General features: G+C 33.4%; 13 protein-coding genes and 1 long non-coding RNA gene across 18 annotated transcripts; 6 read left to right on the top strand and 8 right to left on the bottom strand.

The window, feature by feature from the left end:
• Positions 1-5,226: 5,226 nt before the first annotated feature.
• On the bottom strand, positions 5,227-31,153 carry LOC128183302 (nucleolar pre-ribosomal-associated protein 1-like). The gene is made up of 34 exons (XM_052852260.1): positions 30,995-31,153; positions 30,439-30,581; positions 29,937-30,224; positions 29,551-29,647; positions 29,350-29,432; positions 29,093-29,233; positions 28,601-28,728; positions 28,007-28,202; positions 27,763-27,900; positions 27,164-27,337; positions 26,790-26,922; positions 26,260-26,549; positions 25,955-26,053; positions 25,461-25,725; positions 25,241-25,316; positions 25,055-25,143; positions 24,722-24,873; positions 24,221-24,442; positions 23,141-24,095; positions 22,835-23,014; positions 22,346-22,587; positions 22,115-22,185; positions 21,380-21,567; positions 20,996-21,106; positions 20,833-20,896; positions 17,456-17,618; positions 16,072-16,168; positions 10,060-10,332; positions 9,288-9,394; positions 8,194-8,337; positions 7,754-7,863; positions 6,796-7,023; positions 5,717-6,552; positions 5,227-5,372 (listed from the first exon to the last, which is right to left on the bottom strand). Exons 1-34 carry the CDS (start codon positions 31,146-31,148, stop codon positions 5,308-5,310), a joined length of 6,702 nt encoding a protein of 2,233 aa, XP_052708220.1. The 5' UTR covers positions 31,149-31,153; the 3' UTR covers positions 5,227-5,307.
• Positions 17,705-19,122, bottom strand: LOC128183304 (uncharacterized). Its single transcript, XR_008243574.1, has 3 exons — positions 18,772-19,122; positions 18,470-18,595; positions 17,705-18,048 (listed from the first exon to the last, which is right to left on the bottom strand). It is a non-coding gene; the product is annotated as an uncharacterized LOC128183304 (long non-coding RNA).
• A 105-nt stretch (positions 31,154-31,258) lies between the features above and the next one.
• Positions 31,259-39,935, top strand: LOC128183303 (charged multivesicular body protein 1b-like). Its single transcript, XM_052852261.1, has 7 exons — positions 31,259-31,397; positions 33,500-33,597; positions 33,858-34,004; positions 37,466-37,534; positions 37,828-37,979; positions 38,393-38,468; positions 39,228-39,935. The coding sequence occupies exons 1-7, from the start codon at positions 31,385-31,387 to the stop codon at positions 39,267-39,269; spliced, it is 597 nt and encodes a 198-aa protein (XP_052708221.1). The 5' UTR covers positions 31,259-31,384; the 3' UTR covers positions 39,270-39,935.
• An 874-nt stretch (positions 39,936-40,809) lies between these two features.
• LOC128185069 (glutamine-dependent NAD(+) synthetase-like) lies at positions 40,810-54,099 on the bottom strand. The gene is made up of 19 exons (XM_052854740.1): positions 53,969-54,099; positions 51,585-51,645; positions 51,194-51,310; positions 50,502-50,555; positions 49,829-49,970; positions 49,424-49,512; positions 48,855-48,972; positions 48,317-48,448; positions 48,131-48,205; positions 47,879-48,000; positions 46,971-47,122; positions 46,601-46,769; positions 46,154-46,289; positions 45,459-45,565; positions 44,956-45,087; positions 44,564-44,633; positions 43,669-43,797; positions 43,259-43,435; positions 40,810-42,809 (listed from the first exon to the last, which is right to left on the bottom strand). The coding sequence occupies exons 1-19, from the start codon at positions 54,051-54,053 to the stop codon at positions 42,261-42,263; spliced, it is 2,616 nt and encodes an 871-aa protein (XP_052710700.1). The 5' UTR covers positions 54,054-54,099; the 3' UTR covers positions 40,810-42,260.
• Positions 54,100-54,336: 237 nt separating this feature from the next.
• LOC128184621 (ubiquitin carboxyl-terminal hydrolase 16-like) lies at positions 54,337-67,630 on the top strand. The gene is made up of 19 exons (XM_052854180.1): positions 54,337-54,449; positions 55,606-55,738; positions 57,156-57,241; positions 57,355-57,480; positions 57,680-57,783; positions 57,960-58,063; positions 58,192-58,295; positions 58,521-58,568; positions 58,668-58,814; positions 58,927-59,063; positions 59,316-59,403; positions 59,626-59,716; positions 60,044-60,132; positions 60,494-60,697; positions 62,958-63,114; positions 63,445-64,425; positions 64,687-64,781; positions 65,038-65,124; positions 66,273-67,630. The coding sequence occupies exons 2-19, from the start codon at positions 55,627-55,629 to the stop codon at positions 66,621-66,623; spliced, it is 3,111 nt and encodes a 1,036-aa protein (XP_052710140.1). The 5' UTR covers positions 54,337-54,449; positions 55,606-55,626; the 3' UTR covers positions 66,624-67,630.
• A 481-nt stretch (positions 67,631-68,111) lies between these two features.
• On the bottom strand, positions 68,112-70,376 carry LOC128183999 (smad nuclear interacting protein 1-like). The gene is made up of 2 exons (XM_052853265.1): positions 70,186-70,376; positions 68,112-69,694 (listed from the first exon to the last, which is right to left on the bottom strand). Exons 1-2 carry the CDS (start codon positions 70,276-70,278, stop codon positions 68,780-68,782), a joined length of 1,008 nt encoding a protein of 335 aa, XP_052709225.1. The 5' UTR covers positions 70,279-70,376; the 3' UTR covers positions 68,112-68,779.
• A 2,235-nt stretch (positions 70,377-72,611) lies between these two features.
• LOC128185720 (monocarboxylate transporter 12-like) lies at positions 72,612-83,800 on the bottom strand. Its single transcript, XM_052855356.1, has 5 exons — positions 82,702-83,800; positions 81,319-81,652; positions 76,883-77,153; positions 75,204-75,585; positions 72,612-74,224 (listed from the first exon to the last, which is right to left on the bottom strand). The coding sequence occupies exons 1-5, from the start codon at positions 83,090-83,092 to the stop codon at positions 73,533-73,535; spliced, it is 2,070 nt and encodes a 689-aa protein (XP_052711316.1). The 5' UTR covers positions 83,093-83,800; the 3' UTR covers positions 72,612-73,532.
• Positions 83,801-88,871: 5,071 nt separating this feature from the next.
• Positions 88,872-91,715, top strand: LOC128185890 (uncharacterized). Its single transcript, XM_052855593.1, has 5 exons — positions 88,872-88,935; positions 89,337-89,451; positions 89,610-89,719; positions 90,316-90,412; positions 91,524-91,715. Exons 1-5 carry the CDS (start codon positions 88,927-88,929, stop codon positions 91,679-91,681), a joined length of 489 nt encoding a protein of 162 aa, XP_052711553.1. The 5' UTR covers positions 88,872-88,926; the 3' UTR covers positions 91,682-91,715.
• A 6,320-nt stretch (positions 91,716-98,035) lies between these two features.
• LOC128185696 (tissue inhibitor of metalloproteinase-like) lies at positions 98,036-102,493 on the top strand. Of its 2 annotated transcripts, XM_052855324.1 has the most exons (5): positions 98,036-98,114; positions 98,514-98,628; positions 98,827-98,921; positions 99,184-99,286; positions 102,245-102,493. In XM_052855324.1, the coding sequence occupies exons 1-5, from the start codon at positions 98,109-98,111 to the stop codon at positions 102,364-102,366; spliced, it is 441 nt and encodes a 146-aa protein (XP_052711284.1). In that variant the 5' UTR covers positions 98,036-98,108; the 3' UTR covers positions 102,367-102,493. The 2 variants fall into 2 exon arrangements, with proteins under 2 accessions (XP_052711284.1, XP_052711283.1); XM_052855323.1 differs by lacking the exon at positions 102,245-102,493 and having other exon boundaries at positions 99,184-99,432.
• Positions 102,494-105,860: 3,367 nt separating this feature from the next.
• On the top strand, positions 105,861-107,435 carry LOC128185849 (putative nuclease HARBI1). The gene is made up of 2 exons (XM_052855517.1): positions 105,861-106,716; positions 106,833-107,435. Exons 1-2 carry the CDS (start codon positions 105,876-105,878, stop codon positions 107,222-107,224), a joined length of 1,233 nt encoding a protein of 410 aa, XP_052711477.1. The 5' UTR covers positions 105,861-105,875; the 3' UTR covers positions 107,225-107,435.
• Positions 107,436-107,625: 190 nt separating this feature from the next.
• On the bottom strand, positions 107,626-110,866 carry LOC128185850 (uncharacterized). Of its 3 annotated transcripts, XM_052855518.1 has the most exons (6): positions 110,708-110,866; positions 110,427-110,515; positions 110,007-110,066; positions 109,519-109,581; positions 109,263-109,316; positions 107,626-108,866 (listed from the first exon to the last, which is right to left on the bottom strand). In XM_052855518.1, exons 1-6 carry the CDS (start codon positions 110,734-110,736, stop codon positions 108,274-108,276), a joined length of 888 nt encoding a protein of 295 aa, XP_052711478.1. In that variant the 5' UTR covers positions 110,737-110,866; the 3' UTR covers positions 107,626-108,273. The 3 variants fall into 3 exon arrangements, with proteins under 3 accessions (XP_052711478.1, XP_052711479.1, XP_052711481.1); XM_052855519.1 differs by lacking the exon at positions 110,007-110,066 and having other exon boundaries at positions 110,430-110,515; XM_052855521.1 differs by lacking the exon at positions 110,427-110,515 and having other exon boundaries at positions 110,708-110,735.
• Positions 110,867-110,877: 11 nt separating this feature from the next.
• LOC128185851 (uncharacterized) lies at positions 110,878-115,935 on the bottom strand. Of its 2 annotated transcripts, none has more exons than XM_052855522.1 (2): positions 114,934-115,935; positions 110,878-112,668 (listed from the first exon to the last, which is right to left on the bottom strand). In XM_052855522.1, the coding sequence occupies exon 2, from the start codon at positions 112,653-112,655 to the stop codon at positions 111,768-111,770; it is 888 nt and encodes a 295-aa protein (XP_052711482.1). In that variant the 5' UTR covers positions 112,656-112,668; positions 114,934-115,935; the 3' UTR covers positions 110,878-111,767. The 2 variants fall into 2 exon arrangements, with proteins under 2 accessions (XP_052711482.1, XP_052711483.1); XM_052855523.1 differs by lacking the exon at positions 114,934-115,935 and adding an exon at positions 114,042-114,244.
• Positions 115,936-117,768: 1,833 nt separating this feature from the next.
• On the bottom strand, positions 117,769-118,320 carry LOC128185490 (putative nuclease HARBI1). Its single transcript, XM_052855072.1, has one exon. It carries the CDS (start codon positions 118,318-118,320, stop codon positions 117,769-117,771), a length of 552 nt encoding a protein of 183 aa, XP_052711032.1.
• A 3,909-nt stretch (positions 118,321-122,229) lies between these two features.
• On the top strand, positions 122,230-124,324 carry LOC128184272 (uncharacterized). The gene is made up of 3 exons (XM_052853700.1): positions 122,230-122,447; positions 123,122-123,496; positions 123,690-124,324. The coding sequence occupies exons 1-2, from the start codon at positions 122,369-122,371 to the stop codon at positions 123,466-123,468; spliced, it is 426 nt and encodes a 141-aa protein (XP_052709660.1). The 5' UTR covers positions 122,230-122,368; the 3' UTR covers positions 123,469-123,496; positions 123,690-124,324.
• The last annotated feature ends 19,855 nt before the right edge of the window (positions 124,325-144,179 follow it).

Below are 144,179 nucleotides of genomic sequence, written 5' to 3' on the forward strand. Positions count from 1 at the left end.
TCACAGTGGTAGTGAAATACCACTAGTAGATGCCCCTGAAAAATTCAGGTCCCAAATATGAATTCTAAATTTTGAATTGCGAATTGCTTTCTAGATAGAACGCAGTTCACTATTCAATTGCATATAAGCCCGATTCTTAAACATAGGTAATAACAGATTACAAAGCTCACCGAGACGAGGGATCACCTTTTTGAGGAATCACCTTTATGAGACCACCTTTATCATATTATTTGAAAATCATAGTTAATGATCTTGGATATACATGGATACTGTTTTCACAAAATATCGTATAACAATATCATATAATAAAAATTGTATAATAATCATATGTTCATTTCATAGGGTATTATATGATACAATGTTTATCAATACGATAATATAAAATACTATATTGCATCCTATGATACCAGTACAATATATATCATATATTACAATAAAATACTGTAATTAATAATGATGAAATATGATATTGTAACATATGATATGACATTGTATCTTGTTATACATTATTGTATTTGATCACATAATACAATATCATAATATATTATTATATTGATATGATATGATACACTATAATAATATATGATACAATATCATATCACATAATGCATCACAATATTATACTGTATAATATTATAGCATGATATTGCATTGTATGATATTGTATCATATTTGATACAATGTAGGATATTGTATCATATGATACAATAAAATTAGCTACAATATTGTATCATATCAATTGATACAATATCATGTGATATAGTACTATATTATATCATACAATATCATAGTATACTTTATTGTATTATATGATACAATATCACATTATACAATATCATATAATACATTTTCATATATTGATATAATAATATATTATATAAACCAATCTCATTTTATACAATATCGTATCATATGATATGATATATATTATACAATATCATATCATATGATACTATATTATGTTGCAATATCATATGAAATAGCATGTGATAAAATATAATATATGTGATATTATACAATATCATATTATACAATATTGTATCATAATAAACAATACTATACATAACAATATCACAATACAATATCATATCATAATGTAATAAAAAATTGATACAATATCATATCGTATCATATAACTTTTTACAATATTATATATGATATAATATTGTACCATATAAAACAATAGTGTATCATATCATACAATACTATATCATAGGAATCATATTATATCATTTAACAACGAACACATCTATCAAGCAGGTTTTAGATAGGATAATTTTTTTTTGCATCCTTGATAATGGAGATCTGCATCTGAAGCTACCTCTGCAGTTCATTAATATTATAGTTCAATCAACTATGCAAGCTATTATTTATAAAATATGTAACCTGTTCCAAAAAAACAAATCTCATCGAGCATCCGAGACATACGCCTCAGATTCAGCATCCAAGCCGGCCAGGTGCATCAGTATCATAAGACGTATCATCCATGCAAGTTTTATGAAGTTAGGACCAGTAGTAACTAAGATATAATCATCAGAGGGCACCTGCTCCAAAAACTTTAACAAACTCTTAAAACCTTTACCTCCTTCAGCATCCGAAACCTATGGCTCAGATTCAGCATTCATGCCTGTCAGGTGCATCAGTATTATAAGACGCACCATCCATATAAGTTTGGTGAAGTTAAGACCAGTGATAACTAAGTTATAATCATCAAAGGGCACCTGCTCCAAAAACTTTAACCAGCTCTAAAAACCTTAACCTCATCCAGCATCCGAAACATATGGCTCAGATTCGGCATTCCTTCCTGTCAGAGGCACCAGTATCATACGACACACCATCTATGCAAGTTTGGTGAAGTTAGGACCAGTAATAACTAAGATATAATCAACAAAGGGCACCTGCTCCAAAAACTTTAACCAGCTCTAAAAACCTTAACCTCATCCAGCATCTGAAACCTATGGCTCAGATTCAGCATTCAAGCCTGCCAGGTATACATGTATCAGTATCATAAGACGCACGATCTATGCAAATTTAGTGAAGTTAGGACCAGTAATAACTAAGATATAATCATCAAAGGGCACCTGCTCCAAAAACTTTAGCCAGCTCTAAAAACCTTAACCCCATCCAGCATCTGAAACCTAAAGCTCAGATTCAGCATTAAAGCATGTCTGATGCATCAGTATCATAAGATGCACCATCCATGCAAGTTTGGTAAAGTTAGGACCAGTAGTAACCTATAAATTGCTATCAAAGGGCACCTGCACCAAAAACTTTAACTTGCTCCAAAAACCTTAACCTCCTCCAGCATCTGAAACTCATGGCCCTGATTCAGCATTCAGGTCTTTCAAGTCCATGAGTAGGTCAAGATGCATCATCCATGCAAGTTTGGTGAAGATAGGACAAGTAATAACTTAGATACAGGACCTGCAACAAAAACTTTAACCAGGTTCGGACGCCGACGCCGAAGGTATAGCATAAGCTCCCCCCGACTTCGTTTCGGTGAGCTAAAAACTACCCAAATATGAATTCTAAATTTGAATTGCAAACTGCGTTCTAGATAGAACGCAGTTCACTATTCAATTGCATATAAGGCAATCGGGCCTCAAATATGAATTCTAAATTTTGAATTGCGAACTGAGTTCTAGATAGAACGCAGTTCACTAATCAACAATTTGAATTGCGAACTGCGTTCTAGATAGAACGCAGTTCACTATTCAATTGCATATAAGGCAAGCGGGCCTCAAATATGAATTCTAAATTTTGAATTGCGAACTGCGTTCTAGATAGAACGCAGTTCACTATTCAACAATTTGAATTGCGAACTGCACTTTTCAACAATTTGAATTGCGAACTGCGTTCTAGATAGAACGCAGTTCACTATTCAATTGCATATAAGGCAAGCGGGCCCCAAGTATGAATTCTAAATTTTGAATTGCGAACTGCGTTCTAGATAGAACGCAGTTCACTATTCAATTGCATATAAGGCAAGCGGGCCCCAAGTATGAATTCTAAATTTTGAATTAATATATTGCGAACTGCGTTCTAGATAGAACGCAGTTCACTATTCAATTGCATATAAGGCAAGCGGGCCCCAAATATGAATTCTAAATTTTGAATTGCGAACTGCGTTCTAGATAGAACGCAGTTCACTATTCAATCGCACTAATTTTTGAATTGCGAACTGCGTTCTATAGAACGCAGTTCACTATTCAATTGCATATAAGGCAAGCGGGCCCCAAATATGAATTCAAAATTTTGAATTGCGAACTGCGTTCTAAAAAAAATCAACAAGCAAAATTATTCCTGACAAAAAGGATTTGTTACGGAAGCTTATTGGGGCCAGTTCAGTAAATAAATTAATTTACATTGCGTTAAATCGCAATAGGTATTACGTTTAAATGCAATCTTTTGCGTTTATTCGCAATATAGTTTGCGTTTATTTGCAAAGTAGTTTGCGTTAAAACGCAAAAGATTGCGATAAAACGCAAAAAGTTATGCGATACAACGCAAAGTTATGCGTTTAAACGCGAAATATTGCGTTTAATCGCAAAATTGCGATATCACATATTTGAAAATGATACGTTCTTTGCGTTTAAACGCAATAGCTATTGCGTTAAAACGCAATCTTTTGCGTTTTTCCAAAGGGGGGGGGGGGGTCCAAAGAATCATTATGATTTCCCGGGGAGGGGTTGGGGTAATTTTACTACGTGGATGCCATATATAAGACAACACGGCATGAAACTGAGTTCCTATAAAATGAATGGCATTATTGTTAGAGTTAACTATTTCAATATATTGACAAGATATCTCATTTAATCAGAGCACGATGACCTTGATGAATGTCGAACCATATTGGCCAAGGACGAATTTACTGCTTTATTAACATAGTGCTTCTGCACAGTAAATTAGGTTCGTTAAAACTGCAAATATGTTACGTAACGCCATACAATAAAAGAAACGCACATAGAGAACGGTTGTTTAGGTCAATTTGATTTGAATAAGTTTTAACGAAAAGATATTTAAAATTGTCGGCCCGAGGTTTTGCTCTATATTCAGATCAAATATAAAAAATTTGTACTTTTGGCCATATTTCGTCCTTAGGATTTTTGAAGTTGTACCTAACTAGAGTTGTAACAAAACCAAAAACAATGGAATCTGTACTTTAATAATATAAACACTCGCCATTATATAGTAATAATTGTAATCACATTCGCTTTTAACCACAAATGACCAATGAATATATTGGAAAACCATGTTCCGGTAAAAATCGATTAAAATCGGAGTGAAAACTGTCCCTTTGACCCAGATTCTCGCCATTTGGGTTTCCAGCAATATGTCAAAGCATCCTTCATTTTCATTCCATTCACTCTTTCAAGTTCAAAGGTACTCCCTTGAGAAGCCCGAGGCACCCGAACGTGTAAACTATGTGTATAAACAGTGAACACAGAGGACTTCTGAATAACACACCATATGTGCAAAAAGCAAAAAAACTTTGGCTGACTTTTAGCGATCAGTTCAGTCTGACACCCACCTACTGTATTGGTGAATTTAGTTTGTGTCAAGCACAAAATGTCGGTATTCCTGAACTATGACCATAAAATGTCTTGTCATTATCGGTTTTAATTTTCATGGATTTTCTCCGCCACCATCATCAAGGTACTTTGCGTGGTATCTTTGCACCAGTGTCAAAGACAAGATCTGCACAGCTAATCAAATGTGCATTATTCCCTCGTCAATTTATTGATAAATTCTGCTGATGACATTCGGACGATGAGCGATTGATGTTAACAATTTGTCTCCCTAATACATGGAGAGAGACAGCAATCTGTTCTATTATTCATGCCGTGGATGTAGGTCTAAGGCCAATGGAACAATTACCAGTCTCCAATTTGTTTGTACATGGAGATTTCTTAAAATAACACCACGCATCAAATATAGAATGGAAATTTTTGTGTGTATAGCTAATTCTGTTAAGTTCATAGGCATTATTAATATTTATTTAAGTTCATCCTACTAACATGATTTTATATTGTAATTATTTGTATCAGCAAGAGGCCCATGGGCCACACTGCTCGCCTGGAAAAAAAAACCTGTCCGACTTGGAACAAAGAGGTTGACTAGTTTTTCGACAGTAAATATCAAAATTGGTTTATTCAATTATCAACTGAACTTTCAGCTTAGATGAGATAAAATGCATGACAAAGATAGCAAAATCTTGTAACCCAATCTGATTCCAAATTTTATATCCAAGAGCACATTCAACAATAACAAGATCTTTATTTGGCTGAGTACTTCTCCCAGAAGACACTATAAAGTTTCTGTGAGGTGTTCCAGCATATACTGCCTTAGGGCCACTGACTGATTCTCAGGATCTGAAAGAAATAAGTATAACTGTTTTAAAATCCTTGTTTAATTTTTTTCTTACTGATGTTATTATTGACTTTTTTCAGTACTAATTCTCAATAGCAGTGATTTTGTAATTAAAAAACAGAGATAGATCAAGTCAGTGATGATAAATATCTGATCTACTGTAATGTTTGCAATATAAAATGGAGGGGTCTTACTGATGTTATTATTGACTTTTTTCAGTACTAATTCTCAATAGCAGTGATTTTGTAATTAAAAAACAGAGATAGATCAAGTCAGTGATGATAAATATCTGATCTACTGTAATGTTTGCAATATAAAATGGAGGGGATAATCGGACACTACTGACCTGTTATTTTTTTATATCTGATTGAAAACTGTTTCCATTTCTGCTCTTCAGCATATATTTTCTGCTGACTCATGCAATAAACCACTTCATTCAGTTTCTTCACAACCCCGTTCCAACTGTCTGTTGTAAAAGAGCCCCTGTCAGCAAGAGTTATCTGTTCCTGGACAGCAGCAGTAGATTTATGTTCCTCCAGAATGCAGTTATTGAGATGAGAGTACAAGCCGATGAGCCCCTCTAACACAATCTGTGATTCCTTAGGACAATCTAATAACACTTTCATTAAAACATCTGATGACATCAGTGCTGAATGCAACCAATCAACAAAGATCTCCCAGAAGTGACGACTAATCACATTTCTGCTTTGTTTAAGAAACCATAAGCTCACTATTATTACTCCTGTGCTGAGGGGAGTAGTTGTTTCTGCTGATTGAGTGCTAAGTAAATAAGAAGGGTCCCAACGAATCAATAACTTCAATGTCTGTTCAATCACTTTTTTCATTTCCTCAGAATCCCATTGTGTACTTAGACTGTCTAATGTCTTGGACTTTTTGTTGAGCAATTTGCCAGAAGTTGATGACACAATGTTACTTTCCACAAGGGACATTGTATCTAACTTCAAAGCTTTTAAGACTGAAGTCACACATTGTAAATTCTCAGGGTCATCACCATAGACACTGATGTTGCCTAACAACAACATAGCATCCCTGATTGTCCATCTGTCCTTGGGAAACCTGTGACCTTCATCTTGACCTTTGACCCTGGAGAAGTCTGCATGTTCCAGCACTGAGTTGAAATTTTCCAATAACTGGCAGTAAGACTCCAACTTGATCTCCTTACTAGAAGAAGAAAGGATGAAATGAGATACACAGGTAATAAAATTGGGAAATAAATCACAGGCAATCATCATAAAATGCCTCTGAGTACAGAGCACAACACAGCTATCTATAACCAAGAAATGTTACATGTACTTTAAGAAATCATCATAACAGACAGTTTAAGAACAAGTCAAATGCAAAGAATCACAATTTATTGTTTCTGAGATGCCTGTCGTTTGAATACACCTGTAAAATTAAAATGACCTGATTTTGGCGAGAAGCTGCTTGATAAGTTGAACCATTTGGCAGGTGAAAATAACAGGTAGTGTTCGTCTTTCTGTGCTGTTTGTGCTCTCCATGTTATCTGTGCTTTTTGTGCTCTCTTTGCTTTTTGTGCCGTCTGTCCCAGGGTTCAGGTAATCTCCAAGCATGGTGCTCCAGATATTGTGGACTATTTCTAGAAGAAGCTCCATATGACTTATTGACAATGACCTAAAAATGAAACATTCAAATGATTTATCTGAAATTTACAGGAAAAGAAATCCAATATCTCACAAACAACAAAGAAAAATACAAGTACAATCTTCAAAGGTTAACCAAAATATAGAAACAATATCATTCATAATTAAGTCCACCAATACAACTCATAAATTCTAACAGGAGAAAGATCGACCATGATTTGCAAATGAAGTTAATTTTTAATCCAATCCTCTTTATGTAAAAAAAAAACCCACTCAACAATAAATCTAGTTTATTATGACTTCTTTTAATCAAAACTACCTTGATAAGATTGATGAATCCACTGAGCTTAGATTGTAATTTTGTATAAATGGTTTAATCAATATTATTTTAAGGTATTTTGAACAAACTTTTTCAGACTTAAAATTTTGCCCACACACAGTACTGGAATACAGATCAAACTTTTTAAATCTTAATCACAACAATTTTGTTACCAAATACCAATACACAGGGTTGTCGCTAAGACCTGTAATATTTATTACCAGGCTATTTTTGCATTTCAAACACATTCTAGCTATAAGCTAGACCCCAAGACCTCCTTCTACTTCTTAATTTCTTCCTTCTACCTCAATTTTTAGAGACAACCCTGAATACATGTAAATTATATTCTTTTCTTTTAACAATATGATAGGCTATCGAACTCGCAAAGCTCTGCACTTATTGTTTTCATACACAAACTATGCTACATTCACTGCTTGCTTACTTTGATTGCAGCATGACTGAGAACCAGGCAACAATCCCATGATTCCTCACTAGGTCAGAGGTCACCTTCCTCTCCTTACTAGCTGCTCTCAGAATATGCAGTACCTGTAACTAAGGAGACACAAAACAGACTGGATTTATTTGCTCGTAAATACTTTAACATGAACCTAGTATATACATGAACATTTTTCCAATATATTGGTCCTTGACACAGGTATGAACACAATTATGTATTTTCAACATATTTTTTTCCAAGCTCATCATTTGTCACTAAGGAAAGTATGCTACATTTTTTCCAACACCTGCATTTGCAAATATTGAATTTCTAAACATCTCGCACAACATTTTTACTCAAAATAAATCCTGTTTGTTCAACAGTAATACCTTCTTCCCTCTTGCTTTACTTCTAAATCCTGTCATATATTTAACTTTGTCTCCTACCTGTGTTGAATTATCACTGATGCTGGACTCATAAAATGACAGCAACATCTTCAGAACATGTCGCTTTTCAAAGACATGGAAATCTGCCGTTTCCCTTAACCCATCTGATAACAAACTCAGCATCCATGCTCTCTCTATCTTATACTGAAATACAAAGCATATACATTTAATAAATCAATTGATGCTCATTTTAAAGTGATTTTTGGGAGTTGATTTTAATCAACTCTCCTATGCAGTTACTCTGGCAAACCGAAAGTGAAACAGTGTTTGGACCAAAGCACAAATCACCACCGCTGACAAGACTTAGTTCTTGAAAATAATAGAAAAATTCGATGTAATGTATGCTAAAGCATTGTTTTTCAAGGAAACTTATCTATAAACACTTTGAAAATAGTCAGATTTTATATAATACGAACAAATTAGATATTTTTATAGTCTCATGTATTCCTACGCCAGTGTTTAATATAGGCTCGTTCAACAAAACGCTCGGCTGTCTCCGTAAATCTCCGACAAGTAGAGAGGCTCTCTTGCTTGTCGGAGATTAACAGAGTCAGCCGAACGTCTGGTTGAACAAGACTAGAGTTCGATATCAATAGTGCTTGGATCCATACAATTTTTAGAATTTTTTCGATTCCTAATACATAGTTTAAAATCCATCTTTAAATATTACACAACATGATTCATATGGGGTTTCTCGAAATTCTTGTCAGAAAAGTCTAAAAATCCATATTATAAAAAAGTGCGTAATTCAAATACAGACTAGAAACTAATTGCCATGCAAGATAATAAATGATAATTGCTAAAATCAACTCCCGTAAGTACTTCAGTACTTTGATTATCCTATTATCAGGACAGTGTTCATATATTGGTAATCTAAATATTTTATGGGCATATTCTATAAACAGATCATATCTATAAATTTTATATTTTTCATGAAATCATTTTTCCAATAAGAAGTTGATGAAATGTAAATAATTTAATACCAATTTATCAGGAAAGCAATAATTCATCAATCAATTTCCGACAATCAATAAAAATATTCACTGACATCTCTGTGATACGTAATTAATTTTTTTCAGAATGTTTAATTTGACCTCGACAGCTGAACTGTTGAAGAAGGTGTAGAATTCTGGGACATTTCCTGTATCCATGGCAGGCTTCAGCAGCATGAAGGCATTCAACATTCTGTACATGTGTTCCTCTGCAAACAAAATTTTAAGGGATATGAGATCCCAAAACTCATGTCAGTTGTCCCTTTCTGTACAATAAACAAGAATAGAATTCCAGGGTCCCCCGCCGGTCAAGCAGTATACTAGTATCGAGTCTATCGACCAAGGCTGATTCAGGAACTTGACCAAGGTATTAGTGGTATAAACATTTGGTATAAATTTAATGAAAATCCGTCAAAATTTGTAGGCATGAGAGCGCTTACAAGGTCAATTTTTGGATAAAACGGAGTCATTACTGCGGTGAAAGTCCCATAACTCCAACAAAAAGGATCGACCAATGCTGACTTTCGAACTTGACCAAGGTTATAGTGGTATAAACATTTGGTATAAATATAATGAAAATCCGTCAAAATTTGTAGGCATGAGAGCGCTTACAAAAAAGTGTGAAGGACGGACGCACGGACACACGGACCCACAGACACACGGACCCACGGACGGACGGACGCCCGGCATTTCTATGTCCCCGCTCCGCGTTGCGGCGGGGGACAATTATAAAAGATCTACCCTAATTTCAAGCTAATTTAGGGGTTAATGATCTGAACAAATTCCGTGGACCTGTAAATACCAGTGAATGCAAAACCTCTGTTAAAAGTTATCTTCACTTATATTTAGAAAAAAAAATTTATATGTGTTTTACCTGGTTTAAGGAGTTCTGTTGCTACTCTGGACAAGAACAGAGTGATGATGCAAGGAAGTTTGATGTTCGGCTTCTCTATACTGTTCCTCACAATCTCCACAAAATAAAGCACCTGTTTGACTTCTTGGAACCGAGCCCCATGGAGCTGGGACAGGAAGTTGGCCAGGACATGGTATGCAGCCCCCCGCATCACACCGTCATGGCAACTCAGACAAGCCAAGGTGAAGGACAAACACTGGTTCTCTACAAACTTACGACAATCCAACACAGAGTCTGAAATCCAACAAAGGATGGGAATTTAACATTTCATACTTCAATAAATAAAACAGAGTCTCAAATCCGACAAAAAAAAAGAAGAAGAGAATTTAACATTTCATATTCAGACAATTCAGTGTGAATTTTAAAGAATCTAACAATTTTTTACAATATACCAAGCAATTTATCATGCATCAAACCAATTAAATTTGACCCCAACTTTACCGAGATAAATGATAACATGTTTAATATTTTCCATTATAAATTTTTTCTTAGATTTTTTTTTTTCTCTTTTATTAAAACAAATATCATAATAAAGAAACATGTACATCATATATTCAATATATTCATTCACAAATAATTTCCTAAATTAGTAAACATATTATTATTAGATCTAAATTTCTTCGCATATTTCAAAATATCATTTTGTAAACAAAGATTATATTTTAGTTTTTGTATAAGGTTTCTTTCTGACATAATTTCATTATCAAATCTACATTTCATTTTATATTTGTAGATTGTAAAACATACGAAAGATATAAGATTGTTCAACATAACTGTATGAATATTATTATCTTTATAAAAGCCTAGGACTATAGTTTTCCATGTTATTGTGAGATGCAAAAAAGTCCCTACTCGTTTCCATATTTTGTTTACCATTTCGCAACTAAATAACAAATGTTGTGCATCTTCGACTAATTTACATGCATCACATAGTGGAGATACATTTTCATTCCACTTGCTTACTGCCAAATTATTGTTTACAATACAATGCAGTAACTTATAGTTAAATTCTGCAATATTATTTTCATACATTTGTTTAATTTTAGAAAAATAAATATTTTCCCAGTTGAAATCTGTTGTTTCAAGATCAAAAAGCTTTCCCCACATAGATTCATACAATGGGTACAGAAATTTTGAATTTACTAGTATAGAATAACAAAAACTGCTTTTTAAAGAATGAATTGACAATTGTACATTGTTTTTAAACAAAAAATAATAACTACAAGTATTTTTTACATGTTTTGCATTTGAAAAGTTAAATAGTTTTATACATTCCTTCATTGCTTGCTTAAGCATTACATATTCACAAAGAATGTTATTTCTCTTTCTCAATAAATTCATAACATAAGAAATATCATAGATCTCTCCATTCTCATCAAAAATGTCTTTAACATAAAGAATACCATTTTTTATCCAATTTACAAAACAAATAGTTTGTCCTTTATATTTGAACAATGAATTACACCATATAAATTCTGTCAGAATTTCATCTCTTTTTAAATTACAATATTTCTTCTCTTTTTTACATAAATAAAAAGTAGAGAAGACTTCACAATAAAAAATAGGCAAACGTAGTATTTTACAAATTTTGGTATCTGTCATTTTGATAATTTCAAATACGGATATATTCATTTCGTGTAACATGTCATTCAAGCTATCATATGTTATACTACATTTATTTGTTATTCTTTTAATCCATGACGCTTTAGCCGCTAAAAATTTACTTTCGATATCCACAATATTGATCCCTCCTTTTTCAATTTTCCCAATCAGTGTATTTCTTTTTATTCTATCTCTTTTTTTCCAAATAAAGTTAAATATCATCTTTGAAACATTTTTAAAATATTCTGGCTTTGGGTTTTGAAGAATAAATGCATTATATACCAATTTTGAAATTGCTAGTGTATTTATGATCGTACATTTTCCGAATATTGTTAAATTTCGTTTTTTCCACACACTTAAGATTCTAGATAATTTTTCTAGTTTACTCGTCCAGTTTTTGTTATAACATTCATCTTTATCATGACCAAGATAGATTCCAAGGGATTTAATACTATTACGATTTATTTTGAAGCCTTCAATAACAGTTTCGGTTTCATATGTTTTAATAAATTTGCCGGTTAATAAACACTCAGTTTTTTCAATATTTAAATTTGGACCAGCTACTTTACTGAATTGTTGTATAGTCTCTAGTGCATTTTTTAAAGAATTTGGTTCTTTTACCATATTTGTGCAATCATCCGCATGTTGTACTATTTTGTATTCCCTATCAATATGTTCATTGAATTTAAGTCCATGTATCTCATGATTTTTCCTTATTTGAATTGCTAGAATTTCCACTACGAAAATAAACAGTAAAGCAGACACAGGACAACCTTGTCTTATTCCTCTTTCCATTTCACAAGATTTTGAAATCCACCCATTATTTTTTATTTTAAAGATAGGTTTATTGTATATTAGTTTAATCATATCAATGAATTTATCACCAAATTTGAATTTTTCTAATGTTTTAAACATAAAATTATACTCCACAGAGTCAAACGCTTTCTCAAAATCAAGGAAGAGCAAAATGCCATCTAAATTGTTATCCATGTAATACTCAAATATGTCTAATATAAAGCGCGCATTTTCGCCAATATATCTTCCCTTTATATATGCACTTTGTTCACGGCCGATAACTCTGTTTGCAACTTTTTGTAAACGATTAGCCAGAACTTGTGTAAATATTTTGTAGTCAACATTTGTAAGACTTATAGGTCTATAATTTTTCAAACGATCTTTATCATCCTTTTTATGTATTAACGAGATAATAGCATTCCTCTGTGAAAATGGCAGTGTGCCTTTCTCAATACTTTTTATTAGAGAGGCAAAGTATGTATGTTTTATTTCTTCCCAAAAATATTTATAAAATTCTACTGGTAGACCATCTTGTCCAGGAGATTTATTTTCTTTCATATTATATAAAGCTCTTTGACATTCTTCTACAGACGGAGTTTTATCACAATTTTCCTGTTCTTCGATTGTTAACGTTTGACATTGAATATCGGACAGATAGGTATCAATATCATTATCAGGAATATGTTTACTAGCATACAACGAATTGTAAAAAGTATATAGGCATTTCATTATATTATCATTATCTGTATGAACTGTGTCATTCTCATCACGAATCTGATTAATATTATTATTGGACTGATGCTTCTTTTCTAGATTATAAAAGTACGATGTGCTTTTTTCGCCCTTTTCTATCCAAGTAGCCCTTGACCTAATATATGCCCCTTTGCATTTTTCTGTATAATACATATCAATTTCTCTCTCTAGAAGACGTTTATAATTCATATTTATTTCATTGGAAGGTTTTAATTCAATTAACTTAATCTGTGCTTCAATAAAATTTACACGTTTTTTTCTAAGCCTAGCAATCCTTTTCGAATAATTTAAAATGAAATCTTTTATCAACATTTTAAGATACTCCCACTTTGTAATTGGGTCATGCATATCATTCATATTTTGGAGTTCGTCTTTTATGTAAGACTTTAATAATGTGCAAAAATTATCATCGGTCAGTAAGGAAGTATTAAATTTCCAGTATCCACTTCCTCTAGTATTTTCAATTGTATTTAGTTCAAAGATAATTCCTAAATGATCACTAAAACGTGTATTGTCTAATTTGGGTGCTTGACGTAGATAGATACTATTTAACGGATAACATAGATTGGCTGCTGTAAAAACAAAGTCGATTCTAGTTTTTGGTATATTTTCTCTATTACACCAGGTTAGACCATCATTACTAGCTTTTCCATTTTTTAGCCATGCGTCATTCAACGCAAAATGTTTCAAGAGTTTTCTTAAAAAAGTAACACTCTTGTCACTACAATTTTCAACCTGACAGTTAAAGTCACCACATAATATTAATCCATCTGTATTCAAAGTATATTTGTCAATCCAGGCTTGTAAGCGTTTAAAAAACTCCGTTCTTTCTTTTTCAGAATTAGGTGCATACACATTTACAAGACTAAACACCTTTTCGTTAATTTTAACATTAATCAAAAGCTTTCTACCATTTACGGACTGATGATAGTTAATGATATCAACATTCAAATTTTTTCTAAATAAAATTGACACACCTCTACTGAAGACAGAGTCAGAGAGAGCGTGATATTTTTCACCGAACCACCGTGAGTTATAGATATGTTCATTTTCCTTGACAAAGTGAGTTTCTTGTAAAAATATAATGTCGAACTGTGCATCTTTTAACCAATCAAATAAAGTTATTCTTTTTTGATAAGTGTTCAAGCCTCTAGCATTTAAAGAAAATAAAGTTAAAGGTTTAGTGTTCATTAGCGTCTATAATGGTTGTTGTTGATTGGATCACTTACTAAGCTATGTTTTAGCGCCTTTCTTGCCTGCATCTTTCCTTGCTTCCCTGATAAACCTATCCAGGTTAGTTTGGTTGTCTTCGTTCGGGTTTCCTTTCCTTGGCACTGACACACTCCGAAGCCTTCTACCACACTTAGCAGCCGCCGCCTTTTTCACAATGAGTCCTAGCTTGTTATTCCCAGGCCACTTTGACGGGTTGGTGCCTTTAGTGCCAGTAACATCTAGCCCCGTTCCCCAAAAGGTGTCAAACGTTGCTTCCGCAAAAACAGACTTTGGATCGGCTATCTCCAACTTCGCGCGAAAATCTTTCACCTGGTCGGCTTTAAGCATAATAACCTCTTCCATGACAGTTTCCCTCTCCTCATTCCACCCCACTGGATCCTTCACTGTGTGACCAATCCGTTTGGCCTCTAGAGCTGTGGAGGACTCCCTGATCTTTTGCACAGCATCCATATCTCCCGATCTTATCGCTTTTGTAAACTGGTATGCGTGTTCAGCAGAATGGTGAACTTCGCCGAAGGCTTTGATTTCACAGGGGTAAAAGTTAGATAAAGGATTGTCTTTCCCCTGGAAAGCAACGACCGTTTCTGATGGCTGTACAAAATGCATGCAATCAGGTGACCCTGGTTCGTGGCCTTCTTTCTGACACACTCTACAGGCTTTCGCCTTTTTGCAGCTGGTTTTTCTATGACCAATTCCCCAGCAGTTAAAGCACTGGACTTGGGATGAAGTGGTTTCCTGTCCATGATGGTATAAGCGGCACTTAAGACCGGCGCAATATACAATTCTCGGAAGCGAGTATTTATTCGGAAGCGGTTGGACATATAAAAATCTGTTCCCGTTAAGGACACTTGTCATACGATGGGTGACGGGGTGCCTAATTTTCTCATATTTTATTTCACTTTTCAAAGAGACATTGAGTTTTTCCAAAGACTCAATGACTGCACTATCATCCACCGACAGGGGTAGACCACAGATGGTAATCTTTAAGACGTCGTCATTTGGATCTTTAGCACCGGTGGAATACGGGTTCGAATTGTACACCTGGACTGAAATGTTCCGTAATTCGAATCCGTGTAAGAGAAGCTCCGAACGGCTCTCCATACTTTTGAGGTATACCCTCCACAAATCTCTGTCTAATTGTATACATAAGATGTTATCCCCTATTTTCCCTTTGACAGCTTCATATAATTCAAAATCAGTAATCTTATTGTTAGAGTCGTTTTGCATTTCTCGGTTTTTAATATAAACCGGCTTATTCAGGGAGAATTCACCTTGGCCCTGCATTGTTTACATTCGAGTAGTACTCACGATTCAGGTGTATACAAAGGTAAATTCAATGGATAATCGTCGATAAATCCAACATATATACACAAAATTACATCCAAATATTCACACAGGCAATGTCTCGCCTTTTCACAATATATACACAGAAAAACTTCTCAATGAAAAACGATTAAATTCACCGTTTTAAAGTCAGATCGACGGAGCAGACAAAAAAGCGTCCATTTACCTGCCCGTCACGTGACAAACTTTCCATTTTTTCTTAGATTGATAACGGAGTTGTTTGACCTTGAGACTTTTTAAACTTACCGGATTTAACAAGGTCACTTAATACAGGAAGAAGGAAGCAGGGGTCATAAGCTTCAGGCACAGATTTGATGTTAGTCGCCACCTGTATCACTCCTGGCTAAAACACAAAGTAAAAATCCATGTAAAAGAGGTAAAAATGATTTTAAAAATAAGTAGATGGTACTTTAATATATATAAGATATGAGGGTTTATGATACCAAAGTTCAACTGTTATACTTCATTTAATCAAAGTACTGAAGAACTGACGGGAGTTGATTTTGTCGATGTTTATTTATTTCAAAATCAATGATATGTCATTTTGCATGACAAGTACATGTCGTTTCTAATTCATGAAGTTGAATTACGCACATTTTTATAATATGAATTTTTGGACTTTTTCGACAAAAATGTCGAGAAACCCCCATATGAATCATGTTAAATAATATTTAAAGATAAAATTTATTCAATCAAACTATGTATCAGTAATAGAAATATTTCTCGAAAATTGTATGGATCCAAGCATTAATATTGAACTCTAGTCTCGTTCAACCAAACGCTCGGCTGACACTGTAAATCTCCGACAAGGATTTACGGAGACAGCCGAGCGTCGAGTTGAACGAGACTATATTGAACTCTGGCCTAGGAATACATACGACTACAAAAAATATTTAAATTGTTCGTACCATTTAAAATCTGACTATTTTCAAGGTATTTATAAATAACTTTCCTTGAAAAACAATGCTTTAGCATACATTACATCGAATTTATCAATTATTTTCAAGAACTACGTCTTGTCAGCAGCAGTGATTTGTGCTGAGGTCCAAACACTGTTTTACTTACGGTTTGTCTGAGTAACTGCATAGGAGAGTTGATTAAAATCAACTCCCAAAAAACCTCTTAAAGTAGGATGATTAAATTAGATCCTTTGGTCCCCAACATTCATGCATGCACTTAGTTTGCTCAGTTTTTTAATTTGTAAAATGTTAATTTCAAATACATAATAAGATATATCATATTAAATGGATCGAGTTTAATTTCACACACTAAATTAATTAGAAAGTATCAATAAATATCAATAAAACATTTCAATATATGTTATTTGAGGAAACTTATTACTTATTGGTTACTTTGGATGAAGACCTTTTAATGTACACATAGAAATATTTTATTTCCAACAGAACCTGCAGCTATGGTTGAAAACCTTTTAATGCTCATACAAAATGAGATCTATTTCTAACATTACTGGTCCCTGCATCTATGGTTCACTATTTCTGTATCCAAATTTTATTATAACCATAAAATTTTACAAGAATTCGTTTAATAGAATTTTATCTGGGACTCCACTTCACCTGTTAGTAGTAAACAAGTTTTATTGTATACATAAAGATTTAATTTTCAGCATTACCTGCATCTGTCTCCTGAGGGGGAGCTTTAGAATGGAAGTCTCCATCGTCTTCTGATCCAGACACTCCATGACCTCCTCGGACGTTGTCTGCTTCGACAGGGTCGCCGCCAGAGATTTCTTCACTGAGTGGGTCTCCACAGCCTTCATTCCCCACAGCATGGGTCTGAAAATTAACAAGGCTTGGTGGTAAACAAATTAACCATCATATATACCTAAAATTATCAGTTTTAACATTTTTCAGTTATTAAGGTGGATCTCTACACCAAATAAGTGTAGGAGATTTTTGTTGCATGCATTTGTTACCAATACTAGGCACAGTATTCAACAATAATATACCTCAAAATACAATACACTATTTTCTAGATAATTTTTAAAATATCAGTCTGGTTCCAGATAACCCCTTATTTATCAAATTTTTAAACATTTCTGTTTTAAAATTCTTATGAAAGTGAAATGTTATTAAGTTTAGAAATGAAAAACAAAAAAATCATGAATGAAGTTTGTATGATTTTTATTGGAATCCACATAAATATGAAACTAAAATATGAAAAAATTCTGTTAAGGCAAACTGCTGAACAAAATCCCACAAAAACCTGAAAATATAAACAATATTCGTTGGTGAATGGGATAAAGAAAAGAAATTGAATGAAATTGAAAAATTAAAGGAAATACTTTATTATTGTAAAAATCTTGGTATGAAAGATCCTGTTTAAGAGTTGTCTTTCTTTATTTTACATGGTCTCAAATATCTTGGGATCAATTTTTTAATTAACAAAAATCACGAAGAAAAATTAAAAAAGGAACAAGTCTATGCTAAATATGTAGATATAAGATAAGTAGTGCTTATGATAATGTTTGAAGCTGAAAAATTATATTATTGATGAATGCATTATATATATTTAACTCTTCAGAACAAAATATTAGTAGTTAATTACAGTATATTATAAATTGCCTTTTACTTTTTTATATACAATAGCAATTATAAACAACAACCATACGCTTATTAATACATACATTAGATGTCCATAGTGATACACATGCATGTGTGGAAATGAAAAACATGCTCCTTTTCAGAATCCTGTCTTTCCCTCATTTTGCTTGCAAATCCGGGCTTCCACTGCTATTGCTACCTAGCTGTATCTATTTAAATCAAAATACATTAGTTTAATGTCAAAGTTTCAGTGAAGGTCTTTTACTGCAAATTTTTTTTTTTTAATTTGGGAAGTTAGGATCAATTCAAGAGATCGTACTACGGTACTTTCGTTTTATATTCATCATACATATATAGTTTAAATGAAAATTTGACATCTGCTTACCTATATCGATAATCCTCCACATATTTATGATCGTCTGTTGCAGATGACATGACAAAAATGTATTGCCAATAGCAGCAGAGCAGGGAAACGGTATATTATTTAGAGTCCACGTTTTCCGTACAAAACAGCTGATAATCAATGTTAGTTAAAAGCTTTAAACAGGAAGAAAATTGACATATTTTCTAAGCGTTTTGGTGATTTCAGTCCTATCTCGTCTCCTTAGTTAGAAGAGTTCAATTAAACGGTGTATAGCTATTTTGTACCACGGCATAATGTTATCAATCCGGAACACAATGGCGTTTCGAACGGAAGTCAGACATGTTTGTGACGATGTAGCCTTCCACCTTAATTATTTAAATAGTACAGAAAAATCCAAATATTTTAGCTTTTAAATTTGAACAATTATATTGTTTACTTTTGTACAGAACTCTTCTCAAAAAGATAAATATAGTCTACAATGGACATGACCATCCAGCCTCTTTACATTGGACAAAGTTTTATGATAGGCAAACAGCATGTAATAATTTTTTTTCACTGATCACTTATTAATAAAGTTTAAGGCAGGATTTTGAATGGGTATTTGAGAAATTCCATAATCTCCAACTGCTCTACAATAAGCACTATGGCCAAATTCTAAGATTTACTGAACTAAAACCATTGTGCCATCAATTATTTCAAGCAGTGACACTTATATGTAGAAAGATATGGATAAAGCAAATCTCCCTGTCTGAACGCAACATAAATCACACTGATTCACTTCACCATGATACTTTACTGTGTAAATAATAATAATGTACAGGCATTTGGAGCTCTGCAATTTATAATATGACTAGCTATTTAAGCCATTATTATAAAGAATACAAATTTTAAAGTTGCTACTGATGAAAAAATATATAGGATCTCGTGATTTGTAGTTGGATATGATTTTCATCCAACAATTAAAGTGTTTTTTTCTTGAGCCTTAGTGAGGGGATAAAACACACAAGTTGGATAAAAATCATATTATATTACAAATCATGAGATTCTATTTATCCCATATTTTATACACCGCAATCAATGTTTACACCGTTTATAAAACTCTACATTATTTTACTTCATTATGCCTAGGCAAATCCCATTGTAAAGTCACAACTGCGGGATATCAAAAAAATATCCAATAAGTCATATCCACGGGATAAAGGGGGTTAACATGGGATGAAATAAAATTTGTTAAAAAAACAAAGAATTGATACCAATGCAATGATACCTAGGCTTTGCCTCTATTCAATAAAATTATTATAAATCATTGTGTACGGTATTTTAACCAAAATAAAATATGAATATTATATTTTAAATCCATATTTCAAAAAATGTACACAATACTACACATCATTCAAAATTGACCTTAACTTCAAAACAAAGTTCATTTGCAGACACAGGCAGTGCAGTAATTAATCTCAATGTGACAGATAAAGATAAAGCTTAGGATTTTCTTCCTGTGGAAGGTTAATTAATCCCAAAGGAAAAATATTGCACAGCCTTCCATGTATACAATGGTAACATTCTCAGCAGTTATCTCTCTTTGCCCATTCATTCTCAGCAGTTATCTCTCTTAGCCCATTTTTCTTGTGCATAGTTAGGAATCTACCCCACTACCCCAGCTCCAAACCAGAAGACATAGAGAACCAAACTTAGCATCAAAATATGTATTTCTGCCTACTGAACTACCATACCAAATTTGAACTTGATTGGGCAACCATAAAAAAAGTTAATAGAAAAAAACAGGAAATTTGTGGACAGAAGAGTGACAGACGGACGGACGGACAGAAGGACGGACGGACAGAGTGATTACTATAGGGCACCCGCAAATTCTTGCGGGGCCCTAATAACATTCAAACAAAATTAGATGAATATTAAATTAATGCTGGCAAACCCTTCCACTCATTACTTAATCTAATTCATTAATCAGAATATTACTGAATAACTTAAATTTAGAATAAATTTCTGTAGATTTCTTCACCACAAAATGGTTAAGATATCACCAGCACAGCAATAAACAGCACATAGAAAAAGTTCACAAACCTGTAGGCTTTTAAGTCTGCTTTGTTATTTTCATATAAAAACAACAGTTTTAAAATCTTTTGGTCTGCAAGAGAAAAAAAACTTTAAAAACTAAAATGTCTGTATAATACTGAATTTCACTTCAAACCAAAGGATCTGTCCCATAGTGACTACCTGTACATACCTGTTGATGAGAGAGAGGCTGAGTAGGCCCCCAGGAGAACCCCTATGTGCTGGGTCTGGCAACAGTTGGGATCAGTCCCCACTAACACGGTCATGAAATCTACCAGAGCCTCTGAAAAAAGCCAAGCAATTGTTTCTTATAGCCATTTTAAAAAAGCATTACATATAGTTTCATCTGTGTTATTCTTGTTCAAAATTTCACACTCTTTGACAAACTCGTCTTTAATAAAATAAACTGTTTTTAAAACAAGTTTGTATTAGATTTATTTAAAATTCACCCAGTGACAACATTAAGGAACATGGGAAACATTTTCCTGTATGCAGTATACATTATCAAAATAAAAGTCTAGTGACAGCTAACATCATTGGCTATTTCTTATGTTACCTTTGACCTCAGGGTGACTCTCGTTGAACATGATTGGTAGATACTGAGAATGACTTATCAGCATTTCATGGAGCTGTTGAAGGGGAAGCTCTGATGATGATGAGGGGTCTGTCTCCATGTTAACATGATACACACAGTCGGCCATTGTTGCCAGAAGCTGCATGGTCAGCTTGTTGGTATACTTGTATCTGAAATCAATGGACCGTGAAATTATTCACTCTTATCCTGCATTAAATCATCATAAAACCTTTGTTTCTCCTTTCATTATGATGGAGGAGTGAAAAGTAATCAACTGCAACAGGTTTCACATGATGCTATATCTAACAATAGGTCATAATGTATTTTTAAATTTCTTCAATTCTACTTTAAATTTTTTTGATTTATTAGAGAACCGAGAACCATTTTAACAGGACCTTGGTCTTTCTGTAGGATGTAACTACCGGTATCTATTTCTTGCATCAAAACAAGTTAAAAACGATGTTACGTTGGTTTCGAATGAAAGATGCATAGATTACATAGCATTAACTCAAAAGCCAGACAAATTTTGTTGATTTCAAACAGCCATGGCTGAGTGGCCAGCAATAAAATAGACAGTCCTACATCACATTGCTGTTTGACACAACTACCCACAGTCTAATCTCTTTTTGGTTTTATATTAATATAAATAAAATTACTTGCATTACTCAGATAAATGTAAAAAGTTGTGAGAGATGATGCATTGAAACAGATACCCACCTGAGCATCATTTTGGCAAAATCTGGCCATTTCTTGATCATTTCAATGTCATATAATTCTTTCATTTCATCCTTCAAAAATATAAAATGTATCAAAATTAAAAGAAATATCAAGGTTGCTCTATACATGTACCATAATTACACACATACATGTACCGGTACATTTAAAACTATACTTGGGCAAGAGAAATACATGTTATTTCATATTAAGAATTCTCCCTTCTGTACTTGCCTTCTTGAAGGACACCATCACACCAATCACAGGATCCACCCATCCCGCCTCCCTCATCTGTTTGTTCTTCAGGGTGATCATGAGGCATGATTGACAGGTTTTTAGCAACAGACTCCGCCTCCCCGTATTCTCTGGATTTCCACAGAATCCAGCAATAACCTCAATATGTTGGTGGGACAGATTTGTTGGTTCAGCCATCAGTTTTGTTATGAGAGAAATAACCATGTCCTCTAGGTCTGCGTCTGAGATTTATTACAATTGATTATCAATAAAAGTGTTTTCAAAAATGAAAGAGTTTATACCACAATCCATGCTATATTACACTTTTATAAGGCTATGCAAAAAGAGTATGTGTGCTTTGCACAGTCTTGCATAATAAACCTGATTCTTAATATGTATCTAAAAAGTTTTAAAAGAAGAATTTGGATAAAACAATTTTAACATGCAGCTAAAACATTGTGTTTGTTTGTGATTATATGTGATAACTACCTAGAACTTTCATCTGGTGTAGACTCAAAGATAGGTTTATCATTGACTCAAATGGAGTAGTTGGCTTCCAAGTAGAAATTTCTGATCCTTCTTTTCCCTCTAGAGAGACTTCTTTCTCCTTTTCCAGGAGATTTAAGCAATGCTTGTATATCTTCAAAATTTTCAGAAGAACTTTCTTGCCTAATAAAAACAATATAAATTGATAAGGTAAAAAGGTATCACAGCTAGTAATTTCACTGTGATTATTGATAAACCATAATAAAGGCTTATAAAATAAGTAAAACAAATTTCGAAAGCTTCACTCACTTCCAGCTAATCTCTCAGGGCACCTGTCTATGTACTGAAGCACCAATTGTAAACCACAGGAATTGAAATCTGCCAATTTTTTCTCAACTATCCAGGATTCGAACCAGTCCCTGGCTTGAACATTCTGACATATCACAATGCTAAGAATCTCCATTCTTACTGCAGAGTCTGATTCAAGACATTGTATGAACACAGATTTAGGCATGGCTACGGTAGCCAATGGGTAGCAGGCCAACACCTGAAGACAGGCTTGCTCTATTGAGACAATATCCAGCAGTGCAAGCAGACTAAAGAGAATTTGGAATTTTTTTAGGTCAAGGGCAGGAACAACAGCATTTTCTCGATTGTTCACATTATTTAGTAGAACAAGAAGTATGTTGCCCTTTTTTTTCAGTGTTTTTGATTCAATGTTAATCAAATCTTTTATTGAAAGTGAAAGTAGGATCAGCAGCATTTTGTTGACATGTTCCTGTGTGATAAAAGTGTTCGTAGATTGCAAAAACTGATGGAGCAGTACTAAAGTGGCTCTCTTGCCATATGTCTTATCAGACAAAAGATTCACACACTTGTCAAAGTATCTATCCAAACTTCTAGATACTGATTCATCTGGCAAGGATTTTACTTCTACTAGAATGCTGCACAGTCCCTCTGTTAAACAAACACCCAAGTCCTCACAAAAACCAGATGGCTTGTTCAGAAATACATCCCTTGATGGGAACAGGAAATAGTCAAGCACTGCTGGGTGAGACAGGATGCTATGGAGGATTTCCCTCACACAGTCCTCTCTGGACCACTTGGGAGGCTCGATGAATTTAACATTGAGGTCTGATGTCGGCTGCTGGTCAGAGGTATCCATTGCATCTTGTCCACTTTCTGCTGAATCATCAGTCGCCATGGCTACAACGGTTTTTAAAATCTTCAAGTAGAACTCGAGCAGATCCAAGTCTTCTGCTCTCTGAAAATATAAGATAATGGTAAATCTACTGCATTAAGTTTTCAAAAAGTAACATTTTTCCAGTACACTGGTATTTGTTTCTGCTGTAAAACTGCCATAGTACAAACTGAAAGTGTAGTACTGACCTGGAATTTCAGAAGAACTCCACAATACAGAAGAATCTGGTCAACAAGTGAATTCAATTCATACAGATTGACAGAATTCAGTCCATTCCTGACTGAGTCCTCATTTTCTTGACTTGTGTCTTTATTTTGTAACACTGATATTAACTCCACAGAAACATGACTTGCTGTGAAATACAGCTTCTTGGTGTCAATCTTTGTCTTCAAAGTCTTCTTTTTCCCTTCCTTTAAATAAAAATATTTATATTGAATTTTTAATTAATGTAGTTTTAAAACTAGATTATTCCCTTTTTAATAAGGAAACTTTTAATCAATCATTTGGTTTTAAAAGAAATTTGAACCATAAGAATTTAATTTTTCTTTAACAATAAGTTGGCTGACCTTGATATCAACAATGTTGTTTTGTCAAGGTCATCACACATCTTTAAAGTTCAATGATAAGCAAAATTATCACGTTGTCCTATTTCTTGTGTTTTTAAATACATGTAACAAAGTTAGATTTACCTTTTGAGGTTGAAGCAAAGATTCCATGTATTGTAGAACATCTGTACTTATCATGTTGCCATGGAGATTTTTAACAAGTGTTGTTATGGTAACAGGCTCCACTTGGTGATGGAGAATGTCAATAAGGATACCAGACAGGTACTGACAGAACACTGAAAAGAAAATTACAGTAAGGTTATTACCAGTATTCATGTATTGAGCTTGTATGATATTTGCAAAAGTTAATTCTTTATCGAGTTTATAAAAATATTCAAGTCAATTTATGCTACATGTATATGTCATCTCTAACTTGAAATAGCAAACAACTGAAATATAATTTTGACATTCTTCTACCTGTTGATATTTCTTCACTGTTTTTATTTGCTTCTTTTATCTTATTGCTGGTCTCCATTGCTACAATCATTAGTGGTGTAAATGGAAGCCTAAAAAAAGAAAACAATTATTCATCAGAATAAAAACAATCATTTGCTACAGTCCAATATGATAGAAAAAGGCAGGCTACATAAACAAACACTGTACCTCAGACCAGTCTCAACCTCTGTCTCATTTTCATCTGAAATATCCTCAAAATCCTCCTCATCCATTTCTAGAATAGCTTAAAGCACAATACAAACTTTGTGAATAAAAGCATACCTAGCTATTCAAAAATGCATTGAAACAGGAAATTTATCAATACACCCTTTAGAATCTATCAATCCAAATTTTTCAGTTGATCAAAGAGATAAAAAAATAAACTTACCATTTATTGCACTGTCACCAGTATTTACACTCCCAGTTTCCATGGCAACATCATCCATGATAGTGTCATCTGTTTCTGCGGAAGCAACCTTTGACATGTGAATACAGAGTCGGTCTACATAAGACATGGAGTTGCTGATGTAAGTTGTGAATGTGTCAGACAGAGGCTTGATAAGGACCAGTTTATCTGAGGACTTAGTAAAGTGTGTCATCCAAAGCTCCACCTCCCTAACATGTCCTTCATATAACCCTGTGCTGTGCAGCAACTAAAACCAAAACACGCAATGTTAATCCTCTGTTATTTTTTAAAGTTCTGCATGCAACAATTATTGCTGAGCCTATTAATGATGTTTGCTCCTCACCAATGCTTGATAAATTTTCCATTGAAATCATATGTCTAAAGAAATGTAATAATGCAATAATTTTGTATAATTATGCCTGAGTGCTCTAGTGAAATATTTTTGTTACCAATTTCTATTATAAGGAGACCTTTACCTGAACTAGAAGATGTTTCAGACTCTTCAGCATGTCAGGGTCCGACATCTTGGACAGCATCTCCAACATCAAGTACATCAGTGAATGCCCATCTTGACTCTTTAAGCATAGATAGTGAAAGTCCAAACATTAAAAACTGACATACTGGTACATAAAATCTTCCATGCATTAAAATCTTACATACCTTTGTTTTGGATTGGGGGAAGGGGTATATGTTTATGATAAATGTAGTAAATTCTGAAATCTAATTCTTAAATATAATTTGCCAGGAAAAATTACCCCTTAATAAATGACAGAGAACTTACCTGTTGAGTCCATGGCAGCTTACGAGCATCTGTTTCAGACAAAAGCTTCAGCAAATACAGTTGAGGGAGCAGCTCCGTCTGTTTGTCATGCGATCCATCATCTGTCTCCATGGCTTCATTCTCATTCTCACCACTAGTTTTCTCCACCTCGGACATTTTCCTGACCCCCTCCAGAAGTAAATTTACATCTCCCGAGTTGTCCAAGAGAATGGAGGGAGATAACTCCTGCAGAAGACACAGGGCTTTCTCTATCTCCACCATGTGCTCTGTTACCAGTACTTCAGGTACATCTGTCCTCAAACAAAATATATATAGTAGCCATTGGACTTGCCTGATCAACTTAAATCCATCAATTTTAAGAAATAGTTTGAAGAAAAAATAATTTGCTGTGAATCTCTCTCTCTCTCGCTCTCTCTCTCTCTCTCTTTCTCTCTCTCTCTCTCTCTCAGGTACTCAAGTAAAATTTAGAAGACAAAGTACCGGTATTCAAGAAATGTTCATTACATAAAATCATTGTCTGGTTGGGTTACCTTCTTTGACAGTCTCCTCCGTGCCATCTGTTTCTGTCCCGCTTTTTACAGGACTTGTCTTTTGATTGGTTGTCTTTTTAGGGAACAAGAGTTCCCTCCAACAAGACATAATTAATTTGCAGTCTGGGAAAATCTATAAATTGAAGCATTTATTGAATATAATTTTAATCTTATGATTATGGATATATATACCCCCCCCCCCCCCCCAAAAAAAATAGACACATTCTAAGCTTAAAACCTTAATATCTTGTTGCATAATGGAAATTATGTTTTTCAAACCTAAAAATAGAATTGCAGATACACTTTATGTTATTTATTGCTTTTGCGAAGATAATTTCCCATCATTTAACTAGTAACTACCAGTAGTTTTGTACCTTTAGAACATTTTCTTTGAAGAGTTGAAGAATTTCCTCCATCTCTGCCTTGCTGTACACGGATGTGGATGGTTTCTCACACTCCTGACTCAGACAGTGCAGAAAGGTCACAGACTTCTGTAGCAAAACACCCAGGAACTTCATCCCCAAATATCGGACCGTATGGTGGGTGTGCTGAAAATGTCAACAAGAAAAATCAAACTTAAGTTTTAAATTTCCCAATAAGTTCCTCAATTCCTGTTTAAATGGATAACACAAAACATACATGTACGTACATGTACTGTACAAAGGGTTATTTTCGCCCCCTGTAATTTTCGTCCCTTTACTCTTGCTAACACTTTCGCCCTGCCTTGAATTTGCCCAGATACAGTTGTGTTTAAAGAAAGATAATTTGAGACTCACATTGGAATTCGCCCAGTCTTAGACTCACCTCCTTACAACAAAGGAGAAAGTTACAAAAATAAAATGGGGCGAATATTTCCCTGTATATAGTATTATTTCACCTTGATTTTATGAGTAAGTGTGGAATGTTTATCATCATATTTAGAACTTCCTTAAAATTTGCACAAATAACATTTTATTTAAGACTGTAAATGTACCTTCAAAGATTGCAAGACAGAACTCAGGATCTGGGGGATGGGTATCAAGTGAACCATGACCATATCCACAAACTTCACGGATGAGTGATGCTGAGTTGATTTGAGAACCATGGGTCTATCGGGTTGATGTTTGTAAATCTGCAACGTGTTACAGTTCAGTGATTGATAACATGTGAACAAAACCATAATTTGTAATTTAATATTTTCGTTACAGACCTTAATTTGTTATTCCTATGAAGCTCACCTCACAAAGAAAGTTCATAGTAGAGCACCATCTGGTGGTGGGTCTAGGAGCAATATTCTTGATTAAACAGGGGAGATAATGTCTGATCTGGTCGGGACAATTTCTGAGGATCTGACAAATCAGATTCTGTACTGCCTTCCCATCAACTGTCTTGGATACTGTGGTCAAGAAATTTGTCAGTAGCTGATTTTGGTTCCTAGGAAAATGAAGAATTTCTGTTTTTAACCATTTATCATTATATTTTTACAACATGCCTGTTAATCTTCAGTGCAAGAATTCTTACAAAATGTAAAATATAAACAAAAATTTGTACATTGTATTTAAAAACCAAATCATCCTCTAATGAATATTGTAAAACCATTTCCTTTTTATCTAAAAAAGATTAATATCCAGAGTTTCAAATAACAAATACTTATTTCTAATTTAATTCTGAATGCAACTCAGCATTGATAATTGTCAGAATAATATCAAACACATTTCTTGTGTTGTGTTTTTGTATTGGAGATGATACTGTAAAATTTTGCAAACAAAAAGTCCAATTATACAGTCATTAAATAAGTTACAGTTTTTTAAAGTAGCAAATACAGTGCATACTTTCCGCCCGTTCCTAGGGTCCTGTCGTAGAAGTTGACACCATGAGTGTGAGAACAACACACCTCCATCAGAAGCTTGTTGGCCAATTCTGCAATCTCGTCTTTGTCTTCCTTCAGTGGTGTATCATTCTGTAGATAAAACTAAATTAGTGACTAGAGGAACAGATGTAATGAAAGTTGTATCAATAAAAAATGTAGAAAAATGGATTTTTGTGTCAAAAAAAGAAAAATGTTCTTTATGAATATAATAACAAAAGTTCATTAATCCTTGGTTTGAATATAATAAAAAAAGTTAAAAAATCCTTAGCTTTTTAATTAAATTAACATAGTTTACTGTATCAATATACATGTACATGTAATTTCAAATGGTTTGAATACGTTCCGTCAACTTAGAAGGCTTGCATCATTTTTCTCTCATTGAAATAGTTATGGTAATTACAATTTTACAATGAAAACTTAATTCAAACATTTCACAGAATAAGTGATCGTTTACCTCCCCTTTTTCCTCCTCTGCATCATCTCCCCCTTCTTCGACCCGCCCTGTCCAGTTATACAGGCGGCTAATCTGGGCCAAGGAGTAGTCATTGAAGAGCCTTAGTCTCTGAGTTTTTGTAACAGTCTCATTTTCTACAACCTGTACATGTAAAGCATGATTAAGGATGTCTTAGCAATATAAAATCTTTATATTAGCTTGTTAATACATGAACCAGGTATAATCAGATCCCCCCATTTATATATTTTTTTAATTACCTTTTCCAACACTGTATTTAAGACCAGTTTAACATCTGCAGCTTTATCTTGAATCAATCCGTTAAACAAAGTGCTCAAAAACCCTGAAAGTATTCAAATTTTAGCATGAATCTTTGTACAGAGAGTTATGATATAAAGCCATCATTTTTTTCAAATTTCATTGACATTAATAATCTTGTTAACTGTAGTTGACCTACTGACCTTTGATGTTAATGAGCTGTTGTATCACAGAGTTACTCCCCACCATCAGGAAGGCCATCATAAACTGAACTAGACATGTTCTCACATCTTGGGAATCCTATGAAACAAATTTAAACTTTATACTGAATGCATCACATCTATTGCTATCTTTTTTCCTACAATTTTATGTCATCATGAACATAAACTTGGATAGATAAGATTATTCTTTAAATAGGACCACAAAGTAAACTACACTGGAGTCAGTTGTTCCCAATTGTGCTATCCTGTCTAAACATATAAATTTAAAGAGTTTATAAGTAAAGATGACAAATGTACAGTTTGATAAAATGATAGCAATAAAAGTACACTTTTTCAATTTCTATCACATATATTCATAAGCTTCAGACCTTTGGGTCCCGTCTGGTGAACAACAGTTGGACATGTTTGTGGGTGGTATCTAGCTGTGACAGTAGAGCCTTAGCCCCACTCTCCCCCAGAAGCACTAGAGCCCCTAGCAATCTCAGCGTTGTCTTAACGGCTGACGCCCTCACTCGAGGACCCAGCAGGTAATAGACGGAGGGCATTCCCACAGACAGGATCTTCTGGAGGATAACTTTACCCACAGGAGCATGTTTGGATAAATCATCTACAATCCGTAATAGAATCACCTCTAATGCGCCAAAGATCCTATGAATCTAAAATAGAAAAATAAGATTAAGCCGTATTAATCTCTTACTAAGACCTATTGATATACATCAATTTAAATAGGTTATATATGGAAGGTGTTCATTTTTTTTTTCTGAATGAAAATGGCATCAGTCAAAGTTGATGACATCTTATTAAAAAAATTCTGATCAATGAATAATCTTTCTATAAAATAATCCGGTTTGTATATATAAATGTTCATACTTCTGTTTCATTTCTCTTCCCACCGTCAAGAAGCTGGAGGATCTCGGAACACTCAGGGGATGATCTACAGTATCCTGCTACAATGTCGTATCCCTTGCTCTCTGGATTGCATTCCTTTGCTTGGTTGACAAATTTTTCCAAAGCTATAAATACAATGAAATAATTTCTATGACTTTTCCTGATGTCAGTAAGTACTACTGTTAACCAACTTTTATTCGTGTGGAAGAAATTTTCGCGAGGTTAGCGAGAGCCTAATTATGGTCGTAAATATTACTCACCGTGAACCAATCCTTAGTCTATAGTTTTTTATAACAAATCAGGTCTGGATAAGGCTTGGTCGCGAACCAGTTTATCAGCAGTTAATCGCCACGAATAAAAATTGGTTTACAGTATTTTAAAACACTGAATGGTTGGTTTTCATAAATCGATTGTTAACTATATTTAAAGAGGATCCAAATTACAAAGTTAAACAAGTTCATATTTCAACGGTTAAGATATGAACTTATTTACATTTTTCTTATATTTTATATTACACTCATTGAAAATTAGTACACACCTAAAAAAGTCAAGTTTGCATCTCTCAGCTCAAATTTAAATCTAATTTCTGTGTAATTGTCATCGTCTGTCTTTTTCTTCTTATTTGGAGAACTATTTCCTTGTTTGTTCAACTTCTTTTTTCTCTTTTTTCCCGGTAAAATTTTCTCTTGCATGGTTAAGACAACCACATGTGCACATGTGTTTACTACATTAACTCGGAACTCATCTAGTTTACTAATCACTTCCGGTTAAAAAATGTTCCGAAAGACACAACATCAAATGATGACGTAATACGCAAAGAAAGGATATACACAATCACAAGAGACGAAGTCATCGTCTATTTACATTTCACAATCGTTTATTTTTCATGTTTAGTTCCGTGTGAGAAAGAATATCGTAAAATACCAACATGTCTATGGATAGTATCCTTGATTAATTGTGTTTATAATGATCGGTGGTAAGTAATGTAATAATTAACATAGTTGGACATATGATCTCCTTCCTACTTGCATTGCATATGAGCAATTTTGACTCTTCTTTATAAGGTCAGTTGAGTATGTTATCAACATAGATAGCCATTCATTTAGAGACGCTCTTTGAAATACCAGAGACATAAAGTTATTCATGTCTCTGGAGACATAAAGTTATTTATGTCGATATACTTTTTAAAATCCATTGTATTATTTCTGTGCTCTAAACAATACTGAGATGTTGTTAAAATGAGTATAAAGTCTCCATTGGCCTAAGACCAATTTTTGCCAAATACCAGGGTTTCGATCAAAATCGTAGATTCTAGCAGCTTCTTAGCTCTAAGTAGCAGTTATGATCATTGTCAAGAATGATGTGCAATCTTAACAATGCATGGGGCTTGGGTAGCTGCTACAAATACAAACTTGAATGCAGTCCCTGGGCTTAGTTCTTACCAGTACACAGTGTTATGTCAATGCTTTAAAGTCTCTACAAGGTTTCCTTCTGTGAGTAGATTTATTTAAGTATTTATCCTTGATTTTCATGGATTCAAAACTATTTGAACTTAACATAATATATTTGCATATGTTTAATGTAGCACTTATTTGACTAATCTTAGTGAGATTCGTTGAGGCTGTAAAATTTTGACACAGGTCTCTTCCGTCATATTTTTCAGTCTCAAGGATTCTCACAGAGATAACTGGCTGACATGCAGTGTCATTCTTAAAAAGCTTAATTCAATATGCCTTTGACACCTGTTTGTTTTACATACCTGTATAAACTTGGTTTAATCCTTTTATGTGCCATAAGGCACATAAGGCCGGTGCTTATTCCCAGTTTCTGTGGTGCTTATGGGATGAGTCATTGACTCCCCCAGGATGGGACACCAGTTAACCCCCAAATTAATTCCCAGAAGAAACTGGTACCCAATTTCGGCTCCATGGACTGAGACACTGTAGATAAAGTGCCTTGTCTAAGTGCACAACAAACAACATCAAGTGACCACAGCAGGGTTTGAACCAGCGCCTTTTCTGTTACTGGTCTAACGCCCATGACCACTGAGCCATGTGCTCCTCTCACATGTATGTGCAGATCCAGTGCACACTGAATTGATAATTAGGAATTCTCTGCTAGTTTGGCTTATACCGGTACACCCACCAGTAATAGAGTATCGGTAGTTTAAGTGATTAGTCACTAAAGAAGTAAAAAATCAATTCACACATCAATCCTTAATTAATGTTGATGGATTTTTAATCTAGTATGAATGTTTTAATATGAAAACTTATCTATTGCCATCATACTTAACGAAAAGATATGGAATGATATAGAAAATACAAGAATATGGCCGTTTTGAGGATGAGATGTCTTCCAGCATGTTGATTAATGTCATAATTGAATACAGACTTCCATTTTTTCAGTTGTCAAGTAAAAATCAATGGACTAAATGTGCAACAAGCTTTTAAATATGATTATACACCCCAGACTATGCCCCTACAATTGGCTACTAAAAAGTAGGTGTTAATGTCGGAAAAGCTTGGGTCATTTTATTCCAAGGCAATAAAAAGAAATTCATTAACAATATAACAGTAACTGAAAGGTTGTTGCTTTCAAATAATTGGTTTTGTATTCTTGGACAAGGCACTTTATCTGCATTGCCTCAATCAACTTAAGCTAATAAATGGTAGGAGCTTGTGCTATGGACATTAATTTATATGACTTTTTATAAATTAAAAAACGTACAAATACTAATACATATAATGCGTTTTTTTTTGCACTGTTTGATCCACTTTTTATTAAGAAGTTGGTTAGAAATAAAAACCATAAATTTAAAGTGAATGACAAATCTTTTTTATAAAGAATCTTTATGAAAATGTTTTCTTCATAGTTGTCAGGAATTAAATTTTTATTAAAGAAGAAATTTCTGACAATTAAGAATAGCGGACACTGCTGGTAAGCATTTTGTTTATGCCATGTATTTTCATTCCTGGTGAAACAATGTTTTTTTTTTTTTAATTTTTTTGTATGAAAAAATGACACTTTCTTTAACTGTGACAAGAACATTTATTTAACCTGAAGTTTGCAGCCAAAGATCTAGAAAGAAATGCAAAAAAATGTGAAAAGTCGGAAAAAGAAGAGAAAACGAAATGTAAAAAGGTATGACAGGTCACAACATTTCTAAAATGTTTTTTGTTAAATCTAAGAAAGAAATTCATGTATATTAAAAGAACTAAGTTTCATATATAAAGAAGCGTTAATGCAGAATCTGTGTAATTGTATAAAAATGAAAATAATGGGGAAAACCCAAGTATTCTAGATTTGCAATATTTTATTATGTGTTTTACCATTGTCATGAATATATTACATAATGAAATGATAACAACGTACAGGTATTCTTTTTATGAATAATATTTTAGGCAATGCAAAAGAACAATGCAGAAGGAGCAAGGATTCATGCAGAAAATGCAATCAGACAGAAAAACCAGGCCTTAAATTATCGCAAAATGAGTGCCAGAATAGACGCAGTGGCTGCTAGAGTTCAGACTGCCGTCACAATGAAACAGGTAAGTCCCTCACACTGTTGGTAAATATCTTATACGACATCAAGGTGCATATGACATCGGGAGACACTGATATTATGACGTCATCATAGTATGACATCATGGTAACGTCAATAATATGTTCATGTTTGAAAGTCAGTCTAGATAAACCAGTCAAAGTGTACAGACTTGTTTTCATTTCTATCTGACTCAAAGAGTGTAACCACTATACAATCGCAACATTTTGGTGCTGTAACCTTGTTATAACTCTCCCTCAAAGACCTTGACATGAAATAAGTTCTGTATTGACCTTGTAAAAATTCTTCCTCTCGGACCTTGATAAGAGGCATGTTCAGCAGATTGGCACCCTCAAGAGCTCGCTAAAATTTAATATAAATGTTTGTGAGCCATTGTGAGTGCCCACTGTGCTGAACAGGCCTCTGGTAAAAATTCTTCACAGATCTTAACCAGGTAAAAATTCTCACCTTGTCCAGGTAAAAGGTTTTCAAGGACTTTGACCTGGTGATGAGTTTAATTAACCTTAACATTGGAGATATTCTTTTACCTTGCCAAGTTGAAAACCTTGGACACTTAACAAGGGAATAAAAGAATATTGAGAATGGATGCTATATTTAGTGATCAGCTAAGAACTGTCTGACCATTTTTTTGTTTTGAAGCCAAAAACTAGTAGATAATCTAGAGTTATTATTTCACATTCTCTTGAATTTTAAATGCAAAAGAGTTGAAAAAAATAGTGTTTATCATAGTTTTGATTTAAAACAATATTAGTTTGTAACCACATCATGAATTTTAAACTAGTCAAGTATCGTTGTATATAACATTAAGTGGGCCTGCTTAATTACAGTATTCCACTTAATTCATGCATTTTCTGTTGCAAAATAGTTTGTGAATAATATTGAGATAATATAATTGCAATGAAGATAAAACAAATAATTAACTGGACAAAATAAAACAAAAAGAAATAGAAATCAGTCTAATCTGCTAAGACAATGAAATACATTGAAAGATATTGTACAGTCTGCAAAGAACAATGTAAAGGTATTTAAAAATTGTAAGCCCAATAATGCCTTTTAAAAGTTTTGCATTTCCTTAAAAATCAAAGAGTTATGTATACAAATTGATGATTCATTGAATTTCCTTTGTTCTGCCGTATTGTTTTAATTCCTATCTAAACATCTATATCGTTTTCGTCTTCCTCTTCCTCTTCTTCTTTATTTTTAGCTTTCCAATAATTAATAACTTTAATCATTTCAAAGTCGATGCTGTTTTTGGCAACAGCATCTAGGCCATAGGAAATGTTCATATCCTTTGTCACATGATGTCGAACGACCTTGATCTTTCCATCACGACAGCCAATCCAAAGGCAGTTGTTAAATATGGCAAGACAGTAGGGTTTGAAGAGGCCATTTTGACTGGTCAACAGGTACCTGACAAACTGTCCATCTGCTGTAATGACATGCACACAATCATTGCTATAATCACTGACGAGAATATTGTAGCTGACATCACAGCATACCATCGAAGGGTCAAAGGTCTTGGAGGTGTCATTTCCTTCATAGCGGAATTTCAGAGCGCCCTCTTTTCTAAGAACCACAACTCTTCCAGTGTTAGAAGTCAGGATGTCCACCACGCATATATCAGAGTTCCCATTCTGGACAGCACGATACGGGCAAGCAAAAAGTTTGGTTGTCCCGTCCATATCGAACTCATACTCCTTCAGTACTCGTCCTGCTTGAGTCATGTGCCAGACCAAGCTCTTGCCTTTAATGGACGTCAGACTGAATTCTTCAGAGTCCAGAGTGACCAATAGACAGCCATCAAACATCTGGCTGATCCCAAGAGGTGTGAGGGGCTTAGCTTCTTTTACCAATGAAATCAGTCCAGAAGGAGATAGTCTTTTAATGCACTGAGCCATGTAGTCATTAAAGAACATATCTCCGTTTTCCATTAAGGTGCAGTTGCCAAATGATGCACAATGCTTTTGCTTCTTTTTTCTCTCCCCTTTGATGTTCACTAATGTATTGAAGTCCTCGGACACCCCATGAACCCAAGCAATGTCCTCCGATTCAGGGCATATGTCAGCTATCGTTTTTTCACCAACACTGAACTCGGAGATGGGCGTGGCATTCATGTCTGAAACATTTTGGGCCTTTCCAAGCATTTTCTCCATTTTATGAACCTCCACATTACCTTTTACAAACAGGGAAAGTTCTCCATAACGAGAGATCTTTTCGTGAGTCATTGCTTTCATTTCACTCATCATGGTCTTTAATTCATTGTGATCCTCCAGAAATTGGCTGTTGGTGTTTCGGTTTTTCTCAAATTGAGCGGTCTTCTGTCGAAGTGTCTCCACATGAGTCTGAAATCGAGTCTCTAATTTGGCGAGTTTTGAGTTATTCTTGACCAGTTCATCTTCTGCCTGCTGCACTTGATTTTCAATTAACTTGGCAATGACGTTCAGCATCTCGGTTTTCTGTTCGTCGATTCTCCGTATTTTTTCTGTGGTCTTTTGTACATTCTCCTCCTTCAGTTGCCGAATATATTTGATGTTTTCGTTAATCTGACACAGATGTCCATCCTGAATGCCTTTGTTAGTTTTGGTGATGTTCTTCCAGTTGACAGAAAATCGAGAGATTGATCCCCATTCATGGAAGGAATGGTTGTCTGAGCTGCAGACTTCACAGATAGCCTTATCACAGGTCCAGCAGTACAGGCTCAGAGCTTTTGATGGATGCTGTGAGCATTCTATTATGTTTCTATCTTTCCTGATGTAATCCATCTCAGCTCAATCATCCACTAACACTGTTATTGAAGACAACTGTTTGGAGATTGAATTTTGGAAAATCCGGTTAATAATAGGAAGTAAATTGAACTTACTTCCTTCTTTTACACAAATCTGTCAATCGCGCCATTGCCATAATACACCAATTGTTTTGAAAATGCAACACTTGAGACAATAAAGTTTTACTTGATTAGATTTATCAGGATTACTGTGGCTCACGCTCGATTGTTGAACTCTCAAATGCTAAATCCTGGATTTGCTGTTGTTTATGTCATATAAATAAAACTTCCATGAACATTTGAAACTTCTAATGAGAAATCATGAAACAGCTCTTGTTTACAGTATAAAAACAACAATACTATATGAAGCCTTATTTTCTCATTTCCGTGTTCATGCAAGTCAAGTACCCTAATCAATTTAATTGGTTTAATTTGTCATGTGGTCTCTGTATAAGTACAACAATACAGGAAAAGAGAATAATGAAATAAACTAAACATACCGATATCTACTTCAGCTATTTCAGTTGATAATATTTTCAACAAATAAAGATGAGTGCTGTCTTAAATTATTTTCAAATTCAATTTGAATATTGACCAAACATTGAAAAGATGATTGATATAAGAGTTTTGATTGCTCTTTATTGGAGGGCTATGCATTGACCATGTAATATCTGGTTTGACAGGTGACAGGTTCTATGGCTGGAGTGGTGAAGTCTATGGAGTCTGCCATGAGGTCTATGAATCTAGAAAAGGTGAGTCTTGTCTCTTCTCTAAAACTTAAGAATATTATTTACAACAAAGTAATTCTTAACCAATACATTTTGCCATTGAATAGGTCTGATTTGTTAATTACCAATAAGTATACTTTGATCATAGGGATGACAACTTAATTATTGACTAGAAATTAAAAGGATCTGGGTTTAAATGCCTTTCCTTAAAGTTAAACTACCAGTAGTTTTTCTCCTACCAAGTTGTTTTGATGCTGAATCATACAAACAGGTAGAGTTATGTTATTCTGAATGTGTGTATTGATGTTATCTGACAGGTGTCCCAGTTAATGGACAGGTTCGAGCAGCAGTTTGAGAACTTGGACGTTCAGACCCAGGTGATGGATGCCACCATGAGTAACGCCTCCACACTGAGCACCCCCCAGGGAGATGTAGACAACCTGATGCAACAAGTCGCAGATGAGGCGGGGTAAGTGGTCTTTATGCAGCGTTAGACATTTGTGGGGGGGGGGGGTTCATCCCATTGTAAACATTGTGTTAAACAATGGAATATTAGGAATGATGTTACGTGGATTTTGCAGAAACAAGTGCAAAATTACTGCACAGTTTAATTTCCCAATAGCTTAAAATTGGTACAAACTGGTTGAAATTAATTCAATACTGTATACAATTTATTATGCTATTGAATATATTGTTGTCATATACTGGGCAATTCGTACCTAATTGTCTCCAAGTGAACCCATTGTTGGATAATTTGATGAAGCTTCACAAGTCTGATTGTCAATACATTTCACTAAATTTATTTTTTATGATCTCCCAGAGTGGAAATATGTGGCTTGGTTGATTCGTTTATTTAACTTTATGAATTATTTTTCATAACAGATTAGAGCTGAATTTAGATCTGCCTTCAGCCCAGTCTACATCTTTATCGAGTACAGCACAGGCCTCCACAGAACAAGTAAGTGTCAGTGGCCCTGAGGCGTACTGTAAATTCCTAATTAAACGCGAGGAATTAATATCCGCGTAAAATCGCGAGAAGCCCGTCTCGCGAATTTTAAAATCTCGCTTTTAATTTTCAGACATATGTAAACTACATGAAACTGTGATAAAATTTCGGCATTCGCGATTTTATGTTCTCGCGATTTGATGGAAAACCGTTGAATCGCGGAATTAAGTACTCGCGTAAAATAAGGAATCTACAGTATACTGTATACAGGGTTATTTTTACCCCGTGTTTTTTTATTGCCCTTCTACACTTACAAACGGTTTCGCTTCTTCTTGAAATAGTTGTGTTAAAAGAAAGATAATTTGCGACATTTGACTTTGCCCAGTCTTGAATTTTCCTGCGAAAAAGAGGATGGAGGGGCGAAAATAAAATGAGGGCAAATATTTTCCTCCATACGGCACAGAAAAACTTGCCATTTACCTGCACAACTTACATGTATCTCACTGGCCATTTTTACTGCAATTTGAATTCCAAAATATACAACTTCATTGACTGACTTTGAGATAGAGCTAAACAGTAAATGTGGAAGTTTGTTTATACATGTACTACTGAATAAAATTGAGTTTTACAAACTATATTATTTTTAACAAAGAGTAACTAGAACTAACTTTTCCTGTTACCATTAAACTAGTACTTGTAAAATAAATTTATTTCTATGTACTTAAAAAGGATTGTGTGATATTTTAGTCTACATTTTTTCCTTGTTAACAGGATGAGCTCTCGCAACGGCTGGCCAAGTTGCGACAGATGTAGAACAAACTTGACAGCAGCAACAGAAGTGGACAATTACTGTGATCACAGGGACTCTCAAACACTGCAAGTCCAAAACAAAACAGACAAGGACATTTCAATCCATTTATATCCAATATTTTCAGTGTGAACAGAATTTGTTACTTGTATCAGTCAAAGCTGTGGGGTGAGGGGCTAGGGGGCAACTCTGGGTCTTGAAACTCTTTTTCCATTGTATGGAACTCTTGAGACATTTTTCTTCCGAGTATTAGTTAAACAGATTTTATTGTAGATTAAGCTAAATATATATTTCTGCTGTAACCCAAATACAGTTGCCCACTGGCCTTGAAAAATGTGCATGCACATTTATCAGTGCATTATGTAATAGTTTCCATGATATTTTTTAGTTTTGATTAGTTTCCATGATTCATTGCTGTGTCTATCATCAACCACAAGAAAGAATCTTCCTCCACCGACTCTGAAGATAAATTACTGTTTACACGTGGCTTGTTTTTATTTCACTAGAGGCAATTAATTGTTATTGTTTGACTGTAAGTTATATTTTATGTTTTGTGTAGTAGAACTTTTACAGTCTGTGAGAATATTGTGACATTTTTGTGTATTCACTCATTCATATTTGTACAGGTAAATGATTGATATCAATATTTGAATTAAACTTGATGAAATATTCTTATATGTTGATTCTTATTATTAATTGGCTGAATCTTCAGCAAGAGGCACATAAATGTATTCTTACATTTCTATGTGTTCCAGACCTGTTTTTTAATGATTTCACCACATATTGTGGTATATTATTTATGTTTAATGCATCTTACATTTTGGTTTTCCCAAACAATACCAGTACATTAACCCAATCTCTACACATCTTACCATCTCAATGTTTGATTATGCATGTATTTAATTACCTTAGACAAATAAAACTTTAAAAAGTTTAGTTTATAAATAAATATATTTTTTTATTGTTAATGCCAGGGCTTGAAATGAAAATGTTTCGGACAATTGATGACAAGTATTCTCGAGCTCAAATTGATATAAATACAGTCAAACTTCGTTATCTCGAACTGGATTGGACTATTTTAAAACTTCGAGATATCCAAATATTCGAGATATTGAGGGTAAAATACTATAAAAAATAAGTGGTTGGGACTTACAAATCACTTCGACATATACATTGTATTCAAGATATCAGTGTTCGAGATATTGAAGTTCAACTGTAATAAAGTAAATGAAAAGAGACAAGTCTGGTGAACATGCCTTCTTACTCCTGATACCATCCACTATAACTCTCTATTATGTACATGTACATTCCCATTGTATGTAATTTTTGTTAATAAATGTGCTTGCTTTCAAATTTCTCTAAAAACTTCCTCCTCCATCTGCCATGTCTTTGTTAAGTTTTAAATATAGTACATTTTTCCTGCAGGAAATCAATGAATCATTCAATTAATTAAGATTGGAACTGAAAATGAAAAAAAGAATTGCTGTAGTGGCTGGATATCGTGATAAATATTTCTTAGACTACATAGAATTACAACAGTACATGTAGTGTTGTTACATGTATTTATTTACTGACAAAGCCTGTTTAATCAAGTCTTATTCTAATCAACAAATCAACAAAAAACACAACTAAAGAAGGTTGTTCTTACACACTTTCCATTATTACTGCACACAAGGACATTACCTAATAGGGGTACTTTATATATGACATTCACAAAATGCTATTGTGTAAACTTTCACCCTTTGAACTGATTACAGGTATTGTACAACTTGTTTTTACAAAACATATTTATACATGGTAAATAATAATTATGTGTATTTATTTGTTTTTTAAGCAAGGATTCACATAATCTAAAACAAAAAATAAACATCCATGTTTTAAACAGCTATCCTTTGGGGAAAATATAATTTTCTAAATATCAAATATACATGAATATATTTGTAGCATTCCATTATTTGAAAATCAATTTAAATTAATTCAAGATATTTTTATGTAAACTTTGATTCTACATAAAAAGCACGTTTTATTACACCACATAGCACTATTCAAAATACTTTTATCGGGAACAAAAAAAAATGGTATGCTACAAGTTCAGACAAAAAACAAAATCATTCACTGTGACAAGCAATTCATAGACATGTGCAAAACACTAAAACATTCATCGTCGGAAACCCACGGCCAGTCTTGCACATGCTTGCTGATTGTCAGTGAGCGAATTCCAGACTGGCTGTTGGTTTCCAAGGATGTATAACATTGTGCATGAAGCTAAAATGTGTTAAAAAAATTATTTTCAGTCATAAAAATATACTTTATGCAATGAAACTTGAATAGAGAAACAAGTTGGATAGTAGTATGTCATAGGGAGAGACTAAAAGTTGATATTCAGAAATCTTTCAAAGGAGAAAAATGTGAGATCAAAAAAAATCAACAGAGATCTCAAAAAAAATTATCAAAATTACTTAATTGGAATGTTTACTAAATATTAAACTTCACTACATGTAATACTTCGTGAAAATTCTCACAACAATAGGATATGTTCAGTCTATATCTACACATCACAGATGCCTTCAGCAGTAGTAAGATAATTTATGATACTACATTCCTAAAAATCTTTATATTTGCATCAAGCCAATATCCAACAACCATATATTTGCATAAAGGCAATATCCAACAACAATATTCATAATTCATTCTTAATAAGGATTTCACTTAGAGATATGAGGTTACTAAGAGTAATAACATATACATAGCATGTAGATGTTCACATATACTGAGTATACAGCACGCACTTGAATAATTACCCACTGTGTATATGGACTAGATTTTCACCAATTACCTAATACTTGTTAATATAAAGCAATAAGGGATAAAAATATCTCAATAGTAATTTTTATAAAAAATATGTGATAGTACATGTACTACCAGTTAATCGTTCTTAAAAAATAACTTGTCATTTACCCATTATTTTTCACCAAAATTTCATAACTGAAGCTAGCTTAAACAGTGACTAAAATTCTAGATCTCTTGGATTGAAGTTCTCCCTCCATTGCATTGAGAAGATGACGTTTACAGGTTGAAGGAGGGTCTAAAATATTCCAGACATGCTCACACGTTTCAATGTTTTGAACCGGAGATAATCCAATCTGCTCAAACAAAGGGCTTGTCGAATCATTACTGACATATTGGAATGGATTTGACAAAGCTTTCAGATCCTCTGCTTTCAACTTTTCTTTTGATTCCTCGAAGTAATCCAATGCCTCCATTTCCGCGTCTTTGTTATAAGTCAAGTTTTGACCTTGACTTCCTGTAGTTGGCTGATGGTCATCAGACTCCAATTCTTCTGAAACTCCATTATTCTTATCCATGCTACAGATTTGATTGGACACCACAATGCCGTAATCTGGTGTGCCATGCTCTTCGTTGGGCGGCTCGAACAAGTTCCTGTCATGGTTGGACGAGTTTTGTCTGGAATTGTTTGGGGGGTGGTTCATGTTCATGTTCCGTGTTCTCCTTGTCTCCTCATACATAATCATCAGCTTCTCCGCCTGTTGATAAAAGTCATACAGGAATTCAATAACCAAAGTTTGTAATGGTAAGTTTCAAAAAATTACACTCAAAAATTGGCATCAAAGGTATACTAGTATAAACCAAATTTTGCAATAGAACACTAACAAGTAAGCTTTAAAAAAAATTACAAGACACTCCAAAATTGGCAGTAAAATGCACTTGTTACATTTGCTGATTTGAAATGATATATATTACATGTATGTTTCTCAAAATTACATGTACAGAACAAAATCCAGAAATTTATCAAGTGGCAGAAAATAGACACTTTTTTGATAATTATTTCTTAATTCTTTCTATTGAATTTTAAATCATATGATAGCAACTATTATACAGAATTACACTGTACTTAATATATATTCACCACGCAGTACACATGTAATCAGCATTGGAGGTTAATGTTTGCTAATGTTTCTTCCATTATAATTACCTGAGAATCAATGCACTCAAACTGCCATGGCCATTTAATGTTGTACAGGAACTGCCGGTGGTCGTAGCGATTGTCGTCGGGACTGTAGGTCTCTGCATGGTACGATGGGGTCAGCGTGGTCATTTTGTGGCGATTGATCGCATAGGAACGGAAAAAGTGCTTCACCTTCTCAGCCACCTGTGACAATTATTAGTAAAATACATGTACCTGTATTTAGTTATCGATGAACTCCGAGAGACACATCAGAAAAAATTGATAAGAAATATGCACCTTTGAACTTTAAACCTTCTTTTTTAAAAAAAAAAATTGGAAAATTTAATATTTTTATTCAAAACAGTTGTGAAATTGTCTTATCTTTAAATGGAGTTTATTTTATATAACAGCATATCCCTGACCCTTTCAATACTGACCTCTTCTGGTGAGAACTGGTCCTTCCACACATGAACCAGTTTACAGAACATGCTGTATGGCCCACAACAGTTTTGTTTCCTCAGTCGGCCATACAGAGAGAGCTCATCATATGTCATACCCATGTCCTCCTGCCAATGAATCGGAAAGTTTATTGATCAATCAGTTGTTATTTATTGATATTACATGTATATGTAATAGCTGGTAAAATCCTTTTATGCGATAAAGGACTATGTGCGGTATTATGCATTTATTGCCCCCAAAATTAAATTTTTATAAGGAGCTTTAAAAATAAGGTGGAAGATAGTTAAAATCATATTAAAAATAGGGGTGTAAAAGGTTTTCACCACAGTGACGTCATAATGTAGAAATGACGTCATGAAGATTGCCTTATTCTAATAAATTGATGTTTTGTAGCAATATATGGGTGTTTTCCGATGGTTATTTGACTGGAAAACATCGAGCGCAGTACCATTTTTTTAGTATAATGTGTATAATTACCTGAAGAAAAATTTACCCGCTATGTTAAAATCTTACTTGAGCAGACCTGTACTCTATATTTCCGAATGTAAAATATAGAGCAAAAATGTGAGTATTTTCATTTGTTTGCAAATTTGCGGGAATTAGGTCATTTGGGTGACGTCATAGATACACAGCGAATGAGCAATGATGACTAAAATCAAGATTAAAGTGATGGGCGTCCACTGTACGATGATTTTTGAAGATTTGATTTTTATACGATACCATTTAAAAATTAGTTAAAATTGGGGGCAAATATTTGACCATACCGCACATAGTCCTTTCAAGTTAATGACTATAAAAAAATTAAGCATTAAACAGTATACATGCATTACACACATATAACAACATTTGAATTCTAATCTTGAGAAAGTTTACCTCATCTGTCTGGGCAATTTGACCCTGATTCAGAGGTTCCAACTCCGCAGTGGGAGGGGCACGGTATATTCTATGCACAAAAAGAAGAGAACATCCTTAAGTAAAACTATAAGAACATGTAGTGTATACATGGTTATTCTCCCTGAATCAAAATTTTAAAGACTTCACCTTTTTTTTGGTTAAAGTTAACCCAATTTTAAATTAGCCAAGAAAACAGTAAGGACAAGGATACCTGTTTTTCACATGAGTAATATTTCACAGCTGTATTCTATAGATATTAATTTGCAAAGTGTATAATTACTTACTTCTTCCATTTGTGAATTGCTTAAAAACTGCAAAATGATTCTCAGTTTATCGTTTTCACATGTAAAATATACTTGCTGCATTCTTACTTTGTGAGAGCAGTATATCCGAAATGTTGAGAGCAGTATAGAATGAATCGCCGGAGATCCGTTTTACTGATTCCTCCAATCGGATTGATATCTGCACTGGAACAGTCGTACTTTGTCATGTATCCCCTCAGTCTAAAAATCAAGTGAAAACTTATCAACTCCTGTCCACAGTTTACCAAATGAATAAATCATGTGTACATGGAAGTTTTAATGAAGAACATGTAGATTGCACTAACAAAAAATAGTTTAAGAATTGAAAAAATTGTCTGAGATGTCACACGTACATGTATAAAGAGACATAAATTGACAATAACCTTTGGGTTTCTCAAACTTCCATTAAAATATACACTTGCCAGTAACAGTTCTATAACCCATTTATTGCACAAGAAATATGAACATACAGGTATAAGACATAATATTCTAGTCTACTTAAAGAGTGAATCAAAAGATGAAAAGAAAATGTTATCTTGATCAAGATGTGCTAAGACAATTGTCCCACCTACCCTTCATCCACATTAGCTGACCCTAAGACTAACAGTCCCCCAGATCTCCCTCGAGCCCACAGACACAGTTGGGCAAACAGGTATGCCAACACCATCCGGAGTCTGGCCTAAGAACAACAAATCTTTCATCATAAAGACTCTAGCACATGCAACACATCTGTGATATTTGATGTGTTAAACATAAATATAAGAGGTATACTGTACATACAGTGTCTGCAAGAACTTTCAATAAACATCTTTTAAATAGATGTCAGCATGCAGTGATGGTTCAATACTCAACAAAAAGAAGACTTTATAATATAAAAAGTGGCACTATTGACTTCTTGTATTGTACCATGCAAACAAATTAATAGTTTTCTGAACACAACAAAAGTTGTAATTGCACACTGGTAGTCATAGAAATAATAAAATTTAAAATGATTGCAAATGCATTAATTACAATGATAAAATAAGGTATCTAACAGTATTTTTAATATATATTTGCATTTCACTAGAAAAAACGACATTTACGCAAAATCTCCCCCTTAGCCAAGTTGGTAAGGGGGAGATTCTCCCACATAGCAGCTTTGAAAGGTTAACAGGTATGCTATTTGTCTTCAGTGGGATGTTCTAAGTGCTTTGCAAATTGTACAATAGGTGCAAATAAAATTTTTAATGATTTAATCAAAGAACTGCACAACTTCTAGTGTTGATACCTGGACATTTTGCAGGGCTAAATTCTCTCGAAGACTTCCTCCATTGGCTTTGAACTTTGGCAGCAATTTGAGCGCTGAGGTGAATACTCCAAGAACTGCTGCCACAGCAACATCAATACTGATAGACAGGTGGAAGCTGCAGCACAGATATTCCACATGTATTACACAGATATATATATACACTAAAAATAAACTTCATTCTTCTGGTAAACCATCCAAAAAATTTATAAATATTTTACTACAAATTCTTAGAACGTCAAAAATAGATATTGGGTTAACCTGTCTTTGTTTGCTTTTAATTTTGTCTCATTTTTAAATGCACTCTAAGTACATACGTAAATTTTTCATTTTCTAATGTGCTAGATTTACTTATCAAGGTGAATGGGATAACATAGTACAAGGAATTAACTGGGCCAAACACTACTCTGTAGATGTATACAATATTACCTCCCAATCTGCCCAGCCAGTTCTGCGGCCCTTGATCTGGTGTCTTCAGAACTATTTTCTGTGCCCATGTAGCAGGTTGTGAACAGTTTGCCAGCCAGTTCACTGGGGTCAGATGGAGTGTAGGCTCCATCCCCTACTATTCTTCTAACATCAGCCAGAACATTCTCATCTAAAATTCCACAAAATAAAATCTTTCAAATTAAGAAGCAAACGTTTCCAAATATGTATGATGAGGCCATTATCAAGTCTAATAAGCATTGTTTCAGATTGTGAAAATGCAAAAATTATTGCTTGGTATAAAGCTTAGAAAACTAAAAGCTAAATGTAACTGGTTGAGATATTCAAAATGTAACAAATGATGTAGAGTTACCTCCCCTCTGAACAGCATCAACCACCTGATGGCACATTGAAGCTACGATACAGGCAGTGCTAGAACTGTCAATGCCTCCACTCAGTGGGAGAAAGAATCCGCCCTGTCCACTTCTCCGCAAGTAGTCCCAAAGCCAGCAAGCTGGGCCCAAGCTACAACAGAGGGATTACTAGTTACATGGTTTGTAGTTGACCTAATTTGGTTTATACATGGTCAGTAAATTCCATATTGGGCGAGAGCGGATGTAATGATTATATCATACCAAATGCCTTTGTGATAATGATTAAAAGTTAATAAAACAGTGAAAATCAAGAGTTTTATAACAAAGTTACAAGTTTTAATTTGGCTTCTAAACTTGACATCAAAATACTCTACATCTTCGCTAGCCAAGGGTTTTCGTTCCACTTCACACTTCACATATCGGGAGCGAAGTAGACTAAAAACCCTTGGCTAGCAAAGATAAATACTCTAGGAATGACGCCATAGTGCTCAAAGGGAGGAATATTTTGCATTGACTGTGTATGATAAATACATGATTTCAGTGTGACTGCTGTTAACCTATGATTTCCTTACAAATTAGCAGGAAGTAGGAGATGGTTCTTGACTTTGTAAACTAAACTTTAACTAAAATTATAATTTGAGTGGAGAAAACATAAAATATGTACTCCTTGACTGCTTACATACACAAACACACAAATCACTTCCAAGAGAAACACATTGGTATCCTATAAATAGTATCTATATATAAACTTATTGTTTTCACTACAGCATCAAATACAATATGATTAAATGTCCACATTTACATAGGATAAAGTTTGAAAAAGAAATAATCTGAAAATCTGTACAATGTAAGTGCATGGTACCATATTTCTACATGCAGTAACATTCAGAAAAAAGTTCAGTATGACCTGATTTCTTCCTCGGGGGAATGGTATTTCCACTCTATTGGGTCAGTGGTTGGCTCAAAGAATTCCTGATGGGAGAGGGCAAAGTCACATTGAACCCTGGGGAAGGACTGCACGTTAGATGCCTACAACATCAGATTCACAGATTTAGAACAGATTATCTCTGTCATATTCAAATCAAGTAAAATTCATGAAATTTCCCATCATGAATTTCTATCATTTTCAAATGACATGAATCGGCGTTTGCATCCTTACCATTTCAGACCGACTTCGAATAGCATTTCTGTACATTCTCACATCCTCTAAATCCACTGTGGCTGTATTCACTACCTAATAATGCAAATCAAATAAACATAATGTTGTCTAACTTCAAAATGAAATAACATTCTAAGATCATCACATTTTGCACATTTTAATGGAGTCCCTCTTGGTGCTCCTTACCACTTCCTGGATACCAAACTGAGGCCCCTGAGAGACGATCCTCCCGTTGACTGCGATCATGGAGCAGCCATCGTAGTACGTCCTCTCACCGTCACATCCAAGCTGGTTTGCAAATACGTAAATCCCACCACACTATCAAGCAATCAATCAATCAATCAATCCATCAATCAAAAATAGGAGTTAAGAATTCTATTTATAGATTTAATTCCAAATACCAAACAACTAATCGATAGATACTTTTTGCATATTGATTACAAAATACGTTCATTCAATTTTGGTGATTTTATTTGTGCAATTATGTAATTGATGACCATAAAAATAATATTAAACACATTTTTAGGGATTAAATTTTTTGTGCTTGAGATGATACTGCAGCAAATATTGCACACTGAAGAAAAATTAGCCCAGTTATACTGTACATGAAAGCATGCCCTTTAAGTTCAAATTTCAAAGAATATCTGGTAAAACTTGATTTGCTGTCCACTTTTTAACAAGATGTTAGAATAATGATTTGTAATATTGACACCCAATAACAAACCTTCATAGTGGCCGACTTGATCAAGTCGACTCGAACATAACCTTTCCTGAGTTCATGATGGCTCCCACTCCCATTAGCAATTATTTCAACTCCATCCAAACTTAGGTCTATGTGGTGACTGTAATACATACACACAGGTGTTTAAATAAAAATTTGAAAATCTTAGGATCTGATACAGTTGCATTAACATGTACTTTGATTGTTATGACTGAAATTCATTATGTCTAAGAATTACTGTGGAATCATTAGATTTCATGGTGACTCAATTTTCATGGAATTCGTGGGTACCTCTCATCCGCAAATTAACATCCCCAACGGATAAATAAATAAGGGTTAAAAAGTCATATCTCCCTTTGTTGGTGTAATAGAATACACAAAATTACGTCCCCTTGAACCTGTAAAATTTAAGCAACCTTCGAAAATTGGCCCCCACAAATTTTAATGATTCCACAGTACATGATAAGATCATATTTAGTTTGATGATGAAAAATCTTACCCATCAAGAGACCAGAAAACTGACACATGTATTATTGTTACACTGATTATAGTATGATGATGGAAAATCTTACCCATCAGGAGACCAGAGCTCTTCACAAATCTCACTCCCGAGACACGTGTCTACTGTAGATATCACAGCGTCTCCTATAGGCACTGTCCTCTGTAACACACAAACCAACACAATAAATTATAATACATGTATTAGCTAAAATACCAAACACAGTATACATTTTTTGATACATCTCTTATACGTATGGTTCTCTAAAATGTAGCTGCAGAACTGTTTCTATAGTTGGAATTAATTAAGCTATCAAAACACAAAATTACTAGTAGTGCTGTATGTTGTACTAATAATTTAAGAACTATAACGCCATCAATGACTTTTTTCCCAGTAAAATTTTCCTCTTTTAAGAATTAAATTTGGTTAACAGTATGACTGATTAGACTGTTTCCAAGACTCTCAGTCTGAGTAGTACCTGACCGGTGATTTCCTGAATCATCCGTGGTAAGAAGTATTCCTCCGTACATTTGTGGCGTTTCCAGGAAGTGAACCACCTGGTTTCTCTGTAGTTGCCATCGTTACATAGTGTCATCTTAGGACGGATTAACAAAACTTTTCTGCAACACAATTACATGTATGCTATTTTTTAATCTTTTCACCCAAAACAAGACTTTGTTCAACAAAAAAGACATTAAAATTCAAATCTATTCGTATGAATCTTCAAAGTCTATTGTTTAATTTTTTTCAACTGAAAGCACTATGTTGGCAAATCTAAGCAAAAATATCAACTGAATTTTTAAATTTCTTTTCCCAAAAGCCATTTTTTGGCATAAATAACAATACATATATTTCACTGGCAATGACAAATGTAATGTCTTTCTGCATTAATAAACCATTAGGGGTTGAACTTTATCTGCAACCAGAAAGCTGCCATATTCCATATCATTTTATTTGTATTAGTAAGCAATAGTTATAAATTACATAATACAAAACAAATATTGCATGGATCATGTTTTTTATTTAATTATAACCGACCAAGTATTCAATTTCAATCAATTTCGTGTCCAAGCATCTTTTTCAAATGGCAGTTACATAATGTACATTACATAATTTATAATAATAGCAAGGATTCAGCTTAAATATCATACCTGTTTACAAAGATAACTCGACAGTTGTAGGCTACATTCTTATGCATCACAGGCCTGCAAATGAGAATATTCCAAAAGACATTCATAAAAATGACAGACTGGGTTTATAAATAAGCTAGAACATATGTATCGGATCCAATGACAATAATTAAAGAGGCAATTCTACAAAAATAATACACTGTTGTTCAATAACAAACAAAAAGCCTATAATACATTTATTCTTATACAGTGAGTTTCATCCCCTTTAGATTTAGAATGTGTTATAAACTCATTTGATTTCAAATATTACTGGTTCTTAAAACATAATGAACCAGGCACTTTGATTCCTTGTTTCCTAGTTTATTTTTTCTTTAAGCTAAATGGTTCATCAGGCACTTTGCTATAAGCTTGACTAAACTGGTTTATCATTTAACCAACTTTTATTTGCATCAACTTTAATTTTCAACTTTATTTTGAAATTTACAAGTTGTAAACTAGTAAGTGGTTTGCAGTAATCAATTTTTATGAGAGAGCCAATATGTATACACACGTACATTTAATCATTAAACAAGAGTAATGCAGCAAGAAATACTGGTATGCACAATGGCTAGGTTCATGCAAATAAACCTCCAAAGTTTTCTAGCATTGCTTTACAGTATTTCATCTTAATATCAGTATTTTTGAGCAACACAAAGAAGCCCTAAGTCACTCACATTCCAATATCACACATGATGTCCATGTTGTCTCGATTTGAAAGTAATTCAGCCAACACTTGCCACGAATGGAGAAACGTGTCACTCTCCAGAAAATGGTCCCCACATCCATAGCCCCTTCAATGACAACAAAATCCTTCTGATGAAAATATATCAGAGATTAAGGCAGAAAAACTGATTCATATTTGTGAATATTGACATCAATAATTACCTGACTTCTACGCTCAATTTTTCACAAAAAACATAGAATTTTTCAAGTGTTTTTGCATGAACAAACACAACATTTTCATTTTCCTCTCTTTCTGATATGATGTTTGCACATTACAATTCAATACTCTAATTTATATTTAAAACTTCTTTTTAAAAAAATTCTAATAAATAAAATATGTACGTGATTTCAAGTTCTGGACCAAGGCGGTAAGTAGCACCTTTTTCTTTGGCTATCCTGATACCTAAAACAAAGTGAATATCATATAAGTAAAACATCTGAATACATGTACCAGCACCCTTGAAAACTAAAAATGCTTTTAGTAAGGCCAATTTTAAAGTCCCAGGCAAGGTTTTAATGATTTAATGCAATGAGAACCTCTTTGGACCTGCAACTTTAAAACACCTATCACTTGCCATTTATTCAGTTATGGATAAAAAATTAGTTAAATTACCTATGTGATTATTACCTAAAATAATAGGCTTTTTATTCAGTCTATCATATTTCAGAATGCAAACTTATAAAAGTAACTTATTGGATTGTATTTAGATTTAAATATATTTTACTTTGCATAAAAGTAACCCCCCCCCCCCAAAAAAAACCCAAAGGATATTACATAACAAAAATGTTTTCCCAGGTAATATTAACTCTGACATTGACAATAATATGACAAAAAACTTTGACAATGTTTATTTTTATTCCTTTCCCTTAAAAAATGTATAACAGATGTTACTACTTGTGGACAAATGCCAATTGATTGTTCATGTATGTATCATGCATTAATAATGTATAGTAACACAGAATTTTAGAATACAGTCTTACTCCCAGGAAACCCCTGAGAACAAGCAGCCTCTTTAAGCCTACCATTAGGTTAGGTCCGACTAGTGGATGGTTTAGAGGACTATTATTGTACATAATCAGAAACCCAACTTTGAATATATGTACTTTATTCCATAGGTGCTTGTTTCAGTAATAAAAGTTCATCCTATAGTACGATAATACTATTATTATACCAAAGAGTGAACTGTCATTAAAAAAAAATGACTGCCTGTGGTTTAATTAGCTTCTCTTCATCATTTTAATAGAGAGAGGAAATGATTTTAATAAGATAATCATTATTAAGATAGAAATACATGTACAGGTCTACCATGTATATTATCTAAACAAAAAGAAGAATGAAATGGAATCATTGATGGCAAAGCAACTAAATTATAATTATATTTATGGAGAGGAACAACGTGTTTGTATGATGGGAAAAGGTATAAAGCTGAATTGATCATGATGAAGAGACAAACTGAGATGGAAAGAGGAATAAAACATAATCATGATAGATTTAAAGGGAGAATAACAACATATCATGTGTGCAAACTAAATGTTAACTCCCATTATACAGTCGTTTGACCAGTTCCGAATTTTGAGCAGTTCCGAATAGTTCAGAAGTTTATAGCAAAAAATTAATGAAATAAAAAATGGAGAAAAAAATCAATACAAAAAATCAATATAAACACGTGTTAATGCTTGTTTGAATTCTGCAGTTGTTTCATTTTTCGCGGTCATATATGTATTTGATATCGGTCTTAGATTAGTCGACCTACTTTCACTTTGTAATAAATCCAGGTCATTGCAACGCTAATATGTGCATAAAATCGTCACTTGTAACAAAATTTCTTGTATCAAACGTAGGTTTAATATGTATTCTAACATCCCCAAAAGCAAACAGGATAAAAAATAAAATACATATGCAAGTGGATGCAGAATTTTATCGAGTCGTCATTTTACGAGTTCCGAATACATAATTTGTTTCCCTCTGTTCTAGAATTGAATTGAATGAAGGGGTGGATTAAAACAAATACTTCTGGAATTCATTAAATGTCTTTCTCAGTCTTAAATCAATCATATTGTACCACAATAATGATAAGTGAAGGTGCTACGACTGTATTGCGACAAGATGTTAGAAACCAGGCTAAATTATTGTTACGGGAATTTTGTCTGTCATTTCAGTGCAAATCAAACTATATTGTTAAGAAAATACCAATAACTGAGATGTTTGCATTTAATTTGTTATTCAACTGGTTCAATAAATGGTTTTAGGGCCGAAACTTTTTTATCTACATTCCATATGTATAGAAACAGATATGCTATTCGGAACTCATCTGTCTTTTCGCAACTGGTAAAATGGCTTCCAGCGTAATTAATTACAATAAAATTTTATCTTAAAAAAATTAAATGCAGCAATATTGCATTATTATCAGCAGGGATATGGTGTATATAGGCCAATAAATCAGATCTGAAAATAACACCCAGGAAAATTTTTAACACCGCCAAATCTGTACCCTATTCGGAACTGGTCAAACGACTGTATAATATTATTGTTCTTGACATTATTTATTGTATTTCAATAGATTATGTACACACTGTTGTCCTGAAACTATAATTTTCCATTTGCTAATATTCATAGCTTTACAAAAAGCTAACCTAATACCTTGTGCCTATGAGTATGATTTTGCTATGGTTACTGCTTTTGGAATCGTGGTTATTATGAAAGAAAAGTATGCATTGAGTCTTACTTTCAGAAATGCGAGCTAAATTTCCTTTGAAATCCATTGCCCATTGATTCAAAGTGCATGTTGCCAATGTCGCCGTCCTCCCCATGGTTCAAGGCAGAGCAAAAGTTAGGGTGGTAGTCAGTGAAAATCCGAAAGTAGATTATTCGATACGTTAGTCGTAAAAATATCTTGCGTAATAAAAATATTGTATATCATTCAAATATTCAAAAAAATTAACATACTAGTTTTGGTATATATTTGAATGCATATGTCAACATATTTCTCTGTAGTAAACACAATTGCATTTTATTATTTTACGACAACCAATTTAGTTATGCCTTTATCGGAATATCTCGTGTTTCTTTTTAATTCCATACACAAAAGAAAGAGATATCCCGAATGCAATTCGCCATTTTCTTTTCCAAGAAGTGAAAAGGATGGAAATATTTTAGCATGATGAATATTGTGTTTTAAGATTCAGCTGAGAAAAATTTGAACCAAGGTAAGGTCCTATAGTTAGCTATAGAACAAATTATTCATATTTCATATTATATATGTGAAATAAGTACTCACAATGTTCATTAATTAGTAAGAGAAAGCATACTACCAGTTGTTTAAAGGTCTGGATGACTAACCAGCCTTATATATTGTGTATTTCTTAGTTTTGGACAAAATAGTTGTTATACTTAATTAGATTTAATTATTTTTACATAAGTACGATTCTTTTTTTGACCTAAAAGAATAGAAACATGAGCATGGCCACGTTTGGAATGTGGTCATAGTGTCGTGTTTAGTGCTTATAGTACAGTTTCGAATATTTAATCATGTTTAATTATAGTAACATTTTGATATATATCATATTGGCGATTCTGAGAATATATTCTGGTTTATAACGTCCAAGCTTTCCAAATATTCTATGGGTATGTAGTGCCTCCCTAAGAGTAAGCAAGGAGTACACACTATACATGCTATACTAGAAAGAATAATCTTATTGTCACCAGGCTGCGCTCAGGTCACAGTAAGAATTTGTCCCATATACTTGTAATGTAGCAGCCGCGAAGTGGATCTGCCTCGCGTCTATTTGAAGTCTGTTAAAACTGATCTGCCTGGGAAAAACACATTTTTATACATTACAAACCTTTTTGAACATGCATATTATGTAGTTAAGTCCACAAAATATCCATTTACTAGGTCGTACCAAGGCAATTTATTAATACACAGGTTTGAATTTTCCTGTCATTTTGTCGGAAATCGCACTCAGAATGTCTCAGATTTTAACGTTAACATGGCGGTTGGAAACAGTGAATTTTCAAACAACATGTTAAAAGTGGCAGTGATTTCGTTGAAAAAACAGTTAATGTGGTAAAATGGGATTATAAAAGAGCAACATTGTAGGTATTTGAGACCAATCATATGACAATTTAGGTGAGATACAGTGTGATATATTTATTTTATTTGCTACGAAGCGAGTATATGGGACGAATTCTATCGTTAAACAGGTTCCGTAGGACATCTGCCATTTTAACAAGAGAACATTCTATCTAATGCTATACAAGTCCATTTGTTAAGAAACAGGTTGCCCATGAAAAAGCAGGTATTTTTTTTATTTGCCAAGACAAGTTTTATCCTTATGTCTAATTCATTTATGTAAAATGTAGGATTTGACCAAACCTAGCTCAATGAGAGTTCTGGAGTCAGGGGCGACACCGTCGTACAACATGGGAAAGAACAAGAAGCACAAACTTCGTAAGACCAAAGACGTGTCTGACTCCTCAGATGATGCATTAGCAGGTCAGTTAATAGCGAGCGCAGCTCGCCGGCGCGCAGCGCCGGCTAGCGAAGCGAGCTCTAAGAACCAGTGTGCGCGGGAAGAAGAACGAGCTAAACCTACAGTTCATCAAACAAATTTTTTTGTCTACGTCCCATAATGCTCTCTAATGTTTACACCCGTGGTGCTATGCCAAAAATGGCCGACTTTTAACTCGTAATTTACGGTGACTTAAAGTTTGAAGACACGTTTTGAGTACCGCATATGCTTTGGCGAGACTCAAAAGATTTGTTACATGCTTCCATACCTTCGTATTGAGTCGAGAAAAGTAAACAAAGACGAACAAAGTCATGGATGACGTCACAGTGCACTCGCGCTATATTTCCCGCGCAAAATTAAGAGGTGGATCAAACATCTGTAAATGAGTGTACTGGCTATTTCAGTATAGTCTGCGATACCTGCCTCATTAACATATGATTTGTTTTTAATCTTTTTTTAATATAGAGATTTTATATATATAAACTAGCAAGGGCCATACTTTACTGTCATGTCGATCCATTTTTAAAGTAATTGTGCATGCATGTACCGTGCAGTAGGCAGGTAAGTATATGAGTAGGGAGGAAATAAACAATAGGACATTTTAAACTAAATAAAAAGGAATAAAATGAAAAAATAAACAGGTAATAAAATTATGTAGATATTGCATATAGTCATACCATTAAATAAAAGTGGGAAATTACACACCTACAAACAGGTACCGGGCTCTCTCTCTCTCTCTCTCTCTCTCTCTCTCTCTCTCTCTCTCTCTCTCTCTCTCTCTCTCTCTCTCTCTCTCTCTCTCTCTCTCTCTCTCTCTCTCTCTGGGTAGGGGGGTGCGCTGTATATATCATAACCATTAAAATTAGTACATTTGGCATACTTATTGTAGAGCAATACTCTCTCAAAAATTCTTTGACGTTCGTTGATACCTAAATAAAACTATAAGTTGACAATGATGCAAGGTACAGTATGTGTAATAAATTCTTGCTGCGCTCGCCAGAACGGTAGCACCGTAAAACATATTATTTTCATAAGTGACTGTTCTGTTTTACTTATGTAGGTTACGCTATGTTGTATATTATTCAAGATAATGCAAGATGTTTTCTTGTGCTGGTAAATATGTAGATAAATAAAGATTGAAGCTTAAAGATTAAAGCTGATAAAAAATTAAAGCTGATATGCAGCAGTTTTGGATAAGATTTAAAATGGCTTCTAATTATGAACCTAAAAAATTGTCAGAAAACACTTAGAATTTTAATTAGTTGTTTGTGAATAGTTACTAATTGCTGAATATTGTGAATGGAGTGCATTATGAAGAAATCAGAACAAATGGTCCACAAAACTTTTTGATTTGTATAAAATGAAACAGTACCTTTGTTATCTTTGAATTGTTTTTTTCAGTGCCTAGCTGTAACCACATTAATATGGCAGTAAATGTAGCAGCCATGAAGAAGGGGTTAGGGAAACAAGTGTATGGAGAGTGTGCTGTAAGTCTTCCTCTTGAGACATTTTCACCAGAATTTGATGTACTGTATAGTTTTAATGTGTATTACATGTAAAATCATTGTCATTATGTATCATTGTTGAGAAATTTTTTCAGTCTTGTACCAATGAAACTCCGCGCAAAACCGCCCCTGAGGGAGACTCGAGCCAGGGGGCAGAGGCTGCTCCTGCACTCCTTGACACAGAGCCAACACTCTGGGTGTGCTTACAGTGTGGAAATCAAGTGAGGAACTCTTTTATTAATTGTGTCATTGATACAAACCATTTCATATGTGTGGATTTTTTTAAACTGGTTGGAACAGAAATCTGTAGATTTCAGACAAATATGAATCAAATGCATATTCTCTGAAGAAATAGAGGAGAGAGTACTTTAGTTAGTGGATGTTGATATATACATGTAAAATGTTAAATGTATATTTCAGGGCTGTGACCGTAACTCTAGAGATAAGCATGCATTGAAGCATTACGAGACACCACGCTCCAGTTGTCACTGTTTGGTCATCAACACTACTTCTTGGACTGTATGGTAAGTACTATAGAACTTACAGTTCAGTTTTCTAAGTCAAAGACACAGGAATAAATAGTACAAAAACACTTTTCAAAACAGTGCATGTTGATATGCAGGTTTAGTTTGTTTATATAAAAGATGCATAGCTTTTACGTCCCTGTTGGAGGAGCTACATGTGCAGTGTTTATGTTTAGGTGTTACAAGTGTGATGATGAGGTCCAGTTAGAACAAAGTAAGAGGCTACAGGAGAGTGTGGACATCATTAGGAAACAGGCAGGGCTTCCCCAGGCAGAACCAGGTCAGTACATGTCCCTCAATGACATGGGGGGGGGGGAAGGGGTCAAGGTGGCTGGCAAATTTAATGTACTGATAAAAATTATTTTCATTCTGTAAATAATAAAATCACAGACATTCATTTATTTGTAGTCCGTAAGCAGAGTCAGTCAGTGAGCTCTACGTCCGTTGTGGAACAAGCCTTTAAACCATCCACCTCTACACCAAGGTCATCAGGAATGTGTTCCAAGGTCAAGGTCAGTAATAAGAATGGAAAAATTTCCTTTATTTGTGTACAGATTTTCTTTTACATATGATCTGCTCTGTTTTAACACAGGCTATGTTTTAATTTTTTTTAAGGTTTTAGTAATCTTGGAAACAAATGCTACACATTTCCTTTATTTGTAAACAGATTTTCATTTACAGATTACTGGTATCAGCTCTCTTCTTACAACAGTTTAATATATGTTTTAATTTTTCAGGGATTGAGTAATCTTGGAAACACATGCTTTTTTAATGCTGTTATGCAGGTAAGTTTTCCAGCTTAATTGATAATTTATTCATATAGTTTGATTTTACTGGGAAATGAGTATGAAAATAATTTGTGATAATGTGGAAATGTTTTACAGAATTTGACACAAACCCCATGTATAGAGTCTGTGGTAGTAGAGAGAAGTAAGAAGGGGCGGTTGAGTTCATTGTCCTGTAAGCGGGACAGTGACCTAGATTCTAGCTCAGGGTCAGAGGACAGTGATGATGAAGCTTCAATAGATCTAGTAAGTTGGAAATTGTAAATGTATATTATCTTTATTAGTAAATGATGTGTGTTTTTTCTGAGTTGATTTAGAAGTTTAGATGTACTACAATGTTTTGTCTTTGTCTCTAAAGTCTCCAATAGAGATCGTTCTACCAGAAGCTGGGCCTCTGACACAGACCATGATAGCATTTCTACAGGAGATGAACAACTCCACAGGACGCGCGAGTACTGTCAACCCATCACCATTGTTCACTCAGATCTGTAAAAAGTAAGAATTGCGAAATCTTTTTTCAGAACAGAAAATCTTCTGCTGAATTAAAGAACTTTTGGCATGTTTATACATGCATTTTTTGTGCATACAGCTTTTGGTAAAAAAAATATTTTATCATACGTAACACTATCTTCTATAAATGGTTATTATAGGAACGGAGATACATGTATTTCTTTTGATAGTGTTTATTTTAATCGAGAAACCTAGGTCTGCACTTGGTCTAAATCTTATTTATAAATTCTATTTTAGAGCCCAAAGATTTCGAGGCTTTCAGCAGCAGGACAGCCATGAACTTCTTCGCTACCTGCTGGACAACATGAGAACGGAGGAAATAAAGGCAAGTCTATGCTCATTTTGTTTGTACATGCATAAATATAGAATTGCAAGCATGAATTATAGCTGTGTGAACAAATTTTTGAAATGGAAAAGTAGACATGCAATTCATCATAAACTCAAGTAATGATATCTGGATTTTAGTATTACTCCCTGGATTATTTACATACATGTGCACTGTACACCCAACCTGATTTAATGAAGCATTAATTGTAATTTTCTGCAGAGAGGACAGGCTGGAATATTGAAGCATTTCAAGCTGCCAGAAAATGTGAATCCAAAGAAAGTGGATGATGACACTAAAATCAAGATCAAAGGTACAGTGAAACATTAATATTTGTTTAGTTAATGTGCACGTCAATATATGAAAAGGCAGATCAAATCTTTTGTAACTTACAAGTAAAAACAAAACTTATAAGAGATAAATTTTATAAACTTCTTTAAATGTGTCAATATTGCCAGATTATTTTATATTTGAATGTTAAGTAAACATTATAAATGTTTATTTACATTTCAACATTTAAATGCTCCCTGTATTTTCAATAATGAAAATTGTTTTATTTTTTTAAACATGTATGTCCATTAAACCAAAAGTGATAAGAATTTTTTTGGTCTTTGTTTTTACTGTGATGTTTTGCTTGCAGAATATGGTCGTCAAGTGAAGTACACCTTTGTGGATTCCTTGTTTGGGGGATACCTAATGAGCACTGTCACCTGTGAGGAGTGTAAAAATGTAAGATGGGGGAAATAACCTGAAACTTGAATTTCAAGAGACATGACATTGTATCTGTTTAATCTGAAAATAAAATACCGGTATGTTGACTAAAAGTAACACCTAAGCAGGTTGACTTGGATTTGGGAAGTGGGATTACATTGTTTTATGTCATTATGTGTAAGATTTTGGGGCGAAACCAGAAAAGATCCATAGATTTGATAATGATTTTTAACAAAGCAAGAGGGATATTTCATTGAATAATATCACTTCAAAAGTTGTTTATTACATCTGTGAGAGCATATTAAGTCATTTACATGCTTTTGTACTAGATTGAGTTTTGTATATTGAGTACACATCTCTCTTTATTTTTATGTTGTAGATATCACAGATATTTGAACCATTTTTGGATTTGTCACTCCCAGTCACAGAGGAAAAACCCCAGCGACCCAATCAGATGTCAGGGGGACGCAAGAAAGACAGCGTGAGCTCGGAACACCAAGAGGACACTGTTGTAGAACACATTGATAGACCAAGCAAACATCTAGATAAGAAGCTCAAGAAACAGGCAAAAAAGGAGGCCAAGGTTGGTGTATGCTATCATTTAGGTGGCTCACAACACCTTGAAATAGTTTCTCAAATCAGCAGAAAATTACTTGATTGTGATAGATATCATGTTAGACAAGAAGTAATAGGTAAAACTAGACTCTTGTTGCAAAAGCAACAAAAAGGTCTTCCGTTTTGATATACATGTATCAATTTAACTGTAAGACATTGCTTCTCTCACATCCACAAAAAAAAGTGAATATGATAATTATTGTGAATGATATATCAAGACGTTACTTACATGTAAAACAACAAGAATGAAAAAGAAATCAATTTTGAAGTACTTTCTGTGACGACCGGAAGTAACGCCGAACTAAACAAAAATGTTAACCATTTGTACAATCATATGTCAATCTTTCCTCAAAGTTTGGTTGTTCACGTCTCTGCCAAATCTAAGATCTTTTTGAAACAATATTTTTTGTCTCGGGACCGAAACGGACGAACGAAAGTGATTAATAAAAACAAAAGCTGGTATTCTCGTACATTTGCTTAATGTACATCACTGTTTTTCAGGCTAGATGAAATTCCAAGAAAGTCAGTTAAACTTGTTAAAAACAGAATTTGTTTAAACCCTTCCGGTACCGGAAGTGACAGTTGACAAAATTAAACCCGTTAAACACATCCCCAATCAAAATTCTATCAATCATGAAAGATTCGTGTCTCAATCACTTACAATGACGAAAATCTCGCGGACATCAAATTTGTAAAAAGGAAAGCTACATAGAGATATTTGAGATATCTCACCGGAAGTAAAATTTATTTGCCAATTTAACATTATATAGATGACATATGTAAGATTGTATACTGATATTTTCATTTTATGTAAAATGAATAAAACAATTTTTTTAAGTGCTTCCGGTGATGACCGGAGGTTACGCCAAACAATACAAAATAGTGTATACACATGTACATACATAGGTATATCATCCCACAAAGTTTGATCGTTCAAGTCGTTACCGTTTTTGAGATCTCCAGGAATCAAGGTTTTTTGTCTCGGGACAGGAAATGGACAAACGGAAGTGCTCAATGTAAAATGTAATTAATATTTTTTTTGTTCTTGCCCTTTCTACTTAATTTTTCATCGACTTCACTACAAATATAAAAGGAAAACAGTTTAACTGATAAATAGCTTTATTTGTTTGAACTCTTTCTGTATGGACCGGAAGTGACGGAAGACAAAACGAAACCGGTTAAACACATCTTCAATCAAATGTCCATCATCCATGAAAGTTTTGTGCTTTGATCACTTATAGTTTCTGAGATCTCGTTTGTACAAAATGTGTTTCAAAAGAGCTACCTGAGATATTTGAGATATCTCACCGGAAGTAGAATTTTTTTGTTGAGTAAACATCGCATAGATAACCTATGCATAGATTTATACTTATATATTTATTTTATGGAAAAGGAATTTTATGCAAAAAAGAAGTTATTTTTGAAGTGCTTCCGGTGACAACCGGAAGTTACGACGAACAAAACAAAATAGTTTAAACACAATTACAGCTATGGGTCTATCATTCCACAAAGTTTGGATGTTCAAATCTTAACCGTTTCTGAGATCTCGTTGATACAAGCTTTTTCAACGCGGGACAGGAAACGGACGACCGGAAATGATTTTTGACAAAATGAAAAAATCATCTCGAGATATTGTCATTCTATTTCATTTTAGAAAATTTCAGATAAATCTATTCAGTTATCTCTGAGAAATCTTCTGGACAAAAACTTGGAAAAAAATAATAATAATAATAAAAAACATTACAATCACTATAAGGTCTTCCGTTGGAAACGGAAGACCTTAATAAGCAAAAAAATTTGCATTTTGGATAAAAAAATTACATTTTCAATTTTAATTCAGTAAATGTGAACAAAACCCCCAGGCAGATACGGACTTGTGATCTGTGGTTCACAAGCCTGCTACTTGAACCACAGAGCTATGGGGATAGTCAACACAATTGATTAATAAAAACAACGAAAAAAAACCATTTATACTACCATCTTGTGACGTAGTGTCTTATAAAAGTATAAGTATTGGTGTAGTGAGGTACCTTAAGGTGTATTTTACTCCAACAAGCCTTATTAATGTTTATGTAACAATAAGAAATGAAATTGAATGCAAAATATGTGTATGCTTAGTAAACAGAAATGAATTAAATGCAGTAGTTGTTACAATGTTTTTGCTGTTGGTCAGTTCTTTGCCTGTTTGACAAGGATCAGAGTTTCAGTGTTGAATTTTCATTTCGTAGAGGAAAGCCAAGGTCTCTAAAAATCAGGTGTCTCCTTCGGATGATGCTGATACAGCAAAGTTGGAAGAGGAGGTTGACCACGATGGGGCAGAGAAGGAAGAGGATGGCGTCACGAAAGACCAGGAGGAGGAGTCAAGCAGTCGGGAGGACCCCTCAGGTAAACACCTATACCTACCTGTATGTTACGGAAAAGTAAATCTTGAGCATGCATGTGCATATGCCTTTGATATTGATTATCTTATTGATAAAACACATAGTATTACACCTTAAACCCAAAATTATCCTCAAATTGTTGCTTGATACATAGAGATTTCAAGCGATAAAATAATAAATCATACATGATGAAATGGGGCCAAAAGCATTGTTTTTGAACTACTGTAGATATAATTAAATCAGGAACAGACCAATATCATTTTTCTTTTGAATACCGAATTAGCATAACAGTTTTGTTATTTCACATTGTCATGTTATAAATTAACTGTTTCAGATGCTGATATTGAAGATAACCTAGAAAGTGATACCTCAAGATGTTTTAGTAAACTCAGTCTGGAGACTTCCATGACAGAACTCTCTCCATCTTCTCAGGAAAACATGGGTGTGGATCCGACAGGAAATCAGGGAGTGGATGGGAGTATGTCAAGCAGCAACACAGATACTCTAACCTCAGGAACCAGTGGAACTAGCACCTCAACAATCAAACAGGATGTCAATGGGGAGGTGCAGGAAACAAGAACCACTCAAAACCACAATGAACATGGGGACCTTCTCAACAATGGGGACCTCGAAAATAAAGGGGACCTTAACATGAAGAAGGCACCGGTGCTGAATGGTCATTGTGAAAATCCATTGTCTGAGACTGTGTGCTGTCTGACTAATGGTAGAGAAAATAGTGATATGGAGAATGGGGAATGTATTGATGATCGTAATTCAGTTGGTACAGAATGTAACATTGGAATTCCAAAAGTTAAGCATATATCAAATAATGATAGGGTGGGCTGTGATAGGACTTGTTGTGATAAAGATGACTCTCTGACTCAGAATGGAGGTCATCAAATCAAGAATGATATAAACAGTGAGTTAAAGAAATCCCATTCCAGAAATAGCAGTGCAAGTGAAATGACAGCAAAGCTAGGGAATATGATTTTAGAGGACACTACCCCAGTCAGTAATAGGGACGATTGCCATAAAGAGAACGGAGTCCACGATCCTGTGTGTGGTGGATCAAATTGTGAGAAAGGAAGCACCAACAATCCTCCCCAACACCATTCCAAACCTGAGAAAGAAATCAAGAAGGAGGCACTAGTCAGGTCAAAGGTCACGCTGGGGGTACGGTACCACCCGACTTCCAGGGAATGTACCGTCATGTCCTGCATACATCAGTTCACCTCTGCTGAACTCTTGACAGGCAACAACAAGTTTGGATGTGCCAAGTGCACGCAAATGAAATTCAAGCAAGGTCTCAGCAAAGGTAAATAATAACAGGCTGGATCTTTAAAAGCATGTACAATATACATGAATTGATTTCAAAAGCACTTTTTATTAAAAGCTTAATATTTTTGCAACTGCATTTGAGAGCGTACCCCCAAAATTTGCGAAAAGGAGACACCTGCAGAAGAAAATCAGTTTATATGCAGTTTTTTAATGGGAAAACATTCATCAGACCATCTTAGCTTTAGAAGTGCTTCATTTTACATTTAATAATTTATCCTTTTTTCATTCTTTAAAATAGATAAGAAGGAGAAAGTCTATTCCAATGCAGCAAAGCAGTATTTGATATATACTCCTCCAGCAGTGCTAACGTTACACCTTAAGCGATTTGAACAGGTGAGATGTTCATATTCATTTCAACAGAAAGTACATGTATACTGTATTTATGTTTATCTTGATGTATGGGGAAAAAAGTTAACATTAATTCATACAATTCTTTTAAAATACAGAATTTTTGCTCATAAGTGTATCCACAAAATGCACCCGTTTTATCATTGTCAACTTAATTTATTTAAAATTCATAATGCAGAGGGTACTGATCAATTTTTCTCTATACATAGTTGATAATAATAATACACGTTGTGTTTTGTAGGTTGGTTTCAGCTCCCGCAAGGTAAACAGACATGTGGACTTCCCCTTTGTCCTGGACTTGGCCCCCTTCTGTAGCTCATTATGCCAGGTAATACAAAGCTGAAAGTTATTACAATGATAAAACAGCGACGTGTAATCAAGGGGATGGGATTAGTTATTGTTAACCTGTAGCTTTTATTATTATTTTTTTGTTGCTAGCTTATAGCATCTTCGCTAGCCAAGGGTTTTCGGTCCACTTTGCTCCCCATAAACCCTTGGCGGATTTCATTACGAAAACTCGGTGACAAGCTCCGTTTTATGATTGGCTGCAGCTGTGAGTAGCTGGTCGAGTGCTTGTAAATATAAACTTTAAAAGAAAACACATGTGTGATCTTTGGTTAAACATTTGGTGCTTTTAACAAGTTGAAACACAAGTTCTCCGGTACAGTGCCTCCCCAACTATGGTTTAACCAGATCGCTTTAAAAACCTATATATTTTACTGGGATTTAACATAGTTCTACAAACTTGTCAAGGCTCGTGTGATAGCATGGGAAGTAAACATGGCGAATGTAGAAGTTGCCTATCCCGTTAGTATATACTTTCAACGAGCTCTGTTTTATTAATATCTTTGGTCTGCAATATTCATGATCGACAACGATACCTGGTTTTATGGCATGAGAATTTTCATATACTGTAAATCGGCAACTTTTTCACTCCCGGTACAGGTCCTTACAAAACACCTTGAATAAAACATTCTGTTCTTTCCCTAGGTTACAACTTAATTCATATTTAATAGTGCATTATTTATGTTCTGATATTCAGAAGACAACATGTTTTCAAGTTGTGTTAATTCTGTAGTGTGTATATTGCCTTTTGTTTACTTCGATTAAAAAGTAAATATGCAAGGGGCGCAACTCAAGTTGCTCGCTAGATAGCATCACCACATCACCGAGTTTTCGTAATGAAATCCGTCAAGGGTTTATGGGGAGCAAAGTGGACCGAAAACTCTTGGTTAGCGAAGATGGCTTATAGGGAAATAAAAGAGTACATGTACATATACATGTACTAGATAAGATACAATGTATTAAAAATATTTTTTCAAAACCATGTGTCTTATTTCGAGTTTCCTGTTTGAATATAATTCAAAATTTAAAAAAAAAAATTTCGATGTTAAAAGTGCAAATAATGTTTACGTGTATGTGATATTCCACTTTGTAACAAATGACCTTTGTAATGTTTTGTTTCTATGACTACAGGGGGTCAGACCAGGCCAGAAAAAAATTCTGTATGCTCTCTACGGAGTAGTGGAACATAGTGGCAGACTCAATGCCGGTCACTACACCGCGTACGTCAAAGTCCGACCAAACATTGGAATCATCACAGACTTCCTCAACGCTGGACCGCCCACATTGAAAGACTGCACCAAGCGCTACCTGGAGGTCCAGAACAGCACTGCCAGTCTGGAGGAACAGGAAGAGAGTATAGTGGAGCGACTGGTACCGCCTGGCAAGTGGTACCATATCAGCGATAGTCGAGTGAGTGAGACCACAGAATCTACGGTCCAACGAGCACAGGCCTATCTTCTCTTTTACGAAAGAATTTATTAACCATACTTCATTCATATCAGTAACAAATTTTATTTTAAAGATTTTTATATTTGAATTTGAAAGATGATTTATGAGAAAGATATCTTTGTTTCTGAGCACTTTTGAATTTGCTAATAACAGAGAACCATTTGGGGAAAAGGTTACTAAAAACAAGTTTATTACCATTAACTTTACTGGAAAGGGATTTTGATATTTTTTATGTGTATGTTTTGTTATGGGTGCTCCTGTGTACAGGAATGTATTGAGTGCAAGATGACTTGTATATGCTCATGGAAATCTGTGAAAAATGATTGTTGGTGCAAAAGATGAAAGAAATCTTCAAAGTTTCTTATGATATTCTGCTTTACTTAAAAAAAAAAACCCATACATTTTTATTAGCAAATTGCTTATGTCCCATGGCCTAGTTAATCTGCCTTTGTGTTTAATATTCAAATTTATAATTAGATTATTCACAGTAAATTCCTCATATGCTTAAGAGTATATGAATTCTGTGATGCATTGATTTTTATGTCCAACTGCATTTGAATTGCTTGATTAAATGTAAATCAATTCATTGACAATAAAGGCACAGTACTTTATGTAAAAGTATAGGGATAGTTATTGTTTAATACCTGCATTTAGCTATGCATCTCAATAATTTGATACAAATGCATTGCTTTATTTTACTTTTTACATTTTACCTAGGAGTAGGAAAATTTACATGAGAGTTAGACAAAGTGAACAGTCTTTGTGCTGTCAAAAATTCTTTATCTTGTATACCATTGTATACTCAGTCTCTGGATACCAGCATTTATTATATTTGTTCCGTTTTGGTTACTGGTAAACATTTTACTGGTGGGAATATTATCTTCTGTTCAAACAGTGGAAACTTTTTCTTTCTAAATGAGTTTCTAGCTATGCTAGAGATTATGTATTGGAGGATGAATTCATTCTACAAACATGTTGATTTTGTGTTGTTATTACTGATCTTGTTTGATACCTGAATAAACAGCAATCTGAAATCTTAACTTAGTTTTGTGTTATTATTTGAAATAACTTGCCTACTAACTTGATTGGATTGAAAACTGCTTGTTCACAATTCAGAACTGTTCATATAGGGTTGAGCTTGTTCTTATTCAAACCAGATTTTTTGAATTAATAATGCTCATTTTCCTTTTGTTCTAATTAACAGCATACTTTTGCTCACAATATCTGATCTAAAAAACATTTTAAACCTTCATACATTTTTCTAGTGTGTGCCATTTATTTACATGTAATACCATCTCATGTGGCAATACCACACTTAAAATGAGAAGAACAAGTTGGTAGAGACTTTGCAACTGATGAATTATACCTATACATATTACCACTTCAGTGACCAAGGAAAAGGAAATGAGTTTGGAGTGGTCTCTTGAAATTCTTCTAAATGATATTGCCATTATTACCCTCTTATAAATAAAAAAAATAAAATGTAAACCATCTTGCTTTTGAACATTAACAAAACAAGGATTTTGACGATCATTCTTTATTTCAATTTCACATGGAAATGATATTACAGGCTGAGAATGAAAACTTGTGTAATATGTACAAATGTCTTGAAGATGCATGATGACAAAAAACCACACTGCATGTGTCAATGAAAATAAAAGATAGCATTATATATTTGTACATGTAATTTCCATGATGTTTATAAAACAAACGTGTGAAATATATACAGTGTCCGAATGATTTTGTCACAGGGAAATTCTAACTAAAATGATGATTGTTTATACCCTCCATTTTCATCAATTGAGAGAAATTTGCATTTGACAGCATTTTTTTTCTTCACAGATTCTTGTCACAATACAAATGAAATATTCACAATGATTTGATATGCATTGTTTCTATATGATAGGAATAGCTTTTTGAACATTTGAACGGAACATTTTGCATAAATATTAGCTTTTTGTCATGTCCTGCCAATCTACACATACATATATCATATACAGTTTCCAAAATTGAATTATTTACCCTAGAAAGTTTATTAAAACCAAATTTCAGCTAAAATCTTAAAATGACCAGTCTCTTTCCCTTTTCCTCTCTCGCCAATGCAAGAAAGAAGAGACGAGGGGTTAAGGTTACCAATATCATGTTGCTTTTTTTTCAAAATTTCATACAAATTCACGATCTTTCACTGATCAATCAGAAATAACTCCCTGATCTTCTAACTCGGAAGTGTCTGACTTATCATGAAGAATCACGTACTCTCTTGAACTGAACCCAAACTTAATCATATCCTTCTCCAGGAGCTCTACATAGCGCTCAGGATCTATCTTTTTATTGTTCACAAAAGTGCCGTTAGATGACCCGAGATCAATGATATATGGTCGAACCCTTCTTCCTGTTGAGCCATCCTCCCTCTGAAATTCCACTAAACGGAACTGTAGCACTGCATGCTGTTTAGAACAGGAGGGGTGGTCAACAGGAATGTCCACAACGATACGGTCACGACCAATGAGATAGGCACTCTGTCTGTGAATATGTAAAACAGGTAAAGCTTCGTCACCTTTAAAGGGATAGAGCCGCCATTTCGTTTTTGGTTTCCTTGCTTCAGGAGGTTGATTATACTTTATCACCACACCTCTGTATATGTTTGTGTCCTCTGCCAACTTTCCTGATGTACCAAAGTTAGGTTTCTCTTTCTCCACTGGCTTGTCTTTGTTTTTGTCGTTTGAATCACTCGGCCTCCCAAACTCTAGACCGTCCTCCTCTGTTGTCCTGAAAGGGTTATTTCCCCTTTGTCTATGATTCTGCCGTCTGCGGTCGTCATTTTGTCTCCTTTCTCTTTGTTGGTCCTCCCTTTGTCTGTGTGATCTGTCATGTCGGTCTGGTCTTTCCTGCTTCACCCTGACACGCTCATTGTGTCTGTAATCCTTGTCTTCCTCTCGCTCCCGTTTCACATGACCTCTCTCCTCTCTCTCCACATGATCTCTGTCAGCCGACCTGTCTCTGCGTCTCTCTCTTTTGTCTCTAGGTGGCGTCCATGGAGGTTCTTGTTTTATTCTTGGTTGGGGACTTCTGGACCTCTTTCGAGCTGGAGCTCTCTCATGACTCTAAAATAGACAAATTATTCTAATTATTAAGGAATACATTCTGACATAAACTAATCATTTAATTTCCAAAAAATAAATCATCATTATTGTCAAACTGTTCTTGTCAAAACAAAACAATAGTCACTGAGTAACATTTTTATGTGTTTTTGAATTATTAAATATTGCTTATTTAAATAATTAAGTGTAATGATGTGTATTAAATATCAATTGACAATGGAAAGTCAATATTGTAAAAATTATGTCACGACGTAGTTCGTAGCATGATGAAAGCAAAGTCGTATAGCTATAGGCCTATATGCTAAATATATCTCTGATAAAAGTTACATAATATAAAATTTTTCGCCATATATACACATTCTGAGCAGCATTAAAAATAAAAAATACGATGATATCTACCATCAAATATACATCAAAAAAAGAAAGAAGTGAGAGGTTGAATGGCCGAAAAAAAAAATCAAACAATAAACAATGAATCAGAAAATAATTTTTACCAAACTGCGTGACTTGCGATGCCTTTTTACGGACTTTGTTTTCTTTTTCCTGTAAACTTCCTCCTCGCTTTCAGATGAATAATCATTTGCCATGTATATTCGACTAGAAAATAACCAAAGAAGTGCTAGAAAGTAAAAAGTATTTAGCTTTTCACAATTACGTCCGAATTTCGTTTTATCCGGAAGTGAACATGCGAATCAAGTTAAGTTGTACCTTAGATGTATGTCAACAAATCAGCCCATACATCAGGTAATTCGCACGACGGGTCAACATATGTATGATGATAATAAAGTTTGGAGGATTAACAATTTCTATTAGTAAAACATTGGTATAATTAAACCTATGGTTCTCAGCTCTAAAACTTATTTTACAGACCCTAACCCAACCCCAATACTAACCCTACATTGCATTATTGTTGATTTTTATTTTATATTTTTTTGATAATGAAAGATATAATGATAAATAAACTGTACAAATGTCAAATAAGCGAAAAATTTGCAGTTTGGGGATAAAAAAATAAATATCTAAAATAATTATTCCAGTAAGTAACAACAAAAGACCCTGTGAGATTCGAACTCGGGGTGTACGGATCACAAGTCCGACACTTTATCCACTCGGCTATGGAGTAAGTTTCATGTTTCAGTCCATAAAATCCTTTAAAAAAAACGAAATGTCGTTTCGATCAGCGGTCAGCCATTTTGTGATGATGTTATTCAATCTTAACTATTTAACTTCCATACACGTCCCGGTTTTTGAATCGTCGCCTTAATCGAAATAGGGAGCGGATGGAAATTCTTATTTTTATTTGTAAGATTTGTCAGTTTCACAATACCGTTGTGTGTTAGAGCAGCATCCCGAAACTCGGAAAGGCTTAAAAGAATTCAAAATCTAAAGAAAAAAAATCGTATGAATTAAAAAAAAAAGATTCCAAACATAAAAACAATACAAATCATTATTTTTTCTAAATCAAAATAATTATGCTATTGATATATCAACTTTTAAAATTTTTAATACGGATTTTAGAAAGTTAGATGGGGATATGCACTGGACTCACAAATTAAAATCATTTGTTTATACTTATGTTTGAGAAAGAGGCCAATTGCCAAAAAGTGTGGCATTTGTTCATGAAATTCGACAGTCTTATTTCAAAATTTATCGTAAAATGTAATGTCTTCCCAAAAAGAACCCGAGATGTTTCGCTCCAACCTCCCGTTCGTGCTGAGTAGATGTACCCCAATTACTTATCATTCATTCAATTTTTTGTTAATTCGGAAACTTTCAATAAAAATATATCTGATAAAAATAATTCAAACAGAGTAATAATATAATTTAACAATTGTCCAAAGAGAGTCACATTTACTTTAGAAGATGCGGTTTGTTTTTTGCTTTAGTTTTTGCAATTTCGACATTAAGGGATACCCCATACTTGTATGTCCACGAAGAGAACAAAACAGGTTAAAGTACCTAGTCAGGATCCATTGATTCTACTCTCCCCATCATCTACATTGGGAAATATGCAGGGGCTCCCTATTACCTGCCCTTACCTATTATTATACCTCAATATGATCATGTTATTCTATATAACGTGACATCTGATTGGTTCTTGACAATCAAGAGCCAGGGCAATAAAACTTCGTATTTTCCCTGTCATCGTCATATTTTTCATCAAATCCCCACCCCGCTCGAATTTTCATTCCATGCTTATGAAAATTCCGGACAATGAGCATACGATGTAATTAAATAATTAATTCTATTTAAAAAATCATTTAAAATCTTTTTTCATATCAGAAAACTGTCATAGAAAGAAACCGAGAAACATAAACTAAATTGCAATACTAGAATTGAAAAACGATTAGAAGCCGATGTATTCTAAATTATCACACGTCTTTAGGTAAAAAAAAAAAACCCACCCAATTTATTGCGTGAACGTTCGGGAAAAATGAAGATTTATTCTCCCAGAAAAATCATATTTCCCGAGGGTAACGCCCGAATGTTCATGCAATAAATGTATACTATGATATACTTACCACTTTTGCATAAAATATGATATTTTAAATTATCTGGCGATGTTTTCCTCAACTGTGTATGAATCCATGTATATAAAATTTGCGACCATGCAATGATGGCCTTGTTGTGATATCGTTATGTCTCCAAATTCAACTCAGAGGCCTACAGTAGTGACTAAACTAAAATATTCGGTTTTTATTTTCACTATTATGTTATTTCCACTTTACTGTTGTTTTTTTGTTTTTATTTTATTTTTTTTGGGGGGGGGGGGGGGGGCGGGGGGGGGGGGGGTTAAAACTTTTCCCTAAATTAATTTTGTGTATACATATAATTGGAAATAATAAAAATCGACCAAAAACAACTGAAAAATATATGATGAAAATGAATAACTGTATCATCTATCTGGGTGTACCAATACCTTGATCCTGTGCAATTGAACATTCCCTTGTTTCATTTCATATCATATTACATTCATAGAATCATATGTAATATATAGATCGATATTTTATTTATCAAGCATTACAAACAAAACATTTTTGTTCACATATTAAAAGTAATTTATACATACACGCACATGTATGGCACGAAGCGCAAGATATGTACAAAAGATTCTGACTTATTCTGGCGCAGAGAAAATATTCGCAGAAAAATTCACTAAAACTCCAGGAAATAAAAATTAAAATGTTTTTATACAGTGTTTATCTGCAAAGTTCGAGTAGAAATTTTTGCTAACAAATATCATAGTTTCTGAGATCGTTTGCTGTTAATTAAAAGTATTTATACACAATATGTTTGAGATATTAAATAAACAAGTTCGCTGTAAATATAGCGACGGTAACATATAATTAATTTACATTCAATAATTCGTAACACAAAAGACATGTACATCCAAAGCAACAACGTTTTGCGGAATGATTCATTAGATATAATAGTATTCATGTAGTTAGGTCATTATAAAAAAAATCCAACATTTAAGTAATTGGTCGATCTTCATGCATATGATGGTTCCATTTATGTACCACTTGTGTAATACGAAAAAAAATCCAACAAAAACACTTGTAAATTCCTTTCAGTTAGAGGCCACTGATGTATGGTATATACTAGTATACGGAATGATTTCTTCATTCGTTAGAAACCTCCACTATCACTTCACTGTCAATATTCTTATATCTTATCATCCATTCTTTCGATTCAAATCGTCTCTAAATATAGAATGTTTCCATAGAGACCACAGTCACGTTGTCCAATCAAGCTCATTCAGTATAATACAAATATATATTGAGGAAAATGTATATCGATAAACATACTCTTTCGTTATCAGAAAGGAAAAAAAAATCGTTTACACCTGGGCCTCGCACAGATTGATGTAGAGGTCACTGTCATACGAAACTGTGGCTGTTGATTCCTTTTCCTGACTAGGGGGGTCAAAAAGTTCAATTTTGACGTTATCAATGTTTTTCTTGAGTTTTCTGCCCTCAGACTTTGAATAACTGCTGTCCGAACTGGACTTCCCTGTGTGACTTGACTGTATGCTGTCGGAAGGGAAGTCAGCAATGTTAGTTTTTCGCGGGTCCGGATCCGTTTTCTCCGGTACGCTGTTTTCATTGTTTTTGGAGGAAACGGAACCATGAGACACTTCATTGAAATCCAATCGTAGACCTTCTTTCTCTTCTGTGATTTTTGACAAAACTATTTGTTTAGGCTTTTCCTTCTCTTTTTGGTGAATAAAACACTGCATTTGAAATTTCCCGCCCTCTTTATTGGTGTGTTTTAATCGAGAGGGCGACACAATAAACTGGACGTTGTTTAGCGGTTTGGTTACCATGGCATCAGTCAAGTCAAGATCCAAAAGAGCAGCAGCCTCGGTGCTGTTTTTGCTGCACGTGTTTTTAGCCATCTGTCTGACCAATGAATTCGATTTGTGTCTTTCAAATGCCGGCATCAAGAAAAACAAGAGGCCCGCTAGCACCATCGCCACACCGGCAAAAATAAAGCCAGCGTGTTCAGTCTGGTGAGTACTATTTAGGTACACTACAATGGAGAAAGAAACAAATTTTCAGCATAGTATGACTTTTGACCTGCACAATGCTTTAGATGGTTGGGGCTGACATTAACTTTTTACATTATGTAATTTGGTTTTAGACAGATACTAGTATGATAACGACATTATTTCCACAATAAAATGTACTCGGTTTGCTTTGAATCACTTGCTATATTTTATTTTCCAAAATAAACTGAAGTTCTTAATTTTGACTTAGAGATAAATTGCGTATTCAAACTTACAAGTATGACTGAAATGGTAAAGATTTATCAGTAGATTGTAATGATATTTGAACTCATACAAGTTGACTGTAGACTTGGAAAGGCTGTCTATGTGTAGGCTGAATTTAAGCTAACATGATGGCAATATGAACTTATACGACGAACAAGCCAATCGCATGGTAAAAGTTGATCATAGACCTATATGAGCTGACTGATGCATAACGTAAGTTGACTATATATATATATATATATATATATATATATATATATATATATATATATATATATATATATATATATATATATATATATATATATATATATATATATATATATATATATATACACACACACACACACACACACACACACATGTACATGTACATGACATGAGTATAGCTTTAAGTCGTGTAAATAAAACTATAGACTTACATAATGCAAGTTGACTATATGCTTACATAATGTAAGTTAACTATAGACTTATACTATGTAAGTTGACTATAGACTTACACTATGTAAGACTATAACTTAAATACAGTAAGTTGACTAGACATTCATGGTGTAAGTTGACTAGAAGTAATTTTCAAACTAGCTGATCAGCTTCATTATGTTGGTTGACGTTGACTTACATGGTGTAGGTTGCTATGAATGTTTATGATACGAGTTGATTTAAGATTTCCATGATGTGAGCTGAATACAATTAAGGCAATATATAGAGACTCAAAGGATCATTTACATGTTGACTTACATGATATGGGTGATCCAATAAGAATTGGTAAACATTGAGCAGCACAAACAAAACCCCAAGCCCTCTCCATGATTTTAAACTTCACAAGTTCATAAGTGTACATTTTCAGGGTGTAGTAATACCCTCCACAGAAAATCCCGAAGCCCCAAGCATACAGGGCCAAGGAGTCATAGTCTTTTTCCAGCAACAGAAGTAGGGTCAGTGCCCCACACGCCAGGCAGTTGGCTTGACACAGACATCGCCGACAGATGGAGCAGCTTTTGCTGTCTTTAATGATGATGTAACCTTGAGCAAGGACTCCGATGGTGAAACCGAGGCCGAGGTATACGACGAGAAGCAGGAGATCTTCTTCCGGTTGCTGACGGTCGTAACCGATTTTCACCTGAAATGGGATGAAATCTTATTTATTGCGTAAAAATATATTGAAAAAATAATGTTATTTAGATAAGCTCCGAGTTTTAGTTAGAACAACGTTTTGAATGTTTTGTCGTGATGGTTATTATTTTTCCAAATATACATTGAAGTGACAAGTGTGACAAGCGTCCTTGCGATGGGATTCTCCGTGTCCGATGCCCACACCCTCGTACAAACAGTCGGACACTTTGAAGGAACCAAGTCGCCGAAATTGTGTGCTATATTTTAGAGTTTCATAGTACTTTTCTTCCCCCAAACAACGGATAGTTTAAGGTATATTAAATGTAATGTTTTTAGCTTCACAGCAATTACTAATGCAAGAAAATATTAATAGAATAGTCTAAATTGTGTTCCGATTACATAAACCATAAATGACTTTCAAAACAGGTTCAGTGATTGAACAGAGAGTTTTGTGTGTTCGAATTTCAGGCGTTCACTGTTTCACGATTTCACAGAAATCACGATTTCAATCTACTTTTACAGTATGAAAAACAGACAGCAGACATTACGAATTAGAAGATAACCGTTTTATATTCAAGGTTGTAAAGATCGGACAACCGTATTAAATTTGATACTAGTCATCTAAAGATGCCTCTTGGATCAAATCATCATAGACTAATTGAAGTAGATAAAGTAAGTTTGAAGATGGTTGTATTGACCAATTTATTAAATAATGATGACCATTTTGCTTCCTTAAGGTTCGTAATAAAATGATCGATGCCATTTAAATAGGATAGTACGGGTTGGCAGTTACAAGCACTCCTATAGTATTTGAAACCTTCCTTACACATCATATCAGATGATGAAAGTCAAACTAGCTGTCGTTTCATTTTGATTGTGTTATTTGTATCGCCATTTTCCATTTCTGATTGATGTTCTGAAGAACCACATAAATCAAAATGAGATATTCAGTTTCGGTATATCAAAGTGCAAGAAGGGATGCTCTATAGTTCATAACTGGGTATGTCGATCTACTCTTGTGGTATTTTCTGCCGATATGACAGGATTTTTATCTGATTAGCTGATAAATTGATGACGTCAGTCTGGTGTGATATGAGGAACAAATAATCTATACACAACATTCCAATGCATGCAAAAGTCTCATATAATGATGTGCTGGTTCGTATTCGATACATCAAACCCACGACGTCAAACGATCAGGGATTGTTTTTTAAGACGTGAAAAAAGGGTGAAAACAGACATGTATAACAATAGTCTGTAAAATTGCATATTTTTACGAGCTTAAAACGCAAAATGGTTTTTACCAAAATTATAAATGGCACGAAAATTCCAAAGGCAGCTATACTGGAAATTATCATGAGAGCCTGTAAACCACGCATGCGCAGAGCACTAAAATCAAAATATGGCGGGTCCACTTCTTCCTGGTCTCTCCTGGTCTTTTTCTGGTTTTTGATGTGCATGATCATCTTCCGGCGAGGGTGATACATGGATGCCGGGCGATAGAATGCTCCGGCTACGATCGTGAGGACAAATATTCCGACCGCACACTGCATGGTCTTGGTCCACATCATTGACCTGTAACGATGACCAATCAAATGGGATAAAAATACAGGGGGAATATTTTACTGGTACGCCTGAGATTTTGGATTCAGAGCTTACATGTATATATTTATAAACATTTTGTAAGTCACTGAAAAAAATTGCTTAATTGATCCCAAAAGTTCCACACTCTTTATCAATATACATATATAGATGACATTAAAAGCTGTTCAAAACGTTCGTTAAGTATTATAATGTAATATACAAACGGACAAAGCAACTGTAAACCTTCCAAATACAGTAACTACCGGGTATGTTTACAATACAAAATAAGACGAACATAATATAATAAAGATATTAGTTGACAATCCAACTTTTCAAAACACATTAATTGTATGCTTTACATGAATATCCACCAACTAATGACACATGTAATAAGATTAACATCTCAGAATAAAAGATCAATCAGGAGACCCATTCACGTTTTCAGCATTACCATTATATTGGTATTATGTCGTGTAGAGTACCTAGCACATGAAGCTGCAAAAGTTCGATGTACAAGAAATATTATAGATTTTGCATACAGAATAAAAACGGTGTTTTGATTTAAATTAGGCGCAAAACCGGTATTTAGACTCAGAGAGTCAGAGAAGAATCGGTCATCAATAAATACAATTCAGATATCTACACATTACGACTGTAATATGAGCAACACGACTGACTATAAGATGATGGACCCCTTTCTATCCACATTTTCATAGAATCGATACACATGCTATACAACTGCCTTAAACAATGGCTGATTCAATTGATCAGACACTGCCTAAAACTGCAGCATGTGATGCTCAGACAGAAATAGCCACTCAAGGAGAGAATAGGAATTAATATCACAATAAGACGCGATCGCGACATAGAAAAATTAACGTTCTGGATATGTTTAGATATCGATTGGCGGCAATAAAACCATATCAATATGTCTGCTGAGTCTCGAAATAAAACTATGTCATCTGTGTTTTATCGGCATACTAGCTCTAGCAGGCGACGAAATGTGTGTGTGTGTGTGTGTGTGCGTGTGCGTGTGTATTATTCACTATTTAGTGTAATTGATTCGTTCTCAGTGTTGAATTTAGGTGGTTTTTTATATTGATTTTGCATCAGACTGGGAAAATCTGTGGCCTTGTCGAGAGCAATTACACTTTAACAGCTGATGTTTTCAGCAAACAACAAATGTTTCAATTTGGAAAAAAATTAGATCAGAATTGATTCTGTTACAAAATATGATATGTGTTAAAACAAATTTAAGCATCAAATAATTAGAATTGACGGTATGGACTGCATGGAATAGCGAGCTGCGACAGTTTGTGTTCTGACAGAGCAAATTCATTTCACAATGTCATGGTCACTTTCTCTGATGAAGAAACTTGTTGTTTACTACAGATTAAAAGTTTCATAACGGGAGCTGACCCTAAGGTCATAATACGTATATACGGCCCATCCTTGGTCTGTCTCACTTTTCTACAAAACATTCTTTTGATTAAAGTTAGCAACACCAACCGTGAGCCCGTTAAGTTTTTGGCCCCTGGGCCGGTTTTATTCAAATAGAAATCCGGAATACTGAATGCACCTTGTTGTGGTAAGGTTTTATTCAGACAGAACACGGTAAAAATGAGGTATATTCTAAATAATATTAATGTATCTATCAATAGAGTATGTTAAAACTAAATAATGTCACATAAATTATACCTGTTCTGAACGGTCTGATCACATCAGCCACACTCTTGCTGGAGTATGATTTGGTTTATGTGTAACAAATGTTGCTTCATTTTAATTTGGACCTTTAAATGTTCATACGAGAACGCAATATTATCACATTTTAACATAACCATGATTTCAATTGAATTTTAAGACAAAGTTAAAATTTAACACAATCGCATATTGATTCCTCACACATTAAATAAGATCCCTATTGAGTCTATGGTCTATGAGATCATACTCTAATATTCAAGACATAAATACAATCTCATAAAGGGACAAAGTCTTCTATATTCAAGACCTAACGAAACTAATTTCATCTGCTTAGTTATCATTGCGACCATTTGACGCAATCACATTTATATATTAGCTACCATAAGACAAAATTACTATACTTGTTTAACATTCAGCTACAGTCTGAATAAATAGTACATATACAGTTTGGGTAATTATGGCTACGGTGTGACGAAATCATGCATAACAACATATAAAGTATAATATGTCAGAGCCAGAATTTGATATCATTACGCTTCTGAATCGTGTATATTATGCTGACAAAATTACGACACAGTTTGAGTACACTATGATATCATATGGTTACAATTTGACATAACCATGACACCTGACTCCGGGATCATGAAACAGTCGTCGATCTTAAGTTTGACTTAAGTCTATAAATACTGCACTTAATTTTTACGATTAGTCTTAAAGTGGATCACAAAAAATGGCTTAATTAGAGGAAAAACTGGAATTTTGTCTTAACTTTTAACATTGCTATTAGGCAGACTGCGCTCAAAATGGCGGCACTTGTAGGGCTTTTCAGAAGAAATGATGGTCAAAGGAGGCGGCTCCCTCGTTCTCGGATTTCTCGTGACCGCCAAGACTGCGGATAGACGAAGAATTGTACAACAAATATCATTTTCGTCGAGCCACCATCATCTTCATCTACAAAATCATCGCCGACAGAGTAAGTCATATAACGTAGAGGTCCCTGGCCCGTCCAGCTTGCCGAACAACAACCGTTCCCGCATTGATACTTCCTCCACTAAAATCTCGCCATTTTTCGGGTCTCTCTAATCTTTATAGTATCGCTATCCATAGTGTTACAAAACAGACGGTAATAAGGATCTCCAAACGAAAAGAGGTAAACTGTCGGAATATCTCGTGCGTTATGACATTGTTTCGTGATCCACTTAAGTAAGCAATCTTATCTTAAAATCAAGTCAAGATACATTTTTAAATTAAAGACAAACTCATGATCCCGTGGCCTGGTGGGTCTGGTGTTTTATAATAGCTATATATAGTTTGATATACATAATCTACACATAAGCATGATGCCTATTTAGTTATACTAATCTTATTTGAGTTATTACTGTGTAAGTTAGGTATGTTATTTTAGTTACATTTAAACTTAGTCACAATACCAATTCTGTTAAGTTTTTTATTATAGCTACATCAAGACAGAACCACACTCCTTATTGAGTAAGGAATGTTATGATTGCTATATTAAGACATAGCCACAATGCTTTTTGAGTAGGGTGTTATGATTGCTACATTTAGACATAGCCACAATGCTTATTAAGTAAGGAATCTTATTATTGCTATATTTAGACATAGTCATGATGCTTATTGAGTAAGGTACGTTATGATTGCTCCAATTGGACATAGCCACAATGCTAATTGAGTAAGGTATGTTATGATTGCTATATTAAGACATAGCCACATTGCTTATTGAGTAAGGAATGTTATGATTGCTTCATTTAGACATAGCCACAATGCTTATTGAGTAAGGTATGTTATGATTGCTACATTTAGACATAGCCACAATGCTTATTGAGTAAGGAATGTTATGATTGCCACATTTAGACATAGCCACAATGCTTATTGAGTCAGGTATGTTGTGATTGCTACATTTAGACATAGCCACAATGCTTATTGAGTAAGGTATGCTATGATTGCTACATTTAGACATAACCACAATGCTTATGGAGTAAGGTATGTTACTTTAAGACTTAGCTACAATGCTTATTGATTATTTATCAGATACTAGTATAATGACGATATCTTTTGAGTTAGATATGACCATATGTTATCATTGTTAAATTTAGCTACGTTTAGACATAATCACGATAGAATTAGGTATTTCATTATAGTTTTATTCAGATATTATAAAAATACCTATTGAATAAAGTAAGTTTGTTATTAGCTGAAACATAAACACTGTAACGTTATGATCTAGTAATCTACTGGCTGTATTTCTTATCATAAAACAATGGTGCTGCTTACTGTTTACGATAATATGCCGGGTTGTTATTTAAGTCCATTGAAGGCGAAATGAATATCAATATAAATGTATAGGTACATTGTTTCTAATCACGTGGGGTTTTAACATTAAAAGTGACGGGGTATTATTAACTACCCGATGTTCCAACATTAAAACACAACTCACCTATTAAGACCGTAGATAGAGATTGCCATGACAACGGTCCCTAGCCCCGTGCCACAGGTCACAAACATCTCGGCCAGCTCCCTCCGCTGTAAGAAGTACCGCCCCACGATAATGCTGGCGGTACTCAGGCATATCCCTGTCCCCACGGAAAGAATCCCACAATAGATGATGAACAGCTGATCCCCTTTGTGGGAGAATGACAGAAGAAGCACTCCCAGGGAACAAATAACACCCCCTACTACAGCACACGACCTCGGACTTTTCCTCTGGCAAACCGTGGATACCACGTTGGTGAGAATTAGAGAAACACTTAGTCCGACAGTTCCGAGCCATACTGGAAATCAGAACAAAAGATAACCATGAAGAGTCTAGTCTAGATTAAGATTTATTTTACTCACTGATTTTTGGGGTAACAACACGAGTTCAGGGAGATTTACAAACGGTACGAGAGCATAGTGTAAGGTATATATACCGAATATACCATGTACTTGATTAATAGATATTAAAACATGCTTCACATGATCATTTTCTTCATCAGTTTCGACTTCAACTTTTATAGAAGGTATTGCAATATCATAAATTCAATTTATTTATTTTTACTGCACGTGGTTTTGGGCGGGTTTTCTTGCATTATATTATCTTTATTTGGATTGCTGTTTCGACAATTGTGCGAGAAATCATCAAATGAAATTTGCGTGAGGTTGTATACATAAACAGTAAATTGTTGCTTGTAAACACACACCAAATGTATATTCGTTAGTATACACTGTACTATAATTAATTACAATTCAAATGAAACAACGGGTGTAAAAGCTATAAGAAGAGCCTCTTTCATATGGGGTTTCCTTGCCTTGAAATGAATCATTGCAAAACAAACTTGCTATGATACAGAGTGACTTCCGATAATGGCGGAATGCCAAAGTCTATTTCAATTACTTTTGCCCTTTATATGACCTTGACGTACTGTTGTAGAATAGGATCGATAAGACATTATTATCGTAATTAAATAGCATCAAGTATCACTTCTACTGGTAGCCTATTATGAAGCAATTCAGAACAATAAAGCTTATATATGACGTCATCAAGATGGCTTCCTCAATTGTTAATTAGATGTCATTGACACATTGTTACGGACCGGCACGGGGTAATTAAATAGACTACGATTTCGCCGTAGTTCTACACTGCTCTTACATGACTCAGCTTCCTCTGTTACTGTTTATCTTTAACGCTATATATATACTTTGAGCACCGTCTGAGTGATCAAATGAGATGGCTTTACTGATATACAATTTATATTTATATCACGATCTATTGAATACTGCAGACGGTATTATAGATTTTCCATCATAAGCTTTTCGCACACTAAATTACATGCTATCTCACCTGTATGTATATCACTTATTTTGATCTTCTTCTCTCTCTGTATAACTAAAAACAAGATTCCAAAAGCATGGTGAACTCCATTACACAAAACATACACAAGGGAGGCGGCTATTGTCACCACCCAGCCCCACCCTCCGTCGGGGAAATGTTCCCCAAAGTCGATGCGGGTCTTGGGTTTCTCCTCCACCCCACAGGAGCTGTCCTTATCCCTCTTGATGTCGGAGTTGTTCTTGGAGAACGTCATACCGCCAGCATTGTTTTCACTGTCTTCAGAGTTGACCAGCGTGGAGTCCGGGTTGGGAGGAATACAGTGAGCTGGATTTCGGCTAGTACAGGAGCCGCTGTCTAGATTTCGGTCGACAACAGCCTGATAGTATTCGGTCGATGGCATCTCACGATGTTTTGTTTACGGTGCGAGAATTACACATCCTCTTCATGTCTCGTTATATCGGCTGCATTCATGAAAATCCATTATTCACAGATTATAGACCACGAAATGATGACCTACGTTCTGCTCTTATGTAAGCTTTCTGAATTTGCCAACATTTGTAAATCCTTGCAATTTGCTCAAAAAAGAAAAATTGACATCCTTTCCATTTTGTTTTTACTGCTAATCAATATTCGATCGATAACTGGCAAAATGCATGCGCAATCTTAAAACAGAACACTTTTTAACAAAGAAGATTGAACAGCGACACAAAACATTAAATTTTCAGTTCACAGTACCGTGCGTTTCCATGGATCGATGACGCATATAGACCCAGATTCTCGTGAGCTGCTGACGTCACTGTGTCGCCAGAATAAGTGAGACAGTCACGGCCATATTATAGCAATACTCCTAGTGTGATAGAAAATGGCACAACGTAGTAAGATATTGTAACACCTCGTCCAACCACAACACACAGACAGTGGAGCCGGGGTGTCCAATCGTGGCTAATTAGATACAGAATCTATTGTTCTGTCGCACGTTTAGTACGAGCATGCAATTCCGCCTGCTAGTTTCCCTAGTGACAGGGCATAGTTGTCTACATATACTATTGACATTTTCTTTTTGAACGTAATTTCCACGAATAAAAAGATGTGCATTATTTCTATGCTGTTACAGTTTTGGCTTGATAATGAATAGCACAGGGGCAAAAATGTAATTTAGCGAAGGTTAACAACACTGGCGCTGCATGTATACAAATGATGTGCAATATGCCAAATACACAAACTATACTCTATGAGCAATATCACAACAGGCGCTTAAAAATCGTCTCATTTCCACACCGAAATGATTAGACTGTCAATTAAAACAACAGATTCAAAAGCTTAATTGCATCTAGTAATTGGGTAAAACGGAATTGGAAACTGCGACCTGATCTTTTTTAACATTTTTAGGGAGAATTATTCAAATTAAAAGGTTAGAGGTTAGGGTTACAAAACCATAAGTTATAGGTGCTACATGTAGTTTCTAAATAAAAATTCTCTAATGAAAAGTATTGCGTCTAAACTTAGTAAATAATTTGCCATGTCTATCGTAGAGATGGACATTTTTCAAGAAATTAAGATGATCCATTTTGTGCTAGTATTAATAAAAAGAGGTTTTTAGTATGAAATTCAAATAAATTGATGCAGCTACATGGTAATACATGTATTTAGTAATTATGCCGTGTCTAAGAGGATTTATTTGCATGTCTGAGCTAGGCGAATATTTAAAAAAATCTCTACTACAGACCACTGGCCTATCGAGTATATATTCATTTTGGGTTTTTTTTTTAATGTTTTCCTCTGATAGTTTAGGTATTAGTTTAAGTTAAAAGTTAAGTCCTTTCTCCGATCCATGAAGGCGCATGGTGCTAAGCGGCTTAGGCTGGGAGTTAACCTGTGATAGACTGCTGTCCTTTCCAGGGGTGGGGTTTAGATATATTAACCTTTATCAAAATTTGAAAGAGGCTCACATGCCTTTAGGGTCACCTGAGTATATAGCTCGAAGACAGACCTATCAAAGATTCTTATGTTTTTAAGCTTCAGTTTGGAATCTAAACCCTAATTCGAGACTTTAGTATGTTTTATAGCTTTATTGGCAAGAACTTGGGCCTCACTCCGACCCAGGAGCTATGAATTTTACAATATAGGTGGAGGCCTTCATTGGCAACATAATCATGCATTTAGTTTTTCTCACATAGATATTGGAGTAGATAAGTACATACATGCATTTAAAAGATTATGAAAATACATTTTTGTTTTTGTGGCCATTTTGGCTTTTTCCTAAGACATGAATCCCTTAACCAGGGTTTATACTTTTTTTTTCAATTTTCGTAGAGGGCTTCATGGACATTATAATCATACATTTGGTTTACATGGGAGTAAAGAAGATTTTCTAAGAATAATATTTTCAATATATTGCCATGATGATATTAGCATCTCCTTAGGACCTGAACCATAACCCAGCGGCTATGAATTTTACTGTTTTGGTAGAGGGCATCATGTACAACATAACCATGCATTTAATTTTGTTCCTACTAGTGTGGGAGTATAGAAGAATATTTTTATGAACTTGACTTTTTTGAAATGTTTCCTCGCCAAACAATAAGAGGCCCCAGAGATGGTTAGGTCATGGTCTCCTTATTCTAGAAATGCTCCAAACCGAAAATTGTAACAAATGGAATTGTAGTTTTTAAGAAATAACAAAAGTAAGATTGATAACGGACGACGCACGACGACGAAGAAAGACTGTTAACAATAGGTCACCTGAGTGACCTTAATTAACATCTAATATCACGATGAGTATTCAGTGGTAACCAAAGAGATAACGTTATTAAGTGTAAAATATAAAGTTTGTAACAATTCAGTTTTTCGTGTGTTACCCTAGTGAAGGAAGCACAATAACATTTTTGTGATACCAACCGATGAATTGAATTTTTCCTTTAGAATACTTCACATATTTACAATTACCTGCAATAATCTCCCAACGATATTTTTTTTTTTGTGTCTTTGAATGATAGAAAGATACATCATGATCTTCTTTATACTTACAACAATAGCCAATTCTATAAAGAGAAGCGATGAGAAGAAGCGAAACAGTGACCCTGGATTAACCTCTAAAGTCCAGGAGGGGTTCAAGGTTCAACATAGCAACATATAGAGCAGAACTCTGTAAAGCTTATCTTTTCTAAAACTTCAATTTTGTAATGATATTATTAAAGCACCCGGGTGTAGTGTAAAGTAAAGAATGTCAAAACGGAAAAAAGAACAAAATTGCAATTTATGTATTGTGCCAAACAACAAACGCTTAACAATCTATCAAAATATTTTATTTTTCCCGTGTCTTTATATAGAAAATAAAATCCATCTTAAAGACTATCGGGCTTAATAGAAGTTGATCTACCCCGACCGTATTTGATCAATTCACAATACTCAAATAATAATCCCTTTTTCCTTACAAAAACGTTTCGACCCAGTTAAGCGAGTAAAATAGGCAGAATCATAAATTTCCAAATAGACAGTTTGGAAATCCCTGACGCACACGCCATCCTTTCAAAAGAAAATCTAAGTAGGCATTGGTTCCTCTCATTTAGGGTGTCAATCTGCTGTACTGTACTAACAAAAGAGAGATAACTATAGTCAAATGACGGTAAACTATTATTTTATAGGTTTCTCCAAAAGTAAAACTTCAATGTGCAAAAAACTATACTAGTATATGATATGAGTTGAATTTGGCCCCCATAATTCGCCATTTTTTAAAGTGTTTCGGGAACAATAAAATATAATGTTATTTTTTTGAGACAGGTTGATATAAAATATATTTTTCACCTATTTATTTGATTTATTTGCACTCACTTGCAGTATATAACGTCAGAAGTGACACTATTTCTATAATTCAATCAAAATCAGTCAAAAAAATGACATTTTTCTTATCTTTTAACAAATGGGAAATATAGAGCGCATGCTTGAACAAGAAGTTTTTGTGTCAGTTATTGGTCTTGGCTAGTTACATCTCTGATTAAAATATTGTATATGTTCAAGCATGCGCTCTATGTTTTCTGAAAGAAAAAATGCTTGAAAACAAGCTGTTTTATGCTAAAAATGCAAAAATGGCGGCCAAAGGTTGTCTTTATGATAACATATTTCTATATTGTGGGCACTTGAAACAAAATGAACATAATGTTAAAACATCACCTATATATTTGTACAAAAAACCCCCCAAAGAATTATAGTAAAATGATGTTTATTTTAGGGGGCCATTTTAGGCCAATATCATATATAGTCCTTTTAGATATACTAGTAATCGAAAAAATTTGAAATATATGTTTTTGATCGGCAGTAGTAAACAAAAACTATTGCACAATTTTGCTTTTTTAAGGTCTTCCGTTTCCAACGGAGGACCTTATTGTTTATTGTTTATTATTATTTTTTTTCCAAATTTTGTGCACGCGATTTCTCGAAAACTACTCAACCGATCTCACCAATTTTTTCACAGATGATGGGAAATTATCTGAATTTTATATGTTTTTGAATTTTTTGTCGTCGTCACTTCCGGTCCGGATTTACGGTCGATTTTATAATTTTTTTACGACCAATTTTGTGCAGAGCTGATCTCAGAAACTATAAGAGATATGACTTTGAAATTTTCAGGATAGGTAGAGCATGGTTTGAAGTTTTGCACTATTTAGTTGTTTTGCACCAGTGGCGCTATTCCTTGGAACTCGCTTAGGCACGAAAATGGGGTACATATTTCGAATCAAAATTTTCATATGTTTTGATCAGTATCTTTTTATCAGTTGATATTTTGTTAAGACATATAGAACAAAAGTTGTAGAGAATTAAAAGTTCTATCCAATAAAATCAAGAAAAAGGGGCTGGCCCCTTTAATTAGGGACCTAGAGACTCGTAAATTCTATTACGAATAACTTGAAAACGATAAATATTTTGTTATGCATTATAAAATCAAAGTTGTTGATCTTTACATTATCGGTTTGAAAAAGTCATCGTCAGGCCCATGTTTGACGTAATTAGGGTTTTTATTCTTTATCTTCAAATTTGGGGGGGGGGGGGTAATTTTGAAATTGTATCGATATTCGATATTCCATGGTATCATTTAAACTAAAAAAAAATCGGACGGAAGACCTACTCGTTACTCGTAACGAGGTCGTATCTAGTTTGTTATTCTTATTATGCCCCTTTATCCTTTCTCTAAGTGTGTAAGCAAAAACTATCACCTTACTGTATTTTGTTCCCGTAGGTAAACCCTCAAACTATTTCAAGCGTAATTAGATATTAATGATATTCAAAACATATTAGGATAAAGACGGTTTGTTTGTCACGATGGAGACTTTTGGAATTATTACTGGACAAAGCATTTTTGTTTCATATTTATTTTTATATGTTTTAAAGCAAATAGATAATCATAATTCTGAAGTGCCTCGGAACAGAAAATTTTTTCCTGGGGATGGACCATTCATCAGATGACAACAAATTTATTACATCATGTCCCCCAGTAGACCAATAAGTCATGGTCGAAACCGATTACTTAATTAATGGTAACATGTGTATGCTACCAGGTTTATTTCATGGTAGCACATTTCAATTGTTCTCGAGAACAAATTCGAGATAGCCGAGGATTTGCTTTATATTTGCTAGTCTTGTATCACTATGTTTGGTTATTCAAATGGACATCAAATATAAAGTTAATGATGAATAAATGTCGACCATGTTGCATTGTATATCTTTTTAAAAATAAAGCGAGAAAATTCAAGTAAATTAAATATTTGTAATTTTTTAAATGATAGTGTTTATTTTCAGTACCAGTCTATAATATAGTAATGATATAGGACACATTGTGATTGCTTTTGAAAATATTCAATCAGAACATCTGTCGCTTTAAATATGTTTATTTCGAAGAAAATAAAATGTATCCTACTTTATATAACATTTTACCGGTATTGTTGTAAATGTATTATAACACTTTTGGTAATAACAGTGCCAGTATATAGATAAATACCTGCTTGTGCTTAATACTGTATATGTGCGTGTCGTTTGATTGAAAACCCCGTTTAACGTTGCAATTACAAGTAAACCTATAAATATATCTAATCCGTCATTATCTAGCTTCAGAGAATGTTTTAATGAACAATTAATCATATTTAGTCACAGGTGTTCACTTACTTTTTCTGCTTTAAAAATTGTTAATAAAATCGCATCGGTTGCTTTTAATCTGCATTTTAATTCTAGTCTCCTTGAAAGATGAAAAAGGTGAGTTTTAAACTTGTTTAACTAAATTTTTAAGATAAATGTGAAAGATGGAAAAGATGAGTTTAAAGCTTGTTAAATAATATTTGTATCTAACTTTATTTTTTAAAATAAACATAAAATAAAACTATTACATTTTCTCATATCTCTGTGCAATGTTATGTTTAGATTGTTTGTTTGTTTGATTGTTAGAAGGTGACAATGTGACGTATATATATTTGTTTATGTTCAAATTTTATTGATTAAAGTTGATCCTTTCCTAAATCATTTCATTTTTATTTCTTACCTTTACTTTAATCAAGGAACATGAATTTGATAGCGACATAAATCAAATACATAAAGTAAGTTGTTTGAAGAATTTGGACAAATCTAAATACTATATATATTTTCTGTTGTTCGTTCAGGTAGTCTTTTTGATCTGTATCCCAGCGTTTCTGGCTTTAATCACCTTTCAAAGGGTAGAGGGATGTAGCTGCCTACGAGATTCCTTAATGAACCTCTACAAGAAATCAGACTTTGGTAAGAGATTTGTATCCCTTGAAAAACATGTACACGAATGTTTAATTTTAAACCTTAATTGTTTCTTGTAAAATAAACTCATTGAAATTTTCATTTTTATTCAAAACGGACAAGTTGTAGAATGAATGTGCTACATGAACTTTTATTTATTATTATAGTGTTTATTGGGAATCTTGTAAATAAAACAGTCGAAAACACAATTGACGGCGAGCCCGATCCCAATGCAGACACCAACTACGTGGTTGAAGTATATAAAATTTACAAAAACGTACGTATTCTAGGTATAGTAAGAAGGCCTGTCCGTCAACAACAAGTCCTGCCAACCAAGTCCTTCAATAAAAGAACTGACAGAGTCATATTGATAGAACGTTGTCTTTAGTATGTTTGCGTCAGGAATGGCAATTTTTTGTCAGCTGTTTTGTTTTATTTGTAGCTATTTAGTCATTGGTTCATATAGCATTTAAGAGCATTCGTTCGTCGCTGTTGGTGTATTTTCTTGCATGTTTATTTCACATGAGGCCTTCATTTGTTTTGTAAAATATTTTACATTTTACCAAAAACCTGCTATTTTGTTACAGAGAAGGATGCGTTTTACAAAAGTATTTATGGCTGAGGCATATTTTTGTCATTCTTATGGAATGGTTGATCCTGAATGAACAAATTAATACAACACCACTTGAAACATTTATTAATTTTCAATTCTTTAAGAATTGAAAATGTTTGTAAGAATGTCCTACTTGGTGTAGGTTGTTCAACAAAAATAAATGTGGTCACAAGTCGTAAGTTCTTTGATAACCCTGATAAATCAATTTCAACTTACGAAATCAGGAATGAGATGACCCTGATTTGTTTCGATCATTCCAGGGCAATCTTTTAAGTGGAACAGTGGATATAAAAACCCATGGAACAGCCTCTCTTTGTGGCATTGATTTAGACATCGACAAGGAATATGTTTTTAATGGTAAGCTAACTACAAAACTGTTACCATTTAGAAACGACAAAACTGGTACAAAAAAAATTCAAATTATGTTATACGTTTTTACTGTTTGTGACAATTTATGTTATATCACTAGAGAAATCAAAATGTTTTACATTGTATAATCAAACGAAATTAATCAAATTCCAAAAGTTGTAGTAATAATACAACAATATGTCCTACTTGACTTCCATATAAACGCCAAAAACTCGTAAATGTTCAAATGTTATATATTTTCATGAGTACTGTTAGATGAAGTCTATTATACGGTCAGTCAAAATTGGTAAGTAGTTGAGTTTGAAATGGGGTAAAGTTCATTATATATATATATATATATATATATATATATATATATATATATATATATATATATATATATATATTGTCTTTTTGTAACTAAAGGCTTTCTTTGAAGCCAATGATGAAAAAAAAAAATACGAAATTGCACAATCATTGTTTACATACAGAATTCAGTGCTCTGTTTCTTATTTGAACTTTTACATCTGATATTCTCTTTGTTGCTTTTCGTGAATTATACAATGAAGCGTTTTAACTATTACAAATGTTGTATGGTCATTGTATAAATTAATATTTACCATACAGAGTTTAGTTTTTTTCTGTAAAGAAATCCGATTGTGTTTTATAAAGCTGTTAAAAATCTTCCCTCGAGAAAACTATTTTATAGTGTTTTAAATAAAATAATTTGATTCGCTCAATATACTTAAACTATAATTTACATTTATTTTACAAAATTTGATAAAATTTAACATTGAATCATATTACTCTGTTCACTTATGTGATATGTAACTACCCCGCCAAATTGCTCATTTTATTTATGAGTTGTACAATTTAAGACAAAAACACTTGATAAAATTATCTTATTCCTAAAACATGCAAATTTTATCAATTTGCATTTTACGTTTTAAACTGACCTATAGGTCCGTTGTGCTGGATGTAATGATATAATTATATTTGTATAAAGAAATTTGTAATTATTATGTAATACACACCTCGCTATTATAAAAGTTACTCGTATTTACTAATTATTAAAAGCGTCAGATAATCATATATATCTATTATTATGTGTGAATTTTAGGAATGGGAACAATGTCAACAGAAGGTGACCCCACACTAACAATTGGAGCATGTAATATGATGTTGCATTCCCCAATAACTCAACAAATGATACAGTTCGTGCAGGACTCTCTTGATGCATTGCAGTTCATCGAAACAAATTTTGTAAGGACTTTATGAGATTTCATTCCTGCAAGATAAATAAAGGAATGTACATGTCAACTGTATGAGTTATTTTTTTACCACGCTGATAAAAATGGCCATGTTTTAGCTTCTACAGCTCATTTTCCCCATGTATTGGTATAAATGTATATAGCAAACTTTCCCCAATATTTACTATAGTAGGTAAGTTGAATAAACACTCTCTGGCATGTGTTCCTCTATATATAAAAGTATCAGTTGTTAGACATTTAAAAAAAAATCAAAGTCACTGCCATAGAAGTTCAATTTCATGAGTAAAACTTGTTCAATACAAAAAAGTACTTATAAAATAAATTATTATCGACATAACAGCCGATATTATATTTTTCTTATACTTTCATGTTAAATACTAAAAGCTGCTTGGTTTAGACGCAGTTAATTATCCGTTCTATTACCCTTAGCGTTAACATCACACTTGGCAACGGGTTACACAACGAATTGCTACATGCGCTTAAATTATGCGCGTACGGTTCGCCGTAGAATTAACGTCATTTCTGTAAAAAAGGAGTAAAATTTTCTCTTAATTTAAGACATGAGTATAATAAAATAAATAGGACCTGTTTGGGAAGGCAACAGCTGAATTTGACACCCCTCGAAAAACATTGTCTACCTCCAATTCGCGTCGGTTGACAATGGAATTTTACGGGGTGTCAATTTCAACTGTTACCCTCCCAAACAGGCACTATTTATTTATTACTATATTGTGGAATTAGGCTCAAACTGAAATAGACTTAAAGCAATACAGAGAAATTTAAAGTAAATTTTTCAGCTTTTGTTTTCCGCTAAATCTTTTTTTGGCAGTACTATGATAATTAAAGTTAAAATAGATTTTTTTGTTTTTCAATGTAATTTTGAATATTTTCTGTAGGTTTAATCTCTCTTATTTCCTAAGATAATTCCATAATATTCCAAGAAATGATTTCCTTTACTTTAAAAACTTTCTGACCCGACTAACCGAGTAAAATAAGCAGATGTAAAATTCATTTTCGAAATCAAATTTTCAATAAGACAATTTGGAAATCCCTGACTCCCTCTCCATCCTATTAAAACAAGGGCTTCGTTTCTCTCATTTCGGGTGTCAACCTGCTGTTCGGATATTGCTAACACAAGCAAGAAAACTAGTGAAGTGACGAATAAGTTTCTCAGAAGGTAAAGCTTCAATAAGCAGAAAATGGATGTAATCGAAAATTTAAAATACATGTTTTTAGGGTCACTAAAACCTTACTATATTTTAATCTCGTAGGTAAACCCCTTAACTATTTCAAGCTTAATTACATGTAGATACTGATGATCTTTAAAACATATTCGGATAAAGTTTTTTAAGACAGTTCGTTTTTTACGCTGGAGACTTTTGGAATCATTTTCGGAAAAACATTTTTGTTTCATAATCTTTGCATATTTTTTCTAAAGTGCATCGAAACAGTAATTTTTCAGGGGATGGACCATTCATAAGATGACAACAAATTTATTACATTATGTCACCCAGTAAACCAATCAGCAAAGCCATGGTCGAAAGCGACTAATTAATTAAAGGTAACATGTGTATGCTATGTCTGTTTTATGGTACCACATTTTAATTGTTCTCGAAAGCAATAAGCTTGTTAACTTATTCTACATCATAAATGTATGTATATCTGAAGATTTGCTTGTCTTGTATCACTATATTTGGTTGTTCAAATTGAGATCAAAAATAAAGTCAATGATAAATGAATATAGACCATGTTGTATTGTATATCCATAAAAATATAAAGCGATAAGATTCGAGTAAATTGAATTGAGTTATTGTTGAAATAATGTAGTGTTTATTTACAGTACCTGTTCATACTATAGTTATGATATAGTACACAACTACCCTGTTGGACATATTCTGTTAAAACAGCTGTCGCTTTAGAAATGTTTTTTCTCCCAGAAAATGAAATGTATCCTACTTTATACAACATTATATCGGTATTGTTATAAATGTATATCGATTGCAATTATAACAGTTCTGGCAGTTCGTGTACGAAATTGTATCAAATCGTCTCTGAATATTATGAAGTATTGGTTTTTTTTTAAATGCCGAGATAATGATTCACTTGAGTTTATAATATGTTTCACTTATTTTTAGTGGTGTACATGCTTGGTTACTGAATTAATCAAACAAGCGCGTATGTATTGTTTTCCATTTAACTGACGTTATTGCCTAATGCTTGTGACAACTTAAGAATCTTAACGGGAATGTGCGGTCATCGTGTACATCATTCTGTAGAATCTCGCATTTATTGCCTTTTTATCCTTTAATAACAGTTTAGGTCAGTTTCGGGCAGAGAAAAGCCATTTCAAGAAATCTTTACATGTAAAAGATGGCCGCATATCTGCGTATAGGCAAGATTTTCCTAATTATTACCTACTTAAGTATTTAAACGGCTCAAGGCGTTAGACGGCAGGACCCGTGTAACGTGTTCTTTTTTTCAGGCGACACTTGTCCTGCAAGGTTATAATTGACCATACTGTCTTACGATAATTCGGAGACGCAGTGAAAATGTGAAATTAATTAAGACAAGACGATCATTTTGAGCCATAGTCAAAGCTTTATGAATTATAAAACTGTAGAAATTATGCATATCAGCATCATTGTCAATATAATGATTATTGCTGAGCTAGTCCTTTCAGCTGGAGAAGGACCCGTACAGTGGGTGGTACTCAGTTATCTACTAGTATATTATGACATGTCGTCTCGCAGTCCAGTAGTACTGAGCAATCTGGTCATAATATAATGCATAAAATAAATAATAATTATCATGACTTTATCCAACAATTGTTTCTATTTAGTTTTTAAAGTTGGCAATAAAAAATGGCTTTATAATAACACCCTTACAACATACGAAAGAAAATTTAAGTAGAACTTTGTTTCACTTACTTTTAAAAACTAAAAGTTATTGCCGAAGACGTCAGAATAATTGGACTAAAATGTTTAATGGAACTTAAGATACGATGATTTTCGTATAAATTAACTTTATATAGCACATAGAATGCACTCAAACGCTTACATCATTGCCCTAAACAGCGTATACTCAATACAGCTTTACAGAGTATGCCTAAGATTTATTTATATAAAATATTTGAAATATCCATTTTTATATTAAAAGAAATCGGATGCATCTTTTGCACCGAAACCGTGTGTCTAACGGAGAGTGTTTTTTTTAAAATTTATTTTCTTAAAACTTAAAAAATTTATAATGATTTATTTACCTGGACCGTAACCAATTGTCACGTAACCTTAACAAATTTCAGTACTGAAGAGTTGTCAAACTTTGTTGGACAAAGTGCATCAATGTGGATAAAAAGTACAATAAAATCAATATATTTTCACTTGTGTAGAATTTTCAGATTTTACAATATTTGACCACAAAATGTGAAAAATTTGGAAAGGTAAATATCATAATAGCATCAGCAAGATTTGAAGATATCGTAATTAACGCTCTACCTTTTGCGTTACGCTGCTTGTTAACAAATACGACAACAAAATTACATTTGTAATTAAACTTATATAAATTATTCTTGTTTTAATTGTTTTTTTTCGATAGGAAGTACGTCATAATTAATATAGAGATGTCCCATACCGCTTTAACAAAATTGAAACGGTCATTTCTGAACAAGACAAACATAATTAGTTTTAATCAATGCTTTGATGATTCGATGTAAGAAAACATTGTACTTTGCTTATGGCAGTTAAGTATAAGTAATAAAAAATTGTAATAAAACATTCTACTTTGCTGATGGCAGTTATATAATAAAAAAAGTAAATTTGATTTTTAGAATTATATTTAAATACAAGTGTTTGACCTGGAATTACATTTTTATCAGATCCAAATACAAGTCATGTAACACACAAACGTATAATGAACTGCAATGTGAAGAAAAATGTAAACTTACAGAGATAAATACAAATATACGTATAGGTATTGATTCAAAATAAATCTGAAATGAATCACATCTGAATGTTTATGTCTTAGGTACAATTTCTCTTTATATAGTGCACTTTTATTATTATTAACTTAATAGTTATATGAGGACCCCATTGGAAGTAAGCTTTTTAACAAGGCTTTAATGGGCAATAATTATCAATTTGTATGACATGTATGTCATGTAATCTGTATAATAACAATATTGAACAAATTGATTCTTATGAACTTGCATAGTTTTTTGATAATGTATGGGTGTTTTAATGTATTTTATATGTGTAATCATGGCATCCTGTGATATATTTCCCTGAATAAATTGAAATGAAATATGTCACACTGCTGGTTAAACATGCACATAGACCACAAACACTAATTAGAATTCTGGACACTAACTGGAACACCAGTTTAACATTGTTGTAACAGATGCTGGTATAAATAAATAGATAAATGGATATCCTACATAAGATAATGATAAGTCACACTGTTAAATGTCTTTGTAGTCTTGTCTCTGTTGAGTCAATGTACAGAAAGTCGTATAACACAATGAATATCTGGAAGGAAATCCATAGACCAATAAAGCAACACCACACAAACTTAAATAAAACATCTTTGGACTAACCATATTAGGACCATATAATCTAAGGATGATTAAAATTAACGTAAGCCAGGTAAACCTATATTTTCTACCTGGGTGGTTTAATATAAAAGTATTACAAATATATGCTGCATGTATATATCTTATCTAATCTATACTACTATATTAAAATAAAAGACTCGAATGTTTGGTCTATAATACCGAGAAATCGGAAGATTACTGTGTGTTTTTTATATATATTTCAAACATCATTGGTACTTGAAGATTACCAATTTGCTTTTATTATTTCTCACTTAAGCTTCGCTAATTAATAATAAAAAAAAAATTCCTCAAAAAATCCCGGAAATCACCTGGAGTTTTTGGATTTTACAATCTTGCGCTTGCGCATTACATTCACGCTAACGGGATCTTTAATTAAACTTTGTTTCCACAATGAATAAACTCAGAAATGATAATACAAATACGGGTAAACTTTCATTGGACTTTTGCTATAGATTCTGTTCACATATATTAATGATTCTTATGAGAGAAAGTATAAAAAAAATATATACATTTCAACTAAGTAATTACTTTTGTCTTTGTGATGACAAAAATATTTGATTACATGCAAAAAATTACATTATATTTGTTAGGAGAGTGAAGATAAAATATGTTTTATCGTAAAAATGAATAATGTCCTACGGACCCAGTTTTACAAAGAAAATACGTGTACGTTGGTGAAAAGGTTTTGAATTCTTCCATTCTATGGATTAAAATTTTTAGTTGAAAGGATTTGCAGTCTCAAAAAGGTTTGTTGTGATGAATTTGACTGTTACTTTCAAGGCAACTTCATTAACTTTCTCAAAAAACGTTCCGGAGCAATTCTACAATTTTCTGCTACATAACGGGTGTAAGGGAGGCATTCTAACTGTGGTGAGAGCCTTTCCCGTGACACAGTTAGATTATTCAAACTAAGGAAAGTTTATTGAAATTAATAGCATTATTGTAGGCTTATAGTTTGTAATGTAAATGTCAATAATGAGGTGTGTCGATGTACCTATTTCGTAAATGTCCGATATGCAATGTCCACCCGTGCAAGCACGGGTCAAAGTCTAGTTAGTATTAATATTGTAATGTGATTTATTATTTAAAAAATAATAAATCTCATATATACGTAGGACAAAGTTTGAATTGAAAGTTATGTAAACTATATTTATAATTATATTTCAAGATATGCTACTTCAACGATTCTTGAATTGTCGTTGCATTTTTGTTTTTGGTTATATTTTTAAAACTAAACAATCTTATCCAAAGTAATGTTGATACTCGATAGAACCGTTATTAATGTACTCAAACTAAGTTTTTTCTTCTTCAAAGAACCATGTTGGGAAATGTTTAAAGTTCACAGAAGCAACATTTTGAAAGTTGCCAGCTTGATTTTATAATGAAATATAAACTAATTTTTTGAAGCATTGAAGACAATTTAAACTTATGTCACTTGTGATTCATAACGTAAGTTGATTGATGGAAAGCAACTTTTGCCTTGCCACTGAAGTTGAAATGGGGTATGATACAATGCCCGTGCTTCTATTTGATGAATTGGTCTTTCACGATACTAGACCAGTAAGGTTCGTCGTTTTAAAGTTGAGGTCAAACGTGAGTCAAAATTCACTTCCATACATTTATGTAGTTAATAAAATCTAATTAATTGGAACTCAATTATTGTTAATTAATCTCTCTAAATGCACGTTACTTACACATGTTAACACATGTTACACTAATTATTTACAATTAATTTATTTCATCTAATTTAGTATAAAAGTGATTGTTGCCGAGTTGTTAGCTCCATTCTATTTACTTATTAGCATTGAGGGATAGAGGATTTAAAATGAAGGTAAGAGAAAAATAGAGACACATTATATAAATAGTGCCTGTTTGGGAGGGTAACAGTTGAAATTGACACCCCGAGAAAACCGCGCGAAGTGTCAACTGTTATCCTCCCAAACAGGCACTATTTATTTTGTTATACTGAATGTCTTAATTTTTAAAGAAAATTTTACTGCTTTTATATAGGAAGAACGTGAATTCTACAGCGAACCGTACGCGCATAATTTTCGCGCATGTAACAATTTTTAATGTTACCCGTTGCTAAGTGTATTGCTAACGCTGAGGGTAATAGAACGGATTATGAACTGCGTCTTAACCAATCAGATTTCAGTATTTAACATGAAAGTATAACACAATTTGTTGTTTTTTTCTAAGATGAATTTTCATTGGTCGTTGTTACTTTCAGTCCATTTTTGTGGCATGTCTTTCGATGTCTTTGGTTTTACTGACATTACGAAGTGTTAGCGGATGTACCTGTATGCCCGTAACCTTACACGGTAGCTACAAAAGTTCCGACTTCGGTGAGTATTGCAGTTGGTATATTAACCGTGTATGTGAAATATTTTTTTTCAATATTTTTACCATTGCACGTACTTTTTTTTCTCGAGAAATTTGGGTCTTACCTCATTAAAAAGTCAAGCAAAATCAGATGGATGACCCTCTGAAACCTCCAGGAAATACAGATAGATCAAAAAATTGATTGACTTCTTTCTTTGCAGTGCTTGTTGGCAGAGTTATTTACAAGGACGCAACCCAAAATTATCGTAATGGAAATACATACTATGATGTAGAAGTGCTCAGAGTTCTGAAGCAGGTCGTTTACACGTCTAAATCCCTCAACTCATTGATAGATCACTGCTTTTGTGATTTCTATCCTTAAAGAAAATCTTCATATAATTACAACTACAATATATATTACTTTAATTTGATCATACATAGCAGGCAAACATTTTTCTTATTTGACAATCAATAGACCTATGTGAATTCTTCTAAAGATTTTATTTTTCATATAGAGAGAAGTTGTATCTGTGTCTGAGTTATTTGTTATACATGCAATTTACAATAACGAATTTCAGGATGGTATTGAAATCGGAACGCCAGTAACAAGAATAACAACGCGGTCAGCAGACTCTCTGTGTGGGGTATATCTAGAAGTCGGCCAGGTGTACATATTGAATGGTGAGCTCAATTTAAGGGTGTTCGAATCAATAAAGGAGACCGGGTGGTCAACAAATTACTTAAAATTTTGCCTAAATCTTTTATTACATTATGTAACTATTATTAGTAAGAAAAGAAACAATTTGAACATTTTTATACATCTTTAAACAAACAATTCGTCTAAAGAAGGTACTTATACAGCTGTAACCTAAAAATGGCCAGGACCAACCAGCCCTCTTTGGCATTTGAAAACAAAACAGAAGATCAGATTTTAAAAAGAAATAAGTTCCTTAAAATCATAACTTTTTAGGTCATCTGAGTCACCTAAGTAACCTATTGCATTGGTCTTCGTCCGTCGCCGTGCGTCGTCCGTCAACAATTTTGTATTTTTACTGTTTCACGGCCAGTTTTTACATTTTTTGGTGTGAAGTATCTCTGGTTTGGTTTGACCAATCAAAATTGTGATATTCATGGCTCTACCACCTTAAGGAACCATATTTAATGCCAAATATGAAAAAAATGCCAAATTTTCAAAAAATATTCTTCTCTATTCCCACACATGTGGGAAAAAGACTCAAAGCATGATATTGATATCCATGAAGCTGTCTACAATAATTATGAAATTCATGGCCACAAGATCAGGGGTTCAGGCCAGAGGGTTGGGGTCAATATGATCATGTAGTACAAATGTATTAAATCTTAAAAGGCCTCTCTCTCTCTCTCTCTCTCTCTCTCTCTCTCTCTCTCTCTCTCTCTATATATATATATATATATAAGAAAACAAATGAGAAAACCCAAATGCATGGTTATGATGTAAATGAGGCCCTCTATAGTCTGTTCCAAGTTATTGCTTCCATCAATTTTTGATGATTTTTAATAAAAATACACATACCTGTGATATCTTCATTGAACAATTATCCCTTTTCACTCATAAAATCTCACAGCAACGAAAACAATTTTCTTACGTGGATTTGTAATTGGAAATGTTAACATCTTTTCTCCATTCAGAATACACTCGGAATACTCGTACAATTTTTTAACATTATCATCCGGGCTGATGCAATGCAAAATCTACAACGGTAGACTTTCAATTTTTGGATGTGTATTGAAACCTGAAGCGGTAGAGGGGGCGTTTCAAAACAGATAATCTGGACATTTTTCATACTAGTGGATGAACGTAGTTTGAACACAAAGGTATTTACTATTATTGAAATATCAAACAAAAAGTGGTGGAAGCAATAAAAGCAAAAACTCGGGACAGGGTATACCTAGATTGTGAATTTAATTTCCCCCTGGGACAGGGGCTCAGCCCCTAAGGCAGGACAAATATGGCCAATTGGTATACATGTATTAAAAGATTCTGATCATAAAAAAACAGGCATTTTAAATAGGCCACCAGAATTTAAGTGGCACTCGAAGAGGTATAAGCAAACATAGCTTACAAACAAAGCATTTGTTTACATTTTGAATGTTGAAGTAAAATTTCAGTTTAAGACCTTAAACGGATGTGTTATATGTTAGGAACTGTTCATTTATGCGTGTGATGAATAAGACGTAGAAAAATTATCTTGAAAAAGATTTTTAATTGGTATATTGAACCTTTGTAAACAAAATCAGGGCACTAGCCTTGTTTACATTACAACGACTTATGAGCTCTATCTTGCTTATACTACGACTGACTCCCAGATTTCATTTGATCATTAGAAAAGCGTCCCTAAAGCATTGTTAACAATAAAAACAGAAAATCGAATCTAACCAAAATCGTGACCATGCCCCTTTTAATCTTAAAAAATGTTCTCATTTACGCCCTTACATATTTGAAAAAAAATAAATGCATGATTATATTTTCTATGAAATTCTCTACTTAAAGTGTGAACTTCATGACACCTGGGTCAGGGATACAATTCCTAGGTCGGGGCCAATATAGCCATAAAGTGAAAATGTTATAGATCTTAAATACATGAATTCTTCTCTACTCCCTTACATGTGTGTGAAAAAATCACTGCATGGTTATGATGTCCACAAAGTCCTCTACCTAAACTGTGAAATCCATAGCCCCTGGTTCAGGGTTTCAGTTCAGGCCCTAGGGCATGGCCAACATGGCAATAAAAAAACATTCAATCTTAAACAATCTTCTTCTCTACTTCGATACATATTTGAGAATGATATAATGTCCATGAAGTTTTCTACCTATATAAGGCGTTCAGGCCCTAGGGCGTGGCCAATATGGCCGAATAGTGAAAATGTATTAATCTAATATAATTTTATTTGTACTTTCACAATCATGAGAGATAAAGTCGTGCATTATTATTATGCTCATAATGTCCTGATGTTAAATTGTGAAATTCACTGCACAGGCCATGAGGCTTTTATGTTTGGGGGGAGGGGAGGGGGATAAATATGGTCATATACTGAACATGTATTTTTACCTAGGTTAGTTGCTGTGTGTCATACAATAACAACTTCATCTTGAAAACTATATGATAAATTGTCACTTGACAATATTGAATTAAATATATGTTCTATTATAGGAAATCTACTTTAATATCCTGTACATTGTATTCTTGTAGAAATCTTAAAGCTGTATGCATTTTTGTGCATGATAAATGAAACTGAATATATTAAAAGATTGACCATTACAGGCCTGCAGGCTCTTACATGTATTACCAAAACTGTTGGCTCCTGAAGCCAAGGTATAGAGATTCCTCCGACTCTTGAACCCCAAACTCCTTCTTCATGAATGAACATTTTTCAAACATCAAATAAAAGCAGTGAGACAGTCCGAGGAGTCTCAAATTAGGATTTAGACTTCAAAATGAAGCTTAAAATGCGAACATGATACTCTCAGACATGTCAGAGGGATATATGCCTCAGGTGACCCTCAAGGACTTATGGCCTCTTATTTTCAAAGCAGGACAAATAGATGCATTTGTTAATTTTTTAATATGTTTATTTAATATTTATTTTTATAATTTAAAGGCTTTAAAGGGGATTCAGGATTACGGATTTCGACGTGTTCTATGATGTCTAGGGGCCCGGTATGTCCAAAAATGTTGGGCTTTGTATATGACACGTTTGCTACGCTACAGTCTCTCGCCTGATCGACTGCCTGGGGTCAGTAAACATGTTCAGGCGAAACAGCTGCTTCTAAATGAACAACTTGTCATAAATATTGTTATGTCAGAACTGTAATAAAAATTAAGGATATAAATGATCCACCATCAGCAGTTTTTTTGTCTGTTTTGATTTCATCTTCGTAACGAGATTCTTTTAACATATAATTACATTCTTTCTTGGAACCCATTGCTTGCTTACAGTTCAAACAAGATATCTGTGAGCCAATGCTCACTAGTGATACCCCCGCACTGATGTGAATATGCAAAATAAGGAAAGTCGACATTAAACAGAAAGCTGGCATCCGATTGGTACAGAAATATATCCCACAATATGGAATGCCTATACAAATAGTGTGTTAAAATTTCAAGCATCTGCGATAAACAGTTGCTGAGAAATCTTTGAGGAAAATTTGTTTGAAAATTTTGGCTAAAATAAACAAAGTACTCATTTAATAGGAAGTTGACATCCGATTTGTACAAAAATATATCCCACAAAATGGCATGCCTATAGAAATAGTGTGTTAAAATTTCAAGCATTTGCGATAAATAGTTGCTGAGAAATCTTTGACGGGAATTTGTTTGAAAATTTTGGCTAAAAATAAACAAAGTTCTCATTAAACAGGAAGTTGACGTCCGATAGGTACAAAAATACATCCCACTATATAGCATGCCTATACAAATACTGTGTAAAAATTTCAAGCATCTGCGATAAACAGTTGCTGAGAATACTTTGGCAAAAATTTGTTTGAAAATATTTGCTGAAAATAAACAAAGTCGTCATTTAACAGGAAGTTGACGTCCGATTGGTACAAACATATATCCCACGATATGGCATGCCTATACAAATACTGTGTAAAAATTTCAAGCATCTGCGATAAAGAGTTGCTGAGAATTCTTTGACAAAAATTTGTTCGAAAATTTTTGCTAAAAATAAAAAAGTCGTCATTAAACAATAAGTTGACGTCTGATTGGTACAAAAATACATCCTACGATATGGCATGCCTATACAAATACTGTGTTAAAATTTTAAGCATCTGCGAAAAACAGTTGCTGAGAATTCTTTGACGAAAATTTGTTCGAAAATTTTGGTTAAAAAATAAGCAAAGTCCTCATTTAATAGGAAGTTTGCGTCCGATTGGTACAAAAATATATCCCACGATATGTCATGTCTATACAAATACTGTGTTAAAATTTCAAGCATCTGCGATAAATAGTTGCTGAGATAAATGCGACAGAAATTTTTGTTACGGACGGACAGACAGACAGACGGACGGACGGACGGACGGACAGACAAGGGTAAAACAGTATACCCCCTCTCCTTCGGAGCGGGGGTATAAAAATGATAAAATATCTGTTTAAAACGGTGACCGGTGCAGTATTCATAAAGAGAAACACGTCATATTAATTGTTTATTAATAAATTAGTGCTGAAAAGAATGAGTACTAACAGATATCATTATTGACATATTAAATAAATAAAAATATGCATGTTAGCAATATCAATTTCATAGTTATAACTTAAAAGATAAACAGATAGTTTATTGAAATAAAACATTAATCATCATTAGTTTAAGTAACGACCGCATTGTTAATTTTATTTATTCTAGATTTGCAATATACAAGACATGAAGACCGCCATTAATATTTCAGAAGAAACACGTTATATCAACATAAAACACAGGCGTATTCTACGTTCATAAAGTCCACGTTAGTTTTGTATATATCCCACATCTTTCAATCAATTCATATCAATTATTCTCTTTTTTTCCTATGTAAATTTTTTACCCCACTGTGGCTCTACTATGTCTTCTGGGATTATGATTTAACAAACTTGAGTCTACACTAACTGAGAATACTTCCGCACAAGCTACAAATTATCTGGCCAAATGATTTTTTGAGATCGGCTTCGTGGTTCTAGAGAGGAGGATTAAAATGTAAAACATACATGTACATATGGACAAAAAGACAGACGCCGTAAAGAAGTGATCAAAATAGCTTAAGAATTATCAGCGAAAAGGAAATATAAATCAATACATTACATATTTGAGTTTACAATCATCTTCCAATAAAAGTTTAGCCGAATAGGTTATTATTCTTACCTTGATAACATATTGACGGATATTTAAATATGTAATAGTTCTAAAAATAACTTTTCTGAAATAATTATACGTATTTCGTAGTCCCACATATCACAACCATAACAAGATTGGGCTAATAACACTTTTAAACAAAATCAAGCAATCCAGTATCAGGAATCCTACGTTTAAAGAAAATAATACTTTTCTTGTCAGTTTAAACATTCTTAATTAAAATAAACAGAAAAAAGTTTAGTGATTTTTGTGATTCATCTGTGTTATTAAAAAACTTTCACTGTGTAACAGCCTATAAGACAATAAGCAGTTTTAACATTTTACCACCTTTTAATTTTAATCAGACTTTTGACAGCGAAAAAACTTTTTGGATAAAACTTTAGAACCCAAAACATCTTGTTTTGTGCTTTAAGCACGCCTCGAATTTGCCGAGCTTTTACGATTTACTGTACCAGTTATCGGCTTCGTGATAATAACATAGTAAAAATCCGTGTTCATGTTGATTTATACTCTGCTAAATGTAGTTTGAATTATGCCCCTTGTGAGGTCAGACTAAAGTATTTTGGGTCATGATACATTATAAACAAAACTCATAAAATAATTTGTTTATTACCATACGGTAATACACCAAATCGTACACTATTCAATACATAATTGTGCAACTCCTTTGTGTTTCTCCTTCATTCAAATTTTTCGTCCATCTAGATCATACAAGTCTTTAAAAAATACTTAACATAATAAATGCAATTAATTTAAGCTCAAATAGTTTTAATATACTGCTTATACTGTCCATAATAAGTAATTCTTTTAAATCAACTAAAGCTACGAAAGCCAGAGGTAGAGCGATGACCAAGATGAATAAAACTCTCATTTGATTTGAACATCTTTCATTATGCAAATATACATAAATTATCATTTTTGCCCTTTCTTCGTTCTATAGTTTAATACACATAAGCAGTTTAGGAGGATGTGCGGCCATCTTGTACATTTGAGAATAGGAATGTAAACATATTTTGGACTGGCTTGTTTGTTCTCGAAGATGACCAATTTTGTTGGCAACAGAAAAGAAAGCAATGAATAAGAGGTTCTACAAGTTGTTTTTATGTAAATAATGCATACAAGAATAATTATTAGAAATGCTGTCGAAATGCGCAGCTACAGACTTATTTTGAAGATTTTAATATCTGCAAAAAATATGGATAGTGTTTATTACTACCCTCTTTACAACCATTTGTTGAGAAAAAGTTTAAATTTTGCAAATTATTGTTGTAACTTTGCCTCAAAATAGGGTACCTATTTCGACATAGGATCTATTTTTGGAACAAGAAAAATCCAGTCTATACTAAGAACTCCCTGGGTGTATTTGATTTGATAGCACTAGTGTCGATTCGGGTTAATATCAAGCATGCGCACAAACAAACACGACCTCTTTTCAATCAAACGTCAAGAACAGGACTCGAGTGTTAAGATGGATGCTGTTTTGTTTTTTTTTATTGACGATTTTTTTGAAAGCGAGGAAAAAGAGGAATTCGATACGGAAATCTCCGACGATTTGTTGTTTTTTTCACTTATCCTTCGCACTAGAATAAAGGATGGCTATCATGTGCCGAAAATTGACAAATTCGTAGAAGAAATAGTACCAAGAATGAATGAAATTGAATTTAAAAAACATTTTCGTTTGTCGAGAGATACATATAATATTCTTCTAACTGAATTAGGACCATCTCTTAAATACAGACAACGTAGTACGGGTAAGCCTGCCTTAACTCCTGACAAACAACTCCTTGTATTCTTGTGGTACATGGCTAACCAAGACTCTATGCGAGAAGATGCATGCTTATTTGGAGTTAGTCCATTTAGTGTTCACAGGTGTGTTCGCAGAACATCAAAGACGTTGTGTGATAAGCTTTTGCGAAAATTTATTGTTTGGCCAGATCATGATGCTCAGGAACAAATATCTAATGTTATATACGAGTCTAGTGGTTTACCAAATTGTATTGGATTTATTGATGGAACTCATATTGGTCTATCATTTCTTCCAAATGGTGACAAGGATTACATAAACCGAAAAGGTTATCCTTCTATTCAATTACAACTTGTTGTTGATGACAAGATGATGATAAGAGACACTTACGTTGGGTGGCCCGGCTGCGTACATGACGCTAGAGTGTACCGCAATTCTCCAATTTTTAACTGTTTGGAGCATGACAGTGGTGTTCATCTGGCACCAGACAAATATTTGATTGGTAAAATACACTTTTTACACTCAGTATTTCATAATTATTTAAAATGGATACCTACATGTTTTTGCAATATTGTGTTCAATTACATGTAATATTGATATTGATTTGGTTCTTTTCAGGAGATGCAGCATATCCTCTTTCACCTTTCATGATGACACCGCTTAAAGCAGTAGGTAATCTATCAAATGCTCAAAAGCTTTACAATCGTAAGGTGTCATCAGTCAGACAAACGGTTGAGAGAACAATAGGTCATTTAAAAGGGCGTTTCCGTCGGTTGCGTGAGCTGTATTGCATGAATATTGAAGACTGTTGCCATCTTATTACATCAGCATGTATTCTGCATAATTTGTGTGTCCTGAAGAAAGATGATATAGAAGATTATTTGGAACCAAATCCAAATCATTTGAACAGAGTGAATTATTATCCTAATGTATACAGAAATGATCCACGGGGTGTTAACAAAAGAAATGCTCTTGTGCTCTGTATTCATAATTGCTACATGCAACATTAAAATCCAATGATGAATCGTAAGCCTGTCATAAATAGAAGTAAAAAAGAAAACCTTATTTTTTTTCAGTTTTTAATATGTATCAATACAAAACACACTACTAGTACTAGTAGTAACAATATTTTTGTTGCTAAAATAAGGGAAATTCAAAATAAAATATGCAAACAATTAACTTGTTTTTTTCATATATATATATATATATATATATATATATATATATATATATATATATATATATAAATCTTAATACATGTATATGGGTCATTTGAGATATACAAAACAATTCTGTTTCATATGATGTGTCAGTTAGTCTGCAAATATCAATGGCTAAGTTCCACCTATTTGGAGGCAAATAGAGATCAATATTCGCCAGATGGATTTGGGATGCTGTAAAATGATCTTGGATAGTGCAACAAGGATGATCGCACAGAATCAATGATGTCATGTCCAAAACATATTTTTCCTGCATATTTATTAATTACAATAGCCCATTCCTTTTGCTCTTCAACATTACAATCAATGGAGGCTTCTATAAATTTCATATTTTTTTTCACAGCCAACAAACAGGAAACAAACTGTAAAGTAAATGGTGTTGATGCCTTTGCACAAATTATTTCTAGTGACTTTGCATTGACAATAATTTGGTGAAGTATAGAAAAATCTATTTGAACACCAGAGAATTCAATACATTTGAGTGCATGGAAGTCCTGAACATATACAGCAAGCATTCTTAGTGCTTCCAAATGGCATTTTTTCTCATCATAATGCCCAATAACAGACAATTTTCTTAAACTTTTCATACAATTCAAAAAACAAACATTGTTGCCAAGAGCACTACAAGAAATGCAAAAATCCTCAACAATACTGAAAACAATGAACCTGCAGTATCTGCTCACACCTGCAAAGGAAATCTGACTTTTTCTGTCTAGAAATGATGCTATTCTCAAATTAACTTCTTCCGGAAGGTCAATCAAATTTCTGGAACAGAATAACAAATTACATGTAATTATGATTAATTTTAATTATCATGAAATTTATAAACTAGCTTCTATTCAATTATTTTTCTTCTCTAGAGCATTCAAGAGCTTTCCCATCATTTGCATCTTCTCATCATGCATTTCTTTAATTTTTTCCAGCTTGTTTCTCTGAAATTCAACTTGCCTTTCTTCGTATTGCTGAAGCCATTCTGTGACTCCATCTGTCTTCCTTTTTTGAACATCTTTCTTATTTCTAGTGTGTTTCTCTTTTGAACTGGGGAGCTGTTCATCAGAGCTGGAAAAAGATTCCTGCATTTGAGATCTATCACTACCTGAGAAACTACCAATGGTAAATTTAGGCCTTGACCCTGCTTTCATTCCATATAATTCACTGAACTCCTCAAAAAAGGCACATGATTTTCTATCATTTCCACTTCTGCTATTGTGGTCAATTGTTGCTCTGTATTCTCTCTTCAGTGACTTGTATTTATTTTCACATTGTCTGGCTGTTACTAAACACCCAGCACTTTTCAACTCCTTTGCTATTTTGTCCCAAAGTGTTTTATGAGATCTTGCTTCGGAAAATTCCTTCTCCAACTTCATCCTTGCATGAAATAACAGTTGAGTCTCTTTCTTATTCCACACTTTTGGCAATTCTTTCTCACTACCTGCAAAATAAGATATTTTCATAGGAAAAATCATCAGACTGCCGGATAATAAAGCAATCACAAAAATAACAGATTTTTTAAAAATGTTTAGAATGTACAAGACTGTCACATTATGAGCCATAAATGTAATGATTACATGTACCCTGTTTAATTTACAATTTCATTTGACATTGCCCATAGTTCATAAATAGAAATGAAGAATCTAACTGTAATTTAACAAGCAACAAATATATGACAGCTAGTATCTACAGATGCACATGTATGTAGGATAAATATGATACAAAATAAAAATTAACCAGTTTTCTTACTTTGTGTATTGTGTACTGTAAATATCATATTTTTAATTAATTGGATTATATTATGTATTTGATTTATGTTTTGTATATCATATCTTACTTGTGCTTGGTTCAGAACCTGATTCAGGACTTGGCATGGGTGTTTGAGGACATGCTGAAAGTCAGAATAAACATATACATTTTGAAAAGGTTTTTTTTATACAAAGCAAACATTATAAAACATGTACAATGTATCTGCAGTAGCTCTCCTTTTTTTTGTCATGTGAGTAATTATCTGGAATGATCAGATGATTCTGTAGGTTTTTAATAAAAGTACATCACAATAAATATCTACATCAAATATATATTCAACTTACCATGAACGAGGTCATCCACAACATTTTCAATCGACTGTGTTGACATCTTCTCTGAACAATCAGCTAAAACATAATAATTTTACTCTGAGTGTAATTTGGTATTTGTAATCAATTGTAATTAAGTGATAACTTTTGCCTTTAATTTGTTCTTTTGATGCTTTAGATCATTTATGTTTCACAGCTAAGTCATTAAAGGTTTAGGCCTCATTCTGATGTCAAATGGTAAAAGTAATTGATTAACAATTTGGTTGTACATTTATCAATGACGATATGATTAAGTAACAAATGTGCAAACCCCCTTAAAAATACACTCGACACCAGATAATAATCATATATATATGTATCTACCCAGTATATCACTTTGCTTTTCAATTCTTGAATTACAGTTTTGATTTTGAAACAAGATTCCATTTCTTTCATAATATTATAAAATGCATGTTAAATGCAATAGCCAATAATCCATTTATAATAAATAAATAGACTGGTACCTGGTAAAGGAACTCCAGTTTCTTTTATGTTTTTCTTTATGTCAGCCATCAATTTCATATCTGAAAAGGTCAATAAAGCAATTTACTTCAGGCAGCTTAAATTCCTGCATTGAATTAGGAACCAAACAACAAGAAACTACACTTGTTTTTTTGACAGATGTAAAGTGTAGTTCTCCTTTATCACTCTATCATTTGAATATCAAATTTAAAAAATAGCTTATTTCGTACATGCACAAGTGACAGCAAAATAGCCAATTAATTTACACTGTTAATACTGGTTAATGTGAACTAAAATTATTTTTTATAATTAGTAATATGTTCATATAAACTTTTTTCAAAACTATTCGAGTTTTTGACAGTTGTCTTAATTGATTATTACAGAATTGTGATTATAATTATGGCATACATTTCATCACTTACCACCTTCTTGTAGCCTAGTTATGATTGGAGCCGGTAACACAACTGTAATCTCCTCGTCCGGATACACTAATGTAATTTCCCGCCAATAACTATCAATGAAACATAACATGCAATTTTATACATTGAAAATACCAATGGCTTGGCAATACGATCAGTTTAATGATAAACAGCGAAAATACTTATATTTTTTAGATGCCCCAATAATAGATTGAGACAGATTTCATTATTACCTATCAAATTAATTTCTTATTTCTAAATCTTACACAATTACTCAGCCTCACCTAACTTTTTCTCCCGCGCCGTCCGCCATCTTTGTTATTGTAAACTCTTGTCAAATTGGAGAGTGGATTCGTGACCTAGTTCGACAACACGCGAGTTGTGTTCGAGGTGTTTTATTTAGGAATCCGACTCGAGTGTGGTGACTCGTGTTTAAATCAAATACGCCCCCTGTGTCTATGGAGACACATTGATTTTTTTTTCTTCCTAGAAACAAATAAACAATCTGTGTTTAATGGGACAGACAACTCTGTATCAGCTCCAAGGATCTTTCGAGTTTTATAAGTAAAAATTAACTTTAATTCCTTTCAGAAGAAGGGTAGGGGTCCAAAAACATCACTCTCTTAAATAAAAAATATACATATATGTTTCAATGAAAGTTTTGTTCCATGTACTTCCATAGAAACAGACAAAAATATCTCGTGCGAGTTGATGGTTTTTCGGACTCATTTTACGAATAGGGTACCCTCTTTTGAGATAAAGTTACAACTCAAATAAGCAAGTTTAGAGTTTATACCTTTTTCTTAACAAATAGATGTAGAGCGGACACTAATGACTTCCTTTTATATTTTTTCAGATTTTTAGATCTTGAACTTACGTCTGTAGCTGCGCAATTCTAGGTGATTAAAAAAGGCATTGCTCTGCTGTTGTATGCGTTAAGTGCATACAACACAATATGTAGAGCCTCATATTTATCGCTTTTTTATCTTTTGACAACAGTTTTAGTCCGTTTTGGGCAGAAACAAGCCAGTTCTAGAAATGTTTACATCTTTATCCTCAAATGTACAAGATGGCCGCACATCCCCCTTAAAAAGGCATAGAGTCCTTGTTTTTTAAGCACGTATGGACCTCTTCATATCGTATGTTAAAATCTCCATTCAAATTTGAATTTCAAAAACATGCTAAAGATTTAAACCATATACAATTTTTAAATGGAGTTTAATTTGTCAAAGAATAATCTTGGACAAATAAACGCTAAACAATATTTGTAATATTATATTAATTTACCGTCTTCTAAATTCAACAGAATGTTGACAATCGTTTTGCAACTGGGATTTGTGAGACTTATGTTTCATATACTATCATGTGGTCTTTGAATAATGGCTTTATATAGCACAGAGAGGATCCAGAAAGTGATTTTGCGTGTGTCATCAATGTGGCCTCGACAGGATCGTGATCAAATATCTTCTGAGCATCTTCACCCTTATCTACTTTTTCCAAATCAACAGGAGCTATTTTAGACAAAGGTAGCGTCGAAGACCCAATGTAAAAATCTATAAGTCTGCTGCTTCTTCGTTTTAGAGGATCATACATATAAGCAATCAAACCGCTGCCGGAATTTTTAAACTTCTCAGGGATATCTTTATATTGTAAGTTAAAATCGCCACCAATTAGGAGTGGCAAGTCATAATGGTCTTCAATTGCTTCCATAAAGACAAGCAAATTCTTGAATTCTTCTAACAAATCTGCCTTTTTTCTGGAATTATGAGAACCGTGCCAAGAGACACATAGGAAATGTGTCGTGGGAACGCCCTTAGTTTTGATCTCCGATATTAACATTCTTCCAAGAGGAGTAAATCCTGGGGATAATTCCCCTTTTCTTAGCATTTTTTCAATTGTTGGTCTTATTTCTGTCTCTGTCGTCAGATTTTTGACCTCTAATTCATCTGTATCGTACAAAATACCAGCTTCTTTATGTCCTATATATTCATAGCGATCGGTTATATGTGCGTCCTTCCAAGTATTGTGTCTCTTTATTTTAATCCAAGAAAATTCTTGGACTAGAACAAGGGAAGGTTGTTTTGATTCAAGAAGTCCAGTTATAACTCTTTTCCGTTTGCTTGCTGTTCCCTTTCCCGCACTCGGACCTCCAACATTCCACACAACGAGCGATATAGGATCTGGCGAGACATCAGGCTCCCTAAGATATATGGTCTTCGTTTTCCTACCCATGAGGAGTTATGTTCTATAAAAAAAAGTTGTAAAAAAAGATTAGTATATTTTGATCTGTTTTTAAGTTTTACTAAAATATAGTTTCAAATTAAAAATAAAAAAAGTTATTAAGTACATGTAAATGACACATGCACAAAAAGAAATAAAGTTTCCTTTTTGAAAGTAAATTTCAAGGTTATCTGTGGTCTTGCAAATCAATGAAAATACGTTGTTTGAATCAAATAGCCATTTAATATAGAAAATATCCCCATCCCTTTATCAAAAAAGGTTACACAAATAAAGAATTGAGGTAAGGAAAATGTGGGTAATGTTGTTCTATACATGTACATATACGTAAGCTATAATAAACATAGTTATCACGTAATAATTCACCAAGGTGGTTGTAATTTACTGGCCGATTTTATTGCATTGGCATCTATTTAAACGGAAAATTAAATTTTGTCCTATTCAAAACAGTAATTTAATCGTAAGAATTTGTATATTAGAGTCAAACGATGAGGCTAAATTGTCAATAATTATGCGTCCTTAACTACCAGCGTACGTTTAAACATTTTTTTATGACAATGGCAATTTGATTAAGCATACACCTGTACAAATATCAATTGACATACTGTGACATAACAATATAAATAAAACCATATGTAAAAGTGTCTGATGTTTGTGATGCCCAACATTGTGTTATAGGAACATCAATCCTTTCTCTACCATTTCGTTGATACGTTTAACTACCAATACATTCCCTAAATGATAAAAAGTTTACTATAAAAAGAACTTTCTTATATACCTATATGTTTACAAAATCTATATAAATAGACTAAATCGCATTTGATCTCAGAATTTAGTTACCAAAAAAACCTTATTATCTCATTCCATAATGATTACAATACTTAATCTGAGAACAAAGAAATAAAAAAAAATCAATGTAGTGCCTTGTAAAAAACCTAATACCAACAAAAATGTTATTTATGTACAATGTCCATAAAGATAATATTACAGATTTGTGCCACACACACTTAATTAACCACTTCTTAATATTGACGAAATAAAACAGTCCAAAAGATTTGTGTCAACCACACAAAAATAAATAGTCTTTATCTTGGCATATACAAGTGCATTTATATTCTATGTAAATAAAACATGGCGCAAAACACAAGTCCTATATAAAGCTGTATATTTCACTTGCAACTCGACAGCAAAGTAATCAAATACCAATGAGCATTCAAAGCGGAAAAAATAGCACTTAACACTGTGCCGGATAATTATGCCAGTGCCAAGGTGGCATTTTTGCACCCGCTTAAGCTGCATATATCAAAAAATTTAAATATCCCATAAGATTGACCATTACCTAAAGAGCTTACAACCACCTTTGTTTTCATTGTATCTCACCTGTCAGGTGATAAATTTTCCTTTCAAAAATAAATTCCTATAGAAAAATAATTTTTCCCATAGGAAAAGCAATATTCCTTTAGGTAACGACGATACCGGTTTGCGTGTAACATTGAGTTCAAATGTGATATTTCTCACTATACATCTCGTCCTAAAGTTTAAACCCAACGCATTGATAATGCTATCAACTAAAATTCATGCAGACTTGAAATTTCGTGACATCAGATGATGGCTATCGAGCCTCGGGATGAAATTCAAAGTCTGCATGAATTTTAGTTGATAGCATTATCAATGTGTTTGGTTTAAAATTTAGGACGAAATGTATAGTGAGAAATATAATATTTGAACTAAATGTTACACGCACACCGGTAGGCATATCTGATGTATGTGGCAAATTGACACCTGAATTGACGAGGGGTCAAAATGGCGTTGCACACCTTGTGTATTTATATATAGTAGGGGTAGAATTTTTCAATATATGACTTATTAAGCGACTGACTGATAAAAATTCAGGTGCCTGTGCATCTATAAACAATACTGACCAACGATTTGGTGATAAATGTATGTATCATTTCAATAATTTACTTTTCCTAACTAAAAGTCAAACTTGTCCCGGAGTATTCAAATGCGTATATAGAAATCGTTATTTAGAAAAACCAATGTAATAAAACACAAACAAGACTATCTTATAACAAATAACTGAAGATGTTCCTTCTACAACAAAAGTAATTTGCGTAGACATTCGCATTAAAAAATTGCCAAAGCTTCTTAGCCTAACTGTATCAAATATTTTTTCAATAAATGGTTTTCAAATAAATCATTTTAAAATGAATAAGAGGAATAAAAGGAGAAATTTATTTGTATCGCCAATTAAATTCTATACTAGTCTTACCTTTTATTTTAAACAACTCTAACTTTCCCTACTGTTCCCAATAACTGCTCTCTTAAATGTCTTGCACCTAACCAGGGACACGTTATATCTATTTTTATCGTACTCTCAAGTTCTCAATACAAAGTTCATGTTTGGATAAAAAATAATCATCGCGGTCCCTTCGTAACAGTTTGGTCATAATGATACCCAGGGAATAAGCATCTTCGCTAGCCAAGGGTTTTCGGTCCGCTTTGCTCCCCATAAACCCTTGGCGGATTTCATTATGAAAACTCGGTGACAAGCTCCGCTTTATGATTGGCTGCAGCTGCGAGTAGCTGATCCAATCACAGTGCATGTAAATATAAGTTTTAAAAGAAAACACATGTGAGCTCTTTGGTAAAACATTCGGTGCTTTGAACAAGTTGAGACACAAGTTCTCGAGTATAGTGCTTTTCGAACGATGGTCTAACCAGATCGCTTTAAAACCTATCTATTTTACTGGGATTGAACATCTAGTTCTACAAACTTGTCAAGGCTCGCGTGATCAGCATGGGAAGTAAACATGGCGAATGTAGAAGTTGCCTATCCCGTTAGTATACGTTCCTGCTTATTTTTATTGCTTTTAATGATTCAATTATATTCGTTTTATTTAATTTCTTTGGTCCGCAATATTAACGACAGCGATACCTGGTTTTATGACATGAAAGCTTTCATATAAATCGGCGACTTTCTCAACCCCGGTCCTTACAAAACACGATGAATTTATAAAACATTCTGTGCTTTCCCTTGGTTATTAATTAATTCGTATTTAACATGTTTAATAGCATCGTTAATTATGTTCCGACATTCGGTAGTCAACATGTTTTTAAGTTGTATTAATACCGTAGTGTATATATAACCCGTTATTTAATTCGATTAAAGTGTAAATATGCAAGGGGCGCAACTCAAGTTGCTCGCTAGATAGCGCCACCACATCACCGAGTTTTCGTAACGAAATCCGCCAAGGGTTTACGGAGAGCAAAGTGGACCGAAAACCCTTGGCTAGCGAAGATGGGGAATAAGAGGGGGCGGAGAGAGCTTATGTTTTCCTTCGTATGAACTCACAGAGAATATAATCACTTTTTATTGTCACCGAAATTTTTATTCCATATTATAACGAATGATTTTTTAAAAAGAAAGAAGCATATCAAAGAACTATGTCTAACTGATAAAACTTGACAAATGGACTCTGCCTGACCTTGACGTTCGCTATTTACTTGAGCAACACGTTTTTTTTTTATTATTTGTTAGAATGGTTTTATGTAATTCTACTACAGAGACGTGTAATGTGCAATTTAGAAACTTATTAATTTAATTTGGTTACCCCACTGTAGCTCCTGGCCCGAGGATCGTGAAACAATCTTGGACCTAAGTTGTAAATTGTCTTAAGTCTTTAGTTGTACATTGTGTTAATGTCTCTTGATTGAAAACACTGACAAAATTGAAATGCTAGTAAAACTGTCTTGATATAATTACAAATTTTGATCTTCATATCATGATAATCAAAAATCTTTTGACTGACTCAAGTTTTGACTTAAATCTGTAATTGCTTCATGGTCCTGAGGCCTGAACGTTACCTCTTGAGAACTTCCTATACAGTATATATTGATTAGATAACAAGACTTTCACATACAGACTGTATTGCAGATCTGGACCGGGTTGCTCAAAACACTGGTTAACTTTAACCACTGGTTAACATAACCAGTGGTTAAAGTTAGTATCCATTGGTTTACTAACCAGTGGTCAAAGTTGTGGTGCTCAAAAAGAATTTAGCCAGTGGTTAACTAACCACTGGCTACTGTTGTTTAACCAGTGGTTAGAATCCCACAATGCACTTACTTTGTCCGTCTGTCAAACATGGCTGCCAAAAAAAGAAGTAAGAACTTTTCACCCGATGAAATTTTATTCATAATTGAACAAGTTGAGAAACATATCGATATCATCCAGAGTAAACAGACAAATCAGGTAACCAACGCAAAAAAAAAGGACTGTTGGAGAAAAATTACCGAGTCTGTAAATGCCAGGGGAGTTGTCTGTCGGACCATCGAACAGGTGAAGGAAAAATATCGCAAAGCCTGTTCAAAGGCAAAGGGGCAGAGTGTGTCCCAAAGGGTACACCAAAAAATGACCGGCGGTGGACCACCGAAAGCCCCCCTCGATGCGGTGTCACAAAAGATTTTGGACCTGCACGAGGATTCTCCTAACTTCACCGGGTTTGTCGGCGGTGTGGAGGTTGGTGGATTGATAATTACAGGTAAAAACTATTCACAACTCCAAGTATAGATTTTAAAATTTACCCATTTCAATGCCGTTGTCTTTCAACGAGAAAATTCGAAATGTATGGTAGATTTACATTCTTCAATCAGTGATAATAATATTTAAATATGCGTAAGGAGATTCATTGAAATGATTTCATGTTGCGGCCCTGAATTTAATCCACTCCACGAAATTGTTCACTAAATAACCGTAAAACCGCACAAACATCTTTCCCCTTCCAGTTTCCGTCGTGAACACTATAACAGGGTAACTGCAACAGCCGTTAAGCTATTTCGGGAATATCTCGAGTCGAAACTTCGTAAATTTCGAGAACGAAAATTTGACGACTTGCTAGCTAAATTTTACATGGAAGCTAGAACGAAGAATCGAATTATGTATAAAGAGACTTCGAAAATAATATAACGAATGTAGTCCTTTCGCTCGGTCGATATGCTTTTCTGTGAAGTCGATATATCTATGGATCGACCTCATGGAAGGGCTATATTTGTATATATATATATATTCATTTCAAATATATTAGGATCTATTAAAATATATTGCTTATTCACCTTCATGATCACAGATGGCCTGGGTGTTGGTTGAATGGAATCCTTTGCGGTTTACATAAACTGATTCATGCTCAGAAGGGGCAATAATTCTGACATGAGTGCCATCAACCGCGCCGATTACAACGGGAAATCCAGCAATACCATAGAACCCCTTCTTGATGGCCATCTTTTCCCTGGTGGTAGAAGGCCACTTGATGAACTTGGGAGAAACATCAGTCAAGGCCTGCGAAACATCGCGCACACTTCTTGATACACTTGACTTGTGAAAACCAAGGGTATCACCCACAGTTTTCATATTATCACCTGTGGCAAAGTACCTTAAAGCGATTTCTACTTGGTTTATAGTGGACAGGGAATGACTCCTCAGGGTGGGGCGGCATAACTCTGGTTCTATAAGATCTGTTATGAATCTTACCGATTCCATAGAAAACCGGTACCTTTTTTTGTATTCCGCCTCGTCAAAATTATGACCGAAATATCTGTAAACTCGCTGTTTCTTGTGTCGTCTGCCAAAGTTTAGGTCAAACAACAACCAAGCAGCCATGTTTAACCACTGGTTAAAAGACTTAATCCAGCTTTGTAGAATGGTTAACTTTAGCCAAAAGTTAACCACTGGTTAAGCAATTTAGCCAGTGGTTAACTTTTGAGCAACGTAGTTTAACCACTGGTCAAAATTTAACCACTGGATAAGGGATTTAACCAGTGGTTATAGTTAACCAATGTTTTGAGCAACCCTGTCCTGGTAAATAACCCACAACTCAATGAAAGGTAAATTGGTTTATAAATTTTTGAATAAATATTCATATGGTTACCTTAATATGAATTATATTTGAACGTGACTTATGCCAGTCGCAAAACATTGATATTTATCTTTGTATACTGACAGACCATTTCGATTTCTTATTCTGAGGTTTGGTAATTGATTGCAATCGGTATTGTCTTATTTTTATGCTCTATTAATTTCAAACTATTCTATTTACCAGGGTAACACTTTTTTGTTAAGTGTATGTATTCAATACAGCGGGGTAATTGTAAACTCATTTCTGTTACGAAATTGCCAATGACTTATTAACTCTTGGAATAGAAAAATAGCTCGGGTGAATCTTTTTTTAGTATCCAGTAATGACTTTTATTCCGTTTGTGTGTTGCACCCCTATTATTGCACCCAGACTACCAACATTAAACAAAACGAGCGAAAAGAAAGTTGGTTTCTTTTCTGTGTTTTAATATCACACTTAAACAGATAAAAATGTTACCAAAAGTAAAATACCACGATCAAAAAATGTTATTGTTAGACTTCTACGTCGGGTCCACTTGTATTGAGAACTTGAGTGTACGATAAAAATAGATATAACGTAAGTGTTCCTAGGTAGGTACATAAATTCTAACCCTTATCTTATATCAAGACATTTAAGAGAGCAGTTATTGGGAAAAGGCTTTGTTCTGAGTGAAGTGGCGGATCCATCGTCCAGAGAAAAGTAAATACAATGAAAGTTGGATTCAAGAGAACTTTAGATATTCCTGTCCTGGTTTAAAGTACTGTCGTTGTTAAAAATTCCAAGTCGTTATATGTATGATGAAAAAGATTTATTAGTACACATTTCTACTATAAAAAGTAATATTACGAGATTATCTATTTTAATTATGCATAAGAGGTTAACATGAAATAGATTGAATACTGCTAATATAATATACGAGAACACAGCTTGATAAAAGTAATCGATAGAAAAATGTTAAACGTCAATATGATACCCATTAAATGACTGTTTTGCATGGATTATTCCTGTTCTTATGTTATTCCTTATAATTTCATTTCAATTGACTTTATAATCAATTTATTTTAAGACCTATACCAGGTTCCGCAAATTCATACCCAAATAAATATGTGTATATGGATGTTTTTATGTGTTGTTTATTACCTTCTCGCACAGTTATACAATTTCTATCTTTACCGAGCAGTGTGGTCTTTTTTTCTTATTTTTGATCCGAGTTGCAGGTTTTCATTCCATCACCGAGTTTACGGTCTTTTTTGCACCATTTTCAAATTACATTGAACCAAATGTACTTGCTTAAAGCTCGAATCAAAATGAATCATTGTGTTTTCATTTTCATTTTCTTCCCTGTTTTGAAAAACAAAGTCTAATCAAGTATCTTTTTGATCTCTGGAGAACATTTTTACTGCAATCTGTGGTGCAATCAACCAATAGGGTTTCTATCGTCCCAATCAATGTCGCTAGTTTTTTCCCCTTTTGATCAGTGCCAACATTATTTTTGCGTAATTTTTAACGAAGAGTTTGACTTATTGCCAAACACAATCATAATGAGTCGTCCTAAGAAAAGGGTTCATGCTCAAACCGGTTGAGTCGGTTGTTTCTTACTTTCGTACATCTTTGAGATCCTTTTAAGGTACTTCAATACATCAAGACTTACTTTTTAAGACACTGCGTCACAAGATGGCGATTTAAATGTTTTGTTAAATTGTTTGTATCAATCTAATTGGATTTATATCATAATATCTCAGTGGTTAAAGTATCGGGCTGGCGAACCGCAGATTATGAGTTCGAATCCGCAGGAGGCTTTTGTTCATTTACGGAATAAGATTTTCGAAAATCATAATTTTATTAGCAAAATGAAATGCATATTTTTCGCCAATATGACTAATATATCTCTTATTCATCATCTATCTATCAAGATATAGTAATTTTCTGCTGATTTGAGAAGCTATTTCAAAGTGTAGTGAACAACCTTATATTGAATTTGAATCGTTTGCTTTTTTCGGAAATAAAAAATGAATTGTAAAAAAGATTCTGTGTTTTTAAAACAAAATTGAAATGCATTTAATAAGAATCAATAACTATTTGTTTGAATGTAAAGTATTTTCTTCTATCAGAAAAGAAGATTTGATAAAGACTATTTAGAACATTAATGTTTATGTCAAGTACTGCCTGTTTTTAGAAAAAAATTCAGTCCATTACCAAATCTTTTTTTTTCTGATCAATATTACAGATTAAAGAATTTGGATATTGTGTAATGAGAGTTACATTTTTTAGTAACTTTTAGGGCAGAATAAACCAAGCCTGTTTGACTGGAAACCATAATAGATAAAACAAACGTACGGTCAATATTATGTGCAAAAATATTTTGATAATAGAAATTTGGAAACGATGAGCACCACAAAATTTCACATTGAAGCAAATTTCTTCGTAAAAAATTATATTACAAAAAGAAAGCTTTTGCACAAGCTAACATTTTAATTAATTTGCAAAACATAGGATCGCAAAATGTGAGCTTGCGAGTAGGTAATTGAAATCTTCAATCAATTGTTTTTATACAAATTGCACTGCAAGAAATTAATGATTTCTACAATATTAGAATGCTCTTATCAGGCTGATGCGTTTAGAAATAAGGACATTAAAGTCATTCCAAGGCCTCAGATTCTATCCTCGTTTTAGTCCCGATATTAGTGATAGGAATACTGCATCATTATCAAATGTACTGATCCTGCAGAAAAGATAAATCAGTTTATTGCATGAATAAAATCAATAGGAGTCTGAAAAAATCATGAAGAAATATTATATTCTCTTACTTTTTAGTAAATACTGATTTTCTTCAAGAAAGAACATTGTTTTGTTTCTGGGGACCAACAAATTATCGATGCAGATATAAAAAAAAACCCTATATATTTTACAATATTTGTGGCCATTTTCCAAGACTGCATCTGAGTGGAAAGGCCTTGAGCACTAGCAGCATTTTAAACCCAATGAATAGTCTCTAGAGGACGTAAACCAACAAAGAACGTTGATTTAGTCAAATTAACCTTCTTGTTGATTTAGAATCCCATGTTAATTTTTGAAGGTTCATAATTTATACTTATTTACTCAACTCCTATCATCAAAATGAGAATGGTCTTAATGTTTGTTGCTGACAAAGTTTTTTTTTTTTTTTGGGGGGGGGGGGGGGTTCTTAAAAAAATCTTTATAACTGATAAGATGAAAGCGATCTATTCTCAATGACAAACAAGGGTTTCGTTGACACAAATTAATGACAATACGTTTATCAAAGGTAACCATGAGGTCCGTACTTTCAAGTTATTTTTTCCTTTTTTATCAGGCAATAAACATGTTGCTAATTAACCATAAACTTTACGTTACAAGGCAGAAAACATCAATACATCCATTCCGAAAGTCATGGCTCATAACAAAGCTTTTATCAAAGGGTGTCAATTTAATGTATTTTTGATGAATTTAATTCCATGTTTGCCTATGATAAATGTTTTTAAAATATGGGAATATAACTGTATTATCATGTCTTTAAAATTTCCCGATTGTGATGATTGATTGATCGTAACATAGCATTCAATTCCCAATTTGTCACGAACACTGGCACAAGAAATCAATTGTTATATTTCATCGGGATCAATGAATCTTTAATCATTAATGATCGGATAAACGGAGACTCATTACGGTAAATTCAGTTCTCCGACTGATCAGGAAAATCAATGAGACTTTAATGTTTTATTGTCGCCTTCGTGCTCGATGAAATCTGCAGTGTTCTTCCCAGAGAGTTACAGTGGCAGGTGTTGACGTCCAGGTATGAAGCTCCAGGACTCTGGAATCCTCCTTCTGTCGTGTGTTTTGATTTTTCACCTGGATTTTCTTATTGTTAATGCAGGTATGATGCATCTTTTCTAAAGATCGGAATTCGACAGTTTGTTTTAGAAACATTTTAAGAATGGGCTTTCCTCAAAATTCTGAATATTTAGTTATCGACCATGTTTTTGTTTGCTACCTTATTTTGGTTTGTTTTATTAAAACAAATAAGATATTTGTAAATGTATTCACGAACAGATTCATTTTCAACAAGGTTTTTATGTGAAGTAATTTAACATGCTATTTAGTATTTAGAATTGTAGAAATTTTTAAGATACATGCTCTTATATTTTAGAATATATATCATATGTAGCCGTATTTAATTACGCATGTGATATTTATAGTTTCGTTTTTCGCTCAATTTTCATAACGACCCAAATGTTATTAATTTGACTCGTAAGTAAACCCTAAGGATACCACACACGGATAAGGGTTAATGAATATTTGGGTTTTAAAAGCCGTTATTAATTTTTCTCATTATTGTGTTACAAAAAAGGTTTCACATTCCCTTGTTGCTATGTATCTGAAGTTCGGTAACCATTTTTCTGATTTTTTTTTACGACAGATTTTATTTTATTTAGATAATTGATATAAAGAGTGACGGAATTACTTTCAGCTTTCGAATTTCATATATCTACTCAGACTATTTTATAAAATACATCCTAACCCTTTATCGTGTAAATTATTTTTTTTCAGCTGAAAATGACACCATGTGCCCTTGTAGTTGCGATTACATGGACAAGATTGAGTACTGGAAGAACAAGAGCAACGAATACGCCAACAAGACACTGATTGAGATCTACAATGAGTTGCTCCCTCAGCTAGAGGCCACAAAGAAGGCCCTGGAGGAGGATAAGACACAACTGTCGTCCTACCAGGCCAAGAAGACCAGCGCCGCGGACTCCCGCCCGTCCGCAAAACAGGTCGGCAGTACATTCGGCATCATCTTCATTAGTATATTCCTTGGCTTGGTCATCGCCTTCGACTTGTCTTCTTATAAACGCCATCTTAGAACCATTCGATTCTGTCGACGGAGACTGTGATTTATTCAAGTGCATCAATATGCCCATGGTTGGGTATTCTTCTGGTCCATGAATTTTATTTTTTCTCGCTGTTTTACTGCTGAAAGGACGATAAAACAGCCTGTTGTTTACCACGTTTTTTTTTTCTTTGGAAAATCAAAATTGGTTATGCAATAGGCTTTAGACACAGAGGGACTACAATAAGAATTGACTTAATCCCGCTGTAGTTACTTTTTCGACAGGTATGTTGCTACGACAAAGCTTCAATTTTATCAACATTACAACTGTACTGAACTTAACGCATGATACCGGTATTCAATAAACAAGAACTCTGTACTGTTATTCCCTGAACAGGTTCCGTTGCCACCACTCGCACTGACTGTTTTACATGTTGTATCTCTATATCTGAAACTGATCTCAATAGATTATTGCTCCATATATTGTTGAACGTTATGTGGATTCTACCCTTACTGAAAAAAATCAACCCGCTAATGGAGAGATCAATGCCTAAACGCGTGATACATTAGAAACCGGATGTTGGATTCTGGGAGACTTTATTTAAACTGGTGCAATAACGGAATTGGTTTAGAAATTGTGGAAATTGAACACGAATCCTTAAGTATGCTCTAGACAAAATGGGGTCACGATTATAAATTTTAATCAAAATAAAATTTTACTTAATTTCATGTATTTGTATATTTAAATCATTAATTTATATTTGGCCATGTTGTAATTTCTGAATTTGTGACTAGTTGCTGTGAAATGTAAGTACTGCCTTTTTTTATTGGGTGTCTTAGTACTAATCATTGTATACAATCAAAACGAATTTCATTACATGATAAATTACATATATTAAATCTGAAAGTGAAAAAATGAACATATAAGTATCGTCATTCATGATTATTGGCAGTGCCGTTTATTGATTAGTTACCAGAGGTTGTGCAGCAATACTTAAAGTGTGTGTGTGTGTGTGTGTGGGGGGGGGGGGGGGTTATACTCAAAACCATTCCAATTCGCTTGCTTCTATGTGGACACCATTTTGCAAGAGTTCTTTTACGATGGGAAAAATATGATTTTGGATTTCAAGTTTGTTCAGACTATAAACAAATGGGAAAGGCCAGATTTGGAGATCAAAGTTTAAAATAGAATCATATCAAAACGGTGTACACTGAACATCAATGAAAAATTCTATATTAGAACATCAAAATTTAGATTAATCAGGATAACCAACTCATAAACGCGGTGAGCTATCAATATCAATTTGTGGGATTTTATGCATCACTTAACGTAATTTGCTCCTGGAATAAAAAAAAATTTAAAGAAATTTATTTTGTAGACGTATAATTACATGTAGTTACTAACCATGGAAACAACCAACAAGATGAAGGTATAAGACAATTTTCAAAGAGTATGGTTTGAATCTTGCATTATCAGAAATTAAGATATTCAATGTATAATGACCACAATTTGTACCTAATAAATGAATCGTCCGATATTCTTAATCATAATATCATTTTGAAAATACTATCAAATAAAAATACTCCACCATATACTTTCTTTTTAGCAATATATGAAATAAAATGAATCATTTACCGCAGATATTTGATGAAATTAATTTTTTTTCATCAAGGGGAGATAGATCCATAAAAAATCTTAAGATGCAAAATGACCGGATCCTTATATGTTGTCTGTCATGTTTTTATTCATTTCACTTTCATTGTTATCTAGCGATACATTTTAGACTAGTTAAAAAAGTTTCAAAATTGTTCAATATCCCTTCATTATACATTATACCAAACACGCACTGGAAGAGAGCAATTACGTCCATGTTTAACGTTAATACGTTCCTTTAGATAATGGACTGAATTAAAGATTCATTAGTCTGAACGAATTTTGAATTATCTTCGCTAAAGAATAATTTGTCCCAAATTCGAACTTAATTCTATGGTTCTAGAACAGAAATCGATAATTTGGAATTCTAAATAATGGACGAGCGGAAGGACAAGGCACACTTAATCAAAACAATTTACTTGGACTTACATGTTAAGTTCATGATAGATAGAACGGAAAGATAGAACTCATTGATTTAGATATAGAATGAAACGGAAGTGCAGCAGGTATAAAATGGTAATTGCTCATACCCCGGCATGGACGTATATCTATTACAGATTTTATGAAGCATTTCAAAAATATTATTTTTAGCTATAAACCATTTTCCCAAAAAAAAATTCGGTACAATATTTCACTTATTTTTAATTATTACAATGAACATACAATAACTTCTTATTCGGAAATGAAAAAATATTGACATTACCTTGATCGTACAGCCTTTCAAAGATTAACATCTGATTTGAACACCCACAAACAAAACACGGTCAGGTTATTGAGTGTAAGAAACAAAAATCAATATCGATTATTTGCTTCGTTTGATTACATGATACATATTTGATAATATATATACTGAATATCCCCAATACTTTGATTGTAACATCGCTGGAATTTGATATCGATCATTACCACATGGTATCCAAAAACTCAATAACTTAATAAATACACTGCTGCTGGTACTATTACATTGTAAATCAATATCTGCATATTCAGACAAGTAATGTAATATAGTACAAGTCATCATTTTGGTGATGTTGTCATTGTGGTTATACAAGTACCCTTAATTGACTCTGTGGTAATTTAACCATATCGTGCTCTTCCCCTGTTGATAATCGAACTTTGCCTCTTCAAAATACATCTGTACTTTCTAAAAGTATAAAATAGTCTTTATTTAAGGAATGAATTCAATATTTATTTGTTTTATACGATATAAAATGGTTTGGGGCAGTTTACGCTTTAAAAACCGCGAAGCGGTTTATAAAAAAGCGTAAACTGTTTCAAACCATTTTATATCGTATAAAACAAATAAATATTGAATTCATTCCTTAAATAATTTAATTTTTTTACTCTTCATTGTAGATAAAAACGGTCATTTAACCCTTAAATTGACGTAAAATTGTACAAAATTCAAACATGACGTCAAGCGTATTGATATGTTTTTGACGTTAGTCTTACTATGACGTAGGCAACATTCTTTATACGATATAAAATAATTTTTTAATCCAATCAGAAAGCGCGTTACAACCAGAATTAAATTATTGGTATTTACAAGTATATATATACATGTATATGGTATTTACAAGTGTGTGTGTGTGTGTGTGTGTGTATATATATATATATATATATATATATATATATATATATATATATATATATATATATATATATATATAAGGGGCAGATTTATGAATATCTCTATAACAATATTAAAAGTGTTCATCACTAGTGTCTTCATTTTCATCCAGCCAGTTGTTTCCTTTGCTCTCTGGTTCAAGCATCACATAGAATTTATCTAGGAATATTTCTATGACAATATACCCTATTTCTATGGAAAGTTACAAAATCACATCTCCAGGTCATTTAAAACCTTTTTTACATTTTTCAGATGATTTTTAGTACAAACAAATATACCTACATGTATGTGCCTTTGTGAAATCGATCAAATCGTCTTAATAGATGCAATACACGTTCATGCTAAATGATATTTTAAATTTTATGGTTTACTTGAACAGGAAATCATGATCAATGTATTTAATTTGAAACATTGAAATTCAAAAAAAAAAAAAAAATGCTGGAGCTTGTAATAAGTTTAAACATTTATTCTACATGCATAAAATTCAGATACCAAGATAATGCTTAATTAGTCGTTATGAATTATAGAGAATATGCTCTATGAAAACAGTTACTTGGTACATTAAAACAACTTTATCTCTCTAATAATCAGTTTAAACGGGAAAATACAAAAGAATGGAATGACATAAAAGATTCATGAATGCGTCGGAATTGAACTATTAAAGGGACCTAGACACGATTTCAGATGAATTTTTTTTTTATTTCTATGTATAAAAAAGTTTACTTTTGTATTTTGAATGATTTACCAAACTTTGAATTTTAGAAGTCATGTTACAAGCGAGATACAGAGGAAAGAAGTCGTTGTTACACTGCGGAATTCCCCATATTCTGTTCAGGACTCTTTTGGTGCAAATCAAATTACCATGCAAGTAAAGGGAGTCACTGACTTAAATCAGTCTCCGACAAATACAGAAAACAATAAACAACCATCCCAAACAGTTAAAAGCACACCAGAACAACAAATAAACGAAAACAAACTTCCGATTCCGGTGCACATCTCACGAGAGAAAATTGTACATATGAAAACAGAATCAAAAGAATTTAACAAACCAAGCACGGAAAAAAGAAACAATAAAGGGGATGTTTTCCTTGGAATAACACATCGCAGGCGCAAAAACGCCCAATTTTACCTTACAGGAATTGATCGAGAAACCACTAGAGACGGTATTATTAACTATGTCCGAGATAGGGATATCCGTGTAACATATCTTTCTCTATTCCAACCAAAGTATAATCCGGACTGTTTATCAGCAAAAATCCACATTCCAGAAGAAAACCGTGAAACTATCAATATGCGATCATTTTGGCCTCGCGGAGTCAAATGCCGGCCATGGATAAACGCCCTTGAGAGACAGCAAGGTCGCGAATCAGACGATGTAAAAAAATAAACTTTTTGTTTAGCCATGAATATACATAAACAGTACGCAATGCACATTGATCTTTTGTTTATCATGTTCTTTTCAATTTTGAATCGGAATGTCAGAGGTATTATGACCTCTTATGTTTGTTTGACGAAGTGTGATGTCGCTGTAATCTCAGAACACAACCTACCTGAAAATTGTTCAAAATTTTTAAACAGTATCGATCAAAGTTATATCAGTACAGCAACATTTGAAAAATCGTTAACCAATGGGGATAAAGGCAAAGGAGGTGTAGCTATATTATATAAAAGATCCCTGGAATTTTACCACATCATTGGTTAACACAAACTCAAACAGAGTCATTAATATTTGTTTAAAAACGCCAAACCATGTACCATTGTATATTTTTGGTGTGTATTTACTATCTGAAAATGATGAAGATAAATATAGAGAAGAACTAAATGTACTTCACGACTTGTATACAATCTATTCTAATCATGGCCATGTTATTTTTGCTGGTGACATGAATGGTAGCCTTCAACAAAAAGATGTTGAAAGAACAAATGCCTATAAATCAGCAGAACTTGTAACATTTTACAGAAAAAACAACCTGTTTTTTCCTTTTTATAATGTTGAACAATGCAAAGATGTATATACCTTTATACCATGTAAAACAATGTTAGACTACATATTTGTCAGTGAATCGTTGAAGAACCATCTAGTAGATTATGATATTATTCACGAAGGTGTAATATCAAACACATCAGACCACTTACCAGTGATCGCTAGAATTGTGATTGTAGAGAACCCCCATATCCTATTACCAAACACCACTAAGTGGCCCGCATGGCACAGGATATGTAAGGACTCAAAAAAATCATATTGTAATCAACTCCAAACAGAGCTTAACCAACATCTTCCACCAGAGAAAGATGAAATGTCACTGAATGAAATAGATTTTTACACTACAACAATCGTAAATGCTGTAATCAGTCTGGGCGGACTCCGAAAACGGAGTAAACGGAAGTGATTTCTCAAAAGAAAAAATACTCCGAAAAAGGAGTTCGGCGCATGTGCAGTTAATCAAAATATCCCATTTTTACGTGAAAACAGGGCACTCAGGAAAATTGATTGTGCAAAGCGGATTATTCATATGCAGGTCTGAAAATACGTTTAAATGCTTTATAAGACATGTTTCAACAGAATGTATTTGGCAAAAATATACGTTCGTTGGGCAAATCAAATTTTATTTGCTGTCAAAGTTTGTCAATTCTGTTTCCGATGACGAAGCCAATAAAGTGAATAAATTAATGTTTTTTCCATGATTTCACTATTATTAAAGATAATTTATGTGCTATGGTGTGAAATACACTAATATGTTTTACGGTGCGACCGTTGGGGCGAGCGCAGCATTTGATCAAATAATGAATTATGATAAATCAATAAAAATAAAAGTATCAACGTAACGTAAATGAATTTGAATGCAAAATAAAATATAAACATGCCTATTTTTTCTTGTAAATTTTCATAATTCATAATTTTTAAGATTATTTATTTAAACAATAATAACGATTTTAACATAATGTTTATTGCAGTTTATTTCCTCTTTTCTTGCAGCAGACAATTTTCTTAAACTTACATATATAAAATTGACTTATCATAGAGTCCCCCCCCCCTTTAAAAAATATATAATTTACGTATAAAAAAATTTCTGATCATATAAGAAAATCGGTTTTGGACCCCCCCCCCCCCCCGGGAGGATGTAATAAATGTGAAAATAAAGATACCATTGAGCAGTTAAAGAGCTAAATGCATACTATGCACTCACCATTCCTCACTCGGATTAGAATTTCCCTGATTTTGATTTTTACTTGTAAATATTTTTTAAATGATGCTGCCGCGCCCCCTTTTAAAAAACGTTCCTGGAAATTAATTACTGTAAATAAATAGTGAATAAAATAAATGTGAGCATTCATCCAAATGAGAGCAAGTAACAACTGTTTCCTATTTAATTTAAAAAAAAAGATGTCCCCATTCTTTAGCTTTGCAAGATTTTGAGAAGATTTTGGTATTTATATTTCAGCAGATTTACAATAACTAATTTCCCCTTATTGTGACGTCAAAGTTGACGTCGGTCAAGTGTCGCCTGTCTCTTTAAAAAAAAAACCTGAAAAAAAAACTAAGTGACATATACTGTTTTGTTTACTTAAAAAGCATGATATTCATGAAATTACACAATTTATCTGTTTCTCAAATTTGATTCTCGCGAGAAGGAATCAAGTCTAGTGAGATCGTCCGACATTGATAAATTGCATTGTGGGTCGAAATTTACTGACTCCGAAAAATTCTGTGGGATCAATCTGCAAGAAATCGATTGTGACGTCACTCGAAGGAACGACAACTCTGTTAGTCTTATGTAATGGAATTATTTTATTTACAATGCATGATGTACATAGTCTTTTATCTTGTTCTCGTGAGAGTGTGAAATGGGAAACCATATTTACAGGGAATTACTGGGACGATTAAAACAAGGCATTACTGGTCCGATTTACTGACGCCAAAAAAATCCGTTGAATGAATGTGCAACTAGTCCGAATTTTCTATTCACACATGCCTTGCCGGTAGAGCTCGCTTCGCGCCGGCGCTGCGCGCCGGCGAGCTGCGCTCGCTATTACTGTTAGTTTTTTTTTATCCCGTTTGTAGTCATTACACCGTTCTTTTGATCACGCGCTGACTCGCCAAGTCGGCACTTCTTAAAACCTTGTATACATCGTAATTTTGTCGTATTTAAAAAAAATCATCTATATTAAAGGCTTGAATACTTACATTAGTGCAACAATTAATTTTCAATTTCCATACTTCCAAGTCTTAATTTGAAGTCCGATTTTCTTATCTTATAAGTCCTGGTCGACCACGTATGAGTTTTAATATTTGTATGTATTTTTCCTGTTGTTTACCGAAACATTTCCACTTTTTTAAAAGTATTATCTTAAGATTAATCATTTCTGAGTCGTTTCCATATTTTTTTTCACGCTTCTGAAGGATTTCAATCTATTTTTCAATCACGTTTTTACGGGAAAGGGAGGCAACTCTCCATTATTTACATTAGCTACAAAACGGAAGTTGAGAAAATCGCAATGCATGACGGTGCCAAATACTCCGTTTTCGGAGTTTACTCCTTTTTCGGAGTCCGCCCAGACTGGTAATAAAAAGTACTACTCTAACTATCCCAACGTGTTCCTATAATCCTCATACCAAACCCTATTGGAACACTACAGTTAAGGAGGCGCACAAGAGTGAAATGGAATCCAGAATAAAATGGGTCAAGGAAGGAAAACCTCGAGGAATGCATCACCCATCTTATGCAGAGTATAAACGTACAAAAAGACATTTCCGACAATGCCAAAAAAGCGCTTCTGAAGAATACATGAAACAAACTTATGAAGACATTGACAACACTGCAGGAATCGACATTCGCTTATTTTGGAAACTCATTCGTCGTCAAAAACCACGTCAATCAAAAATATATCCAGAAATACAATTTGCAGATCGGACTGGTAACACTTCGGTATTTGCTGAATACTTTTCCACAATATATCAAACTGAACAAAATGATACATTTTATAATGATTTGTACAACAGTATCATTAATGAATACAATAATATTAAATCCCAAGAGACTCAAAATTCTATTTTCTGTCCGGATGACCGCATTACGGAACAAGAAGTTCTTGACTCTATTTCACTATTAAATCCGAAAAAAGCTCCTGGACCCGATAAAATACAGTCAGAACACCTAATACACGAAAAAGAAGTTCCGTCTAAATACATGTACCTATGTGTCTTGTTTAATAGTAACTATATTAAAACTAGGCCAAATCCCCTCTGGTTGGAAACAAGGCTGTATTGTCCCAATATATATAGGTGGAAATAAACCAAAAAAATCTCCGGATAGCTACCGACCTATCTCATTACAATCGACTTTATTTAAAGTTTTCGAAAAAATCATCCACACTAGGATTATGGACACTTTATCTAACGAAGAATTATTTCCTAATCCCCAGCAACAGGGCTTCCGTAAAGGCTTAAGTTCTATAACTGCAGCTTTCAATCTTCAAGAAACAATACATCATTACATCGAAATGGATATCATGTATATACGTGCTTTTTAGACAGTCGGAAAGCATTCGACACAGTTTGGAGAAAAGGTTTACTGTACAAACTCATTAATATAGGTATAAAAGGAAAGTTATGGATGCTAATAGACGACTGACACATCAATACTTAAACTGCAGTGATTGTAAATAATCAAGTCAAAATGGTTTCCTGTAGAACAGGGGATTCGTCAAGGGGGCGTTTTATCGGGTTTTCTATATACAGTTTTCATTAATGACTTACTTAACGAGCTGGAACGCATAAATAAGAACTTCGGAATCCATAAAATCAAATCATCAACCCAAGCCCTTGCAGACGATATTGCTTGTCTATCCTCAAACCCAGACTCACTTCAAACCATGCTTAATACAGCGTACTACTATTCTTGTAAATGGAGATTCTCTTTCAACGCTGGAAAATCATGCATAATAGTGTTTGGAAAAAATCCCAAACCTAACTTCACGCACCAATGGTTATTTGGAAACGAAATCATACCTATACCTAAAGATTATAACCATCTTGGCATAATCCAAAACTGCAAATTTAAATCTATTACTAGAACAAAAGAAGCATGCGACAAAGGCCGACGCTCATATTACGCAATAAAAAACGTGTCTTCTGGAAACTCTAACCCAGTAACAAAAAATGTAGTAATACCCTCTACACTTTATGGCTGTGAAATTTGGAATGAACTTAAACTACAGGATTATCAATTATTAAATAAATTTCAACACTTTATTGTCAAAGACATTCAAGGCCTGAAAACATCAACACAATCGGATATATGTGAAAGTCTAGTAGGTCTAAGACCCATCACATCAGAAATTGAGAAAAAGAAATTACTGTTTTTTGAAAAACTGTGTAATTTTTCCAATGACATATTAGTTAAAAAAAATATTCCTCTTCAGACTGCATATTTGAACGACAAGCAGGATTATCGTTTGGATATGTTAAAGATATATTCTCAATTCTTCACAAATATTCTTTAGAACAATATCTTACTTCTTATTTGAAAACAGGTATCTTCCCGAGCAAAACCGAATGGAAAAAAAATGATAAAGTCGGATATCTTCCGTTACGAAAGTCACCAATGGACTAATCGAACAATTCATGATTCGAACTTTACAAGATTTATTATACTCCATAATGGAACAGGCTTACCAAGAATCTGGAAATTTGCGTGATCGGCACAACAAAGTAATATAATCAAAGTTATAACAAAAATCTGGACTATTACCCCTACAAGAAATATAAGCACCTGTCAACTATGCAACACTCAATACACAGGCATGTTGCTTGTAGTTGCGCGTACTTCTCCACAAACAGAGATCTCTTCTGGAGTGATATAATTAACTTCGATCTGGGCATTTGTGCTGAACTTTGCTCTCTTGATGAGGAGGAACTTTACACATATCTATTGGGTAAAATCCCAGCCACCCCATTATCGGAACAAAATGAAAAAGAGCTCTTTGCCATTTATTAAAGAACAGTCAATAATACACAGTAGTCCTGTGCATATATGTATATTATTTTTATTACTATTGTTGTATTTTTTCTTTCAATTATAATACTCACATTTTCACTTGCTAAAATATGTATATATATATTTTGTATCTCTTTATAAATATTTCATAATTGTTGTATAATATGCATGTTTGATTTTGTTCAATAACATACATATCATGTACTCTCTGAAAAGAGGAATAAAATATTGAATGAATGAAAAATTGAAAATGATTGAAAATTTCTAATATCCCTTCATTATACATTGTATACCAAACACGCACTGGAAGAGAGCAATTACGTCCATGTTTAACGTTAATACGTTCCTTTAGATAATGGACTGAATTAAAGATTCATTAGTCCAGACGAATTTTTAATTATCTTCGCTTAAGAATAATTTGTCCCAAATTCGAACTTAATTCTATGGCTCTAGAACAGAAATCGATAATTTGGAATGCTAAATAATGGACGAGCGGAAGGACAAGGCAAAACTGGTCAGAACAATTTACTTTGACTTACATGTTAAGTTTATGTTAGCTGGAATTGTTAGGGATATAGAATGAAACGGGAGTGCAACAGGTATATAATGGTAATGGCTCATATCTCGGCTGGGTCGTATCTATTACAGATCTTAAGAAGTATTTCAAAATAAGATTATTATTTAAAAATTATTATTCAAAAATATTACTTTTAGCTATAAGCCATTTTCCAGTAAATTGAAAAAAAAAATCTTGGTACAATATTTCACTTATTTTTATTTATTACAATTAACTTGCACTAACTCCTTATTCGGAAATGAAAATATTCTTGACATTACGTTAATCATACATACCTCTTTTTTGAACATACAAAACACGGTCAGGTTATTGAGTGTAATAAACAAAAATCAATATCGATTATTTGCTTCATTTGAGTAAATGATACATATTTGATAATATTTAAACTGAATATCCCCAATACTTTGATTGTGACATCCCTGGAATTTGATATCGATCATTACCATATGGTATCCAAAAACTCAATAACTTAATAAATACACTGCTGCTGGTACCATTACATAGTAAATCAATATCTGCATATTCAGACAGTCAGGTAATATTGCACAAGTCATCATGTTGGTGATGTTGTCATTGTGGTGATACAAGTACCCTTAATTGACTCTGTGGTAATTTAACCACATCGAGCTCTTCCCCTGTTGATATCGAACTTTGCCTCTTCAAAATACATCTGTACTTTCTAAAAGTATAAAATAGTCTTTATTGGTATTTACAAGTACATATATATAGGGGTAGATTTATGAATATCTCTGATACAATACCAGAAGTGTTCATCACTATATAGTGTCTTCATTTTCATCCAGCCAGCTGTTTCCTTTGCTCTCTGGTTCAAGCATCACATAGAATTTATCTAGGAATATTTCTATGACAATATACTCTATTTCTATGGAAAGCTACAAAATCACATCTCCAGGTCATTTAAAACCTTTTTCACTTTTTGCAGATGATGTTTTTAGTACAAACAAATATACCTACATGTATGTGCCTTTGTGAAATCGATCAAATCGTCTAAATAGATGCAAATCATGTACATGCTAAAATGATATTTTATATTTTATGTTTTACTTGAATAGGAAATCCTGATCAATGTATTTAATTTGAATCATTGAAATCAAAAAAAAAAAAAAATGCCGGTACTTGAAATTTTTGATTTTTATTTTAACTCGCTTTTAAACACTTATTCTACATGCATAAAATTCAGATACCAAGACAATGCTTAATTGGTCATTATGAATTATAGGGAACATGCTCTATGAAAACAGTTACTTGGTACATTAAAACAACTTTATCTCTCTAATTATCAGTTAAAACGGGAAAATACAGAAGAATGGAATGAAATAAAAGATTCATGAATACGTCGGAAGAGACTTAAACAATGTTGAATACATGTTCAGCAACAGAACTATTAAAATTATGCATAGTTAATTATTATAACATGACGGCATGTTTTGTAATAATCCATTTTCGGTCATGTGTGACAGAAACACAAATAAAACAAAAGCTAAAAAGGCAAAAATATTGTAATTTAATTCAAATCCAGATGCAAGGCATTTTTTTTACGAATTTGATGTGGGTTTACAGTATATCTAATCAATAACCTAAAGCATAAAATGACAGATACATGTAAATGCATCTGAACTGTATATGATGCAGGAGAACAAAATATGATTGACATGATTGTTTGATTTATAAATTCATTTAATTTTTAAGTTCTGTCATAATCATCAAAGATATACAGAGATGATCATATGCCGTAAATCCAGTATATTCACGTGTCACAAAATTTGCGAAAATGGGGGGAAAATGTATAGCATGTTTAATTTGCGTCTGTCATTTTTTGCGATTTAAAGAGTTTCTTAAAGAAATTGATATAGGATATAATTTCTGCATAATCAATAATTTGCGATGTAAAAGATATCGCGGAAATTAGATCATCACGAAAATTACGGGATAAACGGTATATTATTTAAGAAATAAGGTGTCATTTTTTTAATGCATATCGGGATATAAATACGGGTTGGTCACGTGATCAAATACCATAAATCCCAAAGTGCTACATGGAAGATTTGATCACGTCCCGACTTTTATTCATATCCCAATATGCATCAAGAAATGTCACGTGATCAAATCTTATAAATCCCGGCTTTATGGAAGTTTTGATCACGTACCAGCCCGTATTTATATTACGATATACATCCAAAAATTATACCTTACTTCTTATGCTACATTTGTTGCAAATTATGACGATACATTGCTACATACTTCTTTTTTGTGATGACCTAGAAAACCGCTTCGATAAACATGACGTAACAAAAAATATATAGCTCAACAATTTTGCAAATATCTGATTATCATAATAAATAAATATGACATTACTTGTGACAAGACAACACTTTGTAATTATGATAGAGTGAAACGGTAAAGAAAATTCACTTGTCTATAGAGAAAAACTATTGATGCTTTTCGGGTTAGTGTCACCTCCGTCGAAGTCACAGAGCGGTTGGAAATTTGAAAACAATGCAACTGAAAGCTGAGTTAGAGTTTAATTAGGAATTTTCAGAGGAAATTTTTTCAGAGGAAATTCTGTCGGAGAATCAGATTCAAGAGATAAAATAATGTTATCTGTCGTAAAACAATGAATGAATAAAACTTCGTATAACAAATTACAGATAAGTTTCCTTTTCTTAACGCCTAAATCTTGTTTTCATTACGATCTTAGGTGTGTTTCAGCGTAAGTCGGTTAGTTTGAGTACGCGTCTTGGTTTGAATTATTTTGTTCGGAATGTCAACAATTAGATAGATTGAAAACAAAATAAAGATGAAATATTCATTGCAGTTTTTAAAACCTCCATTGAATTTTGTCATTTAAATGATTTTTTGTGGCAAAAATCTCCCCCAAAAGTAATAACAGAAACAAAAGCTACACTTAGATAATATTGATGAAATATTTTTCTACAGATGTGTTTCAGTCACCTGTCAGCTTTTCATCAGAAAATATTAGATTAATCATTGTTCAGAGGATATACCTCCCTTATGATTATTCTTCCATTACCAAAGGTATATTTCTCAATTACATCAGTAAAAAATATTCCTCGCTGGTGTCCTCTGTTCATCCAGCCAGTGGTTATTTTGATCATGATCTATTTGTCTTCTTTTTTTTTGGTTATATGGCTCAAGCATGGCCTTATTTTACGTTAGGTTTAATATTTCTTATCTAAACTTATTTAAACCCCGAGAATAATTGATAGTATCCTACAAATTCTAAGAATTTTCATGACGTATTAAGGTTTATAAGTTTGTTAATCTTTATCTTTTTTGCAATATTACATGATTGAGTATTAAAGTTTGAACTAATTTTGATTTTATCGATCTGCTTTTATGTCTTTCCAAAAAAAGAATCTTTTTTTCCTTATGTCGAGAAAATGCATATTTCGATGGAAGGTAAAAAGGGTTGAACGTTCGTGGTCATTTTTAGACTTTAATTACTTGTACATTTATTTCCTTTAAAAGAAAAGCTTTGTATAGGGATATAGAAATATATCTAATTTCAAAGCTAAATTCATTAGGAAATTAGGAATATATAATCAATTCATTAGGAAATTCTCCTTATTTTTGTTTATGGCTTAATAAATGATATAAAATCTTAGAAGAATATCTGATGGTTAATTTGTTAGCCACCCAGCTTTTTAAGGTTTCAAAATCACATAACTAAGTCGTTCGAAAACCTTTTATATTATTTTCAAATGTTCTTTGTACATGCATATTGTCTTTGTGAAATCGATCTAATCATCTTAATTGATGGATAAGTGCTAAATGCATATTAATATTACTTGTTATATTAAAAGACCAACCCCTTCTTTAAAAAAGAATAGCTATGTTTACTTAAAATGGTACTCGTTTAATTAAAAACTTTAAAATACAAATGAAATACTTGAAGTTCGCAATATTAGTTTTAATCCACATTTAAAAACTCTGATTCTGATGCATAGAATACAGATACATAGCAACTGCTTCGCTGGTCATTATGGATTATAGAGAGCATGATCTACAAAGAGTTATTAAGAATGCACGATAAAAGCACGCACGTTATTTTTTGATCACTCTGAGGATCAATTCATTACATCCATCCAATATACTAAAGTACAAAATTGCAGATACATGCAATTGAACTTAATAGGATATGAGCAGGAGACAAGAACCGATCGCCATGTTTGTTTCTGTTTGTTCGATTTATAATTAATTTATTGATTTATTTAATAAATGTCATTGATCATTACCATATGGTATCCAAAAACTCAATAACTTAATACACTGCTGCTGGTACCATTACATTGTAAATCAATATCTGCATATTCAGACAAGTCAGGTAATATTGCACGTCATCATTTTGGTGATGTTGTCATTGTGGTTATACAAGTACCTTTAATTGACTCTGTGGTAATTTAACCACACCGTGCTCTTCCCCTGTTGATAATTTAACTTTGCCTCTTCAAAATACATCTGTACTTTCTAAAAGTATAAAATAGTCTTTATTGGTATTTACAAATACATATATAAAGGGGTAGATTTATCAATATCTCTATTACAATATCGAAAGTGTTCATCACTGGTGTCTTCATTTTCATCCAGTCAATGGTTGCTTTCGCTCTCTTGTTCAAGCATCACCTAGAATTTATCTAGAAATATTTCTATGAACATTGACAATATACTCTATTTCTATGGAAAATTACAAATTCACATCTCCGGGTAATTTAAAACCTTCTCTACTTTTTGCAGATGATTTTAGTACAAACAAATATACCTACATGTATGTGCCTTTGTGAAATCGACCAAATCGTCTAAATAGATGCGATACACGTTCATGCTAAATGATATTTTAAATTTTATGGTTTACTTGAACAGGAAATCATGATAAATGTATTTAATTTGAAACATTGAAATTCAAAAAAAAATGCCGGAACTTGACTTATTCTACATGCATAAAATTCAGATACCAAGACAATGCTTAATTAGTCATTATGAATTATAGAGAACATGCTCTATAAAACAGCTACTTGGTACATTAAAACAACTTTATCTCTCTAATAACCAATTTAAACGGGAAAATACAAAAGAATGGAATGACATAAAAGATTCATGAATGCGTCGGAATAGAACTATTAAAGGGACCTAGACACGATTTCAGATGAATTTTTTTTATTTCTATGTATAAAAAGTTTACTTTTGTATTTTGAATGATTTGCCAAACTTTGAATTTTAGAAGTCATGTTACAAGCGAGATAGAGAGGAAAGAAGCCGTTGTTTTGTAAACAAAGCTCGAGTCTTATATTACTTTACAATTACTTTAAAGTATAGAAAATAGCATTTATCTATCAAAATAACTTGGGGAAACAAGATAGACTGATTCAATGGGTTCATAAATAATTTTATCACAACAAACAGCAACATTAGATTGAAACTTATAACAATACAACAAATATGTGAACATTAACAGGACTAGAGCTTTGTCATAAAACGAAGAATTCTAACCTCTGTAACCCGCTCGCAACTCGATATTTGACTTTCAAATTCTGTCAAAGCATTGAAGACATCTATATTAACAATTCTAAACATAAAAATTGAAAAAATAGATTTTAAAAATGTTGAGCTCAAATCGTGTCCAAGTCTCCTTAAAAATATGCATAGTTAATAACATGACGGCATGCTTTGTAATGATCCATTTTCGGTCATGTGTGACAGAAACACAAATAAAACAAAAGCGAAATGGCAAAAATATTGTAATTTAATTCAAATCCAGATGCAAAGCGTTTTTTAACGAATTTGATGTGGGTTTATAGTACATCTAATCAATAACCTAAAGCATAAAATGGCAGATATATGTACATGTATATAAACTGTATACAATATGATGCAGGATAACAAACTATGATTGACATGCTTGTTTGATTTATCAATTCATTCAATTTTTAATTTCCTTATAATTATCAAAGATATACAGAGATGATCATATGCCGTAAATCCAGTATTTTTGCGTCACAAAATTTGCGAAAATGGGAAAAAAGTCTATAGCATGTTCAATTTGCGCTTGTCATTTTTTCGCGATTTAAAGAGTTTCATAAAGAAAATAATATAGGATATAATTCTGCATATTCAATAATTTGTCAACAATTATAGATTGAAAACAAAATAAAGATGAAATATTCATTGCAAGTTATAAAATCCCCATTGAATTTTGTCATTTAAATGATATTTTATGGCAAAAACCTCCCCCCAAAAGTAATAACAGAAACAAAAGCTAAGATAGTACTGATGGAATATTTTTCTATAGAGGTGTTTCAGTCACCTGTCAGCTTTTCATCAAAAAATATTAAAATAATCATTGTTTAGAGGATATACCTCCCTCATGATTAATCTTCCATTACCTAAGGTATATTTCTCAATTACATCAGTAAAAATATTCCTCACTGGTGTCCTCTGCTCATCCAGCCAGTGGTTTTTTGATCATGATCTATTCGCCTTTTTTTGGGGGGGGAGGGGGGTTATCTGGCTCTGGCTCAAGCATAGCCTTATTTTACGCCCGTGAATAATTGATAGTATCCTACAAATTCTAAGAATTTTCCTGACGTATTTAGGTTTATAAGTTTGTTAATCTTTATCTTTTTTGCAATATTACATGATTGAGTATTAAAGTTAGAACTAATTTCGATTCTATCGATTCTATCGATCTGCTTTAATGTCTTTCCAAAAAAGAATTGTTCTTTCCTTATGTCGAGAAAATGCATATTTCGATGGAGAGTTAGGAGGGCTGAACGTTCGTGGCCATTTTTAGACTTTATTTACATTTACATGTATTTCCTTTAGAAAAAAAAGCTTCCTATAGGAATATAGAAATATACCAAATTTCAAAGCTAAAACATTAGGAAATTCTCTTTTTTTAAACAATTGTTTATGGCTTAATAAATGATATAAAATCTTAAAAGAATATCTAATGGTTGAATTGTTGACCACCCAGCTTTTTGAGGTTTCAAATTCACATACCTAAGTCGTTTGAAAACCTTTTATATTCTTTCCAAATGTTCTTTGTATATGCATATTTTCTTTGTGAAATCGATCTACATTGTAATCATCTAAATAGATGCATAAGTGCTAAAAGGATATTAATATTACTTGTTATTTTTATAGACCGCCTCCTTCTTTAAAAAAAAAAACAAACCAAAACGTGTTAACTTAAAGTGGAATTCATTTAATTTAAAACTTTAAAATACAAATGAAATACTTAAAGTTCGCAATATTAGTTTTAATCCACATTCAAAAACTCTGATTCTGATGCATAGAATACAGATTCATAGCAACTGCTTCGCTGGTCATTATGAATTATAAAGAGCATGATCTACAGAGTTATTAAGAATGCACGATGAAGCACGCACGTCATTTTTCTGATCTCTCTGAGGATCAATTCATTGGTGTCTTCCCACTTAGCTAAAATTCTGATTTTCTATGGGTGACTGATTTTAGCTAAGTGGGAATGGTGCACAGGTAAGGTGGTCAAAGATCAAAGGAAATTAGTTACAGGTGAATTATAGTCTGTTCAATTATTGACCTTAGGTACATTTTTAATTAAATGAAAAAATAACAGACAAATTCTTAAGATTATATTTTAAAATAAAAAAACATAATGATTAATTAAATACATGTAATAGATGTAAATTTTAATAATTGAAAAGGGTTTGTTTTATGATTGATCTTGGGTAAATTTTATTTTATTTAAAATTACTCGATTTTCATTCTTTTGAGTGATGAGAAGGTAAACATAGATGCATTAAATGGGCATGGTCACGATTTTGGTCAAAGAAGGTATTGCACTTCCTATGCTAATTTTCCCGAAAGGAGTTGCAGATGAAATGGAAAAATCAAAGTAAATGAATTTTATGTAATTTTTGTTGTTGTTGCAACGTATAAAGCAGTGTATAATTTTATCTGGAAAGTTTGTACTAACTTTTATAAGAACATTTTATAAATTTTATTTTTTTAATCAAATGAAAAGGTTATGTGGATAGATGATTTAAGAATGTTAGAATAAAGTTACTGAAACGCTTGTTAATGTAATATTCTGCATGCGTGCTTAATTTTTTCAACATTATTACTGTGTGTAGTCCTCGTTAAAACTTGCATTATAAACATTTTTTTCTTTACAATTGATTTTAAAACAATGCACGTAGCAATGTAGAAAGTTGACCCCCCCCCTTCTTATGAAATAACCGGATCTGTTGATTTCAAAGACACATATACGGGTTGTTATGAGCAAACCCCCCGCCCCAAAAAACAAACAAACAAACAAGCAAACAAAAAATCATTAAAAAGTATCAATCGGTGATGAAACAATAGGTTAATGAAAATATGTACGGATAAATTTTTTATTTAGGCGTTTATCTAGGGATGATTATATTTACAAATCTGACGGTTTTGAAGAGGCAGAATCAAATTTAAGCATGTAGCTCAAAAGAATGACTATAGTAATCAAATTGATATATGTTAACACCAGAATACAGAATATATGGTCATCTTCCTTTTTAATTTATTTATTTTTAATTTAATTTAATTTATAAATATGAAACCTTTCAATAATTGATAGTTCTTAACATTTTTAAAACACTGTAAATCCATGTTATCAAGAATATCTAACAGTATATCACAAGTGGTTATTATGCAGGTAGTTCACACCTAAAACAGACTATACCCAGTGCTCACTCAGGTGTGAAAATCACAGTTTTAGCCAGGTGGGAATAAGAATTTCAGAATTTTAGCTACGTGGGAATAAACCAATTCATTACATCCATTCAATATGCTAAAGTACAAAATTGCAGATACATGCAATTGAACGTAATAGGATATAAGCAGAAGACCAAGAACCGATCGCCATGTTTGTTTCTGTTTGTTCGATTTATAATTAATTTATTGATTTATTTATGTCGTCACATTTATCTAAGATTTACAGGGATGACATAATTTTTTTAATGATAAACATCTTTACCGTACCATACATATTTAAAAGAATTTGCTTGAGCATTATTTGAAGAATTATATGATCAAGAGATTAGTTTAATGAGGAGAGGGCGGTCTCAGAACTTGTGCCCAATCCCAGTTGTGATTTTGAACAATAAACATATGTTCAAACGAAGACATTATTTGTCAATTGAAGAAGAATAAGAAGAACATATGAAGCCTCTACTTAAATGTTGACGATTCATCAAATATCTTGCCAGATTTTTCGGTCGATTTTCCCTCGAGTTGTCGTTCGTTAGCCTTCTTATCCAATATTTAAAAAGAAATGTATTTCGTTTGAAAAGTATGCATACAAGAACAGGACAATGCCTTTTTAAACACAAAGAACAGCTGTCGAACTGCGCAGCTAAACTTATTTTGTAGATTGAAAAATCTGAAGAAAAAAAATATAACGGGGGTTCATTAGTGTCCTCTCTACAACCATTTGTTGAGTAAAAGGTCTAAGCTAGCTTATATAAATCGTAACTTTGTCTCAAAGTGGCGTACCCTATTCAAAAATGGACCTAAAAAACCACAAGATACATGTATATTTGGCTGAGTATATGGTACGTTGAAGATATATTTTTATATAGATATAATTTATACTTTTTTAATTTAAGACAATCACTTTTTGGACCCCTACCCCTCTTCTATAAAGAATTTACTTAAATGTAAACATTTAGAACTGAAAAAATCCCCAAAAACAAACATTGGACAGGTATAGAGATGTATATCAAATTCAACACGGATTGTTATGATTTGGCATTTACTTTTTCTATGAAAATATAACGTCAATGTGTCTCCATAGCCACAGGAGTTCTAAGTATAGTCTGGATTTTTCTTGTTCTAAAAGTAGATCCCAGGCCGATTGATA

The sequence above is a fragment of the Crassostrea angulata genome, chromosome 5 (genome assembly GCF_025612915.1).
Source record: "Crassostrea angulata isolate pt1a10 chromosome 5, ASM2561291v2, whole genome shotgun sequence".
In the NCBI taxonomy this organism is placed as follows: domain Eukaryota; kingdom Metazoa; phylum Mollusca; class Bivalvia; order Ostreida; family Ostreidae; genus Magallana; species Magallana angulata.

Bases quoted from the DNA above. Each gene is read 5' to 3' on its own strand.
- LOC128183302 (XM_052852260.1), bottom strand. From the start codon at position 31,148: ATGCAAGAGAAAATTTTACCGGGAAAAAAGAGAAAAAAGAAGTTGAAC. The intron at 20,897-20,995 runs GTATGTACAGGT...TTTCTCTTGCAG, and splicing joins AGCCTCTCTCTCATCAACAG to ACCAAAAGATTTTAAAACTG. The intron at 17,619-20,832 runs GTTTGTGAACTT...GTTAATTTTCAG, and splicing joins GCAGACTTAAAAGCCTACAG to ACCCATGCTGTGGGGAATGA.
- LOC128183303 (XM_052852261.1), top strand. The intron at 33,598-33,857 runs GTATGACAGGTC...ATAATATTTTAG, and splicing joins AGAAAACGAAATGTAAAAAG to GCAATGCAAAAGAACAATGC. The intron at 34,005-37,465 runs GTAAGTCCCTCA...CTGGTTTGACAG, and splicing joins CTGCCGTCACAATGAAACAG to GTGACAGGTTCTATGGCTGG.
- LOC128185069 (XM_052854740.1), bottom strand. From the start codon at position 54,053: ATGGGGAGGACGGCGACATTGGCAACATGCACTTTGAATCAATGGGCA. The intron at 49,513-49,828 runs GTACTACTCAGA...TGTGTGTTACAG, and splicing joins TTCAGGAAATCACCGGTCAG to AGGACAGTGCCTATAGGAGA. The intron at 47,123-47,878 runs GTCATACTGAAC...CCTCTGTTGTAG, and splicing joins TCCCCCGAGGAAGAAATCAG to CTTGGGCCCAGCTTGCTGGC.
- LOC128184621 (XM_052854180.1), top strand. From the start codon at position 55,627: ATGAGAGTTCTGGAGTCAGGGGCGACACCGTCGTACAACATGGGAAAG. The intron at 58,064-58,191 runs GTCAGTACATGT...ATTTATTTGTAG, and splicing joins GCTTCCCCAGGCAGAACCAG to TCCGTAAGCAGAGTCAGTCA. The intron at 64,782-65,037 runs GTGAGATGTTCA...TGTGTTTTGTAG, and splicing joins ACCTTAAGCGATTTGAACAG to GTTGGTTTCAGCTCCCGCAA.
- LOC128183999 (XM_052853265.1), bottom strand. From the start codon at position 70,278: ATGGCAAATGATTATTCATCTGAAAGCGAGGAGGAAGTTTACAGGAAA. The intron at 69,695-70,185 runs GTAAAAATTATT...TGTCTATTTTAG, and splicing joins ATCGCAAGTCACGCAGTTTG to AGTCATGAGAGAGCTCCAGC.
- LOC128185720 (XM_052855356.1), bottom strand. From the start codon at position 83,092: ATGCCATCGACCGAATACTATCAGGCTGTTGTCGACCGAAATCTAGAC. The intron at 81,653-82,701 runs GTGAGATAGCAT...TCTGATTTCCAG, and splicing joins AATAAGTGATATACATACAG to TATGGCTCGGAACTGTCGGA. The intron at 77,154-81,318 runs GTGAGTTGTGTT...TCATCGTTACAG, and splicing joins TCTATCTACGGTCTTAATAG to GTCAATGATGTGGACCAAGA.
- LOC128185890 (XM_052855593.1), top strand. The intron at 89,452-89,609 runs GTAAGAGATTTG...TTATTATTATAG, and splicing joins CTACAAGAAATCAGACTTTG to TGTTTATTGGGAATCTTGTA. The intron at 89,720-90,315 runs GTACGTATTCTA...CGATCATTCCAG, and splicing joins TATATAAAATTTACAAAAAC to GGCAATCTTTTAAGTGGAAC.
- LOC128185696 (XM_052855323.1), top strand. The intron at 98,629-98,826 runs GTGAGTATTGCA...CTTTCTTTGCAG, and splicing joins CTACAAAAGTTCCGACTTCG to TGCTTGTTGGCAGAGTTATT. The intron at 98,922-99,183 runs GTCGTTTACACG...AACGAATTTCAG, and splicing joins TGCTCAGAGTTCTGAAGCAG to GATGGTATTGAAATCGGAAC.
- LOC128185849 (XM_052855517.1), top strand. From the start codon at position 105,876: ATGCGCACAAACAAACACGACCTCTTTTCAATCAAACGTCAAGAACAG. The intron at 106,717-106,832 runs GTAAAATACACT...GGTTCTTTTCAG, and splicing joins ACCAGACAAATATTTGATTG to GAGATGCAGCATATCCTCTT.
- LOC128185850 (XM_052855518.1), bottom strand. From the start codon at position 110,736: ATGGCGGACGGCGCGGGAGAAAAAGTTAG. The intron at 109,582-110,006 runs GTACCAGTCTAT...ATTATGTTTTAG, and splicing joins AACTGGAGTTCCTTTACCAG to CTGATTGTTCAGAGAAGATG. The intron at 108,867-109,262 runs GTAAGATATGAT...CTTATTTTGCAG, and splicing joins AGGTTCTGAACCAAGCACAA to GTAGTGAGAAAGAATTGCCA.
- LOC128185851 (XM_052855522.1), bottom strand. From the start codon at position 112,655: ATGGGTAGGAAAACGAAGACCATATATCTTAGGGAGCCTGATGTCTCG.
- LOC128185490 (XM_052855072.1), bottom strand. From the start codon at position 118,320: ATGGCTGCTTGGTTGTTGTTTGACCTAAACTTTGGCAGACGACACAAG.
- LOC128184272 (XM_052853700.1), top strand. From the start codon at position 122,369: ATGAAGCTCCAGGACTCTGGAATCCTCCTTCTGTCGTGTGTTTTGATT. The intron at 122,448-123,121 runs GTATGATGCATC...ATTTTTTTTCAG, and splicing joins TTTTCTTATTGTTAATGCAG to CTGAAAATGACACCATGTGC.